Source organism: Canis lupus, chromosome 16, assembly GCF_003254725.2.
Source record: "Canis lupus dingo isolate Sandy chromosome 16, ASM325472v2, whole genome shotgun sequence".
Taxonomy (NCBI): Eukaryota; Metazoa; Chordata; class Mammalia; order Carnivora; family Canidae; genus Canis; species Canis lupus.
The window spans coordinates 4,650,968-4,769,255 of NC_064258.1; the positions used below are offsets into that span (position 1 = coordinate 4,650,968).

At 35.7% G+C, this 118,288-nt stretch overlaps 2 long non-coding RNA genes across 3 annotated transcripts; both read right to left on the reverse strand.

The window, feature by feature from the left end:
• Window positions 1-4,612: 4,612 nt before the first annotated feature.
• Window positions 4,613-61,045, reverse strand: LOC112651023 (uncharacterized). 2 transcript variants are annotated; one of them, XR_003130555.3, is made up of 6 exons: window positions 59,869-61,045; window positions 59,104-59,185; window positions 54,462-54,639; window positions 53,578-53,727; window positions 50,699-51,771; window positions 4,613-5,414 (listed from the first exon to the last, which is right to left on the reverse strand). It is a non-coding gene; the product is annotated as an uncharacterized LOC112651023 (long non-coding RNA). The 2 variants fall into 2 exon arrangements; XR_003130554.3 differs by lacking the exon at window positions 59,869-61,045 and having other exon boundaries at window positions 59,104-59,343.
• Window positions 61,046-69,012: 7,967 nt separating this feature from the next.
• Window positions 69,013-78,814, reverse strand: LOC112651025 (uncharacterized). Its single transcript, XR_003130556.3, has 5 exons — window positions 78,717-78,814; window positions 73,877-73,907; window positions 70,840-70,982; window positions 69,726-69,773; window positions 69,013-69,361 (listed from the first exon to the last, which is right to left on the reverse strand). It is a non-coding gene; the product is annotated as an uncharacterized LOC112651025 (long non-coding RNA).
• Window positions 78,815-118,288: the final 39,474 nt, after the last annotated feature.

Sequence of the window (118,288 nt, forward strand, 5' to 3'; positions counted from 1 at the left end):
TTCATAGTGTAATGGGACAACACTAATACTAAACTACACATTTTATATGTTTCTTGTATGCTCCTTTCTTCCTATTTCTCCTAAATATTTAAATCAATTGAAAAGCACATTTTCAAGTCTCACTTGTTCTAACAGAACTAATCTAAGAGATTTGTGTCTACCCTGAGTTCAGATTTTTTAAAAGAACGAGTAGGAACCTGGATACTAGTGTGATTAAGGGAACAGTAACTAGAGTGAAGAATCCCAAGGGGAGATGAAATGCAAGGTGGCAAAACAGAGATGATTCTGGGGCAAAACTTTTGTTTTTCTTTAAATCAGGAGCTAATCACATAAGTGGAAAAAATGGACTCTCCTCTATAAGTCTAGAATGATTTTTTTCCCTTTATTATTCCAAATAAGTCTTGTAATTATTCAAAATTTTAAATGCATGGTATCTAGGAAAGGATGAAATTTTTGCTCATTTGAAAAAGTCAAGAGACAATCAATTCATATCCTCAACTGAATGAACCAACTTTGATCTGTATTATTGCTTCATAAAAAAGTATATGTTAAAAGTAAATTCTTATTTAATAAATTTGATCGATTAAAAAAAATTTGATCGAGATCTGCTACAATATATAGTGCCTATGGTTAAAATATTATATTATACAGTTAAAAATTTTACTTATTTTTATTTTTTTACTTAAGATTTTTTTATTTATTAAAGAAAGAGAGAGAGGGGGTGGAAACATAGGCAGAGGGAGAGGCAGGCTCCCTATGGGGAGCCTGATGTGGGACTCTATCCCGGGTCCCCGGGATCACGACCTGAGCCAAAGGTAGACCTTCAACCACTGAGCCAACCATGTGCCCCTACAGTTAGACATTTTAAAGGTAAATTTCATATTAAGTATTCTCACAAAATTTTAAGAATGAATTTCAGCTGAATAAAACATGCAAAATGGCACTCGATGGTAAAGAAATTATTTTGATAGGAAGAGAATATTGTACAAATCATGAAATATAAAAATTGCATGTAATATTGGCTTTTGATGTATGCCTAAAATAGAGTAAGCTGCAGTTCACATTTCTTTTTTTTTTAATTTATTGAAGTATAATTGACAAACATTGTACATATTTATGGTATAAACTTGATGTTTCATATATGTAGAAACGGAAATGATCACCATAATCAAGTTAATAAACGTATCTGTTATATCACATAGTTACTAATATTTTTGTGTGTGATGAGGACAGTCAAGTACGACCTACTTTGCAAATTTTAAGTATATGCTACAACATGGTCAGCTGTAGTGACCATGCTATATATAAGGTCTTCAGAACTTATTTCTCCCACATAATTTCTCATTTCCCTCAACCCAACCCTGTTAACTACCATTCCAGTCTCTTCTACAATTTAGACTATTTCAGATTCCTCACATAAATGAGATCATGCAACATTTGTTTTTCTATTTGCCTTTTTTTGCTTAGCATAGTGTCTTCCAGATTCATCCAAATTATTACAAGTGGCAGGATCCCCAACTTTTTTAAGGCTGAATAATATTCACACACACACACACACACACACACACACACATATACATGCATATGCACACACATGTATATATATGAAACATTTTCTTTATTCATCCAGCAATAGATATTTAGGTTGTTTTACTATCGGGTTATTGTGAGTGATACTACAATGAACATTGGATGCATGTATCTCTCCAAGGTATATACCCAGAAGTGTGATTGCTGGATCATATAACAACTCTATTTTTAGTTCTTTGGAGCACCTCCATACTGTTTTCCAAAATGGCTGCACCAATTTACATTCCCACCAATAGTGCACAAATGTTCCAATTTCTCCACATCCTAATCAACCTTATCTCATCTGTTTTTTTTCTCCTGTTCTTTCTTTCCAAATATATTATTTTTATAGGAAATTATATTCCTGAATGCTAAATATTTTTAATGGAAACATAATACAGATACTATGCTGATTCTTAAAGACATATGAGACTACCTGACATAGTGTTTTGTTAATCAATTTTGTTAAGGCTTTGGGGACATAATTACAGACTTCCTGGCAGATGTTTAGGTAAATAGGATTTTTTTACTAAAAATGGGTTTCTTTGAGGAGATGTCCAACACTAACAAAATCAAGGTAAACATTTATTCTGTTTTATGAACACAAGTGAATACCTCTTCAAATTAAAAACAAAAGTCAGTTACTATGGGCTGAGTCAGTTTACTAAGACAAAAAAGAAAAGTGAATGACGTGATATTCCTCCACTGCTCATTTCAATATATACACAGAAACCAGATTTCACATTGTTCATCTCTGAAAGGTAGTTATTGCCAAAGAATTGGTGACATTTTCCCTAGTATTTAATTTCTATAGCATTACTAATCCTTGATAATGTATTCATCCTCAAGGAGAAACAAAAAGGCAATATCTTGGCTTTCTGACAGTCTAGATTATTCTTTGTCCTGTGTTCCTTGTACGTATCTGATTGTTTTTCTAAACTTCCATTTGTCTTGTTCTATTTTTTCTTCTTATAAATAATGGCTATCTTAAAGTGCTTCTAAATATTTTTATAGAATTTAAAGCTACTCAAGGGAAATGAAGATAGCCAAAATATCTTGTAAGAGCATGTAAGCTGTAACACTTTGGCTGCCAAGCTAAAGTATTTTTAATAGAAATGTGTGAACATGTTAATCCTATTCAGGATGATTGAATGTGGTCAATATGGAATGCAAGAATATGTAATGTGATGACAGCGCTTTTATGTGTACTCTCATAAAAATAAGTTATATCTTTCTAGGTCATCATTAATATCCCTCTTCTTTAAGTGTAGCCATGGTGCTGCAGCCCTAGTTTATACAGTAAGAAGATAGTCTCTTGATGTTTTTGGAGGGAAAGATATTGAAATCAGATATACATGCTTGTGTGCCTGTATGTGTGTTTGTATTTATGTCCTTCAGAGACAAAATCAGCAATTTCATTTTTAATGAGGTCCTGTCTACATTAAGGCAGACATATCTTTAAACATAAAGATATGATACTGCCATGTTTATGCTTTGTCCCAGAGGATATATTTTTAATGAGCTTTTCATGTATGAAGCAGCATTTAATGTCAGTTAAGCAGATAGAATGAAAATTGATGATATTCTAAAATCATTGAGACTTAGATATAAGGGGGACTTCAGAGAACCTGAGTCATCATCAACAGTTCAGCCTTTGCTACAAGATGGCTGTGAAAACCCTTCCACAAACATTTAATTAAGATAAATTTCATTATACATTCTTTTCTATTTTTTGTACCCTCAACAGTAGAAATAGAGTTTCTTGCAGATGCATCCACTGCACAATTTTCTTATCAGAATATTAATACACCAAATTATCCTCACTCTATTTGACACCTTATATAAAAATACCAAATACTTACTTAAACTTTGCCTCTCTTACCATTCTTCACCTTCTTGTTTTATATACAAAAAATATGTCTCCAATGAACATGCTTTTGTTTGTCAATATGCCTGGATACACCCCCCACCACCACCACCAAAAAAGTAAAGAAAAACTTTAAGATAAGTGCTTCTTTTCCCTTCTTTTGACTGTCAGATTTCTAATGTTTTCCTTCCACACCTCACAAGTGCCTAGCTCACTGTACGGGTGACCCGTACATTAAAACCCCAAATAACTCATGTAAATATTTACCTTCCAACAGCAGAGTTTAATCCCTTGCCCGCCCTTCCTTTTCTGTGTGAGTTAGACTCACTGACTCACTTCTCAAAAACAGAGTAGGGAAAGAGAAAAATGGTTATTTTATGTTGAAGAAGCTTGACTGAAGTTGCCTTGCTCAAGCGATGAAAATAATCACTAATAATGGCATATGGATATTTTGTACTCTCTGGTATGATGTGAAGAGAACAATTCAGTTCTGTGATAGATCTCTAAAACCCTATAATCCCAACCTAATTCTGATAGAAGTCAGACAAAATCCAGATTAGGAGACATTCAACAGGATACCTGGCCAATACTTCTCAAGATCATCAAAATTATAAAAAAAAATAATAATAATCTTAAAATTTCCACAACCAAAGGACACTGGAGAAACATGGAAACTAAATGCAATGTAGTATTCAGAATTGGATCCTGAACCAGAATGAGGACAGTAATAGATCAAATCCAAAAAAAGTTTGAAGTTTTTGTTAATAGTAACATATAGAGTCAATTTCCTAATTTTGACAAATGCACCTGGGTGATATGATATTAACAATGGGAGAAATCAAGCGAGTGTTATACTGAAACTCTCCATATTATCTTTGCAAACCTCTGTGAATCAAAAATTATTCCAAAGTAAAACATTCATTTTTTAAAAAATGCAAAAATTAACTTTATTCTACACTAAATATCAAATGTCTATGAATCAAATATATAAATAACTGAACACAATACAAGAGAGGTAAAGATATTTGCCAACTTTATTACAGATGAAGAATGAATAACTGTAATTTGAAAGAGAGAAGGAAATAACTAAAAATACCTACAAACTTAAGGAAACAAGACACAGACTGGGAGAAAATATTCACAACTCATTTAACAGATAAAGGACTAATATTCATGTTTTCAGAGAAATAAAATTTATTAAAAATAGGTAATGGGAAAAGTTAATAAACAGAAGTAACTTGAAAATCCAATAAAAATATAATGAGGCTATTTTAAATAATAGTCCAGATGTACCAGTTATTAATTTATTGCTTTTCAGCTGCAGACTGAACTTCTTTGCCTTTGCATAAAGATACTGAAACATGAACCTGCAGACTGCATTTCTCCTTTGGAAGATGGCTCAATGTTTGGCTCTACCAGTAGCAGCTACTGGGGGGACTTCATGAAGATAGAAGAGGAAGGAGTCTTTTTTCTTGTGTCTCGTTTTTATATTTTGCAGCAATCCTACTGAGAGGTGTGATATTTGGGGTGCCTATGGCTTGATTGGAAGAGCATGAAGATCTTCATCTCAGGGTCATGAGTTCAAGCCCCATGTTGGGTGTAGAGATTATGTAAACAAAGAAAACTTAAAAAAAAAAAAAGGAGGTGCAATACTGGCACCACTTGTTGCAGTTGAGTCACTGGCATCCCTCTAGCCAGTGTCTTCAGCTCTCATGGCTTAGAAGTCATGAAGTCAAATTCTTCATCACTCCAACAGTAAATGCGTTCATGATTTTCTTCTCAGAGATGTGAATGTCAACATGGAGACACCCCTTCCTCCAATTTTCTAAATTCTTGGTTCTGCAAGATATACTGGTGGCATTTGAAAGTAGACAGTTCAGGCATTACTTCACTCAACTGGTTGCCCAGAAGGCCTAAACTGAAGGAGAATCCTCTCAGTAGGCAGAACTTGAAATGGTGTACCTTATAATCACTTTTCCTAGAATAATGATGGCCAAAAATATAAATTTTAATTTATTCATGTATGGTGGCTATTTTTTTTTTTGGTGGATGGTAATGGATTGGAAGGATCAGGATAGAAAATTGGTAACAAGGAAATTTAGGGAAAAAAAAATCTGTGGATGACCTGCTGAGAATAAGTAGCTAGTGAACTTATTCATACCCTATTTTATGATGAAAAAAGATTTTATTTATTTGACACAGAGAGAGAACACAAGCAGAGGGAGCAGGAGGCAGCAGAGAGGGGAAGGGAAAAGTAGGCTTCCTGCTGAGCAGGAAACCCAATCCAGGGCTTGATCCCAGGACTCCTGGGATCATGACCTGAGCCAAAGGCAGATGCTTAACTGACTGAGCCACCCAGGTGCCCCCATATCCTATTTTAATAGTTACCTAGAACATCTCCTGCAGTGGACAACATGAAATGCTTTTTGCATGACAATCAGCCTCTTACGTTGTACCAGTGCTTTCCAGAAACTGTTTAATGAGTTCATGAGAAAAGTGGTCATAGTGGCAGTTAATTACATGGTCATTGACATCAATGATAACATGATAGCATGTAAAACACGCCATAAGTCCATGGATGGTGGTATTGACAGGACACTACAGATGGAAAGGGTAAATTCATATTCCAGAATATATCTAGTGATGATACCACAGTATTGACACCATTTATTCTGATAAGGGAAATCATTTCAGTTCCAAGAAAGTATAGCTATGGGCCCTTTTCTATGTAATTAAATGGCCCTACCACATAATCTATCACATAGAAAACCGCAGTCCTAATTGGAAGATTAAATGACTTAATAAAGATAGACTCGTGATACCAGTTAAAGTACCTATAAAAATGGGATAAGACCGATATCCTCTAAGATCAACTATATGCTTCCTATCAGAAACAATGTTAAGGTGTTATCTTCCCTCTAGTGAAAATACAAGAGTTCAAGAATCAAGAGATGGAACTGGAAGGGATTTTTCACTATTTTACTTAATAATTCATTCATAGACTTTTACTTCCAGTCCTAGCAACTTTAAACTCTGCTGGGTTAGAGATCTTACAATTACCAAGGGGAGAATGCTTTCACCAAAGAACACAAGGGTAGTTCCATTCAACACTACTGCTTGGATATCCTGGGCTCCTTTTCCCAGTGAACCAACTGAAAAATAAAAGACATTGGGTTACTACTAACACTGAGGACACTAACACTGGAATCCAGAGGAACTTCTGGGTAGCTCTTAGAAATTCCTTCCAATAAGTAAATTATCACAGAAAACTATAGCAGTCAGAACAGGCAGGACCACTGAGGGTTTTGACTCTTCAGGAATTATGTTTGGGTTACCCATCAAGTAGAGAACCCTGATCAGTTGAGTTTTCATTTTATGGCAAAGGACACATTTATTATTTTACACAAGTTTGTTATTGCTAATTTGACAATTTAGTCTTCAGGTAAGAAATATTTGATGAGTCTGTAACTAAATTTGAGGCAGCCATGAACAAAAATTTTGAAACTGTGTGTCTCCTCATTTTGGGGAAAGGCTGGGATCATTACTTCTATAACAAAAGAGATGTACCTTGTAAGGTGAAATAAGCTGTTTTGCTGTTGTAGAAAAGTCCATATTCTTATATGATGGAATGTGGTGATGCTGAGTAGTCAAAAGGGTGCATTGTGCCAGTTATGATTCATTTCCTTTCAGCTTTAAACCCACCCATGTGTGTCGTGCTTTGTGATGCTGTAACTGGGCTATGGACTACATTACCCTTTTTCCAGCTGGATCAATATTGTCTCTACAAATAGAGAACTCTAAGAAGGACACTGCCAAACTAGAAGATAGAGAGCAGACTTTTTTTTTTAAGTATTCCATTTTTCCATGTGACTTTGAGTGGATAGGTATGCCAAGGTCCCAGCAGGGTTACCATAGTGGCAGGCTGATTTTTGCAATTTAGTGTGAAAGTCCACTCAATTAGTTTCTCTGTTATCCACTGACAGATACTCCTGGCTCTCACAGCTCAACAGCTGAAAATCTGCCAGTGGTTTTATCCTCATAACATTTGCAGCATCTCTTGCTCTTGTGGCATAGCAGTAGTGAGTTTTGTTGTCACCAGAGCCCTGGGAAGTCTGTTCCTGTGGCAACCATATCTTCCTCTCTGTGGTCTGAATCTTCTTTTGCTGTTCTCTCTCCCTTAAGTTTCCTAGTTCCTTTCTTAACTTCCCCACAACCCAAAGGTCAAAAGCCACTTTGCAAACCCCTTTCTACCTTCTTATTGTTAACCACATTTTACCTTGATAAAAGGTAAAAAAAAAAAAAACCCTACTCAAATTACTGGGCCCTGGTTAATAACCAGAAAAGTTCTTGAAGAGTACAATTTAAAGACCAATGATATATTGTTTCATAACTGATTCTTAAAATGTTTAAACTGAAAATAGAGTTCTTGGCAAAATATGAAGAAAATGGCAACTGTAAATAGGCATGGAAATTGTAACAACATATTTGGGACACAAATCATTAATGTCTAGGAAATTTGCACACGTTCATATCCTGGTTCAGTCATTCCTTTCCATTCCTAGTCCTATTTTCTAAAGAAATTCCTATTCATATGCACAAGAAAACGTGCAGAGAAGCATTGTTTTAAAAGAATAAAAATAGAAACTGTAAAATTTCATTGATACTAGAATAAATTATAGTATATTCATTTAATGGTATAGTCTATAGCGCTAAAAGAAAATAGAGAAATACATTTATGAAGATCAATAGATCTCATGAATCCTGAAAGGAAATCAGAAATATAGATGGATGTATGATTTTAAAATGTGCAAAACAGTGTTTTAAAAAATATGCAAACATTTTATATATTCTATGTACATGTACACAGTAAATATGAATACACATAAAAACAGACACAGGAATAGAAATATCTGGAGAGGGTAAGAAGAGAATTACATTGGAGAAGGGAAAAACAGGATTTTTTTTTTACATCTATTAATTTAAAATAAAATCTAAACCATCCTAAAATTGTGTCACTTATGTATCTCTTGCCTAAAACCTAATGAGTCATATTTAAGTAGATGATATTACAAGAATGTGTTATACCTCCATGTTTTCATACAGAAAACATTTCCTTTTAAAGAGTTCGTTTCCTCTCTTTATTTCTTTAAACATAGTTCAGATACTACTTCCTCCCAGAAGCCTTTCATGACTGCTTTAACTGATTTTTCTTCATCAGTACCTTTGCTTTAACACTTAATATTTGAATCCATTTGTCCCCTCAATTATCTACATATCTATATACATTTACCCTATTTTTAGTTACAATACATTATGTGGCATAAAGAAATCACTAAGAGGGATAAATGCAAGATTATTTTGAAGAATCTGAAACTTACAAACTAGCACCAAGATCTGAGCATCATAAATCTCTTCTGTAAAAACAGGCCTCAAAATAAACAGCAAAATAAATTATCTACATTGATTATAAGCATCTCAGCCTTTAAAATCACAGAATAGAAACTTCTAATTACAGAATTCTCAGTTTCTATTTGTCAGAATTAAAGAGAAAGTAAGAGTTTCACTTATTCATTCAACAAATCTAAAAATATATATCTTAAAAATTATATTTAATGCCAACTGTATGCCTGCTATTATACTAAGAACTATAGATTGAAGGATGAGAAGGATGGATATGGTCTCTTTCCTCAAGAAGTTTATTTTCTAGTGAGAAAAAGAGCCCAATAACCCACCTACACACAAATATATAAAATAATTGTCATACAAAATTATCATATTATGATCACTGAAGGGAAGAAAGATACAGTCTGGTTTCTGGTGTCTTTGTTAAATCACACAATTATTTAACTCTAAAATAATCTAGCACCTGAATTATTGCTATGTTAAATATCTGTTTATATTCAGTAGCACTTTTTTTTATTTACACTTCTGCTACTTCCCACATACACACAAAAGCCTGAATTGATAGCCTTTATATGCTTTCATGACTACAATTAAGTAATGGAAGAGTCCTGATCAATACCAGGTGAATATCCTGAGACAGTTCAGCTGTTGCTAATTTCCAATGAGTAATAAGAGAAAGATAGTAGCTATAAATGGAGGCACAAAACTTTATCTATAGTTTGCTTTCAACTCTTAAATATATTCTTATTAACTCAAAAGAAGAATCATCAATCCTATTTACTCAGTGTGGTAAGCAGACTCTTAGCCTTCATAATCGTGGCTCTCTGGTTACTCCTATGTTTATGTTATATTACATGGAAAAGGGACTTTTCAGATGTGATTAAGGTTAGTGATAAATTCTTAAAAAGATTATCCAGGTGAGCCCAGTGTAATTATTTGGGTCTTGAGAAACAGAAGTGTTTCTCTGAATGAGAAGGCAGAGAGAATTAGAGCACAAAAGACCTCAACATGCTGTTGACTTGGAGATGTAGGAGTCCACATGAAAAGCACAAGAAGAAATGAGTTCTGTCAATAACCACTGATCTTGGAGAAGAAGAACCTAACTCCAGATTAGAGCCACAAGAGGTGACAGCTTGAACACAGCCCGGTGAGACTCTGAACAGAGAATCAAGCCAGTTGTCCCAGACTTCTGACCTATAGAAACTGAAATAATGAATTGGGTTTAAAGCCACAAAGTTTGTCACAATTTGATTATAGCAGAAATAGAAAGTAACATACCTAGCAACCTACAATTTGAATTGCTTCTTTATTTTGATATTTAAAGTTTTTATGGATATCATTTCTCTTTGGCTGAAAGCTGTAAAATATGGGGAAATCTCCCCACTCTCTCTTGGCTTTTGGAAACTGCTTTTCTTAAGCCAGATCTAGATGGTTTCTCCTGGAATTCTTTCTATCTTGCCAATGTAACTTCCTGATTTTGGGTGGGCTTGAATCCAGTGCAGGATATACTGAAGGAAAAGCATTGCTAAACTCACAGCCAGTCTGGTGGTACTGCATCTTCAAATGGCTATTCCTTGCATTATGTCAAGGCTCTATACTACATTCAGTGGGAGAGACAGGGTGCAGTGTGCTAAATCCATTTTATCTGGGAATGGAACTCCTGTGCCCATAACCTTAAAACTTAAAAAAATTTAATTTATGGTTTTCCAAAATTCCCTAGAAAATATATATTTAATAAGAGTGCTTTCTTTGTGATTTATTGCACTGTCTTGAAGGTAGAAGGAGTCATCAAGAACAGGCTGGTAGGATTCAGTTCACAGTAAATGTAGCATGATAAATGACATGGAGTCTGATACTGAGTGAAAGTGAATAAAAAGAAAAACATCTTAAGAGGAGAAGACAAAATGGAAAAGAATCCAAAATATCTTAATATTCAGCTTAACATCGATATTTTTGCAAAAGTATTTACGATCCCAAGTGAACATGTAATACTATTAGAAATATTCAAAAGGAACTCCTCATTGCAAAGAGAAATAACTTCTTAAAAATGGGTATAAAAGAGAACCAATCAATTCTCTTTAAAGCATGTTTATTGACTACATCTTCAGAAATATTTTGGTTCTTTATTCTAACCTAGGAGGAGCACATCTTTTCAAATCCAACATACATAGATTACACACATGTCAATACTCCAAAAGTAAAACAGTATATTTAGGTTGAATCACTAATAGTGGATTTGAGACAGAGTGGAGGCTCTATCCTTCACCCACAATTACTACATAGTGGCTCTTACTCTTCAAATTCCTTTGTGATACATTTTCCTCTCCCAGTCTTTCCTCTCTGTTCTGCTAAATATCTCAATTTATTCTTCTCTTTGCTCTGTGGAACAGCACCACTGTTTTAGGGAGAGGATTTCCATGTAACCTAAACAAATTTTCCTTTTATTCCTTTTTTTCTTTTTAAATCAAAGAAACTTAAAGATATTTTAACTTCTCTCTGAATGACCTATTCTGTGGAAAATTTCAACATCAACATCTGACCCCCACACCAGAAGAAGATAATTCTCAAATAATATTTGCTGCTCAGTATATATTTCAAACATGACAAACACTTGATCCACATTTTTTTCCATTTGCTATTAATTGGAGATATTTTCAGGATCCTTGTTATCAGTGTATTTCATAGTTCTGCTTTATAATCCCTTAACTTCCACAACACTATAGTCTTTATCTTCATTGTCAAGAAAACATTCACCAGCCTGGCATATAAGGACCACATAGCACATTACTTTCCAGAATTTGTGTACATTGTCTTAAATTATAACTGCTCCCCAGATTTTAAAGACCTTTTTTTTTTTTCTTGTGGAGGGTATCATTCAACCTCTGTTACCCTAGATATCAGATATCTTGACTTCTTAATTATAATCAAGACTAAGAGAAAGTTTTCATCTGAAATTTCTTTCATTCAATTCTAGTTCCTATTTTTTTAGCCACTGCTGTCTACAAATTATAGAGCACCTTATTCTTCAAAGACATTCCGCACAGTACTTATAAGGAAATGACAGACCCAATTGTCAACCTAGACTTCTGAAAATATCCCCAAGATAAAGAAGATATTTGGGGTTTAGGTGTGGGGCAGTATATAAAAGCATGTTTTTAATATTTGCAGCAATATCTAGACCAATAATGAGATAGACACACTTTTCCCTGGTTCTGCTAAATTCAGCTAAAAACCTTAGACAATATACATAAAACAAACATACAGTGGCTCTAAAAAGTAGTAAGAAAAAGGCAGACTGGCTAGGTATGTGAGCCTGAAGAACAATGCTTTGGTGAGGGTACTGAGTTTTCTTTTTGCTTCATTATAACCCAGACTGGTACTATAGAAGTCAGAAATGCAGAACCACCAGTGGTGCAGAAAGAGGCCAAGAAAGCCTTCTGTTTCTAGAAAAAGTACAGGGACAGAAGGACAACATGGTAAGGCAGGCAGAACTAAACACAAAAAAACTTTAACAATAAGAATTCTAGCCCAGCAACCATGGAAAAAGCTAGAGTCCCACCACCAACCCTGTCATCAAAGGCCAAGAAGGAAGACTAGGTATATAGCCATACCTGGCTTTAATGAGGTGCCCTACCCCCACTCCCTCAACTGCAGTGATGTGATATCCAAGAACACTATGTGAAGAGCTGGAGTTTCAACCTTGCTCAGTGGTAATAACCCGCCACCACCATAGTGTCAGTGAGGGCCATGCAGGGATCCTGGACTTCCATCCCATTCTGCAGTAATAAGGCATATGTATTGCTCTTAGCTAGCATCGGAGGATTCAAATGCAAAGCTTGAAATCCCACCACCATCCAATGGTCTCTAACCATACTCTGTCACCATGTTGTCAATAGAGACTACAAGAAGAATGAGATTTCAGTCCTCCTACCAACCAGGTGAAGTAGGCTGTGGATGAGTGGGAAGTCTGAAATGCTATCTCTGCTCAGCAGAAATAAGGTATCCACCGACCACCAGGATGTCAAAGGAGACTGAATGGAAAAACAATCTCATAGGGCAATGCCATTAATCCATTCTGGTTAAATGCCACTCAATGGTAAAATTTCTTTCTTTTCTACCCTTATAGAGAGGTTTTCTGAATTGAGAAGAGATTTTGCTTTAAATCATATTTCCTTAACAGGCTATGTACAAATATGCTTTCTCATGTTTCTGCTTCCAACTGGTTTGACTGGAGAAGGAATGAAAAGAGAGAGATAAATCCCCTGTGCTTCAAATATCAACATTTCTGTATAAACCAGCCCTGTAAGAAATGTTTTTTTTAATATTTATTTATTATTTATGATAGACATAGAGAGAGAGAGAGGCAGAGACACAGGAGGAGAGAGAAGCAGGCTCCATGCCAGGAGCCTGACTTGGGACTCGATCCCAGGACTCCAGGATCGCGCCCTGGGCCAAAGGCAGGTGCCAAACCACTGAGCAACCCAGGGATCCCCCAGCCCTGTAAGAAATGTTAAAGGGGACTCAATGGAAAAGAACGATAATAAGTGAGAATATAAAAAAGTTGGAAGCACAAGAGCAGGGAATATATCTGTAAAAATCAGTCAAGGGATCCAAAAAATAAAAGGATGTAAATCATGACACCATATACATAAAATGTGGGCAGGAGAGGAGTAAACAATGGGTTCAAACTTAAGCAACCATCATTTAATATAGACTGCTATATGCAGAAGATGTTATATACAAACCTAATAAACCTAATAGTAATCTCAAATCAAAAGCCAGTAATATATATGCAAAGAATAAAGAAAAACAAATCTGAGTATATCAACTTAAAAAAGCCAAACCATGTAAGAAAGCAAAAGAAAGGATCAGAGAAAAACTAACAAAACAAGTAACAAGTAACAAAATGGCAATAAATATGTCTAGCAATAATTACTTTGTATTAATACTTTGTAGAAATGGATTAAATGCTCCAATCAAAAGACATTAAGTGTCGGAGTATATATATATTAAAAAAAAACAAGACCCATATATATGCTGCCTTCAAGAGACTCATTTCAGACCTAAAGATTGAAAGTGACTGCATGAAGAAACATCTATCAAGCAAATGGGTCAGAAGAAAGTTGGCGTAGCAACACTTATATTGGGCAAAACAGACTTTAAAACAAAGATTGTAACAAAAGGCAAAGAAGGACACCACAAAATAAAAAGGGGACAATCTAAAAAGAAGATATAACAATTGAAATATTTAGGCACCCAACACGGGAGTATCCAAATATATAAAAGTTAATAACAAACATAAAAAAGTAATCAATAATAATACAATAATTATACAGGACTTTTACATCCCACTTACATCAATGGATAGATCATCTAAACAGATAATCAACAAGGAGCCAATGATTGAATGACACACTGGATCAAATGGACTTAAACATATGCAGAACATTCCTTCCTAAAACAGAAAAATACACATTCTTTTCAAGTCACATGGAAACATTCTCTAGAACAGACCACATACTAGGCCACAAAACAAGTCTCAACAAGTAAAAATATCAGCCATACCATGCCTCATCTCTGACCACAACACTATGAAAATAGAAGTCAGCCACAAGAAAAAATATGGAATGAAAACAAATACATGGAGATTAAATGACAGGTTACTAAACAATGAATGAGTCAACCAAGAAATCAAAATAAATCAAAGTTACATAGAAAAAAAAAATGAAAGCACAACCATCCAAAATCTTTGAAATGCAGCAGGTCTATGGGGGAAATTTATAGCAATAAAGGCTTACCTGAGGAAACAAGAAAAATCTCAACAACCTAACTTTATACCTAAAGGGGCTAGTAAAGGACCAAAACAAAACAAAACAAAAAAACAAACCCTAAAATCAGCAGAAGGAAGGGAATAATAAAGATTAGAGCATAAATAAATCATATAGAAACTAAAAAGCAATAGAACAAATCCATGAAACTGGGAGTTGGCTCTTTGAAAAGATCAACAAAATTGATAAACCTCTAGCCAGACTCATAAAAAGAGAGAGAAATAATTGTAAAAAAAAAAACAGTATGAAAAATTATATGCCAACAAATTGGACAAGCTAGAAGACATGGATAAATTCCTAGAAACATGTAATTTTCCAAATTGAAGCAGGAAGAAATAGTAACTTGAACAGACCAATTACTAGCAATGAAATTGAATCAGTAATCAAAAAACTCCCAACAAACAAAAACCCAGGACCAGATGGCTTTACAGATAAATTATACCAAGCATTTGAAGAATAATTAATAATTAATTTCTCAAACTATTCTAAAATTTAGAAGAGGAAGAAGAACTTCCAAATTCATTCTATGAGGCCAGCATTACCCTGATACCAAAGCCAGAAAACGACACTACAAAAAAAAAAAAAAAAAGAAAGAAAGAAAAGAAAAAGAAAGAAAAGAAACTATTGACCAATATCTCTGATAAACATAGATGGAAAAATCTTCCACAAAATATTAGCAAAATGAATCCAACAATACATTTTTAAAAGTCATTGGCCATAATCAAGTGGGATTTATTCCCAGGATACAAAGGTGGTTCGATTCACAAATCAATATGACACATCACATCAAGAAGTATAAGAAGTGGGATCCCTGGGTGGCGCAGCGGTTTGGCGCCTGCCTTTGGCCCAGGGCGTGATCCTGGAGACCCGGGATCGAATCCCACGTCGGGCTCCCGGTGCATGGAGCCTGCTTCTCCCTCTGCCTGTGTCTCTGCCTCTCTCTCTCTCTGTGTGACTATCATAAATAAATAAAGATTTAAAAAAAAAAAAAAAAAAAAGAAGTATAAGAAGTATGTGATCACTTTGGTAGATGCTGAAAAAGCATTTGAAAAATACAGCATTCATTCATGATAAAAGCTTTCAATAACGTAGGTTTATAGGGAAATATCTCCATATGCTAAAGGCCATATGCAAAAAACCCACAACTAAAATATTCAGTGGTGAAAAACTGAGAGCTTTCCCCCTAAGGTCAGGAATAAAATAAGGATGTCCACTCTCATCACTCATATTCAACCCAGTACTAGGTAACCCATCCACAACAAGTAGACAAGAAATAAAATCCATCTGAACTGGTAAGGAAGAAGTAAAACTTTCACTATTTGCAGATGACACAATGTTTTATATAGAAAATCCTAAAAACTTAACCAAAAAATGACTAGAACTAATCATTGAATTCAGTAAATTTGCAGGATATAAAAATTATTGTACAGAAATTGGTTGCATTTCTATATACTAATAAGGAAGCAGCAGAAAGAAATTAAGAAAACAATCCTATTTACAATTGTGCCAAAAGAATAAAATACCTAGGAATAAATTTAACAAAGAGGTGAAAGACCCGTACTCTGAAAACTATAAAACACTGATGAAAGAAATTGAAGATAAGACAAACAATGGAAAGATACTCCATGCTCATCGACTGGAAGAACAAATATTGGTAAAATATCCGTGGGACTCAAACTAATGTACAGATGTAATGCAATCCCTGTCAAAATATCAACAATATTTCTCACAGAACTAGAATAAACAATCCTACAATTTGTATGGAACCACAAAAGACCTCAAGAAACCAAAGCAATCTTGAAAATATCATAATTCCAGGCTTCAAGTTATATTACAAAGCTGTAGCAATTAAATCAGTATTGTACTGTCACAAGAACAGATATGTAGATCAACAGAACAGAGCCAAAAACCCAAAAATAAATCTGCAGTTATATGATCCATTAATCTTCAACAAAGGAGGCAAGATATCCAATGGGCAAAAAACCGGAGGTTTAAGCAGCTGAGTGGAGACAGCCCACCATTCGGACCCCAAAACCTGAGTCCACTCTGACCACAAAGCACGGAGCTCAGAGTCTTCTTGGAGAAATGCTTGAAGAGAAAACAATCATCTAACACACTGATTGAGTCCCTATGCTGTACAGACTTGTCTCCAGTCCTCAAGAGCTTCTGTTCTAGCCGGGAAGCCCCCTTCCTAAGTAAACCCATGAATAGATATGAATTTTAGATCATGAGGGAAATACAGTAATTGCTTCTGGCAAAAAAAAAAAAAAAATACATACATACATACCCTGAGGCAAGGAAAAAAAAAGCAAAAATAAACTTTTGGGACTACATCAAAATAAAAAGCTGCTGCACAGCAAAGGAAACTATCAACAATGAGATATCACCTTACAGCTGTCAGAATGGCTAAAATTAAAAAAAAAAAAAAAAAAAAAAAAACAAGAAACACGTGTTGGTAAGGATGTGGAGAAAAAAGAGCCCTTGTACACTATTGGTGGGAATGCAAACTACTATGGAAAACAGTATGGAAGTTCCCCAAAAAGTTAAAAATAGTACTCCCTATGATCGAGGAATTGCACTAGTGGTTATGCAACACCAAAATACAAAACATTAATTTAAAGAAACACATGCACCTCAATATTTATTGCAGCATTATATACAATAGCCAAATTATGGAAGCAGCCCAAGTGTCCATTGATAGATGAATGGATAATAAATAAGAGGAATATATACAATGGAGTATTACTCAGCTATAAAAAGGAAGAAATCTTGCCAATGCTACAACACGGATAGATCTAGAGAATACAATGTTAAGTGACATAATTCAATCAGAGAAACACAAATATCATATGATTTCACTCATATGTAGAACTCAAGAAACAACCCAAAAAACGGGGAAAAAAGAGAAACACACACACACACACACACACACACACACCAAGAAAAAGACTCTTAACTACAGAGAGGATGGTTACCAGAGGGAAGTAGGAGGATGGGTGAAATAGGTGAAGGGGATTATGAGTACACTTGATGAGAAATGTAAAGAATTGTTGAATTGCTATATTGCACTTCTGAAACTAATTTAACACTGTATGTTAACTATACTGGAATCAAAATAAAAAATGATAATAATAAAATAATGCTTGTAGCAGATAAGAATTAATCTGGCCTTTATTAACCTAGATTTCATACTTAGAATCTTGGAGAACTGAGATAATAATCAGCATTTTCCTTGTTTTTCTCAATTAAGTAAGCATCAAGATATAGACTCAATTTAGAGAAAATTTACTTCATGGAAGAAATTGTTCCTTAATTGTTTAAAGTAGTCATAGTTTGAAATGACTTTGGGTTTTTATAACCACTGATACAAATACAAATATCTTTTGAAAATAAAATGAAACAAAAAAGATTAAAAGAAATCCAAATGGCTTATTTCAAAAATAAACACCACATTCCATTCAGAAATAAGAGCTTTCAAAAAAAAATGTACTTCAAGGTTCCAGTTGTAGACTTATTATGAGAATGAATTTATCTCCAAAGAAAATCTAGTTTTAAATATAACAGAAATAGAGAATCTAGTCTCAAGAAGACCACATAGAAGAAAACTGTCATTTGCTGAAGTTATGATAAGATTGATGCATCCTTTTCCACGGTTCTAACTTTACAATGTAGGGTTTTTAAGTTTTAGTGTCAGTAAAAAATACCATTTTGAAAGCCTTGAAAATTGGATTCCTTTTTCACAAGAGAAGAATATTTGGAGTTTTCACACTTTTCTAAGTAGCTTATCTGATCTACATTTCCAATGACTCAGTGTTTTTGTCTAAACTTAAAACAACAATATTCTTTATGAAACAGTGACAAAACTTGTTGTCACAAAAACATGGTACTTATAAGTAGTCTAAACTACTAAAAAAATTCTCTGAATCTTTACAGAGTAAAAGCATGAAAAATCTAAATTTTATTTGTAAATAATATTTTTATTTTATTTTGAAATGTTATAATAAAATCAGCTTATTTTAAAACTATTTTATTTTTACTATACATATTGGGTAACTACAAAGTAGGTTTTTTTTCAGAAAACTTTAATACTATTTTTATTAATATTATTAATTTTTCTTCCAGGTTATCACACATAATTTGTCTTCTACCAATGTAAAACAAAACAAAACAAAACAAAAAAAAACAAAAACAAAAAACAAAAACAAAAAAAGTGTTAAATGTGTAGTAATATACATCAGAATAATTATTAGTAATTTATTAATGTTTCTTGGGGAAAATACTTTTTTTAAGATTTTATTTATTTATTTTATTTTTTAAAAAGATTTTATTTATTCATATGGGGAAAATACTTTTTTTAAAGATTTTATTTATTTATTTATTTATTTATTTATTTATTTATTTATTCAGAGAGAGTGAGAGGGGCAGAGTCACAGGCAGAGGGAGAAGCAGGCTCCATGCAGGAGCCCAACTTGGGACTTGATCCCAGGTCTCCAGGATCACATCCCCGGCTACAGGCAGCGCTAGACCACTGCGCCACCTGGGCTGCCCTATTTATTTATTTTAAAGAGAGAGCACAAGAGTGGGTAATGGGGCAGAGGGAGAGGAAAAGGGCAAGAATTCCAAGCAGACTCTAAACTGAGCACAGAGCCTGATGGTATGGCAGGAGCCATGACCTGAGCTGAAACCAAGAGTCAGACACTTACCTGACTGAGCCACCCAGGTGCCCCAAGGGAAAAAATACTTTTGAGATGCCTACAACAAACTCACAATAAAAGAGGAAACTTATTAAAGCAGTTGGCATGGCTGGTATAATTTGAAGTATATTTCCAACTTAATTCAAAATTAAATTAAATATAACTATGGAACCTTGTAAACATTTTAGATTTTTCAAATTCAGTCAGGTAACAGCGAGAAAAGACAAGTATATCCTACTTCTTATTTTGCATATCATGCATATTTTGTCATTCTCTTTATAACCATGACTGGCATAAATACAGTTATCTTGTTAAATGGTATGCCAAGAGGGATTTAGATAGCCACCACCATCAATATCATATATGATCAAAAAAACAATACATTTTTCTAAGGATTATTTATATCATGCTATTGTGGGGGCCTGAATAAATTTCTTCAAAGAGGGCATCATAATCCCCAGAACTGTGTAGTACCTTAAGTTTAAAATAACTCTTCAGATGTGATTATCTTGAGATAAGGGATTATTTTAGATTATCCAAAATGACCCAATTGATATTATAAGTGTCCTTATAAAAGGGAGGCAGAAGGCCAGAAAAGGTAGAAGATGATATGTTGCTGGCTTTGAAGAGGAAAGAAAGGGTCAGAAGCTGAAGAATAGCATGGCCTCCAGAAGCTAAAAAAAAAAAAAAAAAAAAAAAAAAAAAAAAACAAGAAAATTAATATTTTCATGAACCCTCCAGAAGAAATAAAGCCCTGCCAGCACCTTGATTTTAAGATTTGACTCCCAAAACTACACAATAGTGTGTTTTAAGTTTATGATAATTTGCCACAGTAGGGAAACTATCAGTTAATTTAATACCTTGTTATTTGATTACTTTTAAAATTTGTTTCTATAATTTATGAATAGGAAACTATTTTGGAATGCATATCTTTTACAAAATGTATGATTTTAGAAGATGAAATATTAAAAAATCTACTTGGGCCAATTTGAACAAAGAATTGGGTCTTTGTTTATTCACTAGTAAACTAAGGATTGAAATGTTTAATATTTTTACTTTTTCTTCTAATTCAGAATTTACTTTAGAAATTATTTGTAAATGCTATGAAATCCTAGTGTGATGCTCACAGACAAAAGTCTGTGCTCTGGAGTAGACTGGCTCAGATTTGAACTCAGCCTTCACCTGCATACCTGGGCAATAACACCTCTTAGTATCTACATTCATTTGTGAAATAAGAATAACCCTCCCTAGGGTGCTTTAAGCATTAAATTAAATAATAAGGTATTTAAAAGTGCTGGCCATATATTAAGCTCAGTAAATTATGAGGATGACAGTGCTGCTGATAAAGACTTTAAAAACATGACAACAGACCCTAAATGGAGCTGCATATTTTAAGGCCTATGTCACCAAACTGAGATTTAATTGAATTACAGTTTCAGCTCTCCCAGGAAATGGAACCTTAAACCAGACTATCAGGATTGATCAGCATTATTAGGTCATCTGCCTGATAGACTCCTGCCACTCAGGACAAGAAGAGTAACCTTGAAATAACCAAACTACTTTTTAGCCTAGTACAACTTCCTTGGTCCTGCTCCCTTCTGCCTAGAACTACTCTTGTGTTGTCTAGTTCTTGGAAACTCCTTCCTAATCTGCTAGAATGGAGGCTGTCCAGTTTGTGAATCCTTGAATAAAGCTAGTAAGATCCTTACTCAGTTGGGGTTGTTTTTTATTTTGTTTTTTTTAACAAAGATATGATGATAAATATATGATGATTTTCTGCTGTCAATACTGACTGGAATCCTAACCCTGAAGTCCTTGCAGAGGCCCCACTTTAAGATTTGGGGGATCTAATATGTAGACACAACTTTTAAAAAATATCAGCTATGTCAGTACAAAAAAGACAGAAGTCAACCCAACTTTCCAAGAATGGCCTCACTGGTGTTAGCAGTGACAGTTGTGAAGGAGGAATTGGAGAGGTAGGGGAGAGGCCAGAAGCAGAAGCAAAGAAAGGTTAAGTGGTTTGACAAGTTTATTGGGAACCAGCATGGAACACAGATCTATAAAACTAGACTCAATGAGATTAAAGAGCTAATTTCTACTGAAGGAAAAATAAAATGATTAAATGGGCGGTGGGGGGCAGGTGGGAGGAGATTTTGGGTCACAAAGCCAGAATTCTTTTTAGATGATTTTTGAATACTAAAGAACCCTTTAAAACTTTCATTTCATCCTCTTTTTATTGAAAAATGCTATTTTAGTCATTTTATACAAAACAATCCTCAACGAAGATAAGCTATTGAAATTCCAAATTTTGTTATTTAAACCAATATTCCCAATGAGTACTTCCTGCTGTACCAGCTCTTCACAATGTGATAACAGAAAATTAGCCATATATTTGGAGAGTTTCCTCTTCCCATTGCTTTCTGTTCCTCCCCCTACACACAATCACAAAACCTATGGATATGCACTTAAGCTTAGGTCATTAAAGCTTCCAATAAATAATTTTTATTACAATATATTCTGAAGTGTTGGGTAAAAAATTTAGCTGGTCCTAAAGTGTTTTTCTATAGCAAACTCTAAAGATTCTATTTTAGCTCTAGTCACTGATCTCTCAAAACACTTAAAGCTCAAATTCCGTTAAGCATCTATGCCTGACATTTTCTTCCAAAAGGAAATTAGGAGTAATCAATCATGATGGCCTGAGGGAGTTTCCAGTGAAAAGAGCTATTTGAATATCTGACTTGTAGGCTTCACTTCCTAATTTGTTATGAATATGCATTTCTCTCTTTATAAAATGACTACTTAAAAATAAATAAATAAATAAAAAACACTGTGGGCATAAACCTCTAATACAAACTACTTTTAAAAGACCCATGCTCTATTTTGACCTCATGTTTAGGAAAGCAGTAAGCAAGATGCGTATTGGTTACTTTCCACAACTAATTATTTTTCCCACTTTTAAATTTTAATTGTTTTATTTGGTTTGTGTTAGTACTACTTTAAGTTCAAAAAATTACAGTAGTAGTTGAGATTTAAGTAGGGTCTGGATAGCTCTTTAAAAAAAAGACAAGTATTCAACAGCTATTAATGCACAATATTACATATGTGGAATTTGTAGCTTTCGTAGAGATTTAGAAGTATACATATAGTCATTTTGGTAATACAGTTTTGGCAGAACAGTGAGAAGCCCTTAATATTATGTTATTTATAAGGCTTTATGTTTTGCATTATTACAATAAGCAAATCATATTTATCACTTTTCATAAAGAGATTTCTACAGGAAAAAAGCAGTTAAATACTCATCTGATTTTTCCTAGTTTCTTTTTTATACCAGTTCCCAATCTTCAAATAGTTCACTAGTTTTCTGTGAATCTTTTGAATCACATCATAAGATAAAAACAAATACAGCCTCTGATTTAAAATTGATTTGGCAATATTGGCTTGCTGCAATTTTCACTTCCCAATAAAATAAAATAAGGGAAAAGAAAAGATGAAAACCTGAACACCACTGCAAATGTAGTCATTATGTTTCAAATATGGGAGGTTTCCTCTGAAATATGGACTATTGTAACAAAATTAAGAATTGTAACTGCTGATAAACATATGCTGTAGTCACGTGATACTATAAAGAAATATACTTTATCCCTCCTGCCTGCTATTTATCTGAGTCTACAAACTGGGTTTTTTCCCCTCCCTCAGAAAATTGAGTAATTACCATCTACTATATTGGTGCTGTTGTTTAAGGCAGCCTAAATATTATTTCCAAAACTTCAATCTCTGAAAATGGTATTTATTTGTCAACATCCAGAAAAAGACTACAAACACCATCTCCGTATATGTGTGTGCGCGCCCCAAAATTTGCTCAAAGTCAGGAGGCACCTATATGTTGTTACACGCTTGCAAGTTTAATCCCCACAAATATACCACAAAGTGTCAAGAGAAGAAAGACCCCCAGTGGCAATGCACCAGAGACAAGTTTTAATGTTGTTCATGTTTTTGGAGTATCAAAAATCTAGGGAGTAGTGGGAAGAAAAGATTCAATTTACTAGAACCCCAGTAAATTAAACTCCGCCATTCTCTGGCAATAGGAGTAATTGGTATGCACATTTACCCAGTATGTAGCTAAAAATCTTTATAGTGAAGAAATAGCAAGTCAAGGGACTATGTATGTTTGGCTTATTGACATATACTTTCCAGACAGATCTATCTTCCTCAGTAGATGCATAGTTTAATCATGATTACCTAACTGGCTTATTAAACAAAATTGTAAAACAAAAAATAGTATCTCTTAAATCGAAAGAGAATATATTTAAGTTCTATTTATCAAGTTATATAATTTTACATGAAATATATATTTTATGTACAAAATATACATATTTACTACAAAGTCCAAATTAATATTTTAGAAAATTATCACTCATTCTCAATAGAATTTAAGAGGAGAAAAATACAGAACCTTTATTTAACAAGAGGAAAAAAAATGGTAACATCAACTTGACTAAAATTGAGATAGAGGTGATAAGAAAAATACAGAGACAAAATTAATTAGAATTTAAAGCAAGATTAGGGATAATCAGTTTCTAAGTTTATACTCAAATAATTTTTTAAAAGTGTGGAAAAGAAAGTTTAAAAGTCATCATTGAATGAATAGGAAAAAGAATTAAAATTTTACACTACTTTTAAAGCTGATAAATAGGGTATAGAAACAACATAGGTCCAAGTCATAATTTATTGACACATTTGGGGGGGAAAAATAAAACTAGTAATATAGAATTTAAGCATTGAAGTGCTCATTGGAATCCAGTAAATATGTCTGAATTATAAAAGTAAAGGCAGGTTACACAGATCTCTTAAAAGGAAGAAAGTTATAACTAGCCTTATCTCTTAGCAAAACTAAATTCCACATGACAATATAACAAATGCCTATAGATTTTTAGGGACAATTTGGTGACCCAGTAATTTTAGACTCAATTTGTTCTGTTGTCCACTAGTGACCATGTAAAAGCAGCAACAATATCTTTATATCTGGAAGATCCCAAAAATATGTCTCCTATTCCCTCTTAGAGAAAAACTTTTGAAGACGGGTATATAAGACATCTGAAATCAAGTCAAAATTAGCAAAGTCATAATTTTAAAACAATTAAATACTTGTTTTAGGGGCATCTGAGTGGCTCAGTCAGTTAAGTGTTTGCCTTTGGCTCAGGTCATGATCCCAGGGTCCTGGGATCAAACCCCCAATTGGTCTCCCAGCTCAGCAAAGAGCCTGCTTCTCCCTTTCCTGCTGCCTGCCACTGCTTCCCCTAATTGTGTTCTAATAAATAAAGTCTTTAAAAATAATAATAAATAAATAAATACTTGTTTCAGGGGGCTTGGTTGGCTTAGTCCGTTAAGCACCCGACCCTTGATTTCAGCTCAGGTCATTATCCTGGGTCCTGAGATCAGGCCCTGCCTTAGGCTTTGTGCTGGGCATGGAGCCTGCTTAGGATTGTCTCTGTCCCTCTCCTTTTACCCCTCCTCCACTGCACAATCAATCAATAAAATCAATAAAATACTTGTTTCATATCCTATAGAATCACCAGAAATCCTGAATTCAATGGGGTGCTGTCAAACCTCATTCATTCACAGCCTCAAAAAGTGCAGTTTCTCATTGCCTGCACCATGCAGGTATTGGCTGCATTCTCAATGGGATGGATATAGAGAAGACATGAAAAGTAAGCGGTAGATATCCCCCAAAAAAGTAGATTATGTAATATATTAGGGAATAATGGGTGTTATGAAAACAAAAAAAAGCACAATTGGAGGGAATATGTCAGGAAATGGGAGGGTGAGTAAATTGCAATATAAATAGCAACAAGTCACAACTATTTGAACACACAGGGATATGCAGGTAAAGAAAGGGAAGTAATGGAGGAGACAAACCATGAGAGACCCTTAATGCTAAGAAACAAACGGGTTGCCAGAGGGGAGGGGAGGGATGGGGTAGGGTAACTGGGTGATGGGCATGAAGGAAGGCATGTGATGTCATGAGCACTGGCTGTTATAAGCAACTGATGAATTACTGAATTCTACTTCTGAAACTGATGATGTACTATATGTTGGCTAATTACATTTAGATTAAAAAATTTTAAAAAAGACTTTAAACTCATATTATTAGTCATTATTGCTAGTATTGCTACTACATACTTCTGCTACCATTAGTATTACTACCATCATTATTACTGCTGTTCCCGCTGCTGCTGACACTGTTCCTAATGATATAATTACCATTTATGAAGTATTCCCTATGTTCTCATACATCGTAATGTGTGCTTTGCACAGTTAATGCTCATAATCTCATAAACCTGTTACTATTATTTCCATTTTCTAGGTATCTAAGCCAGATTTTTAGCAAGTTACCCACTACCTTGTAAGTCTTTCACATTGACTGAAGATTAAAATCAACACATTCTCATGTGATTTTTAAAACTTCATTCAATTACCTTGTAATTAGACTCAAGAAATACCTGTGGAAAGCCTTTCCTTCAGGCGGCATTGGCAAACAGATTCATAATTCTCTTTAAATATAATTATCCTGATTTAAGTTAAAACACTGAGACCTTCAGAAAGTAAATACACCCCAAATGCTAACTTACATCTTCAGACTAAAATGACTTTTATTAACCTAAAGTTTACTTAGTGTTATGTTAATTTTCAGGGTTATGTGTCTCAGTGTGAGAAACAAAGTCAGGTAAAGGAAAAACACTGAAGATAGCCCACAGATCTAAGAAACCCCATGAAGTATTTATGACTGGTCCATAAAACATCTTTAAAAATGCTTCCTTTAGCACTTGGCCAGTTCTTCTTTGTGGTGCGGAGAAGCAATAATGAATTTTAACTTCAGTCTGCGGAGAAAAAATGTATTTCATTCCATAATCAGATTAATATTGGGACCAATTTTTGACATCTTCTACTGGTGGTTAAGGACAAGCTTTGGCCGTCATGGTGATTCCAACATGTTCACAAAGGTACTAGGATTCTCTTAGCGGTAACTGACAGTAAAGGATACTCATAGATAAGTGTGCCTATTTGGGGGGATACTCTCGGCCCCAAATCACCTTGGATCCCTTTACTATTTTGGTGTACCTCTTCCTAGGTTTAGCATACCTTTGCCTCTAAAGCCCTGCAGGTGCCAGGCTTCTTGGGAAGAATTCCCTTGGGCTGGGATCCCTGGGTGGCTCAGCGGTTTAGCGCCTGCCTTTGGCCCAGGGCGCGATCCTGGAGACCCGGGATCGAATCCCACGTCGGGCTCCCGGTGCATGGAGCCTGCTTCTCCCTCTGCCTGTGTCTCTGCCTCTCTCTCTCTCTCTCTCTGTGTGTGTGACTATCATAAATAAATAAAAATTAAAAAAAAAAAAAAGAATTCCCTTGGGCTATGGAGCTGCTCTGCCTCTGGACTAGGACCTTGCATCTGTGCCCCTGCTTCGGAGGCCCTCAGCCTGGAGTGGACTGGAGTAGAAGTTAGGAGATGCTGGCCCCTTGGCTTTCTGACCATGTGTATATATGTGCTAGAGTTGATGCTATGTGTTTTGGGGGGCTTCTCCACTTAGACTAACTCAGCTGATTTCCTTCATAGCTCTTACCATATCTGTACATTTTTCTTGCTTCTTTTTTGCTTACCTATGTCTTATCAACTAGGACTATAAGGTGCACAGTATTTACTCCTAACTTTATTCATCCATTAGTTCATTTGGGCAATCATTCACTCAGCTGGTATGTACTAAGTGCTTACCAGGTGCCAGCATGAGTTTCCCCATCAGTCTAGACAGCAGGAAAGCTCATTAAGCTTAGAAACATTGTCAGATTTTATCCGCAGTGCTCCAGCCTCTCATCTTTGCCCGAGTAGAGAGGATCACAGCCATTAATTTACTGATAAGGCAATTCGTAAGTAAACTCCCTCCATCTATAAATTTAGATTTCTCAGATTCTGAGGACTATCTCTGGTATGTTTTATTTCTTAAGGTGCATGAAATATTAGATACAGCACATGCATTTGTTGCATAAAAAAATGTACATAGGTTCTTACCATCATGTTAAGAGAGTAAACTGAGTTTACAGTGGAAAAACCATTACAGTAATGCCAATGCCTTTATTTGACAGATGGGGAAGACTAAGTCCCAGGCATAGGACCTTACTCCCTGAATGCAGGTCTTTGTCACAGAAAGAACATTCACACTAAAATGGTTATCTCATTGTCTCTGGATTCTAATACCTTATTCTATTATTTTTCTGCTATATTTCTGATTTTTCTCTGTCCAAATATTCTAAAATCAAAACTAATAAAGTAAAAAGCCAGGAGATAGGGAATAGGAAAAGTTTTAAAGGGTTAATATTCTTTTTTTTTTTTTTTATGTCGGTGCCTGCCCAAATTTTGCAACCCCTGATGAAACTTTTCAGTCTGAACCCTAAACTGTAGTCTTCTCCTGGACTTGTTTGAATTGGTAGTTTTTCTTAATGACTTGAGGCCCCAGAATAACTTTTTGTGGGCCTGCCTGTTCTCGGCCCATTTACTTCTTATACCTAATCACAGAACACAGCTCATGTTCCTGCCAATGACAAGAAGGCGGGGCAGTCTCACTCCCAGAAAGAACCTCCTGCCATCTCCTGCCTTTTCCCCTCATATTGCCATGTGCAAAAGTGTTCCCTATCTTACACGAAAAGGAATCAAATATAAATTAAAATTATATTGTCAAAGTATAATTTTCAAATTTTCAAAACATGATTCTGATGTAAATGAGCAGTGAAGATGCAAAAAAACTTTTCTTTAACACATTACTGAGAGCACAGCAGGGAAACAAATCCAGTCCAAAAGGAAATTCCAAAAAGCTGAATTTTATATTCAGTGGGAAAAATGTGCTTATATAAGATAGTTATGTTAGACAAAACTGGTAAATGTCCTACAGGGAGTGGGGAGCAGTCACAATTTTCAGGGTTATTTTTTCTACTAGGCAAAAAAGAAAATAAATTTACCTCTAACTTTACAGAGTTACAAAGTATAATATGCATTTCTAAGAACATAAGAAAATACATATAATCAACAGTAAATAGCAAATCAAATAAATTTATGCATCTCTAGGCTCACATGACCTATACGTGGATCACCCAGTAGTTGGATTTGTCAGGCAATGCTTGGGATTAAATTTAAAAGTTATCCATTTTCCCCCCATTTCCAAATGTTGGATAAATATCTTTAACTCAAACTCATTCTGTCCTTTTTTTTTTTACTTTCTATTGTCTCTAGGAAATTTTATCAGATCTCTTCCATTTGTTTTGTCATGACTTGCTCACTTTTTATGATCTTGTATTAGATCAACTTTCTCTAACACCAAAAACCCCAAACCAGGGTACTAGCAATGATCTAATAGATTCCAAATACAAACATTTTTTTTTTCTAGAAAGGCTCTCCTTATTAATGTTTAGCAATTTGGTAGTACTCTTCATTTCCTAAAAATCTTTTTTTTCTTCATTTTTTCATGGCATTGCACAAATCATCCTTCTTTCTTGGAGCACTCTTTTTCTCATCCCTTTTTTGTATCTAGTTACCCCCATAGATTTAGCATTTTTGAAAAAATATTTTCTTTATTTATTTATGAAAGACACACAGAGAGAGGAAGAGACATAAGTAGAGGAAGAAGCAGGGCCCTGGCAGGGAGCCCAATGTGGGACTCAATCCCGGGACCCCAGGAGCACTCCCCAAGCCAAAGGCAAACACTCAACCACTGAGCCACCCTGGCATACTAAATTTAACATTTTTGAATGCTAAAAAATGTGAAGACCTGAGCTAAGCTACCAGGGCAGAGAGTGCCAGGGTATTGGAGGATAGTGGTGGATGAACAAACATTTAGTGTATTAAGGAGAGAACAATCATGTCAGAAATATAGGTCAGGGTCAAATCATAAATGGCCTTAAAATCAAGGAGATTGAATTTTATCATCTCAAAAATTTTATCACCTAAAACTAGGGCCTCATAATTCAAATCTTTGTTTTCTAAATAAGTATTCTACTAAAGAATTCATTTGTTCTCAATATTTTAAGATTCTATTTATTTGAGAGAGAGAAAGAGAGAGAGAATACAAGGAGGGGGGGAGAGGGAGAAGCAGGCTCTCTGCTGATAAGGGAGCCCCATGTGGGGCTCGATCCCAGGACTCTGAGATCATGACCTGAGCCAAAGGCAGACACTTACCCAATAATTATTTTTATAAGAAATCTGGGGCCAATTTATTCTAACTCAGGGGCCATGATTTTACTAGCAACTGCCAACTAGATGTTCTTATTTGTTATCATTACCCACGTTTAAAGCATGTAAAATTAGAAGTCATCTTAGAGGCCCACTGCCCACACAGTTCCTATCTTTTGTTAATTAGAGGGCTGTTTTCCCAAGTTGGGTGTCTAAAATTTTACTGTAAGTGTTACCTCTTTCCTTTATTTGCTACATCCAGTGGTTAGAACCCTATTAGTTAAACACTCGGTTGTGAGTTTGTGATTCCTTTTGCATCATTCTTATTCGCTCGACCAATACACAGATTAGAATCTTTCTACTTCCTATGACCTAGCTTGCTGGCTCATTTTGCTGAAGGCAAACTTATTCTCACTCATAGAGCCAAATTGAAGAGCTTAAAGTATGATTTTCATATTCCCTCTGTTAAAAACTTTTCCTAAAGCCTTTTGAGATGATAAAATTCAATTCACTGATTTTAAGGGTATCCATGATTTGACCTGACCTACATTTCTGACATGAATGTCCTCTCCTCAATACACTAAATGTTTGTCCATCCACTATCCTCCAATACCCTAGCACTCTCAGACCTGGTAACTCAGCTCAGGTCTTCTCCATGCCCCTTCTTAGAATGATTGTTTCCTCCTCAGCACTTGTCCAACATTTAGAAGGAGGCACACTCGTATCAAGGGAAATGCAATCAAATTCCTGTCTACTTTGGCACCAATATCCATGGGTCACGTACTGCACCATGTGGTTGACGGCTATAACTCTTATTAAATCACGCACATTTTCCCTCAACAGAAATATTTAAGGCCTACTTTGTGTATTGAAATAGAGTAGTGTGTGAAAGAGACTAGGTCCTACTCTCATGGAACTTGTATTAACAATAATTGGAGCCAGAGAGTATTAACAAAGCTTGGCATATTAAAAACAACAACAACAGGTGGACACGTAGGGGAAGGTGGGTCGTATAAGTTGAAATCTAAGACCAGGAGGCATCAGGCTGTGCAGATGACCAGCCAAGAACAGACGAAGACCTTGACTAACAGCACCACTGAAGGGGGAAATCAATACCAGGGTTTCCAATAGGATTTGAAGATAGAATTGTAATTGTCTAAAGGAGTGGATTAAAGTAGGGGGTGAAGAAATGTTTCAAGACTGTTTTAAGGTTTTTACTTGCGAAACTAGTAGAATAAAGACCCAGTTAAAAGGGGAGTAGGGAAGACAAAGTCTACGTCATCTGTGGGAAAATGGCAACTTGTTTTGAAAATGTTTACTTGGATATTCCTATTCTCCATCTAAGTAGGAGCGAAGATTAGTCAGTTTGCTGGACATGTGGAACTGAAGGCAGAGGTCTCTGCTGGAGATAATTCGGGAAATGTCGACAAGAGGAGAGAGTAGGTAGCGGGCAAAGAACACATGATCCTGGACTGATCCTTGGAGTGTTCCAGTAGTTAGAGGAAGGGAAGCTAGTGAAGTAAAGAAGGATGAAGAGAGCTGTGTTGGAAGCCCACTGAAAGTTTTTCGGAAGGAGAAGTGCAGAGTAGTTTCCAACAAGATCATGACTAATTTAATATTGATGGCTCCAGTTTCCTTGAATAGTTTTCTGACCCCTTGCCACCCCCTCCTCAGTACCTTTCAGAGTAGGCATTCAATCAACAGTCATTAGCCATCTCTTTTTGTCACTGCTGCATCATGTTGTCACATCAAGATTTATAGTGACAAGTTTCAAAGTATAAGTATAGTACTGGCTTATCTCAGGAGTAAATTGGAGGCACTACATCCAATACATGCTCTTAAAGTTCTTCTATTAGTATAAATCCTTCAGGTACGATGCCCATTTCCAAGACCAAAGTGACTGTGGCTAAGTGACTATAGATATTCATTTCAGTCTATCTTTTATTCATGTTAGCTATAGTCACATTTACAGTTTGAAGAGTCTATTACTTCCAAATGCCTCCCAAGAGGAGGGGGGAAAAGTTACTAAATAAATCAGTATATGTATTAAGTGCCAAAGAGTATCCCATGTGAACTTATTCTTTTCTTTAGGACTTCATGTCCAAAACCAATCTAGTATTTCTACAAAAAAACAAGAGGAAAAAAAATGAGCTTTTAAACATTCCCATCATTTCTACATGAAAATGCTCCATTATCTGACACTCACAATAACCCCAAGTATATAAAAGACTGTGGGTGGCCTAATAAAACCTATTTCCCTTAAAGACACAGACACATTCTGGCTCCAACCTCTTACTTTTCAACATATCAACAGTCACTATTTAAAATGAACTTGAAGAATGGACCAAACTTTTTCTCTGCCTGACTCCTAACAGGCCCAATGACCTTTATAAATGACAGCAAATCTCCGTTGAATGAAAGATGAAGGCAAAGAGGAAAACATTAAGATATTTTGTCCTACTTTTTTGTGACTTGTTGAAAATAATCATGGGGCATATTTGTCACACTGGAGCTTTGTCTCTTCCCCCCCTAACATCTGACAGGCTCGATGAAAAAAGTGCAAGTAAAGATGAATTGGCAGCAGCATCATTTCTGCTCTGTCTCTTGGTCTTTCTAATTTCGCCTCAGATGAAATATATATACAATATCAAGTCTGTTAAGTGAAGAAACATCTATAGGGAGAAGGAGAGTAACCAAGCCCTTTTTCTAGTATAGAAACAGCTATTAAACAATATCTGTCTCCTTCACTTTCATAGTCCAGTTATACCCCCAAATCTTTATATCCACAAAATGAAAATGTGTTTTCCTTTAGAAAAGACAAATGACAGATGGTCCTGGGAGGCAGAGGATTGAGAGGAAATGAAAGGGAGGAACAGAGAACTCAGGTTAAATAAATACTAACCACCATAAACTGAGTTAAGGGAAAAGGTTATATTCTACAAGACATTGTCAGGATGAAATGTTTTGAGGTAAATAGAACAATTCACTCAAGAAATAATATGGCCCAGAAAATGACTTACAATGATGACATAGGACTGCACTGCATAATTTAGAGCTAACAGAAAAGTTTGCGGTTCACTGAGTCATCTGGTGTAAGGATTCTTTCTGCAGTCTCCTTGACAGTCACCGAGTCCCTCTCGGAGCAAACTGGAGCAGAGCATTTCTTTTCCAAGATGCCGAGTCCTTTGGTCGGACACCTTTTATTTTGGACTAAGGTAACGTCCATTCCTCAGTCCTAACCAATCTTACATGTTTGTTCCCTATTTTTGGTGAGAAATGTCTTCCAAGTTTGGCTTTCTCTCTCGGTTAAATAATCTTACGTCTTTTGTTCTGCTTTTGGTTTTAATTTAATGCTGTTTCTATGTGACATTGTTGCTAGACCCTATTGTATTTCTCAAGTTTCAGTTGTATATTGTTTATAAATATTATGCCAATATTCATAATCTGTATTTGTATAGCAGCTAATTGCCCTATTACTTTTAAGTAGGCATTGCTGATTCATACTGAATATGTTTAAATAACTCACAAAGCTTTTGTCTTTCTTTGCTCTTCCATGAATCACTGCTCAACAACTAAAGCAGTTGTGTTACTAAATTAAGTATGGGAGCTGGACTTCTTGAAATCGGACATGGCCAAGTATCTGACTCCAGCCAGTAAAAATGAGAAGTGACATTTTTTATTTCTGAACAAAACAGTGTAAGACCCAAGATGTAATCTTCTTTCCCTCTTACACTCCCTAGCTATTATAACGTCATCTTATGGCACTGCAATAAATTCAGGTAGCTTTAACTGAAGAGTCCCGACCTGTAGGATACCTGCCCTACAGCATCCATAGGGAGAGAAAAACTGGCTCTCTTTTCTTGCTGCATAGCCCATCTTACCCCAGCTGATCTCATCAGTAAATTAGAATCAGTACAAAAATTCCCTATTTGGGATAATCCATATATGAGTCGGCCCAATCCAGACCATCACTAAGCAGAACAATGGTTTTTGTGACACCATGTTCAGCTAGTACATAAATATTTCATAGGCCTATCCATTCCCAGTTCATGCCAGGGCCATTCACAGGAAGATATTAGTTTGGTGGACAAAGAATTAAGAATTTCTCAAATTCTCAAAGGTATTCATGAACCAAAAAAGATTAAGATGATCTAGAAGAAACTATGTCAGATGAAGTAAGATTTGAAACCTGGACCAGGATTTGAAAAGCACACAGCCCATCAAACCGTTAGATCATCCTGCCTGAGCAATAGAGACAAATAGAGATGTAGGTAAAATACAAGGGCTTCTCTTCTATCAGAAGGACCAGACATAAAAATAACTCCTCATATGCCTATTATGTTCATTAAATAAAAACTACAGGTAGCAAAGGACAGTAAATGGAAAATACTGGATTTAATTCTTAAATTATGATGCATGCAATTATTTTGCATTCTATTTACTTATTTGCTGTAGTTAAGAACAAAAAGGAAGCATATTATTGTTTATGTTTTCCATGGGTTCCCCAATCTTACTATTTTCCACATGATCTCAAGTTGCTGAATTACAAATAATTTTAACCTGAGGAAGGTCATCATTAACAAATTCAAAAGGGAAAACATGGTATTATTCTTCCTTTGTGGTTGATTCTAAGAATCAAAGTACCAATCAATAAGAAGATATTTAATAGTATATTTCTAATATTTAAAAAGCAATTCAAATTCCAACAAATAGAATTTTGAGAACCATATGCTGTCACTTAACTGTTAAACATCTTGAGCATCATGATGGTGTGAGTTGTTCCCTTTGTCCCTTCCCTTCTGCTTATAACTGGTAGAACATCCATAACCCAACAAAGGTACTCAGGACAGCATATCAGGACATCAGAGATATACCTGCATGGGTACAGCTAAAGCTAACCTGGGGAGGAAATGGGGCTACCAATAAGGAGTAAGGTGGTCACAGAGGCTCCTGCCATCCCTTCCAGTAACTCCAACAGCTGGCACTCCTCTGGCAGAGAGGTGGAGGGCAGAAAGTGGTGAGAGAAAGTCTATGCTACTCTTCCAGCAGCAGCTAGAGGGTCCTGTTGCACTTCAGCAGGGCCTGGTCCTATGAGGAGACACATCCTCACTGCAGGGATGGCAGAGGGGTGGGGATGAAATGAAAGGGAAGGAGACAGGGAGAAACACAGTACGTGCTGCCTGTCCCTGGAATTCTGAAAGAGGACCATCTAGGACTTCCTCACTGAAGGAGTCCCCTACCAGGTAGTGGGAACACCTAAAGCCCTAAGGGCCAAGTACACATCTCCCCTACTCTGTTGCTACCCCCTCCTTTTTTTCTTCTGTGCAAGCTCCCAAACATAGCCAAGAAGCATCGCAGTTAGGAGTAGCCAAAAACTTGTAGTATAGAGCCACCTGCTGTAAAACAAAAGAACAGCGTCTAATTGCCAACCTGTTGGACTGTTACAATCAAAGTCAACAAAACTGCACCTAAATAAGAAAGGTGTGTTTGCTACTCTAATGTGCCAGTAGAGGCACATCTCAAACACCATGAAAAATTGTGGTAATATGGTAGCACACACACACACACACACACACACACACACACAGCGACAAAAGAATCCTCCAGAAATGGAACTCAAACTCATGGAAGATTGTGATCTGACAAAAAAATTCAGAGTAACTGTCATAAAAAAAATCCAATGAGCTATAAGAAAACTCAGAAAGGCAATTCAATGAGATCACAAAACTACTGAAGGAATACTTTACCAATGAGATTGAAATTCTAAAAACAAACAAACAAACATATTCTAGGACTAAAGAACTCAATAATGAGATGAAGAATGCATTAGAAAGCAATAGTAATAGAGCAGACTAGATTGAAGAGAGAATAAGAAATTTAGAAGTTAAAAATCTAGAAATGATTCAGGTAGAAGAGAGAAAACCAAGATTCAAGAAAGGTAAAAAAAAGTCAAGAAATCCTACAAGAGCTATAAGACTCTATTATAAAAGCTAACATAATCATGGGTACAGGAAAAGACAAAGAGAGGGGCACAGAACACTTAAATAAATGAGAATTTGAGAATTTCCCAAACCTGAGGAAAGAACTGGACATGGAATTCCACACAACTCCTAGATCACCACCTTACTATCTCAATGCAAAAAGACCTTCTTCAAGACACATTATAATGAAGCTGTCAAAAATCAGTGAAAAAAAATATTAAGGGGAGCCAGAAAGGAAAAGTAAGTAACCTAAAAAGAAACCCCCATTAGTCTATCATCAGATCTCTCAGCAGAAACTCCACAGGTCAGGAGAGATTAGAATGACATATTCAAAGTATTCAAACAACAACAAAATCCACAAACATTTCTAGCTAAGAATACACTATCCAGCAAAGTTAGCCTTCAGGTATGAAGGAGAAATAAAGGCTTTCACAGCAAACAAAAGCTGAGGGAGCTCCCCAGCACTAGACCTGCTCTATAAGAAATGTTGAAAGGGGATCTTCTACCTAAAATGAAAAGACAAAAGTACACAAAACTCTGAGTAAGGTGATAAATAGAATGAAAAAAGCATAACTATTTTAGAAAAGATTGTAAAATTCTTATAGCACAAAGGTTAAAGGAAAAAACATTAAACATTAAACTATAGCTACTACAATGAACTCACAGCATAAAAATGGATAATTTGTGATGGCAAAAATATAAAAGAGGAAAGAAATAATGGAACCCATACAGGCAAATGAGGATCAGTTGCTATCAGCAGAAAAAATATTCTTTTATCTATAAAACATCTCATGCAAACCTCACAGTTATTGCAAAACAAAAATTCAAAGCAGAGATGTGAAACTGAGCAAATCATCACGGAAAACAGCTAACGTTAAAAAGGAGACAAATACCGGGGTACCTGAGTGGCTCAGTTGGTTAAGTGTCTCCCTTTGGATCAGGTCAAGATCCCAGGGTCCTGGGATTGAGCCCTGCTTTGGGATCCCTGCTCAGCAGGGAGTCTGCTTCTTCTTTACCTGTTCCCCTTGCTTGTGTGTGTGCGCACGCGGGCAGTCACACTCTCTCGGTCAAATAAATAAATAAATAAATAAATAAATAAATAAATAAAATCTTTTAAAAAATTAGATAAGCAGAAGGAAAAACAATAGAGATGCAAACCAACCAGAAAACAAAAGATAAAGTAGTAAGTCCTCACATATCAAGAAATATAAATAAATAAATAAATATAATCTTTTAAAAAATTAGATAAGCAGATGGAAAAACAATAGAGATGCAAAACAACCATAAAACAAAAGATAAAGTAGTAAGTCCTCACATATCAAGAAATATAAATGTAAATGGACTGCACTCACTGAAAAGCAGAGTGGCTGGCTGGATTAAAAAACGAGACCCAACTCCGTGTTGCCTTCAGAAGACTAATTTCAGCCTTAAGACACACATAGGCTCAAAGTGAAGGGGTAGAAAATGATACTCCAAGCAAATGAAAGTGTATGTAGCCATACTTTTATCAGACAAAATAGCTGTCAAGCCAAAAATGGTAACAAAAAACAAAAAAAGCATCATATAATGATAAAAAGATCAATACATCAAAAAGATATCAGTATATATACTCCAAAACCTGATCCCTGAAATATATTAAGTAAATACTAACAGATATTAATGGAGAAATAGACACCAATACAATAATAGCAAGGGAATTCAATAACCCATTATCAGCAATGAATAGATCACCCAAGACAGAAAATCAGCATGCAAATGTTGGAATTCAACCACACTTTAGAACAAGTGGACTTGACATATATAGAGCATTTCATCCAACAGCAGCGGAATACGTATTCTCAAGTGCACATGGGACATTCTTCATGATAGATCACACGATAGGCCACAAAATATGTATTAGCAAGTTTAAGCAAATTGAAATTATACCAACTGTCTTCTCTGACCACCGTGCTATGAAATTAGAAATCAACATCAAGAAAAAAAGTTGATGTGGGTAGATCCACAAATATGTGAAAACCAAACAACACACTCCTAAACTATCAACCAATCCAAGAATAAAAAGAAAAATAAAAAAAAATTAACTTGAAACAAATGAAAATGAGAATAAAACATATCAAATGTTGTGGGATACAGCATAAGCAGTTTGAAAGCAAAGTTTATGGAAATAAATGCATGTGTTAACGAGTTAGATCTCAAACAACCTAACTTTATACTTTTTAACTTAACACCTCAAGGAATTAGGAAGAAAAACCAATTAAACCCAAAGTTAGGAGGAGAAAGGAAATAATAATAACCAGAACAAAAATGAGACCAACAATTATAAAAAAAAATCAATGAAATTAAAGGCTGTTTCTTTAAAAAAAACATATGGTAAACATTATGGAGGTTCCTCAAAAACTAAAAATAGAGCTACCATACAATCTTCAGTTTCACTTCTAGGAATGTCAAATTCCTATTCTTCTATCCTTTGGGTATAAGGTACACATACACCTGGGTTTATTACAGTACTATTCACAGTAGCCAAAATAAGGAAATAACCCAAACGCTCATCAATAAATGTTGAAAAAAGATGTGGTACATATACACAATGAATTGTAAGTTAGCCATAAGAAAGGAAGATATCCTATTTGTGACAATATGGATGGAACTTAACATTATGCTAAACAAAAACAGCCAAAGACAAGTACTGCATGATATTGCTCATATGTAGAATAAAAACTAAATAAACATGAGAAAAAAAGATAAAGAATAAAATGGTAGTTACCAGAAGATGAAGGTGGGGAGATAAAATTGATAGTGTTTAAAGGTACAGAGGTGTAACAAGTATTAAAATAGTTATAAAAATTTAATGTCTATTTATTGAACATAGACACTAATATTGTACTATTTTGTACTATGTTGTAATAAGTACGTAATATGATAAATATCACTACAACAGCAACCATATTACAATATATAAATGTATCAAAGTAGTGCAATATACACCTTGAATTTATAAATGTTATATGCCAAGTTTATCCAATAAACATTTCTTTTGTTACTGCTGACGTAACATGCGTGCCCATTCAAATGCATATTTTTCTGATATTTCTTGCATAATTATACATGAAGTTATTTTTTTGCTGTTTTTATTTACTATTTGTAGCATTTTATATATTTAGTAAATGTTTTATAGAAGGTGCAATAGGAAAGGACATGAAATTTAGAGTCAGATGAGTCAAAGTTTGGTTCTTCCTTGTTTCAGTTTTTAGCTGTGCAATGCTAGGAAAACATGGATATAGCAAAGTATATATATGAATACGTATTTGTAGAAAGATTTATTTACTTAATGGCAGGCATATTTGAGGGCTGATAAAGAATCACAGCCATGACCCTGTGAATACCTCCATACTCCCAACCCCTCTAGCATCTCTTTCTGGAAGAGTTTCCAAGAAACAGTTTCTCATTTTCAGATTTCCAGAGTCAACTGCAAGGAATTCAACAGCAGAAAGATCAGATTCCTCATGGAGAAACAAAGGCCTCTGAAGTGCATTCACTCAAGGGCCGTTAACCAAGCCTCAGATGGACATCCTAATAAGACAAGCTATTGAAGCTGATGGTCCCATGGAGCCAGGCCATCCCATCAAATCCCTTGCTTATATGAAACACACGAGATGGGAGACCCCTTGGTTATAAACGTTCTACACTTATAAAATAGTACACCGAAACCAACATCATGAAAGTACCAAATATCAAATAAGATGGTTTTGAGGTTACTGGAATAGAGTAGGTAATACATGATACCTATTGTTTTATAATTTATTTTTGATATATTTTTTATAAAAATTTTTCATGATAATGTTCACTGTTTAACTTGATTAATTTTGAAACAAATCTTTTGCTTCCATGTTTGTTTTGGAGCTTTCATGGTTACATATTTTTTCCCTCTTTCAGAGTTTGAATCAACATTAAATGCCTTTTTATTGAAAGTAATTTAATTTTTACCTGTAGCTGTTCACTAATTATGGAATTTATTAAGATGTATAATATAAATTTTTTTCTAAATTGCTAATTAATATTCCAGAATAATTTCTTGAGTATTGGTATGGAGGGATAATAAAACCATAATCAAAATGATTATCTACACTAAATGGAGAAATTAGGTGGGAAGAACAGGAAAAAAAATTTATGGAAACATACCTATTATTCATTTTGACATTTAAACTAGGTAAATATTTTATGTACTTTAAAAACCATACCATAAAACAATCCCTAAATACTGGGCTTGAGGGTAAGGAGACTGAAATAAATAACATCGAACATTATAGCAGAGGCTGCAAATCACAGAGAGAACGTTATTTTAGTTTTGAGAAAGTAGTTAAAATATATTGAATTATTGTTTCAAAACCATTACTAGTATGCTGTAGATAAAAGCAAATGGTTATGTTAATATTGTTAAGAACAAACATTTTCATCAAAAGAGAAAAATATTTAAGTATAAAGTCGAAGAAGTAAAATATGAAATATCCAATTTGAATTTGAAATAACAGAATAAATACATGCACACTGTTTCTCTTCAACATATTAATAGTCTGATCTATCAAATGAAAAGACCTGGAAGCAAAAAGATCAAATTGGTTCTTTGGCTGTGTAGAATGCAAGAGAGCAATAAAAATCCAATGACATTATGACAAAAGGACAAAGAATTTCAGAGTCTATACTGGACAATTTAAACAGTGTAAAAAAATAATAATGACTATGATGCGTTAGAGTATATCAAGTATACTAAAATTCCTAAGGTTATACTAAAAAAAAAAAAATAGTATCATTGGACACCACGGAAGTTCCTAGGGTACCAACTCACTGCTTTCTACCTTTCCCTTACATTTAGATGCAGAGTAGCAAGAGGTTGATGTGATAAATTTCCTTTCATAGAATTCCAGTAAATAAGGACAGCAGGAAGATAATATTAGAACATTTACACTTGAAAATCTTAACAGAGTGCTAAAACCTTTCATCATTATCTCAATGATGCTATGCTAAAAGAGGACATAGTCATCAATTAAGAATTATTGCCTAAAGATTAAGTATATAGATCTATCAATTTACAGGAAGTACTGGAAGAAGCAAAATAAACAACTCCATGAGGCAACAATCAGCAAGTTAAAAAGCATCTCTGATACAATCTGGGGGATTCAGTATGAGCTAGGTATTAGAGGCTATTAAGGAACTACTATTAATTCTCAAGGATCCGTAATGACATAGTGGTTACGTCAAGAAGAAAGTTCTGATTCATACATAACTGGGGTTAGCTGTTTTAAAAGAACAATTCATGAAACTACACACATGCTTGAAATGGGAAGAAGTCTTGGCAAAGACTTCAAGAAGGCAATTACAAACAGTAGTTTGTCATATAATTTGCTTTATGTACATTTGAAAATGTCCTTAATAAAAAAATCAAATAAAATGAAGAGTCACAGAAAGTCAAAATCTTGTGAAAGCTGAACCTGGAAAGAGAAATCAGATGTAGGAGGTTGGTAAGTAGAGAAAGCAGGATTAGACAGAGAAATGGGGAAATTGTCTCTAAAGATGTCTAGTTCTAGTCTTGGTAAAAATCCCAGGGAATTCTTTTTTTTTTTTTAAATAAGTTAATGATTTTTCAATTCAACAAGCCTGACTACTATTTTAAAAGGACAAAAATAGGTCCTGGTGAACAGTGACTCAAAAGTGCTTCAAACTGATATCACTAATTAAGATGAAAATGAGCTTTTATTTACTGAGTATTGTGAAACACTAAAAACCAGTACTGGATTTCCATGTATATATTATCCCTTTAAATTAAAAGTTGTTTTGTGTCACTCTGGTGAGGAGAGATACAAATCCTTTGTCTTTTTGATGGCCTCAGAGAAAATCCCTCCTTCGGTAACCTAGCAAAGGAATACTCAGTTAAACTAACTCTACAGAGGGGCTTTGAGGTCTAACTATAACTCCAATACCAACCAATGAAACAAATCAATCTCCAAAACCTCTTTGAAAAATAAGGTCTTTCCCTGAACCCAGACAACACAAACTACAGCTACAAATCCACACAGTGCAGATTGCTTCTGGTTCAACTCTGAGTTCTGAGTTCCCAGGCTCCAGTTGGAGGTGTTTCTGTTAGTTCTAACTGGGATGGCCCCTTGTCTTGGTTCACGCATCACACACTGGATAAAGCTATTGATTCAAAGGTTAGTGTTTTAAATAAAATAGCAGGTTTGTTTTTTTTTTTGCATTCTGCTTACCTCTCTGCATTCCTGTTTTATTTTTGTCTCAAATTTTATCTGGGTATGGTTTATAATCTTGTCAGGACTTTGATCCTTTAAGCAAGATGGTTTTTATTTTTTCTTTAGCATCTATAATGGTTTTCAGCAGGATGGTTTGTCTCAATTACCTACTCCACTGTTATCAGAAACTAGGATTCTCAATATTCAAGTGTTTAGCAAATAGATATATATTAAACCATAGGTCTAAATGAAGCAACTATATAAACAGAGAGATTAAAGGCTAGAGGACAAATCTTTGAAAATGTCCAAAAGTTGGGCAGACAAGTCCATGGAAGATAAAGCAGGAAATAATTTGGAATAAAACAAGAAAACATTATCAGAGGAAATCAGCAGAAAGCTGGGTATGTGAATGAAAGAATATCCAATGCCAAATGTAACAGAAACAATGAATAATGTAAAGCCAGAAAAATAATCAGTGGATTTACCCATGTGCAAGCATTAGCGACTTTAGCGATAGCTCTTTCAAAGGAGTGAAAGAGACGGGAGCCAAATTAACACTGCCGTGAATGGTGAGTGGAGGGTATAGTGTGAGACCTGATTATGCTTTCAAGAAGCTTTAATGAACAGAGGAAGGAAAGAGAGGGCCAAGAAGTCTAAAGTGGGCTTTTGATGGCTTATTGTAAAGTGACAGGTACTCAAAAGTAAGCATATGCTTTGGAAATGAACCACTAGAAAAATATGGGTAAAGACACATGAAGGAGAGATTTATTGCCAGAATTTGTTGAATTTGATTCACTGAAATCCACCTAAAAATGACTTTATCAACAAATAAATGGTACTGCTCTCTAAGGGCTCAAATGCAACCATCAGATGGCATCCTAGCGCCCTCAGTGAGGTTATCTCTCCATATGATGAGAAAGGAAGCCAGTGGCAACACACACACCTACCAACCTTATACCTTCGGGTGCATGAACATCTCAGTACCTCTACCAGAGGAGTCTCAGGGAAGACAATAGTATCAGAAACCAAGTAGGTTATGTACCATCCTAAATTACTTTTATGCTGGTAAGGGAGGTGAAATAGATTAATTGATAATGCTTAGATTATATGTAACATTGAGGCCTGACCCAATCCTAATAGGAAAGAATGAAGCAAATTGCTGCTCTGGCAAAAACAAATGTTGTATTGAGTGGAAAATACCTGGCATAAGGTATTCCAGGAAGCAGGTAGAAACAGATTTCAAAGGAAAGATTTAAAGGTGGCTCAGTGAGTTAAGTGTTTCCCTTTGACTCAGGTCATGATCTCAGGGTCCTGGAGTTGAGCCCCTCATTGGGCTCCCTGCTCAGTCAGGAGTCTGCTTCTCCCTCTCCACCCCACCCCCACCGATTGTGTTTTTCTGTCTCAAATAAATAAATTCTTAAAAAAAAACAAAAACAAAAGAAAGATTTGAGAATTCACTCTCTGATTAAAAAAAAAAGATTTTATTTATTTATTCATGAGAGACACAGAGAGAGAGAGAGAGAGAGAGAGAGAGAGGCAGAGGCTCCCTGGGGAGAGTCTGATACAGGACTTGATCCCAGGACCCCAGGATCACACCCTGAGCTGATGGTAGACGCTCATCCACTGAGCCACCCAGGCATGGCTTTAGTAGGGTTCAAATGTGCTTACCAGATACGGCACAGAGACTTGTCAATAAGTAACCAATGCTCTGTATTTAAAGAGACTTAAAAAAATATTTTGGAAATCAAAAAGTAAACATTCTAAAAACTCCAATATACAGGGAAAATTACCATTAGATTTTACAATATGAAAAATTTCCCAAAGCAGCATGTGAAACTAAATGGCCTATGAAAATAAAGAGGTAGAAATCCCCACAGACTGTACCAGTGTAAGGTAGTTTCATAGAAAGGAAATAAAAAGCAGGTGAAGGACATCCCATGAATAGGTTCCACGTGTAAGAATTTGGGAGATGCCACTCTGTCCTAACAACAGCTAAAAAAGCTGAACAGAGAAATCAACAATGCTTCTTGGATCCATAAAAGAAGGAGGACACAGAGCCAACCCTTTGCCCTCAAGATTGAGGATTGACAAATGTAGGGACTCCAGACTTACTGAAGAAGACTCACAAGCCAAAACCACTGCAGCAACTGCGTGAACAAGGAAATCAGCTGGAACTGCCAAATTGCTGGAGGCTCAATGCAGACAACTCTGAGAGCTAGAAGCACTGGGGGATCCAATCATGGTTGGGTGGTGTCTTATAATATTGTGAGATTTACCTCCAGGTGATTAGCCATACTCTCATAGTAAATATCAGGCAAACATTCTGTAAGGCTCCAGCAGAGAGAGGGGAAAAGGAGCCATTTTGAAAAACTCTACAGGCTTCTGTTCTCAACGAGGCCTGCCCTCAGTGGAAACTATGTAACTAGAACCTCACTTGCTAAGTATTATTGGAGCCTAATTGACCTGGGGATGGAAAACCAATTCCAGCCAGCTCTACCATTCTGTCCCACCTGAGGGGAGAGGAAGAAAATGAGAATCAGTAAAGCAGACAGGCAATGTAAGTAGAGAGATATAACTCTAAGAAACAATCATCAGAAATGCTAAAAATAATAACACATTGTAAGAGAAAGAAAGAATATATTTTATGCGCTTATTGTAGACTGGACAGGGCTGAGGAAAGACTCTCTGAGCTGGTAGAGATAGAAATCCCTGCAGACTGGACCAGTGTATGGTAGTTTCATAGAAAAAGAATAAAAAGCAGGTGAAGGACATCCCATTAATAGGTTCCACATGCAAGAAGCTTGGGAGATTCCACTCTGTCCTAACAACAGCTATCCTCTGAGCTGGAGGATATAGACAGAATCCTCAAAAACTGAAAAGCAGAGAGAACAGAGACTGAAAAATAGGAGCACAATAAGAACCCTGGGACCACAAAACATATTGGGAATGCCAGAGGAGAAGAAATGGGGAAAGGGACAGAAGAAATATTGACAACAATGACGATTGAGAATTTCCCTAAGCAGAGACTGGAGAAGCAATTCGGATTTTTTGCTTTTATATTTTGTTTTTATATCCAACAAGTGAGATAGTGTTATTTGAAAGCAGATTTGGATTGGTTATAAATGTATATGATAAACCCTAGGACAACCACAAAATGTTTCAAAAAGAAGTATAACTGACGTGATAAGAAGGAAAAAAAATGAAATCATAGAAAATGCTCAATTAAAACCACAGAGACAGAAAAAGAGTGGAAGACCAAAGTAGGAACCTATAAGGAGAGCAGCAAATAGAAAACAGCAATGAAAATGGTAGATATTAATCCAACTGTTATCAATGACCACTGTGAATGTCAATGGCTTAAATGTATCAGACAAAAGACAGAGACTGTCAGAGTGAATCAAAAAACACTACTCAATTATGTGCTGTCTACAAGAAATCCACTTTAAATACAAAAACACAGAGATTAAAAGTGAAGGGATGGAGAAATGTTAACCATGCTAACACTAATCAAAAGAAAGCAGGAGTGGGAAATATCAGAAAGGGAGACGGAACATGAGAGACTCTTAACTTTGGGAAACGAACTAAGGGTGATGGAAGGGAGGTGGGCGGGGGGTAGGGGTGACTGGGTGATGGGCACTGAGGGGGGCACTTGATGGGATGAGCACTGGGTGTTATTCTATATGTTGGCAATTTGAACACCAATAAAAAAATAAATTTATAAAAAAAAAGAAAGCAGGAGTATTTATTTCAGACAGAGCAGATTTCTAAGTAAGAAAAGTTATCAGTGATAAAGAAAGGGATTACCATAATGATAAAGGGGTCAATTCTCCAAGAACACATACCAATGTTTAATGTGTATGTGCCTAGCAACAAAGCATCAAAGGATGTGAGGCAAAAAGATAAAACAGCAAGGAGAGAGAGAAATGAATCATACTTGGAGATTTCAACACAGCTCTCTCAGAAAGGGATGGATTCAACAGGCAGAAAATCAGCCAGGACAGAGTTGAACTTGATTCCACTAACAATCAGTTGGATATAATTGGAATCTCTAGACTGCTTCATCCAACAGCAGCAGATGACACGTGCTTCTGTAGTTCACATGCAAGTTTCACCAAGATAGACCACATTCAGGGCCATAAAACATATCCCTAGCAAATTAAAAGAAGATAAATCATACAATGCCTGTTCTCAGACCAGTGGATATTACCTACAAATCAATGACAGAGAAGTGGAAAGTCCCAAAATATGGGAGATTTAAAGATACACTTCTAAATAACAGGTCAAAGAATACATCTCAAGAGAATTTTAAAATGTCCTGAACTACATGAAAATGAAAACACAACTTATCAAAATTGGTGAGATGTGGTGAAAGCAGGGCTTGGAGGGAAATCTATAGCATTGATTGCATACATTTAAAAAGATAAATATTTAAAAGCAATAATCTAAGCTTTCATCTTAGGAAACTAGAAAAATGAGCAAATTAAACCCAAAGCAAGCAGAGGAAGAGAAATAAGGAGAGTTCAAGAAGAAAACAAAGAAAGTAAAAATAGAAAATCATTTCCAATGAGCAAATTTTATTTATGAAAAGCTGAATTTCAAAGAGCAAAGTGAAAGAATTTAGAGGCATGCATCACCTCTCACCAAGACTCACCTAACATGGATAACCACCTTGAGAAAAGAAGGAGATCTGGATATCAATAAGTCAAAAACTTTTAAAATTCAAATTACCTTGCAATCCATCTCACTAACTACCAGTATGTATTTATTTATTCATTCAACAAATGTGTTTAGAAAACCTACTATATACTCGGTACTGTTCTAATATCCATGTATACCCTTTTTAGTAATAAAAATTTTAAAAGCTCCAAGTTAACTTAATTCAACTCTGCATTATGCAGCCTGAAGTACACTCAAAAAACAATTCAAATTCTTATCTCTTAACTATTTCAGCTCCAAAAATCTCTGATGCCTCTTTTCCTTCTGCTTCTTTTGCGATTGTTTCAATAATCAGCTATCTGTAGACCAAAATGTATAATTAACCTCCACAAACAAATCCCACATATAATAATCAAGGAAAGGAGAAATGAGAAAAGGGTAAATGAGCAAAATTTTGAAATCCTTTGTTGTGTGAGCCTTCTTCCTACATGTTTGACTTCGTAATTGGTCTCCTACACATACTGGAATTGGATTCTAATTATAGGTCTGGAGATAATGAAGAGCGATGGGGAAGGAACATGAGAAAATTAACTTCCTCTTGAAAGGTAAACTCCTCTGACAAGGCACTAACAGTGTCTTTCTTCAAAGGAGGAAAGAATTATCAAATGAGGGAAGAAGAGGCTGTGACGCCTGACGTGGAAGTTTTAGCAGGAGGCCATTCAGGTTATTCCAAAAACAGTTCTATATTGCCACACAAAAGCCCCAAGGGTTCAAACCTATCCCATATCTGATTCTTCCCCATCTATCTCTCCCCAAAATTAGAAAAAATAAGAAATTCAAATGTCTGCTACACCTCCTGACATTCCTCAACCTCGTTTGTTGTGTCTCCTGTCAGGCCAAGTATATTTTTGTTCCAGTGCCCACAGATGTAGGAGTCCTCCCTTTTTTTTTTTTGTTTTTGCAGGAGAGATATATAGCTCTAAAACTGTTCTCATTTAGGGGGAAAGGTCAGAGAGCTCAATTATGGCCTCAGGTTCAAGCTGCATTTTGCAATTTGAACTTATTCTTAATAAAGGTGATTAAGAATAATTAAATCTCCTCTCTGCAATCATAGGGATTAAGAACGTGTTAAAGGAGAACTATAATAAATTGTCACATCAAAGCATCTGCTATCTATGTAGAACAGGAAAACTATTAAAATGTATTCAATAAAATGGCAAGGTAACATGGAAAAGTGAATAAAATTTCAGCACCCAACCAATCTACCAAATCCCAAAAAGGAACCAAAAAATCTATTGCATAGCACAACTGTAAGATTTCCATGAATAAATACAAGGTCTTTGAGGTTTCATAGGAGAAAAAAAAATGCATTACTAAAACCTACAGAGGAATGTTTAATAAATGGAAATATCCAGATATTCATTACTCTATTCCTTGAAATCATTACCAATGGCAGTTTTGAAACATGATAGGCTGATTCAAAGATGCCTACAGAAAAATACGTGTACAGAAATACCTAAGGAAATTATGAATAAGAGGAACAAAGACCAATGGTTTGACCTACTAAATAATAAAAATACTAGAAAATAGTCATATTTAAAACAGTATATCACTGATATAGAGACAAATTGATTACAAAAATTGAAGAGTGAGTACACAAAGTAACCCATGCACATATGTAAATATGTATTGTTTCATAGAGGTGCAAAAGCTAAACTACTCAATAAATGCAAAAGAGAATATTGTTCACTCTAACCATACCAAAAAGCAAGATCCATTAAATAAAGATATAAAGTCTTAATGCTAAAAAATGAAATGTGAAAGCTTCTATTAAAAATATATGGCTAAAATATAAGATCCTAAGTACAGTTAAGAGACATACAATTGACTGAAAGAAAATGTTTGTAATATTTATAACAATTTTAATACCTACAATACAGTATATAATGAATCTCAACTAAAAGTATGAAAAATGTTTAATTAAAAATATACTCCTGGCACAGGGGGAAAATATATGGCCACTTAATATATGAATATTAATAAATAAAATGAAATTAAACCTTGTTGATAAAGAAACATTAACAAGAAATAATGATAAATTATTCATCACTCATTATAATGGCAAAAGTTAAAAGCTTTTAATAATGCCCCATGTTTGGTTGTGAGGAAATAAGAATTGTTGCATATTGTTGGTCAATCTGCAAGTTGGAGGACACTCAGAGAACATTTTATCACCATCCATCAGAATTTTGAGTCTCCTAAATCTCACTTTATAACCCCACTTAAAGACTATAGCGAACACATATTCTGAGCATTTGTGTACAAAGATATTCATGCAAGGGTATTCAATGCAGTGTAGTTTATGTTTTTTGTAGAATTGTGTATAATACTGTAGAGTTTTAAACAACCTAAATGTATCTTTAAATATATCAAGCTGCATTTCTATTCAGAATACCAGGCAGCAGTTACAAAAGATCAGGCTGGAATTATTAATGATTTCGTGAACAATTGTGGGGGAAGAGAATGTAATTGAGAAAGATAAAAATTCACTTGTGAAAGAAAAAAGTATTCCATAATTTTGTGAATGGCTTCAAATTTTTACAATCACAAGAACATAAGTATTTCTTTTCTAAGGTTTAACCAATTTAAAAAACATAGAGTCAGAGGGTTGCTGGATGCTGAGATTGACCTGGGTCACACAGCAGGATGAATTTTGCACCTGCCACCAACATTTACTGAAGAGACTGAATTCCACACAATTTCAAATTATGTTGAACATCTTTTGGCCTCAAAGATCTTTTCATCTAGTCTAAGATCCAGAAGATTGTAATATTAAAACATGAGAAAAGTCACTTATCAACCATCCCTCCCAGGAGACCAGAAACATCATGTAATTTCTTCATAATTGTTTCTTTAGCACCAACAGAAGGCCCTAGTATATGGTAGGCAGCCAATATTTCATCACGTAAGCATAGAGTGAATATCAATCTTTTCATAAAATCGAAAGCAATTATTTTATTTCTTTTGCTCCGCCTGTTTCTCTTGAGATTTGCAATTTCTATTACTGTCCTACATTAAATTATTATATTGTTAAGAAGCCCTCAAAAATAGCTGTGCTTTGTTTCAGTTAACGTTTCAGTTCAAAACAAAATACTTATAATGCCTAATATTTGAAATATTTCCCTAGATTTTAAAATACAAGTTCTTTAAACTTTAAAATAAAATATGGGTGCCTAGGTGGCTCAGTCAGTGAAGCATCTGCCTTCAGCTCAGGTCATGATCCTGGGGTCCTGGGATCCAGCCTCCTGTCCTGTCAGGCTCCCGGCTCAGCAGGGAGTCTGCTTCTCCCTCTGCCCCTCCCACTGCTCATGCTCTCTCTCTCTCTCTAATAAATAAATAAAAATCTTTAAAAAAAAATAGAATACAAGTTGTTTTTAATGTGCTTTTCTTCCTCTGAACAAAATCAGTGTTAATTTATTAGAAAATTCATTAAATTTTTTTCTCTAGGTATTATGAAAGAGCATTTATATGTTGCTACCAGATCTGAGCAGGCTTCATCGAAGCAGATGCAGCAAGAATTTTAATAGGATTCTATTTTATGTTGTGGCAAAGAATCAGTAGCTTGCCTCACTGCCCCAATCTTCTATCGGAGCTATTATGAAAAGGAAAAACAAATTAATCCAAGATAGTGTCATTCCCCCAGAAACAGAGAGGGCAGACATCAAAATCTGTGATAGTTAGTGTAATGTCACCAAACCTGCAAATGAGCTGGAGAAAAAAAAAAAAAAACGAAACAATTACTCTACAGTCTGTTCCAATGTTATATTACTAAGGGAAATATTTCTTCTCTATCAATTTAGTGTGTTGACTTTCAGACACAAATAATACTTATCTTTGAGATGTTCTTACTTAAAATATTACTTAGTAAAATGATTAGCAAGTCTGTCACTGTCTCTATTGAGAAAGTTGAACTGGAATGGAAGGACATTCATTCACCCTTTATAACGGGACAGGAGCCTAGGAAAGGGATGGTGAGGCAACTATTAATCAGTGCACACTTGAGTCTCAGGCACTCCTGGAAAGTAAAAGAGTCTAGAAATAACTAATGAAGTAAGAGCTTCTCCTATGAAAGAGAGCCAGTGTTCCTTAGGGTATAATAAAAAACTGGTCCCTCTTCCTCGTGGGAGAGCATGAGGTTGTAGCACAGAGAGATTTAAGAAGGGATATATTTGAAGCAAAATCCTGCACCTGAAGGCAGGATTGGCAGGGAAAGATGGAAGGAACATCCATGAGTCGCTCTTTTCTGAAGACTTCAAAACACCAGGTGCTTTCTTTGAGCACTTATAAGAAAAGTCCAAGTTGGCAGGTTCAGACATGTTAAGTTTCCATTAACGATGCTGTATTAGTTTCCCATGGCTACTGTAACAACCTACTTCAGGCCGGGCGGCTTAAAACAATAGAAATTTCTTCTCTCACTCCAAATCTGAAATCAAGGTGCCAACAAAATTGGTTTCCCCTGAAGGCTCTGAGGGAAAATAGGTCCCATGACTCTCTTAGCTTGTGCCATTGCTGGCAACTCGTGGTGTTCCTTGGTTACAGCTGTATCCTTCCAATCTCTGCTTCCATGGCCATCTTCTCTGTGTGCCAAATTTCCTTCTTCTTATAGGACACCAGTCATATTGGATTTAGGACCCACTCCAATATGACATCGTCTTACCTTCATTACATCTGCAGAGAATTTATTTCCAAATAAGGTCACATTTACAGGTTCTGGGTAGACATGAGTTTCGAGGAAATGCTATTCAATCCAGCACAAACCCACAGTAAGAAATATATTTTGTAGGTATGTGAAAAAAAAAAAAATCAAAAGCCTCCAAGGACAATACTTAGCCTTGCTCTGTACAATGAACTCTGTTATTTTCTATTCTCTTATTTTTAATTTTTAAAAAACTGGCTACCATACACAAAATAGAGTCCATGGTTCATTAACATGTGACCATGTTGGCCTGGAAACCCTAAGACTAATACCTTGTCTCTTTAACATTTTAAGTCACTTGTGACGTTGCACTAAATCTTCAACAAAAAGGTTGGCACAGCAAGGAAAGGAGCAGCAGGATATTTGTCCCATCAGATATCTTCTTTTTTGCAAACCTACAGAAGAGAAGGGGCATGGGTTCTATGGGTGGTCTAAAACACAGAGTTACCAGTGTTACTGCCATCAACAAAGAGTCCCACAGTCCTGTAGGCAAGATTCTACACGAACAGACACAATATGTATAAACTAGATCATAATCCATCCCAGGGGTTAGCAAAGGTGAGACCTTGAAAGAAAAAAAAAAGAAAGAAAGAAGGGTTAGAAGGAGCAATACATATATAGGCTGCATTTATATTAAATTGAAATCTATATTATTTTTCATTAAAAATAGCTATGATCAATAAACTTTAGAAAGTACCTAGCTGTTTTCATGTTTTCTTCATCTGCAAAAAAAGTTCTAATTAAAACAAAGATAACATCCCTGAAAGGTAACCCAATACTCTTTTTACAATTCCTTTGGCATATGTGTTATTCAAGAAATCTGCAAGTACCAAATTGAATAAATCTGAGCTAAAGTCCTTGCTAGAAAATAAAGAACAGAGGTGTCCTTTCCAAGTCACTTTTATGACTAGCCCCAAACCTTAACTACAAGCTAAGAGATCATACCAATGATTAACCCGGGAACAAAACTCTTCTACAATATTAATTGATCTAATAAAATATTCTTCCTCAGGCTACTTTTCACGTATTCATTTTAGTATCAAGGAGGCAACCAGTCATAGGAGTTATAATTCTTTTTTTTTTTTTTTTGGTACTCATATTCTGGGATGAAGTAATAGTGTGATGAGCTAGCCCTTTATAACATTGCTCCAGAGAAACTAGAAAAAAATAAAGTTGTAACTTAAATCACTGAAGGTATCAAGGTGAGATTCTAATTCATGGTGTTATGCTTATGAATTTCAGATGGCTGTAGTCTGTCTGTCCATCCTCACCCTCTGAATTTGGTTTCTCACAGGCTCTCCTAACCTTAATCATATCCTTCTTATTTAAGGACACCTTTATAACTTGTTCAAATATAAAAGCTGTCATTCTAAACCCAAAACACTGGCCAAATCTAGTCTTGAATATAATATTATGTAAATAAGTACCCTGGAAAATTTTTATATATTTATGTAATTATCATGTTTCTTATAATGTGTTAAAGTTAGTTTGTCACTTTCTTTGCTGTAAGGCACTTTCATTGCCGTATCAGACATCTAAAGTGGTGGTATCTTTAACATATGCTAGGCAAGAAAATCTCTCTAAGGTTTAGAGATCTAGGTTGCCATCTGGAGAAAATAGAGTGATTTTGTTTTCTTTCTCATTGCACAGAGTCCATAGTATCCTGAGGCAAAGCTCAGAGTTTAATACTCTCCAGTTCTAACACATTGGATTTGGTTTCTACCCTCCTATGAATGGAAAGGATTTACAATTCATTATCTTTTGGCCAATCCATGGCAATATTATTTTTATTTTTTTTAAAGATTTTATTTATTCATTCATGAGAGACACAGAGAAAAAGAGAGGCAGAGACACAGGCAGAGGGAGAAGCAGGCTCCATGCTGGGAGACTGACATGGGACTCGATCCTGGGACCCCAGGATCATACCGTAGGCTGATGGCGGCACTAAACCGCTGAGCCACCTGGGCTGCCCTTTTTTTTTTTTTTTTTAAGATTTTATTTATTTATTCATGAGAGACGCAGAGAGAAAGAGAGGCAGAGACACAGGCAGAGGGAGAAGCTGGCTCCATGCTGGGAGCCTGATGCTGTGGCAATATTATTTTTAAATAACATTTTTAATAAACTCCTAGACTGAAGAATGGTTTGCTAAGCTATGTCAAGTGAAGACCTGGATATTGCTTCTAAAATAAAGAGGTATTCCCACCATCTATCTTCAGTATCTTCATAACAGATCTCCCTATGGTAATAACTCAACTTTAATTCTTTATTTACTGATTAGTATGGACCACAAGACCAGTTGAAATAATACAATTTTTTAATTTGGGGAGACCTTCTCCGAAAACTCAGGTTGGTTCTAAAATATGTCACATACCTGAATGACAGTGAACAGTGCTCAGTCCTCTGCTCTGTGATTTTGTACATCAAGGAGACCAGTGATTAAGTTCCACTAACCATCTGGATCTTCTTTGTCATAGATCAGCATTGTTTCTCTTTTTTTTTTTTTCAAGATATTTTATTTTGACTACAGGAGAAATAGTCAAATTTATTTTGACTGAAGGTAATTTTTTGAATGGGAAGAAAGTAAACTCTCACATATCCACCACAAACACTTTTAAAATTCCCTTTATATCTCTGTTATTTTCTACATTGATTTTTGAAATCACTCACAAAATCTCCAAAGCTTACTCCATCCTCAAAAGCACACAACTCTTATCTTCCTCCACTGTCATTATCTATGTATTTGTATTTTCTTTTCATTCAGTTTTTTAAATACTCATCTTGCTCTCTATAAATTGCTTTATCCATTTATTATACAATTTAAGAAGACCCTACTATTCCATCCTGAAACTCAAAACAGATGAAGTTTGAAGTGCAGAGCATCACCTGTTAAAAAAAGACATTATCACAGTATTGTTCCTCTGCGCATCATCACCTCTATTACAGCACTCAAAATGATGTTTCCAATGCAAGGATCAATTGTCAGTTCAGAAAAACATAGGCAGGATAGGAAACTGAGTTTCACCAGTGCAATTTTAAACTGTGGGGTCAGACGGAATGTCATCTGAAAACGTCCTCTCTATTTTCCAAAAGGAGATGCTGCCTGGAGGTATCGACAGAGCAAACATGTCCCCTAAATGCTTGGAGCAGCTACCCAATGAACTAAAACAGAATGGATTTGTCTTTCCTGGCCACAAAAACCCTAGAGAGCTTTTCCTTAAAACCTAAAGGAGAGCATCAAATGTTTACAATGTTTACCTCTCCAATCCAACTTGTTCTCAACTTCTTTGTGTATCACTTGTGCTTGTTTCCCGTCAATAATCGGAAAGTGGATATTCACTGAGCCCACAATAGATGCTATCTCTCGTCTTATCACACATATCACTACATTTCTGGGGCAGACAGAAATTTTGCTTGTAGATGCTCCTTGTAGGTACTTGGTAAAGAAAGAAAAGACACTGTAAAGCTGCAAGAAGGTTCACTGCAATTGGTGTTTAATTTCTAGACCCTTTTATAAGTTGCTTCTTATCTCCTTCCTTTGGGGAAAAATGTATGTGATGACTAGAAAGGCATCTTTCTTACAGGCAGAAAGGTAAGGAGCAAAAGAACACGATTTTAAACTGTCCACCTTGACCTTTTGCCTCTAAGTGATTCTATTCTCTTGAATCAGAAAAGAACAAACTAATTTTACCAAGGATACGATACTCAGAGTCCAATGTTGGCCATTAGACCGTTGTGACTTTAGTTATTTTAAAACTCTTTGAATAGGATGGTAAGAGACAACTAAGGGGTCAGTTGCATTCTTTCATGCTCCCTCGAAAAGCCTGCCCCCTTCACACCCTCCCCCAATACATTCACTGTGAAGGAGGCTGTTCCATGACAAGAGAGATGGGTTAATAATGCTGTTAATAACAGATCATCTGTAACTCTATCACCATTGTATGAGCTACCTCAACTACTTATTACCCTGTATTAAGGATAAATTTTTTAACTTTGGTCACTACTTTCTAGAGCCTGGGTGACTCCCAGAAAATGACTTCAGAACCTTGGGTGGAAGTCTAACATATTTACTATTATAATAAAAATAGCTACCATTTATTAAGCACTTAAACATTCTATTCATTGTGTTAAGTATTTTATGTTATTCCATTTAATAGTCAAAATAGTTGTTAGGTTAATATGTTGTGAGGTTAACATGATTATCGTCATTTTGCAGCTGAAGAATCTGAGGCGTACAGAGGTTAACCATCTTCCTCAAAGTCTTGAGGTGGAGCAAGGATTTTAATGCAAAACTGACTAATCCCAAATCCTATCTTGTTAAACTTTAAGCTTTACTCCTTTTTCTCTGCTTTGGTTTCGTGATGACTGATTCAGATTGCCAAAACTATATGTTATATGAGCCATTATAACTTCAACAAGTTTTTGATAATAAACAGCCAGTATTTTGGTCCAGATAAAATAAACGGAAATGAGGGGCCTATATCTAAGAAAATTGAGGGGGGGGAGGAGTGTGCCTTTGCAGGAGCAGAATTGGACCTTGCTAAATATAAAAAACTTAATTTACAAAAGAAAGGCAGTTTTATGTAGCAAATCTGTGTACTCTTTCAAATTCCTTTTTATTTAGTCAAATTTCCTAACAAATTTATAAAGCTAATTAAATTTCAACACTAGACACAGTTCAAAAATACCTGGCATGAGTGTGGCTTCCATGAATAACTTTTTTTTAAACTGAAATAAAAAGGTGGAACCTATTTTCTTGAAACATCCTTCTACATTTGATAACATGTGAATTAACTAACTATTTTTTTAAGTTTTTTTTTTTTTTTTTTATTCATGAGAGACACAGAGAGAGAGAGGAAGAGACACAAGCAGAGGGAGAAGCAGGCTCCATGCAGGGAGCCTGATGCTGGACTCGATCCCGGGTAATATTAATTTACTTAGACTAAGAGCATCATATTACTGGTTAGCTCACCCTAATCCCAACCAAGGGATCCCAATCAAGCTATTTAAGCATCTGCTATCTTTCTCCTGGTATTAACTAAAAATGAAATCATACCTAATCATATACTCTATCAATTTGGTTTCCATTTTTTATCACTCCTTCTTAGGCTTTTCATGTGTGCTTAATCAATGCTTAATTAACAGATGCACACTTTTGCATAATCATTTTATCAGTATTAATATATATGGTCATGATAGAAACCTTTATATGAATTAGTTTCAAATACCTATTTCCATAAATAAACATATTTCATATCAACAGTATTCTTCATTGTCAAGTGTGGTTCCTGAACAACACCTCCTCGATAGTTACTCTCTCCTAAACCAGTGACCAGGAATATTCAATGTGATCTCCAGTTCAATGGAGCAAAATGGAAACTATTTTTTGCAAAATGGAAAATAACTCGTCTTAAACATTATGGTCCCAAGTGTAGTCACTATCATTACCATCCCTTGTAAGGCCTCACAGCCTAATTACATATTCCTCTCAAGCAGAAATAGAGATCTTCAATAAACAATTATTCATTTCTCTCTTAAATATATCGTTTGACCATTGACATGATCTCATTTGAGCTTCACACCATGTTGTGAAGTAGGGTGGGCTGTTATGACTCCAGATAGTTCCAAATAAAGTATTTGCAAATATTTGGCTTTGCCCAGCTTTAAAAATGCTTCCAGATGCCTAGTGTCAGGCCATCCACTACTCACTCCTTAGAGAGGATCTCAGACTGAGGAGCAGATAATTGTAACTGAGTAAGCAGGTTCCCTGGCTGAGCATCAGGGATGGAACACTGACGTCAGAGACAATCTATCAAGATCCTGGACAGGGGAAACACAGCACCTGACTCAGGCCTTTCAGACATGGGTGCACTCCCAGCGAAACCACTTAAAATTCTAGTATGATTGTAGCATGTTTTCACATCATCATCCTCTCCAAGAACAACTTATCCTTGGCCTCTGTGTGTTCGCCATCCCTTGTGCCTCTTCTACCTCTTTGCTTAGGTCGTGAGCGCATTACCCCTATTCCTCACTCTTCTACATTTTTGATCACTTTACTCTCTTTTTTTCAAGTCAGCTCCAGCCTGCTGCCTTTGGTGAAGAATCTCTGTCTCCCATCAAGTTTTGACCTGCCAGTCATGATTGCCAGCTGCTTATCATTCTCTAATTAAACCTATATTCAGCAATGCTAGCACATTCTGTCTTGCATGCTAAGCCAAACCAGATCACCAGACCGTATCTGCACTCTGCAATTTCTGTTGTAGATATTTTACCTACCTGAAAATGCTTTTACTCAGGACCTCAGCCACATGTGCCTGACCCCAGACCCCAGCTTCTTTCCACCATGCCACAGAACAGGAGACATGCCAGAGATGGACCAAATGTAAACACGGATTATAACTCGCCTGAAAAAGCATATTCCTAAAACACACTGTATTTCTACAAATTTCTTAGACTGTATAGAAAGTAGGTGATTTAAAAATTTCTATTGGGGGATCCCTGGGTGGCTCAGCGGTTTAGCACCGCCTTCAACCCAGGGTGTGATCCTGGAGACCCAGGATCGAGTCCCACGTCGGGCTCCCTGCCTGGAGCCTGCTTCTCCCTCTGCCTGTGTCTCTGCCTCTCTCTCTCCCTCTGTCTCTCTCATGAATAAATAAATAAAATCTTTAAAAAATAAATAAATAAAATTTTCTATTGAATTAGCTTTACTGTTAGTGTCAGTTAACATACTGTGCATTATTGACATCACGTACATATGCATGGCACAACATTATTTTCAAAGCACTGTTATATGACACATGCAAAGAAAGCACTGTGCAAACCATAAAAAATACTGGATTGTTCCCATTTAGAAGCTGAGAATTCTGAGTCTTAAAGATATTATGTGAATTTATTAAAAATCACAAGCTAGGAAGCGCCTGGACCAGGGACTAAAATCAAATAATTTTAATTTCTGATGCAGAACTCTTTCCTCCACATATTATGGATTCCCTGGAAGGCTGTTGAGATTGGTAGCTCATTAGCCCCTACTCAAAATGGCCTCACTAAGCTGTGATTTTGGAGGACTTGCACATTTTCCCATAATATTCCTGTTCCTCCCAGGGGGAGGAAGTTGTCAGTTACTTTTCTCTTTTTGTCACTGTGGCTTTTTATAGTAGTTCCCCATTATCCTTCCTTTTAAATTCCTGCTACCAATTTGCTGTTGGCTTGAAATCCAATCATTAAATGTTTAAAATAAAAAATCTGCTGGCTATGAGAGACCATCTAAAAGTAAATCATGTGAGCTTGCATTTTATAGGAGACTTTTGGTTGCTCTTTATAATTTTTTTTCTGACTGTGAAATTAACCCACGCTCATTATTTAAAAAATAACACAATGTAGGAAGTTTTAACCACGAAGACTGAATACATCATCATTAATCTCAGCAGGTAGATAACAGCTCAATATTTTAGAGCATTTTCTACTGTATATGCCTTAATATTATTACTATTAGTGTGATTATCATTAATGTTATTACTTTTAGAAAATGGAACAGCTTGTATCTTGCTTTTTTCACTTAGCATTTAAATTGGAATATTTTCCTATGTAAATAAATAATTTTCAAACACATGAATTTTGATTTCCATATAAGCATTGTGATGTGAATATGCCATGGTTTATTTCGCTATTCTCCTTTGTTCTGCATATTGTTGCTATTGCTTTCATTTGGGGCTATAATTCTATGAAAATCACTTTTGCCTAATCAAAACTCTAACTTGGATTTCTGGTTATGAGTTCAAGGTCTAAGTTTATGAAAAATACAGGCAATAGTTAAATAACAGCCAAATTCTTTTTTCAGCCGTTATATAAATTTATACTCCCACCAAAAGTAAATGAACTTTAATTATTTTTAATTACTTACTCTAGCTCTGATAATGCTTTTTCTTGCTCATTCCAGGTTGGCTGGTTGTGTTCCAAACATTTGAGGTTGAAATCAGAGGTCACTAAAAATGTGAGGTGTTGCTATAATCAGAATACAAGGTTTTCATCCCACAGTTAGAAGTTTTTATTACCCTTAAAATTCAATTTTATTTTTAATAATTAGAAATGATATTACTGAATCTCACAAATCCACAAAAGGCCTTGTGCTCTGAGCTGCCTTTACAGCATTTGGGGACTGGCACACAGAGCTATCTGTATTCTTTCTTACTCCCCTCTTCAGATTTGTACATAATTCCTAAACAGCTGTGTGATATTAAATGACAATCTGTAACTCTGCTGTAGTGTAAAGTTAATTTGTCCATACTGTTAGTAAATCTGTTGGAAGAAAACAAGAAGACTATCGTAAAGCATAACCATTTTCAGGATATAAAAAGGGAAAAAAACCTTTTAAAAAGTTAAGAAACAGGACGCCTGCGTAGCTCAGTGGTTGAGTGTCTGCCTTTAGCCCAGGGCATGGCCCCAGGGTCCTGAGATGGAGTCCCACATTGGGCTCCCTGCAGAGTCTGCTTCTCCCTCTGCCTATCTGTCTGCCTCTTTCTCTGTGTCTCTCATGAATAAATAAATAAAATCTTTTTAAAAATTTTTAAAAACATGCAAAATATATATTAAAATCCATCTTAGTCTATTTGGGCTGCTACAACAAAATACCAAAGACTGGGCGGCCTATAAAATAGCCAAAATTTACCTCTCACAATTCTGGAGCCTGGGAAGTCCAAGATCACAGTGTCAGCAGGCAGCATCCTGATGAAGGATCTCTTCATCGTTGTACACAGTCGACTTCTTGCTGTGGCTTCCTGTGATGAAAGGAGCTAGGGAACTCTCCCAGGCTTCTTTTGTAAGGGTCTTAGTCTCATTCATGAAGGCCCTGCCCTCCTGACCTAATCACTTCGAGAGGCCCCATCTACTAAAACTGTCACCTTGGGAGTGGGCTTTCCAGTACGAATTTTGGAGCAATGCAAACATTCAGAACACAGCAGAATCTAATTTTATGTAACAATAGCACATAGTAACCATGGAGTTAGGGAGACCCCAAAATTCTTATTTATTAGATGGTATTAATAAGGTAGGATCCCTTTACAGTTCAGGCTCTAGAAAGAGGTCACAAACCTCAAGACCATTCACTTAAAGTAAGTGTGTTTCCACAGTGGGTATGTGACACCCCACTGGCTTTCATGATGATCCCCTCTCTATGGACTCATACTATCATCTCTACTATTTAAGCTTCTGGCCCACTTATATCAAATGAACATAATGGACCCTAAAATTGAGAAGACCAGTGTTCATGGACTATGACCAGTGGTTTTAATGGATGATCAGGAACTTAGAAGGAATAGGAATGGGAAATTGGTGACAAATTTGGGGAAGATGTATCTTATCAGACCTGCCTAATTGGGCAAATACATGAAGATATCCTATAGATACAAGTCAGCCTCTTTCTCCAAAGAACCTTCCACTGTCCAGATAATGAATTGTCCTATCCACTTAATTATTAAAACCATCCTCTGCTGAAGGATGCCTTTGATGAGCACTTATAATGGGACACAGACATGGAGATTATGCATAATGGAGTTGGACTCACCAAGGTTGATCCAACTACACCTGCTTTGGGAGTGCCCAATCTGCCAGCAGCAAAGCCCCTGAGACTAACACTGAGACCCAGAATAACACCCTTCTCCAGGATGATCAGCCAGCCTTTTTGTGGCAAGTTGATTATATTGGACTGTTTCCATCATGGAAGGAACAGCATTTTGTCCTTATTGGAGCAAACTCCCTGGATACAGACTTGCCTTCCCACACACAATTCTTCTGCCGAAACTACCACCCATGAACTTACAGAGTGCCTTATCCACCATCATAGTATTCCACACAGCATTGCACGGACCAAAGAAATGGGACAGCAAAAGAAATGGGACAGTGGGCCATGCTCATGCTCACTGACCTTATCATGTTCCTCACCATCCTAAAGCAGCCCAGCTTGATATGACAGTGGCATGGCTTTCTGAAGACCAGTCACAGAGCCAGCTAGGTGGCAATACCTGGTAGAGCTGGGGCAAGGTTGTCCAGGAGGCTATATATGCTCTGAATCAGCATCTGATATACAGTGCTATTTCTTGGATAGCCAGGATTCAGGAATCCAGGAATCAAGGCGTGAAAATGAGAGTGACACCATTTACAGGTACCCCTAGAAACCCACTAGCAAAATTTTTGTTCCCTGTTCTCATACATTTTATAATCTGTTGGCCTAGAGATTCTAACTCCACTGGGAGGAATGTTTTCAGTAGAAAACACAACGATGAGCCCATTGAACTGGTAGTTAGCACAGCCACATGGCCACCTTAGGCCTCTTGTGCCTCTGAATCAACAAGTTAAAAAGGAATTACGGTGTCGGCTAGGGTGATTGATCCTGACTACCAAGGAAAACTGGACTACTCTTCTATAATAGAGGTATAGAAGACTACGTCTGGAATACAGGAGATCCTGTTGGGCATTGCTTAGTATGAGCATGCCTTGTAATTGAAGTCAAAGGAAAACTACAACAACTCAATCCACGTAGGACTTCTAATGGCCCAGACTCTTCAAGAATGAAGGTTTGAGCCAAACCATCAAGTAAAAAGTCAAGATCAACTGAAGTTCTTGCTTAAGGTGAAGGGACTATGGAATGGGTAGTAGAAGGCTGTAATTATAAATACCAGTAGAACCATGTTAGCAATTACAGAAATAATGATGAATAATTAAATACTTCCCCTTATTTTGTAATTATTATGTGTATATATATATGAGAGAGAGAGAGCATGCAACTGTAACATACATTAAACGAATACTCTCTTTTCTTCCCTCTCTTATTCCTTTATTATGTAACATAAAATGTATTGACTTTATGTATTTAAGTGTTGTTAATTTAACATTATAGTATGTGAGTTATGAGGTTATCAGGAGAAGAATACATATCCCTCAAGGACTTTATCTCCTCTTCTGAGAAAGAGATTAGGCATTTTTGGTTGTAAGCAGGATAGTCTATCATGTTAGGTAGAAGTATGACTTGCTACTGTCTTTATTTGGAGATTAAGTGTGGTTTAAGGAGATGGGTGCCAAGGTGACGAGGGGTAGACCTATGATGACTAATTTTATGTGTCAAACTGACTGAGCTAAGGGATGACCAGACAGCCAGTAAAACATTATTTCTAGGTGTGTCTGTGAGGGTGTCTCTAGAAGAGATTATCATTTGAGCCAGGAGCCTGAGGAAAGAAGATTGCTCTCACCAGTGCTAGTGTACCCCAACAATCCTTTCAGAGCCTGAATAGAGCAAAAAGGTAGAGGTAGGTCGAATCCATTCTTCCTGCTAGAGCTGATACACCCAGCTTCTCCTGCCATCAGACTTCTGTGTTCTTTGTTCTCTGGCTTTTGGATTCAGACTGAGAATTATACCACCAGCCCCCCAATTCTTAGGCTTTCAGACTCAGACTGAATTGCACCACCGGTTTTCCTTGTTTTCCAGCTTGCAGACAGCAGAACTGTGGGACTTCTTGGCCTCTGTAACCTTGTGAGCCAGTTCCTATAATAAATGTCCTGTACATCTATATCTATCTATATCAATATTGATCTATCTTCAATTGGTTCCATTTCCCCAGAGAGTTCCTTAATCCTGATTAAATGGGTAGAAAGGCCATTTACACAGTATTAATCCCTTTCTTTATACCATACCCAATAACCGGTTATTGTACTTGTGTATATTAAAGCCTAGCTTTACATTCAAATTACTGCTATGGCAAACATAAGTAATTAGGGAAAGTGCCACCTCAAACTGGAGATATTTATTTCCTCTTAGAGGATCCTTTTCCCTAGGATGAGACAAATCTGGCTCCATGTGTAACGAGGCCTTTCCTCTTATGGTCTAGTCTAGACTCATCATTTGTTTTATTGGAACTACATTGCCAAGTGAAACCAGGAAGAAATAGTAAGAAACTATCAAAACAAAACAACTTCTCATTCTTAAGATCTATAAATTATAAGTCATATATTGTTAAGCACATTTCTATTTTACACTTTCGCATATATACTTTTCTTTCTCTATGAAGGGATTATTTTCCCTTATCTTTCTCTTCTTTCTGATCTTGTATGCATTTTCTTGCACCTCATAAAAGCATATTCAATTCCTAGCCCTGTAACATCCCTATGGTTAAAGTGGAGAACCTTAGAATTTCTCACTTATTTTTGCTGACTTACAAATAAATATAGCACTTTTCTATGGAACATTATGAAGTGAAGAAATCTTAAACTAATGTCTTTTTCTTTTTTTAATTTTAATTTAAATTCAATTTGTTTAACATATAGTGTCCTATTTGTTTAAGAGGTAGAGTTTAGTGATTTATCAGTTGCTTGTAACGCCCAGCACTTATTACATCACGTGCCCTCCTTAATGCCCATGTCCCAGTTACCCCATCCCCTCACCCCATCTCCCCTCCAGCAACCCTCAGTTTCTTCCCTACAGTTAGGTGTCTCCTATGGTTTGCTTCTCTCTCCGTTTTTATCTTATTTTATTTTTTTCCCTCCCTTCCCCTATGTTCAACCATTTTATTTCTTAAATTCCACATAAGAGTGAAATCATATGGCATTGTCTTTCTCAGATCGACTTACTTTGCTTAGCATAATACCTTCTAGTTCCTTAATGTCTTTTTCATACTTGCCTTAAGTGAGACCAGGCTGTGCGTGTGTGTGTGTGTGTGTGTGTGTGTGTGTGTCACATGCACATACTTTGCCAGAGGTCAGAACCTCTGCACTGAAGCCTCAGATCTCTTGAAGGCTCCTCTTGGGTCCCCAGTTAAGTACACCAAGTACCCCCTTATAACAAGACTCTAGTATTCCAAGACAGCCTGCAATCATTATAACAATGTTATAAATGGAATTGTTAATGAGTGAATGCTACTCCTAGCTTTACCTGGCTCAAATTATAAAGATTGACTAGTTGGGGAATTTTTGTTTATTTAAGCTAAAAAAAAAAAAAAAAAAAAAAGGAAGAACAAAAGGCTATGATATTTTGACAGCCTTTGCTATTTTTCCCTTGACAAATGTGTGGCAGCTTTCAATCTGATCCAAGTACTTTTGTTTTTATTCTCAACCTCATCTCTAAAAATGATTACTGTATTTTGCTATTGGTCTTACTCTGACTAATTTTTATACAGCATATTGATTTCTAATTTTGTTGCTGGCAGTTCATCATTCACTTGTAAGACACATCATTCTTTCTGTGAATTGAAGTTTCATATGATCCATCTTGATCCTTTATTCTAAGCAATGTTATCTCCTTTCTTTATACCTCAGGCCTTTTTCCCTCCCTAAAGAGTTATCTTGTTTAAAAATGCATGTTCCTTCATGGGTTTTTTTGTTAATGAGGTATTAAACTTTATTACCACGCACACAAGGGGATTGAATTTGAAGCTTTATTTTTGAGAAAGTAGGAACAAGTTATCACCTAACTTTAATGATGCGCTAGTAATATAAGGTGTGTACTCAGAAGCCCCGAAGCCATGAGGAAGCCAAAATCAGAGCCCTTTGTTCCTCTTTCGTGCAATTTTCTTTCCTAGAACCACTTATGGATTGATATGAGCACCCTGACATCTGTCTCTCTTGAATGAGAAGCACAGGAAGATGAGAAATATATTGAACCAAATCCAGAAGAAGCAGAAGCAGAATCACAGAACCATCTACACACTCCACCAGCATTTGTACCAGGGAAGCATCCTTTACAGTTCTTTTTTAGTTTATCTTTAGGCGAAAGAAGCTCTGATTGTCAGCTGGCTCTTCTGGGCCACAAGAAGGCCTCCCTCTGGGCATGGTGGGGAGGGAGAGGAGAGAACCAAGAACTTCCACTTCTTAAGGAATACTTCTAAACTCCTGGTGGAGCTGGCTCAGCAGTATCTGCAGACCTCCTTACCCACACTCCCCCTGCCTTTACAGCCATTCTGCACATCACTCCCACACTAATCTTCTAAAGTAGAGCTTTTATCATGTCACTCCCCTGCTCAGGCTGGAGTGGATGAGAATAATAGTATTAATGCCTCACATTAGCATAGAGTCTTTCCATTTACCAAGTGCTCTCACATATGTTATTTCATTTCCTCCTAACAGCAATCTCTGAGTACTTATTAGATCAAATCCAAACTCCTTATCCATAGCACGGTCTTGACTAGTTAGCTGTCTTCCTCTGACTTTTCCCGAAAAAAGTCTTCAGCCTCTCATTCTCTCTTGCACAGCATTTATTTTCACCTTCAAGAGCTGCCATTCATATATCCCTCTTCCCTCTGCCTGAAAATGCTCCAGCCTCCTTTTGCTTCCCTATGAAAGCCAGGAGGAAATGCCACCAGCCCCGGGAAATCCTGGTGTCTGAAGACAGTCTGAGGACAATCCCACCCTTGCTGGCCTCACTTTATCCAGTTTGTACATGGACATATTATGCAATTCCTTCCAGGTCCCGAGGAATGACTCATTGTTAGTGAACCTGTGTTTGGCATATCAGGCTTCTGACCCTCATCTACATGTCATGCTATTTTTTTTTGGGGGGGGGGGCTCAGTTTGCTTGCAGATGCAAATTAGGCAATGATTATACCCACCTACTCTACCCTCAACCACCTTATATGGCTCTGAAATGTTCCTATCAGAATCCCATCATTAGAAAAACTATGGCATATCCATTAACAGAAAATTCTGTAGAGGTTTTTTTTTTTTTTTTTCAGTTTACTTTGTATTAACTTCACTTTCTTTTTGGGAAGACTTTAAAATTATCTACATGACATAATCTATTCTCTTAAACCTGAAAGACTAATGTGGGTAGGAGTAAGTAATGCAGACTTTCTTAACCTCTGTAGCCTTCAAAGTCCTCATAAAGGTGCTCCGTTTCTTAGTCTCTCTGACAGCTGGATGGTAGGTCAGGTGCAAACCAAAGCCAAGACTTTTTTTTCTCTATAAAATTTTAGCCACAATATTAACTCCTGAGACCTTTATGAAATGATCTGTAATAGGATTGTACTTTTCTCTGATTTTTTAAATCAAGTATTAAAACTTCATGAAAATAGATGTCTAAGGGCCCAAAGTTAAAAAGTACTCTTCATCTTAGCCTTTCTGTATGGAAAAGGCTTTTCCTTTTTTTCCTTTTTTTTTTCTTTTTTGTCATTCTCTTTACCACTCAATTTATCCCTCTTTTTTTCTCTCCCCTTTGCTCTCCTTCTTTCTTCCTTTCTCCCTGTTCTCTCTTGCTTTTCCCCCTTCCCTCCTTCCTTCTCTTTCTTTCCTCACTCTTCCTTTTCTTCTTCATTCTAATTTATTAATTTCAGTAATTATCAATTGGCCATAATTTAAACAAATATCAAGTCTGAACAGAAAAGTTCCCAAGAATAAAGTATAAGGTCTATTTTTTCTTTTTCTTTTAAAGAAACTTATCTATCATCTATCTATCAATGTATTATCTATCCATTGATCTATCTCTATACCCAACATGGGGCTCTAACTCATGACCCTGAGATCAAGAATTGAATGCTCTACTGACTGAGCCAGCTAGGTACCCTGAAAGTCTATTTTTTCACCCAGATTCCCCTATTTATCAACAAACCCAAGCAGAAAGGCCATTATTGGCAAATGGCCACAAATGGCAATCACCTGGCAAGGAAGAAGACTACTTGTCGATGTGTCTATTTCCTCGACCACTGTGGCCTCCTGTTTACTTCCAGTCACTGCGCTTATGTTATCATCTCTGATCATCATCCTGATTTGTTCCCTTCAACTTTACTAGCAGAACTATTTCATTGACCATCATTCAGCATAGGATCTTTTCTTTCAGCACCTACCATCCTAACATAGCAGAGGACAAACAGCAAACAATTATCATTACACAAACAAAAATCTAGCCTAGCCTTAAGCCATGGAAACTGATAACTCCACTCCTCCATTTCTTTTCTTCATCCTAATTTCTATGGTTCCCTTTACACTCAAACAATAAGAATATCCACATTTGTTCTAACCCATTTCATTAGATATAAGCCGCTCACTTTCAGCTATGCCTCTACTGGGTCTTACCTTCTGTTCAAACTTTAGTGTGACCTAAACCTGAACCCCAGAGGCTATTGAACCCCCTCATCACCAAGCCCTTCCCAGACTGAGGATACTGACTTACGCATTTACCATAAAAATTTAGCATTAGAAAGTCAAGATGCACCCAACGGGATTGCTTGAGCACTGAGCCCCACTATATAACCATAGCCCAATTGCCTCTTCATAATCAGGGTCCAACTTGTGACTCTTTCCTTGTCTTATATTCCCTTGACACTCTGAATGGCACAAGTGGAGTTGAAGGAAATGTGGTGCCACTTCCTTCTGGCTTTTCTGGTTTATGGTGAAAAATCATCAGTGATTCTAATTATTTTTCTCTTGCAGCTTTCAATAGTTTGGTCAAATGTCTTTTCATATTTTTGTCCATTTTCTAATTGGATTTTTTTGTTTACTGTTAAGTTTTGAGAGGTCTTTATTCTAAATTTTTTTCTTTGTTTCTAGTTTTCAGAAGTTTGACTATGATGTGTATTGGTGTGGATTACTTTGAGTTTATTCTATTGGGATTTACTCAGCTCTTGAATCATTACATTCATGTCTTTTGATAAATTTGAGATATTTTTCAGCCATTATTTTGAGTATTTTTCAACTCTTCTTCTAGATGCTGATGACATAAATGTGAGAATTTTTCTTTTTATATTCCCACAGGTTCCAAAGGATCTGTTCTTTTCTCTTTTAAAATCTATTTTCTCAGCCGTTCAGATTGCATAATTTCTATTACAGTATGTTTTTCTTCTGTCCCTTCCATTCTGCTTCTGAGCCATCCACTGAGTTTTTATACCAGTTATTTTATTTTTCAGTTATAAAATTTTCATTTGTTTATTTTTGTATCTTCTACTTTTTTTTTTTTTTACCGTTTTCTGTCTCTTTGGCAACACTTTATTTTCATTTGTTTAAGGCATGTTTCTAATTGCTTGCTGAAGCATCTTGTAATGACTACTTTAAATTCTTTCTCAGATAAATTTAATATCCCTGTCACCTCAGTGTTGATGTCTCTTGTCTATCTTTTTTCCACTCAAGCTGAGATGTTCCTGGTTCTTGGTATGCTGAGTAATTTTAAACAGCTATCTGAATATCTTGTGTGTTACATTATGAGACCCCAGTACTTACTTAAACCTTCTGTTTTTACCTGGCTTCTTCTGACCCTGCTCCTGTAGGAGGGGTCATGCCATCTCCTTACTGCCAGATGGGGGTAGAAGTTCAGGTTTCCCCCCTGGCCTCCACTGACATTACAGGAGCATGAATATGGTGGGAGGAGGGCCTTAACATTAGGCTGGGGTAATAGTGAAAGTCTGGACTCCCCTACTAAACTTTCCTTCTCTGTCACTAACCTAGAGGGTAAGAGAAGGGGTGCCTCATTCTGCTGGATTAAGTGTGTGGCAGCCTCAGAAAGGTTTCTGACCATGGATGAGGCAATTCCCTGACTCTTAATAGTGGAACACAGATTTCTAAATATTTATAAATTTAACACAATCCATTTCTTTCTGAAGATTATTAACTTCTACAAATTTATACTCCTCAGCCAATTTTTAACTATCTCCATCTTCTAAATAAGCTGTGTGATTTCTTTCAATAAGTCCATGTAGATGAAAAAAATGACCAGAAAATTTAAAAATATATATATGTTATGAAGATGATGACTCTTCCCTGGCATAAATGTCAGTATCTAGAAATAGCCTTAATGAGTCAGCATTTTTTCTCAGGAAAGACAACAATGGAGGCATGAGTGGATAAATAACTATGATGATAGTATTTATGCAGTTGCTTACTAATCATTAAATTATCTATTTTTATTTAAAATTACCCTTGTTTATCATTTGAGATAAAAATAATACCCCCATGATAAGGCCACAAATTTAAAGGTATGAAAATATTCTTTATCCCATTTGCTAAAATATTAAGAGCATGTATCCCACATACGACAGACTCAAACTGCCACATCAAGTCATTGAAAAAATAATCTAAGCACTATAATGTATGCTGGAAAGTGTGAACTTACTAAATACCAATAAGAGGATCTGAATTCCAGTCTCCATTTTCCTGTAAGAAGTGTAATGACTTTGCTAAAACTGTTTCTTGATCTGCAAAAAGAAGAGCAAGAGCTTGGATTAAGGGAGTCAATGCCTGATACAACTCTAATATTTCATACATTAGAGTAAGGATAAAATGATTACATTTAAATATGTCAGTGGAGCTTCGTTGCAACTATGTAACCGAGGTATGTAGAATTAGACATTGTTTTAGAATAATGAAATGTTTTATATTATAGGAGTGAGGAGTCATTTGCTTCACTCTTTTATCAGTTTCTCTAGTTAATATATCAGGGCTCTCTAGAGAAACAACAATAGGTGATAGATAGATAATAGATAGATATAGATAGATGATAGATAGATAGATAGATAGATAGATAGATAGATAGATAGATGATAGATAGAATTGGCTTACATGATTGTGGAGACTGGCAAGTCCAAAATCCATACGGCAGGCAGGTGGCTGTTGGAATAAAAGTTCAGATAGGGTTTCCATGTTACAGTATCGAGGCAGAAATGCTTCTTCTCTCAGAAATTTCAGTAGCTGCTCTTAAAGCTTTCAGCTGATTAGATAAGGCTCACCTGCATTACCCAGGGTAATCTTTTCATTTTAAGTCAAGTGATTGTAAATGTTAATCTCTTCTACCTTCACAGCAATATCTGTGCTAGTGTTTGACCAAAGAACTGGCCCCATAGTCTAGCCAAGTTGACACATCAAATTAACCATCACAGTGATGATATGTACTAACGATAGTACCTGTTATGTAGTACCTAAAATGCCTCAAATTATTCTTGGTGCTTTGAATGAGTAGTCTTATGTAATTCTCAATGTAATCTCATGAACTACCTTGTTATTTTCACTTGAGACATGAGGAAACTGACTCTCAAAATAATTTTGCCCAATGTCATAAAGCCAATATAAATGATACAGTCAGGATTGAAATTTAGGCTTACTTGACTTAAAAAATGTGACAAAGTGAACACTGGAAAGAGAAGTCAGAAAGTTCAGATTTGGATAATTTCTTTCCCAGTAGCTCACTTTTGAACTTGAGGCATGTAATGGCATTCTTTTCTGCTTATCTATAATGAAGAGATAGAATTGGGCATTCTCTAAAAATATTCTGTGATTCTTTTTTGATACTGTACACATTTTACCTGCTTTTCTTTTCAAATACATTATTATCCTTTAAAGGGTCGACATTTCATTGGAGTTTGGGTCGGGTCATTCTTGAGCTGCATAATGAACATCTTGTGCTAGTTGATTATTCAATTACAACAGAGAAGAGACAAACCATTATAAGAAATTATGAATCTACACATCAGAAGGAAATCCTGTGATTTTGTTTTGCCCATCAGCCTTTCCATCTGTACTTCTGTTATAATGAAACAAAATATAATTTAATGAATAGGGAGCCACGTGAACCGAAGAAAACAGTAAGGATGGCTGATGCCAGATGGTGAATTTTGCAGAGTTTCACTCAACACTTTTTTTTTTTCTCCCTAGGTGTCTTGGCCCAGTATCTACTTACCTCAGTAACAGAAAACAAGTTTTTCACACCATTACGTCCTGCTGAGCCAATGCAGTTATGAAAGAGCAGGCTGGATTCTTTTTGTCCCATACATCAACTACAACACCATCGGCTAAGTTCCATCTGCAGAATCTTTATTACTGCTGATGATGTCAGAGGAAAGGAACATAGCTTGATTAATAGATTGCAGGTGGAATTTACAACACTGGCAGGTGAAAATGATCTTTTGATTTATAAACTCAGAACATTCAATTTAAAAGTCACTGAGAGTGAATAAATATGTTCAAAACCCACCAGATCACTTTAGAAATCAATTCTCTATTTATAATTACAATTTAAATGCCATTAAAAAGCTCCTTTCGTTGCTGTTTTGTATTTTTTTTTAATCTGTTAGAATCATCTGCTTTTCTGGGTGGAATCATTACAGAGAATCCTACCACAAGGACCTACTCTTTGTAGGTTCTTTGTGAGTAACTTATTTCAAGACAATGTAGTGTTGTGTATGTGTACTCTGTAGATCCACAGACTCATAACAGCACACGCATAAAATGTGAAAATCTGAAAGTTAACTACTATCACCGAAAATATGATCAATGACAGGAACATATAATTATTGTTACAATACTCACTTCTTCAGAACTTTTTTTTTTTTTGAGGTTAAACAAAACAGCTTCTGACTTTACCATACTCCTCTAAAGTTTCTTTAATCAGGTAGAGTTGAAATTTTTTTATTGTCTAATGTCAAGATTTATTTCAGGACATCTGAATAAAGCTCATATTTTTTTTTCTTGTGTACAGTAGAGACAGCTAGGGTTAGGCGGTGCACACTTGCTTGGAGTGGAGGTCAGTTGTTTGCACATCTTATTATACCACTACCTTCTAAATAGGCATCCAAATGGAAAGGCACTTGATATGCTTTTTTTGTAAACAGGAAATTGCACAAAGAATAAAAGTGATATTTTTTAAAGAAGAATTCCTGAGTATTGCAATATTAACATGTTATTAAAAGTATGAGAAACACATTGAAAGATATTGGTACGGACTACATTCTTGCCTCATGCTAGCCTAACTTGATTTTCTTTGTTGAGTCTGCAACAACCCTCCCCATCGTTTGAAGTTGGTGGAGATGATTTTTCGTTCATCCTCATTCTTTTGTTCAACTGACATTTTAATATTAATATTTAGGTGCTCAACTTTACCCATAATGGAATGTACATCTGTGTAGTGTCAGAAATACACAATATATATCATAGAGGATCAACTATCAGAAGATATTGAGAAAGCTCAATAGTGGGCAGCCCAGGTGGCTCAGCAGTTTAGCACCGCCTTCAGCCCAGGTCGTGATCCTGGAGTCCCAGAATCGAGTCCCATGTCGGGCTCCCTGCATGGAGCCTGCTTCTCCCTCTGCCTGTGTCTCTGCCTCTGTGTGTGTGTGTGTGTGTGTGTGTGTGTGTGTCTCATGAATAAATAAATAAAATTTAAAAAAAGAGCTCAGTAGTAATACCAGCTTCTTTATATTAGGGATAACCTAACCTTCAGGATTCTCTGTATTATTATGTGACATTAATATGTTAATGTCCACATTAATTTTTTTAATGTAGCTCTTGTTTGTGTCCTTGGACTTACTTTAAACAAGCTTTTAACAGCCTAAATCTATAGATACAATCACTGATATCATCTGTCAGAGCTTTAATTATTTTTTCACTATGATTCTCCATGGTTACTCTACACTTAACATATGATGTTTTTTAAGAAAATCCATCCAAAAATATCTAAAATTTGTCTAAGTTACTCTGGTCAATTTATACATCAAAAGTCAATTGGCAATATGCAAATGTGTCTCTCAGTCAACAGACCTAGGTATGAAGGAAATTTAAGTTTATGTTCTCTTTTTTCAATTTAATAACTCAATCCCTTTGAGTTATTAATGACATTATCTTAGTCTTTGGGATGAAGGGTCGGAGGTTTTCCCTGATTTCTGATATCTCAGGTTTTGCCAAGGTTTAGAATGGCTTACATATTGTCAAGGATTTAAGGGACAAGAGGCTAGCTGACCTTTGAGTTATCAATTTGCAAGTCATAAACCATCACCTAAGATGCATGCAGTCTTTGGTGTTATGGCTTAAGTGTCATCACATCCCCAAGTTTATCTGTATTGTCCTCCCACCTTATCTTCTGGAGTTTAATAGTTTTACGTTTTATATTTAGATCCATTATCTATTTTGAGTTGATTTTTATACGTTTATATTTAGGTCTATTATCTGTTTGCAGTACATTTTGTTCATTTTGTGAGGTTTGTGTCTAGTTGTTCCAGGACCAGTTAAAAGACTGCCTTTTCTTCATTACATTATCATTGTCCTTTGCCGAAGATCAGTTGGCTATGTTAAAGATAGGATAAAAGGGATTTCTGCATTGGCTGGAAGGAAGAACTCTGTCCTTAAAGAAAGAGATTTCTTTCAATGTTAAGATTTGACAATTTAATTGACTAATAAGATTGATATTAGTAAGCATTTCTTTAAATTTCATTTGTTTTCAAATATATTATTAAAAGTGGCCAATCCAGTGAAACTAAGCAAGTTTCTGCTTTCTCCAGGGAATATTAACCCAAGGAAACTTGGATTGCAAGTTTTCCTATTTCTCGCTCTTATACACAGCTTCTCAAGGTCTTCTAGTAAAATTCACTTGAGGAGACTAATGGCTATATATTTTCAAGACATCTATAGTGCAGAATTAGCTTCTATAATGCACTATGTACCTTGCTTATAAAATTCAACACTCCAAACTCTACTTCAGATCCTTTGGTGGCCTCTATATTGTCCACTAAAATTATTTCCTAATGGATAAATTCTTTTTTGCCACTAAACTTGTCGAGAGTTAAAAATCTCCTTCAGAGTAAAGAAGAGCTCCAAGAAAGGTATTTCCTAGGTTTTAAATCATTTTGCAAGTTTTACAGTAAAAAAGTAAACATATGAAACAGATAATTATCAAAACAAAACAGTCTAAAAACATTAAGAGTATAGACATCTTGAAAACTCACCTTAACCATAGTCCAGTTGTACAAAGTAGATCTGAAAATAGGAAAAAAAGGGGAAAATGCATGTGTCTCTTCAGCATTTTATATGATTTAATAATACAAAGTGATTCTTATGATTTTTGTAACACCTCATTTTATAAGTGGATGTTTCATCTTAAAACATGGAATCATTTTCCAAGTAAACATGAATACATAGTAAATTCTTTGAGGTACTAAGCATCTTGGAAGTGTACTTGTCTTTTTTTATTCACTCAAAAAATATCCATTGAAGGTCCAATAGTGTTACTTAGGACATGGGGGGAGGTAGGTTATAGATAACTGTTGATTGAACTGAGTTTACTTCTTCGGGCATTTTTTTCCAATATTTGCTCAACTTAATATACTATTCCATCTATCACTGCTGGCTCGATCCTGAAAGGGTAGCATTTTGGCATTGGCAGCCATGCAATGCTAGATTGGCTACCGTCTGCTCTAGGTTCTTTTTTCTCTTCTAAAGTTTACCAGCATTCAGATAAAGTTATCAGCTTCTGCTTAAACTCTTGTTTGTTCACATTTCAATCATTCCTGATTTGTGTTGAGTCCAGCTTTCTTTTCTGATTGCACATCCACATTTTTTCCACAGGAGAAAAATTACCTTGGAAATTGTTCTGGGTGAATTTTTCAAAAAATATATTAATATTTTGCATTTATAATACTCTATTTTAGAAACCTAAACTTTGTCATTGGGTCATTAGGCACTCCCTTCCCACTGGTCAATATGCCTTTGGCCCATTAAGCTTCAGTTGGATAAGCCAGTGATAACAGTTGAAACTAAACACAACAGTAACTTCCCTGATCATCAATATTTCAGTACAAGGGAAAAAAAGAGCTGTTGCTGCAGTATTCAGCACGGCACTCACTCTGCTAGGCCTGAGATAAGACTTAGCACAATGTCATAAGTAAGTAATGATCAAAGAAAGTCCACACTGCAAGATCCAGTTTGATACACATGAAAGCAAGTGTTGAATACAATGGAAACAGTCAATCACAAAACACAATCCAGAACATCCTGAACTCCTTCAGAATTGTTGAACAAGTTCTAATTTCACAAAACACCCAACGAGATCATCAATATTCAGAATTTAAATATTTCCGATGTAACACACAATATTTAGCACAGAGAATCGATTAACTTCTCATTCAACATATAAATTTATTTTTTTTAATTACAAGGAAAGCCATATCACTAAGAATTTCATTTTAAGTTTAAACATATATTGCAAGAATCACAAATTATGGCAACTCACTTAACAAAAATAAAAAATATTGATTGTTTCATAGACAGCAAACTCTACTTGAATCTATTTGGTGATACTCAAAAAAGAGGAAATCGTCTCTGCTTTCAAAGAATTTATAATCTAGTGCAGGGAAAAAAAAATAACCAGAGCTTAAAATGCAACTAGAAAACATTTATAAAGCATTAAGCCACAGCTAATATAATTAAGCCACAGTTAATATAATATAGCCACAGTTAATATAATTCAGTAATATGAAGCAAGAAAGGAGCAAAAAAGTGGTCAGAGTGGGTAGTGGAACATATAGTTATGGGTTGCAAAGCATTTTGAGATGAAAGATTGTAGCAGTTCCTCTTTATTCATGCAGAACTAGCTGAGTGCAGAAATCAAACTTTTTACCAGCAGGTCACAACACATGCGAGTCAGTTTAGTGGAACTACTAGGCGCTTTCAACGAAAACTCAAGAGCACGGTTTAGCATAGTTCTTGCTCTGAAGAAGCAAAGTTGAGCACTTTGCAAACCAAATAAAAGAATGCTATGGGAGACACATTGTCTCTTGGTGACCTTGATCTTTTTGCTGTCCCTTTCATGACCTGCCTTGCTATATGTCTCCTTTGCCATTTCAGTTGACTATCCAGCTTAGAGTAATATACCCCTTTCTAATTTCTGCTTTGCAGTTCCTGCTTTGAAACATTGAACCACTAACAGACGTCCTTTAGCGTGGCTTCAGGGCATGGAAACTCTTGGGAGAGACTTTTTATTTATTTTTTAAAAATATTTTATTTATTTATTCACGAGAGACACAAAGAGAGAGGCAGAAACATGGGCAGAGAGAGACTCCCTGAGGGGACCCCAATGCAGGACTCAATCCTAGGACCCTGGGACCACACCCTGAGCCAAAGGCAGATGCTCGACCACTGAGCCACTCAGGTGTCCCCAGAGAGTCTTTTCATAACTACAGTCCTGTCAAAGGTTTTGAACTATAACTTGACTAAAGTTTCCTGTAGTACTGATGTAGGCTTCAGAAAGACTCAACAAAGAAGTCTGTGTGTGTGTGTGTGTGTGTGTGTGTGTGTGTGTGTGTGTGTGTGTTTTCTGGGCTGTAAGTGGATATAGTATATGTATGAAATGTCTATGAAGAAGTTTCTGGAAGTTATATACAAATGTTAACCTCAGTTGAATGATATCAGAAAGCTTTGAGCTTCTTAGCAAAAATTTACAAATTTTCAAATTTCAAATTTACAAATGAATTTAAATTTGTTCTGTATTTCCTAGCCAAAAATAATAATATAATAATAATAATAATAATAATAACAAAAAGGTAAATCAACACTAGAATCTATACTTCCTTACTGTATGGTTATTATTACTATTATTTTCTTACAAAATAAACAGTTAATCTATTCTCATCAGGTTATATATCAATATTCTCACAAGGTTAACAAGTAAAATTGCCCTCAAATTTGGGATATGAACAAATTCAGGTTCTGATAGGTAGCCTTATCCGTGTTCCACACATTTTTTTTTTAGATAAAAGCTATTGATCATACTTGATGATTGCTCCTAACCCTGGAATCAAAAAGTCTGAAAAGTAATATTAGAGAGACACCTGGGTGGCTCAGTGGTTGAACATTTGCCTTCGGTTCAGGTCGTGATCCTGGGATCCAAGAGTCCTAGGATCAAGTCCTGCATCGGGTTCCCCATAGGGATCCTGCTTCTCCCTCCCCCTATGTCTCTGCCTCTCTCTCTGTCTCATGAACAAATAAAAAAAATATTTTTTTAAAGAGCAATATTAGAGAAAAAAAAACAGTTACCTTTCAACAAAACATTGCTAGTAATTTTCTTGTTAGGACTTCTTATATTTTTGGTCTTAGTATTACCTTTTTATACATTAACAGTCATGTCCTTATTTGATATATAGAACTATAAAAGTGAGGGCAATGGAGGGAAAGGACATGTGAGAGATGAGGGGGATCGTCTATTTTATGTACCACACTCTTCAGACATTTACTTATGACTACTGGATCTGTATTTCATACTGAACTTTCTTCTTTTAGCAGGAGACTTAAGATTTTCGCATTGGAATATTCACTCACCCTCTTCTTAAAATTCTGTATTCAGAATTGTTTTGTCTAAGTTTACCAACTGAAATATATTCTCATTCTATATTCATCATATAAAGAAAATTGTCTTCACGTTTTAGGATTGTTGAATCATGTTTAGTTATCCTGAATCCTTTTTTAAAAATAGTAGCTTTATTACTTCATTTTTCAAACATTCTTACGATTACATATCGTATATTATCTGAGAAAATAAAACAGTGCAAACAGTACCATGTTCTTTATTTAAAGTGGAAATGAAATTTTCTCCATATAAATCTTATGTAATTCTCATGGTATATCCTATTTCCTTTTTTTGGAATAAAGTTATAAACTACAACATCTTCATTGACAAACTACCTTATCTACAAAAAATAGATTTCACCTTATAATATTTATATGAGAATGAAGTGATGTCACGTATGTCTTGAATAATTTGAAATATGTTAAGCAGTTTTTATAGACTTTCTAGTAATTTTAAATGAATTAAAGGTGCAAATGGATTGTTTTAAGATAACATACAGAAAACTTGGTTAGTAAAAGAAATTGCTGAATATCACAGAGGAGTCAACCCCAAACATAGATATATTATATTATAATAGACATAACCGAGCATTAAAATATTTAGAAGTGTTACTTCTTTTGTCCATTTACAGCAACACTACATTAATCTAGAGTAGGGAAAATCTCACTTAAAAATATTAAACTTTTAACAATACTTACAGGGATAAAATTCTAAAACTCTAGCTACTTGAAATTAGACATTCAAATTAGACAAATTTCACTTAATATCAAAACAATGTTTCATATCACTGAGATTCATTATTGACACCAGAGTATTGTAACATATTTCCAGCTATCTGATCCCAAAAACTCAGTGATGTAAGCAGGGCACACAGATTATAATCTTTCTTTACCTCACCAAAGGGGCTCAGAGTTAATGACTGCATTGCTTTCACAGGACTAGCAGAGGGAAAGGTTGGGAAGGGAACAAAGCTATCAGTAGTCATAGGATTTCCTCAATTTTTGCCTTGGAAGTTTCATTCAATGACACTTATTAATCCTTTAAAAAATAACTCTTCATACAAAAGGAAAATAATTATGAATACAATATTCCCCTCCACATCTACATGATCTATATTTTCAGAACAAAGAAAATACACGTGGTTTTAAGGTATGCAGCTAGAAGTTCTTGTTTGTTAGTAGGCAGGTCTGCTTATTATCAAATATTCCCAGTTCCAAAATTAGTATTCATGTTTTTATTTCTCTTTGCATTAATCTGAATACTCAGCAAGATTTAATAGTTACTTTCAGCATTCAGTATGGGTTTTTTTCTCTGTGTGTGCTATATTTCTTAAGACACATAATCAGATGAAAGGCTTTGAGATAAAACACAAAAAAAAAGTTGAAGTATTTGCTGCGGTTCTGCTATTGTTGCATTTTAATTCCTATCAAAATCAATTACATTACCGAGCCCCTGGATAGAGAAGTCTGTATCTGCTGATGATTGAAAGGACAGTACACTTATTACATTGATATGGATAAGTCTTCCTTCCTCTCTCTCCAACCCTCACAGCAATCATTAACAATGAAGCCTTCATCACAATGGGCTGTCAGTGCTTTCCCCTCTATTAGAAGAAAAATATACCACCCATCTCCATGGAGAATAGGTAATGTAAGCTGAAAAATGTGGCGACGTGAAGCAAGGCATCACTTCAAGTTATTTTACCTAATTCCATTTGACATCTGGAAGAAAGTAATATTCATTTTATCTTACTATTGTAGATACTGGATGGGAACAATCAAGGCAATATATTCTGGACTTAAGAGGTAATACCGGCAAGGCCATCAAAAGTTTTCTGTTGTGACTGTGATTCAGTTTGACAGGTTTTATTGGTGCTGGTGGTGATCTTGGTGATGCTGGTATTGACTTGAGAATTTCCCAAGTTTTGTAGGATTTTGCAGATTAGAACCCATAATGCAACTGTAGAATCCTATTCTCAAGTTCAGATGTTAAAATGTTTAAAATGTTTAAATGTTTAATGCTAGAGAATACGAAATTAACATTTAAGTTATGTGTACTTTTGTTCTGTCTCCTTATTATTACCATCAAGAAAATGTTTTTTAAAAAATTTATTTGGGGGCACCTGGATGGTTCAGTGGTTGAGCAGCTGGTTTTTGCTCAGGTCTTGATCCTGGGGTCCTGGGATTGAGTCCCTCATCAAGCTCATCAAGCTCCCCTCAGGGAGCCTGCTTCTCCCTCTGCCTATGTCTCTGCTTTTCTCTGTGCTTCTCATGAATAAATAAAATCATAAAAAAATTCATATTTCAGATGTCAGTTGGGGATACTCATAAACAAATCAGATTAAATATAATGTGGCTAACTGCTATTCCCTGGAAATTACACTATAACTTACATTAGAGACATAACATTACTTCCTCTTAGTTGAAGGAAATGTGCCTAATAGCAAAACAAGCAGCCATAAAAGGTAGTGCATTCACTGTCATAAGAAATATTCAAAGACCAGATGACTACTCATCAAAAATGTCCTAATAAAAAAATGGAAATTTTTTGAGCAAAATCTTAGATGAATGAATTTACTCTGAAGTCCCTCCCTACCTTGTCATTCTATGCTTCTGTGAAAAAAAATAACATGATGTAAAAGATTAAAACTGGTCAAAATTACTCTAAGGCACTAAGAATTACCAGGAAGATATGTTTAAGATACAGAAGCAACAGAGTGCCTGAGTGGCTCAGTCAGTTGAGTGTTTGACTCTTGGTTTTGGCTCAGGTCATAATCTCAGGGTCATGAGATCGAGCCCCAGGTAGGGCTCTGCACTCAGAGTGGAGTCTTCTTGAAATTCTCTCTCTCCATCTCCTTCTTCCCCTCCCTTCCAACTCACTCATTCACTGACTCTCTCTCTCTCTCTCTCTCAAAATAAATAAATAAATAAAATCTTTTTAAAAATATAAAGAAGCAATTCATATCAAGCACTTGTATATGCCATAGCTTGTGACACTACTTAAAACAAAGAAAGAGAAACACACAAGTTTAAATCAGGAGAAATGTTTCTCTATTCTATTGCTAAAGCAATTTTCATACAGATTTCTAAGTGAAATTTGAGCAACATAAACATATAACCATAATGTACCATTTTCTTGCTGTCTTGATTAGAATTTAATACAGTGGCCTATATTCTATATTTAATTAATCACCAGAATTTACAAAACAGTCTTTCCAATTTGAGTGAGAAGGTATAAAACTCCATTTTATTCCTCTATATAGGTAGCCACTTTTACTTTGAAACAAACAAAAAAATGCCACTGCCAGAAAATTTACTTTACTGGTACTTTAAGGTCAACAATTTAATTTTATGTAAGCACTTTCCTTTCTCTTATTTCCATATCTTCATTATAGCTCACTTTCACATAAAGCTAAATGTACTCTTTCATCACCAAGGCAGTAAAAAGGTTAATTTAAAGCAAGAGAAAGAAAGAAAAAAATAAGTCAGCACTTTACCATGGCCCAATCTTGAGTTCTCTTCAACTGCTTTATTTGTCTCACCATTTTCATTCTGAAATATTCCAAACACCCCAAAATAGACTAATAAAGTGAAGACCGGAGTACCAATCATTCTGCTCTGCTTAATCCTGACATCTGGCAAACCTGCTTCATATTTTTAAAATCAATAAAACATTATTTAGGGAGCCGGCCCCTCCCTCTGTCATGAGGAATCTGATTTTCAATCTCAGACACAGGTTTGTGCTGTTGCTACTGAGTATTTATATGCAACTCAGAAGAAGGCCTACACAAAGACGTCCACACGCATCGCCTTATTTAATCTTTAGAAAAATCTTCTGCATTATAGTTATTATTATTCTTATTTTTCAGATAAGGCCAAAACTAAGGCTGCCAGAGTTTAAGGAATTCCCATGAACCCATAGTGGCAAAAATAGAATCAAACAGAGGTCTTTTGCAGATTTCATTACCGTGTCCTACTTATTGCCTGTTTTTATGTAACTATAAGGAAGCTTTAGGACTTTTCAGGTGTTTCCTGGAAAGTAGAACTCCTTTTAAAATGTAGATAATATTATAAAACAGGCTTATACTTATTGTGCAGAGTCACTTTCTGTTTTAAAAATCATTTCTACAGGGCGAATTCGGAATTCCCAACTGCTTTCTACAAAACCATTTGCAAAATAGGGGATTGAGAGAGAAAGGTGCGGGGTGGGGGTGAGGGGGCAGTGGGGAGGGAAGGAGAGAGAAAGAGAAGAAGGAGGAGGAGGGAGAGAGAGAAGGAGGGAGGGAGGGAAATAGAACTGTTTTGTTACTAACAGCAGAATGAGAACATCAGTCAATTTCCTTCAGTGTAGAGAGAGCTGTATAATAAATTCAAGTGTCCCATATTAGAGATGGGCTATTTTATACTCTGCCCATTTTGCCTAAGAGTGCGGAGTCTCAAATGCACAACATGAACAGTCACAGCTGTTATTTCCACTATTTCAGAAACTCCAACCCTAAAATAAATCCCACGCTTAATTAGCAATTCAAATACTGCATAAAATATTTCTATGCTCCAATTTTTTCAGCTGATAAAAATTCAGGTTTTTTAATAAAAAGGAAGACAACTAAAATATTATAAGTCCAAGGAGAATGCAGGAATAAAATTGATTTTAATTGTAATTTTTCCCCTAAAGGAAAAACATTTTCCTCATGTAAAGTATGTTTAGGGATCACTAAAATTTTTGCAATTGCTTAACAGCTGCCTGGCAGCTTCACAAAAGAAAAAAAAATAATAAAGTGGGTATTTGGGGGGAAAAGTTTTGAAAACTGTCAAAAGTATATGCTGTAAACTATTAAAACATGAAACTGCCTGCTGCTTTTAATTCCATACATGAGAGATTATTCTCCAACACAGAGATGAAGCACCTGTACGTGTATATATTGAATTTCTCCCATTAGTATTGGCTAAGAAGTCATCCAAGATGTCTTCAAGACATTTCTTTTCCTTGGTTCTATTCACATTATGCTCTAAACCCAGAAGAAGACGAAGTTCCATGTAGGTTTTTTGGTCAGGAAATTTTAGAAAAATCACTCCGAAGCTTTTCTCATTTTGCTAAGCCTACAAATACATGTGTTTGGGGAGACATTTGCTACACTGTCAATTAGTACTCATAGTAGCCATGTGTGACTCAAGTCTAATGGCCATTAAACACTAAAATAGTAAGGAGGTCGTTGAAACTCTCAGTTGACTAAATTATCTTCCCTGGGGCAGTCTTTTCTTTAGTGCTTGCATTAGTTTCTCGTCATCATTCACAGTGAAATTCAGGTGACAACCCCTGGTGCTTCTTAAACCTTTTCTAATTATACTGCTCCAGGTGTTCTGGTGGACTTGGGTTCTGTTCAAATATATCTTGAATGTTAGGAACGGAACGGTTCTAGTGGTGTGAATTGAGTGAAACTGTGTCTTCACTTCCTCGAGTTTTCCACTTTGTCATTATTCTGTTTATTTTTGAGGTAAAGATGGAACACTTCAGAAGCGATGGTTCTTTCCCCTCCGAGAGCACTGCAGAGTCCTTACTAACTAACTGGCTGGAGAAGACTGTTCCCTGTTTCTTGAGAATTATGCATGGTGACAATTTGTCACAAAACAACTGTGAACTTCCAGAATCTCTAGAAATCACTATTTGGTATTGTCATGTAGCCATCTAGGCAGTCATCTATGCAGCTTTAGCTATTATGCCAGGTGTTTTACTCCTTGGTGTTTCACCAGCTGTCCTCTGGGGTATCCAAAGTTAGTGACTCTATCTTTTGAAAATAACTTGGCCAGGCTCATGCCATTATACTTTCTGTCTACTACCTACCCAGTGGACAATTATGGCTTTTACATGGGCAAAGAAAAACAAATAAAGGCAGAAAGCAGAGCCAAATTAAAATTAGTGGTAGCTTCCCAGTATGGAATTCTACATTAGTGAAATATATTGGAAAGAGTGTCAGCTAACTATCTTACACGACAGGAACAGTGTAAACTGATTAAGTCATGGAGGGGGAATGAACAAGATGCACCAGCCAGACGGCTACCACTTAAAGTTGTCATTCATAAGCAGCTGATATTCTGAGAGAAAAACATGGTGTAGTGCAGTTTTACTGGGGACAAATGGAGTGAATTGTATGTATGCAGTTTAAATCCCTCTCAAGGAATTTTTCAGAAAATGTATAGTAATAAATTCCATATTTGAACAAGCCTAAATCTTTACTAATAAAAAATATATCTGTCCATGCATCCAACTAAATAAATGTTAAACAGATATTTAAGGGCTATAAGATTTTGGAGGAAGCCAAAAAAATTAATGTAACATATCTCATTACCAGTTCAGTCTTGATCCTGTCAGAATTAGACATAGAATTCCCACTTAAAAAGAAAAAAAGAGTTATCTATTTATTTTAGAGAGAGATAGAGTGTGCAAGCCAAGAGTTGAGGGAGGAGCAGAGAGAGAGAATTTTCAAGCAGACTCTGCACTGAGTGCTGAGCTCAACATGGGGCTTGACCTCATGACCCTGAGATCATGACCTGAACCCAAACCAAGAGTCAGACTCTTAACAGACTGAGCCACTCACATGACCCAAATTCTCATATTTTGGTCCTCAAAAGGAGACCATAGCTTTACCATTTTTTATATTCTGAATGACACAGAGATGTCCTATCTGTCCTATCCTAATAGGACGACCCTAATTCCCACTATCTGAAAGCTACAGCAATGAGATGCCATTTGTAATTTTTTTATAATCTGAGGGAAAATTATACCATCATATGTAAAATACACTTATCTTTGTTATAACTATACAAAGAGTTATAAGTGCCCTTATTTTTGTAAATGTATTCTGTTGTATTTTGAGAACTTTTATATTGGATGTAATTCTTTTTTTTAAGATTTTATTTATTATTTATTCATGATAGACACAGAGAAAGAGAGAGAAAGACAGAGACACAGGCAGAGGGAGAAGCAGGCTCCATGCTGGGAGCCCCAAGCGGGACTCCATCCCAGGACTCCAGGATCACGCCCTGGGCCAAAGGCAGGCACCGAACCGCTGAGCCACCCAGGGATCCCTACTGGATGTAATTCTAACATCACTAACACTGCTTTCTAAAAATTCATATTGAAGACAATGCAGCTTTGCCCAAAGATGTGTTTTTTGCAATTGTAAAGTATGAACTAAATTATGAATAACTATAGCCCAGTGAATGAAAGCAGCTTTAATATGTTACTAAAGCCTAAGAGGAAAAGCATCCCTGTCACGTTTATAATATTAACAAAGAAGCTAAAATGTGTAAAATCTGCCTCACATTTTTTGATATGTCCTAATGATGCCAATTCTCAGTTTATAAGACAAACATCTCCATCATTCTGCAAATAATTTAGTAGTTTTTCATTTAAGTGGTCATATTTGTTCCTTTGGATCTCAGAGGGCCTCTTTCCTTATCCCATTTGGTGACTCAATCACCACCATCCATCGTCTCTAACTGTTCAGCCTCCCCTGGGCCTGTGACCCAGAGCCCCTTCCAAGGAGGCAACAGACTGGGGCACGCTGTGAACAGTTTTTCTGTGAACCCAAATCTTATTAATTTAGCACATTCATCCAGATGTAGAACACTTTCCTGCAACTCTGAAAAGGTGCAGCACTGTAAAAAAAAAAAAAATAGGCAAATTGTCCAAAGGAATACAGAGCATGTTTATGAAGTGAAATCGCTCTTCTGGAAGTGTATTAAATAGGATCCTGGTGAGGCAGCACTATATTGGGGGTATATGTTTGTTTCAACATTTGTATCATACTAATTGAGATACTTTAATTAATATTAATAAATTAAATTAATCATTAATTATTAATAAATTAATTAATAGTTTTAATTGAGAAACTACCTTTCTCTTCATTATTTAAAAGTTTTTATTTTGAAGTAATTCTAGACTTGCAGGAAGCTGCAACAAAAATAATACAGAATCCTGTGAATCTTCATCAGGTCGCCCAATGTTAACAAGTCACACAACCTTAGTATAATAATTACTTGAAACCAGGAAGTTGATGCTGGTTCAATATTGTTAACTAGACTACAAATCTTACTCAGATTTCACCAGTTAACACATGCAACTTTTAGCATGTGTGTAGAATGTTACACAATTTTATCACATGTATATGCTCATGTAACCACAACCAAAATAAAGATGCAGAACTGTTCCATTACACAAAGTAGCTCCCCTCCCCTTGTCCCTACTAACCACTACACTGCTCTTCATCTCTATCCTTTTGTTACTGCAAGAATGTTATATAAATGGATTCATGTGCATATGACTTTTTGAGGGCAACTTATTGCCTTCATTTTGTCTCAATGGTTTTGTTTTCAAGTGTGCTCATGTCCTGAAATATCAAAAGTGAAGACGCTTTAGAAAGGGGTAAATTCCTATGTATTTCTGCTAATGCTCTAAAACCAGATGGGAGGCCAACATGCTAATATCATTTACATAGGATTTATATCTTTTGGCAAATACATGGGAAGTTAAAAACATGGCACCTTCTTCAGTCCTGAACTTCCTCAATTTCTGATGTAAACTTGAGAATTCACCGTTGAGTAGTTGACCTGTATATAACTTTTGTGACTGACTGTTTTTACTCAAGTGTATTGGCCTTGAAATCCTTCCAAGTTGTACTGGGCATCTGTAGTTTGTTTCCTGTTATTGCTGAGTAGTGTTCCATTGTATGGATGTACCATAATATGCCTAGCCATTCACCCTTTGGAGGACTTTTGAGTTGTTTCCAGTTTGAGGCTATCTGGGTGCTATGAACATTCACATGCAGATTTTTTGTGAATGTATGTGTTCATATTTCTAGGATAAATGCCTACAAGTGCAATGGTGGAAATAATTGTTTATGAGGGGGATAATAAGCCTAAATTAACTTTAGCTGTATACATAGCGTTAAGAACAAAAATCATAATAAAAGTAAAAGGAGTTAATAATGAGATTGAACTTAATGCTAAACAAAAATAACATGGAAAGGGATGGGACTTTGTCTATAGATGAGTGAAGAGGTTGGCAAATCTTCTCCCACAAAACAGGTATAAAACTACACACACAAAAAAACAAACAAACAAACAAACAAACAACAACAACAAAAAAAAAAGAAAAAACTACACAAAAATTTCCCAAAACAACCATATCAGAGATCTGGATATCAACAAAAAGCAAACATCAAATTGAGAAGCCATGATTCACACAGCACTGCTGAACTTCAGGTAAGAGCTGTGGGTGTCTACTTCATTTATGCCTGGGGCTCCCGCTACCTCCCACATCACCTGGAACAGCATGGTTATCCTACTGAGCCATGGCTGGTTATGCCCACCAGAGGCAAATTGGCCAGAGGAGATGAACACCCTTCCACTCCAGGATGCACTCAGATGCACTGTCAGTGCGAGTAGCAAATCCAGGAGAAAATTATGGGCACAACCTTCGGCAACCTTAGCCTGAGAATGTAGTCCCAGTTAAGTCACAGAGTAGACTAGAGGAAGAGCCAGAAATTTAACAAGGTGATCTTGAAACTGATGGACCCATAGAGGCTTCATAATCTCTCCATTCATCTCAGGCACTTATCTCAGGTGTGTGTAGGGAAGATGTGAGAGGATGCAGCGAAACTATAAAACAGAGGCAATTTAAAAAATCACCTGAATTTTGGACACATTTTCAAACCCACACACTGATCTATCATCAGACGATGGAATCTTATCCCTCAGAGCATTTCAGCACAACAGCACAGCCTACAGTGAATCACTGGCTGGTCACAAAGACATCCCGGAAATTCGCCTAAATTTAAGCAATCATCATCACCATCATCTAAGGAGAGACATCAGTGATTGTACAGCACAGAGGAGAAAGAATCCACAGGCTAAGTCCACTCAAGTTACTTTTAAAATAAATAAGCAAACAACAAAGCAAAAGCAACAATCCTCAAGGGGAAAAAAATCAGAATATGGAGTTACTAAATGACCTAAAATGTCCAGTTTTCAACAAAATAAGATGAAAAGGCAAAGAAGTAGTAATCTGACCTATTTCTCAGTAAAAAAAGTAATCAGTAGAAATTGTCATTGAGTGGAACAAGATATTTGATTTGGCAGACAAAGATTTCAAAGCAGATACAACAAAAATATTTAAGCAATTAAAGGTAACCAAGTTTAAAATAATAAAGAAATATATGATTATAATAACACAATAAAGAATATCAATAAAGCAAAAGAAACAAATGCAAATTCTAGATGTGAAATGTACAATAATTTTAATGAAAAATTCACTAGATGGGCTCAAGAGTAGACTTGAAATGACATGACAAATAATCAAGTGAACTTGAACATGGATGCATAGAAACCATCCAATCTACAGAACAACAGCAACAACAAATTGGAAAGGGAATGCAGGACCTGTGGGATAACAGCAAATGTACCAACATATATGTAATGGGAGTCCCAGAGATGAGAAGAGAGAGAGAAAAGAGCCAAAAAGACAAAAAAGAAACAAAAAAGAAAAAGAAAAGAAAAAAAAAAGAGGAGAAAAAAAAAAAAAACTAATAGAAAACTTCTCAATCTCGATGAATATTTCCAAAGTTCCATTCTTCCAGTCTCTGATTTTGTTAGGTATTTCAGTCCTTTTGCTTTTAATGTAATTATCTATGTGTTTGGATTTAGATCTACCACTTAATTATTTTTTTCCTTTGTATTACATGCTATCTTATTCCTTTGGGTTATTTGGAAATCTTTAGCATTCCATTTTAATTAATTAAGTTTGATTTTGACTATACATCTTTTATATTTTTAATGGCTTCTCTAGGGATTATGAAATGCATATGTAATTTTACAATCTATTTAGAATCAGAATTTTGCCACTTTAATTATAGTGTGGAAATACTATCACTTTCTAGGTCCTTTTATACTCTAATTGTCATATAAATTACATATACATACACTGGAACCATTAAACTCATATTAAAGAACTGAAGAGAAGAATACCTATTCTGTGTACCCAGTATTTACCTTTTCTGTTGTGTATCCTTCCTTAGTGATATTCCAAGCTTCCTTCCAGTTATCATTTCCTTTTATCTTAAAAGCTCTCTTTGGTAGTTATTGTAAGTCAGTTTGGCTGGCTACATATTCTCTTAGTTTTCCTTCAACTGAGAATGTTTTATTTTATCTTCATAGCTGAAGGATATTTTCACTGGACATGGCATTCTGGGTTAACAGGGTTTTTAGCACTAGAAATTTAGTGCCACTCTGTTCTGGACCATTCACTCATTAGAATCTTGGTTCCCTTAAAAATGAAGGTGTCATTTTCCAGGGGTTGCTTTCAAGGTTTATTTGTCTTTAGTTTTCTGTGGTTTGATTATGTAGAAGCATAGATTATTTGGATTTCCTACTGATGGTTCGCCTTCTGTAGGCTGTGGTTTCAACGAGTTCAATTTTTAAAGCTTTTTTATATGTTTACTACCCAGGTGTTTACCAGCTATTGGTGAGTCTGTGCCATAGATTACAACTGCATAACATGCTAAAGACTACAAATATGTCACATTAAGTTATCAGGATCAATAAACCTAGGTCTGCCCTCAAGAACATCTTAGCCTAATAACAAAATCAAGCATGGAAATAACACCAACATATAGTTTGTAGATATGTACAAAGTTAACACAGAAAACAGAGGAACTAAAAGAAGAAATCTATGGGTCAATGTCAGTAGAATTCATTTTCCTTAAATGCAGTATAAATTTTTAAAATTTTATATTAAAATGTACATTTCCATCTATTGAAATGGTTTCCATACTGTTATTTGACCTGTACAGAAATAATTTCAAAAGCTTTGACTTAGATCATCATAGCATAATCATCCTTACCTTAGCTAACAAACATGACAGGGAACACTGAAAATGCCATGGACAAGAAATATTTCTAACAGTAATTTGATTAGCAGGTGCTCAATATTCACTAAAAGAATATTTCCAGGAAAATCCTAAATTACTGAAATATTTCTGACTGCATTTGCCCTACACATCTTGTAAGCTTTATCAATCACCTCATATATAACCCCAAAAATACTGCCTAGCATAAACAGCTATAATTTTCTGTCACTGTCATGAATGTGTTTTGTTTTGTCTTGCTATATGCATAACATTTTTAAAGTACTTATTATTGCTAAGACTCAAACTTGGACCATCTTCTAGAAGTATTTTGCCTTCCCTCTACTACGTACTTCTCTTCTACTATGTCCCTTTGAGTATGTAATTGTGTTGGATATATATATATTATATTATATTATATTATATTATATTATATTATATTATATTATAATTATTATAATAATATATTATATTAATATATATTATTATTAAGAATATATATATTCATGCTTTACTTAACTCTGGATTTTCTTCAATACTCACCCACATAGTGTCCCTAAGAGCAAGACTAATTCTAAAAAAAAAAGGAGGGGTGGAAAGGAAAATCATAGCTGCCAAAGTATAAATTATACATAGGGTATTGGATACATTTGTTCATGTTGGTGAATTTGGGATTCATAACATAAACTAAAGAAAAATCCATCATAGCAAGGAATGGTAAAGCATAGAAATTTACTCCTTATTTATAATAACAAAACACAATTTCATGTCTGAGGAGGGAATTCAGTTGTCTCTATTTAATGTTATTTGTTTAGTAAGCTTTTAAATAATACGCAGTTTCTTTAACACATAACTCCAAATGCATATAGGGATTGCTCTCCCACTCAAATGGTACTGCTAAGTTAAACTATTGATCTGTAGTGTTTTAATAACAGCGTTTGAGTTTACCAATAAATTACAATATAGGTGTTTAGGTTTAAAGCCTACATCGTGAGGTGAATGTGCGAATAATGCATGAGGATATCTGCAAAATTCTATTTATAAATGTCTTTCTCTTAACAAGGCTAGATAGAGATAACATTTTTATATGGTTTCTAAGTGCTTAACCAGTTACATCCCTGAAGTCTATTCTTAGGAATTTAATGTGTATTAGAACAACTTGCCTTTTTATTCCAGTATTTATCTGAATACACTAATTCCTATTTTTGTACCACAGGAGTTGAATTTAACAATTCAGCTAATTTTCATATGGCATTATTTTGTGCTAGCAAGATTCTTTCTTCTTCTTCACTGTCATCACAGTTTTGATCCATGGCCAGAATAAATATATTGATTGATCTGACATTAGTAGATTTGGCTTCTCCTTACGTAAAATATTTAAGAATTTAGTTGGAAAAGTGCTCTGTCATCCAAAAGAAAAACTATACTAAAAACAAAAATTAACGCAAGTGACTAAAAGTCATTAACAAAAAAATAAATTATGAAAGTCATAGCTCAAAAGTAAATACCTAGTACAGAAGATACTGTCATTTCTAGACGTAAGAGAATATTGTTCTAGCACACAAGGATATGTGAAAAAAACTCTTCAAAAACAAGTGTATTGGCTCACATTTCTACCAACAGAGGACAAGAATAAGGTAAAAGATAAGATGTGAAAGCATTTCAATAAAATTCAAAAGCCCTTTCTTTCACTCGGGCATGAGATCCTATTCCCTCTCAACAACTCTAATATTTGCCATAATAATTCTCTCTCCTACAGAATCAGTTTCTTCCTCCTTTATGACTATTCTAATTAGCACAGAAATATGCTGTGCTTTTCCCTCATTAAAAAAAAAAAAAAGAAAAATCTCCTCTGGCCCCACCTTCTCATCAGCTGCAATTCCCTGTTGTTGCTCATCAAAGAGCTGTCCAAACTCAATTTATCCTGCTCCTCTCTTTCTACTCTCTTTTAAAACCACTCCATGTAAGCAAACATCTCATACCTGAACAAAACTAATTTTGTTGAAGTCACCAACCTTCAGTCTCTTAAATCCAATAGTCAATTCTTATTCTGCATCTCACCTGACCCACTAGCAATACTTGACACCCATCACCCCTTCCTTGATTCCTTCCTTCTCCTTGATATACTCTCTTTGATTTTCAGAACACTACAGCCTCTTAATATCCTCTTATCATGCTGTTCTCTTCTTATCAAGTCTCCTGTTCTTATTCCTCCTTTCTGCCTGACCTCTTAAAATTATAGTGCTCCAAGACTCAGCCTTTGATTCTCTAGTCCATCTATACTCACTACACTGGTATTTCTATACAGTCCCTTGGATCTGTCCTCATGCCAACAAATTCCAAATTCATATCTGTAGCCCATACCTCTCTTTTAACTCCAAACTCATATTTCAAATCTTGACTCGTTTCCACTTGGGTATCCAGTAAATATCTGTAAGTGAATATCTAAAAAAAATTATACTTGAATATTTAATAAACTTTTCCATTTGGATAGCTCATATTTCAAATTTAACATAATCCTAACTGAAACTCTGATATTTCCTAAAACTGTTTTTACCTGCATTCTTCATCTTAGTTGACAGCTCCATCTTTCTAATTGCTCAAGCCAAAAAATTTAGATTCATCCTTGAGTTTTTTCCCTTGCAACTATAACCAATCCTTCAAAAACTTCTCTTGGCTATATCTTCAAAATACATCAACAATTTGCCCACTACTCACATTTTGTCTTTAACACTTTAGTACAATCCGCTTTTGGTTTTTTGTTGTTTGGGGGGGGGGGGGGGATTGTTTGTTTGGTTTGGTTTGGTTTGGTTTGGTTTGGATCATTGCAGTAGCCTCCTAACCAGGTCCTAGCTTCCTTCCTTGCCGCATTCAAGTATTCTCAATAAAGCATTTAAAGTGATTTTTTTTAAGAATGCGAGCCATAGGGATCCCTGGGTGGCGCAGTGGTTTGGTGCCTGCCTTTGGCCCAGGGCGCGATCCTGGAGACCCGGGATCGAATCCCACGTCGGGCTCCCAGTGTATGGAGCCTGCTTCTCCCTCTGCCTATGTCTCTGCCTCTCTCTCTCTCTCTCTCTCTCTCTGTGACTATCATAAATAAATAAAGAATTAAAAAAAAAAGAATGCGAGCCATATTCTTATGTCAAGCCTAGCACAAAGTTATCAAATGTTTCTCCCTTCCTTTCAGAGGAAAATCTGAAATATTTACAATAATTGTGTGTCCCTACCTAACTTCTCTCCTACTCTGCCTAGCCCTCTTACCTCCTTTCCTCTCACTCTCCCCCTTGCTTCGTCCATCCTAGCTCCACTGCTCCTTTGCTGTTCCTAGACTATTCCAATTATTGCCTTTGCCCTATTCTTTACCTACAATCTTCTTTTCCTAGACAGCTGCATAGCAACCTCTTGGCTCAAACAGTACATTCTTAGTGAGATCTTCCATAAACTTATTTAAAATTGAATTTCTACATTCCATAATCAACATTTCTGATCTCTTTTATCTTGCTCTATCTGTGTAAGAAGTACTTGTTTTCTAAGATTCTATATAACTTACTTATATAGTTAAGTACAGGGCTTTTGTATCTGCTTTGTTTACTCATGCATCTCATTCACTAGAACAGTTAACAAAGAGTGTTAACATATAGTAAGTACTCAATAAATATTTGTTAAATTAATGACATGTGAACAGTTTTAATCTGTGTGTTCAGTAGGATATTTCTCAGATTCTACTGGGCACCAGACCTAGGGAGCACTTACCACATGTCTACAATAATAATGTAAAAATTTAAAGGGGTATCTGTTCACTAGAGAATCAATGATCCAAATTTGAATTTAACTCTATATGCATTTCCTCTTCAATTTTCAATATTTATTCAAACTCATTAATCTCCATTTATTTCTTTTGTACCTTCTGTGCATTTTATATAGGGAAGAATTAGAATCCCTCTCCAAAATTAGAAATGAGTGAGTGTATACTTATATTTGAACTCTAATTCTAAGATTTGAATTGTCCTATGACAACCATAATAAGAACCAAATATGGCAAACATAACTTGCAAGGTTTTACATTAAAGAAAGCCATAATAAAATAGAACAAGTGTAAAGCTTGCTTTGCCAGACTGAGTGGACTGTAAGAAGACAAAGGTAGTATAAATAAATCAGATACCAGGTCCTTGCTCTACCTGTCTTTCAGGGCCAGTAGAAATGTATGGGAAAACCGAAGAATATACAGATCTAAGACTTAATTAGTCAGGAGTAGCAGAGAAAGAAAAGTAGGAAAGGTTCCAGAAGGCCCATAAGAGCATCCTATCCATGTTTGGTACAATTCTTAAATGACTGCCAAAGTTACCCTACTCTATTCTTTGAAAACTATGAATGTGATACAACAGCATGCCCCTGAATATGTTATGTTATTTGGCAAAAAAAAAAAATCTCTTTGTAGATGCTATATAGCTTCCCTCTAGGGGAAGAGCACAATTCCTGGCTAACAACCCAGCAAGGAAAAGGGACCTCAGTCCTACAACCACAAAGAACTAAATTCTGCCAACACTGTGAATGACCTTGGAAGCAGTCTCTTCCTAAGTCTCTGGAAGAAAGATAGCCTCGTGTATATCAAATTTAGATGGTTTAGATGATGAGAACTTAGAATTTTGAGTTGATAAGATTTAGATGAGATTTTAGACTTGAAAATGATGCTGTAATAAAATGAAACGTTTCATGAAACGTACCATGAAATGGGGTAGATACATTTTGTTTTGGGAGGGACATGATTATATGGGGACCAGAAGGCAAACTGTGGTCCTCCCGAGATTCCACTCCCTTGGCTTTTTTTTTTTTTTAAGATTTTATTTATTTATTCATGAGACAGAGAGAGAGAGAGAGAGAGAGGCAGAGACATAAGCAGGCTCCATGCAGGGAGCCCCCTGTGGGAATCAATCCTGGGTCTCTAGGATCACACCCTGGACTGAAGGTGGCGCTAAACCACTGAGCCATCTGGGCTGCCCTCCCTTGGCTTTTCAAACACTAATCTAGGTACTGCTTTGAAGGAATTTTACAAATTAAAGTTCCAAGTCAATTGGTTTAAGATGGAAATTATTCAGGCAAGCCTGACCTAATCAGATAAAAGTATACAAAAGCTGACTATTCTGTTTTTGGTGGAACAGAAGAAATCATCAGAAAGATTTGAAGTATGGAAGGAACTTGGCATTCTGTGGCTGGTTTGAAGATGGAGAGAGTCACACAACAAGGAATGTAGGCAGCCTTACAGTTGGCCTTGGCCAACAGCCAGGAAGAAAGGGATCTCATCTTACAGCTGTAAGGAACTTAAGTCTATCATCAACCAGAATCCAGGGGCCAATTCACCAACTAAGGCCCCCTTCTCTCCATCCAGACATGGGTACACTAATTCACTCAGACATGGTCCTGAGGTATAGCAGGGAAAGGAATGAAAGAGAATGATTAATACAAAGGCTCTTGCATCCTACCAATCCTGGGAGTTAGATTTTAAGTTAAAATTCAAGTAGACAAATCACTTACAGTACAAAGAAACTCATTGACTCAGGAAATAAGGAGATGTGAGTCTTGACAGGATGAGCACTGGGTGTTATGCTATATGTTGGCAAATCGAACTCCAATAAAAAAAATATACAAAAACAAAAAACAAAACAAAACAAACAAACAAAAAAAAACAGAGATGTGCATAAGTAAAAGTTTGTCATCCAATAGACAGAAGTTTCAATTATTGGAAAAAAACACTTAATCTTTTTTGCATGAGTAGAGTGATTCAGTTCTTTACCTTGTTCCATTAGCATAGTAAATACCAATTCATGTGTGTCATTTATAGAAATGGAAACAAAATTAAGAGGACTGTGAAGATAGTTCATTTACCCAAAATAATTCTTAATTACAAGAGATATATAGACACCAGTAAATAAAAACGTTTCAAATATTTTATTATGCTTATTGTGACTAGGAGCGAAACCCAATAGAGTGCACTTTAATGAAAAGTTCAAAACCTTGAAAACAGTTCTTGCCTTTATCTCCCCACCTCTAATATTGAGCAAAATATTATGTGCCTATGGAGGTATGTAATGTGATAATGGGACAGGTTGTGTTTTATGAAGAGATTGTAAAACCTGCGAAAAGTTGCCCACAGCCAAAAGGAAATTAGGCTTAAAAAGCATATAGCTAGTTGAAAATAAGAATTTTAATAAAAATGAAAATACAGCCTATCTCCCTCTTTTATACTTCTTCTGGCTACCAGTGTTCTCACCCAGCCATGTTTCATTGTTACAACACTGATAAGCATGAAGAAAGTAGGTAAAAGTTTCTAGAGCTGGCAATTTTTTTTTTTAATTAAGCTACCTGAAACCTAGTATGACAGAAATAGTTCACTGATAGTATTAATTTGGCTGTCATATTAATGACATAATGACATAACTAAAAGTGGGTAATATTTTACATGTATTAGGATGAAATAATAATTAGTTTTCAGGTAGAGAAAATAACTGAGAATCTATCTCTCAATTCACAGCCATGAACACAGAGGATTAGAAAGAGTAATAGTTAATAGATATATTTCAACCAAGTGGAAAATCTGAAATTTAGGCCTATCCCTTTGATCCCATCTTTGTATACTTCACTCTACCAGATAGAAATGATTTATGAGAGAGTTTAAATGTTCTAAAGGGAAAAAATTAATTAAATGGTAACATTTACTTCCTTAAAGCGTTGATATTACCAATATTACTATTAAAATCAGGTAGCCAGCACTTCCAAGAGGGCTTCCTTTGTTCCTATCTTTAATAAAACAGGATGGAAAGGAACTTAATTAGTCAAGGGAAACTCCAGCTGTATCTGAATCTATCCAAATTGATTAAACAGGTTAGCCTTTCTCTAGTCTTGATGCATAATGAAATTCCTTTCTGCGGTGTGTAGTTCTCTTTGGTGATTTCATGTTCTTATAGTAGTACTGACAGCTGGGACCTTTCAAGATATGCTCACAATTGTGGAGAGGTCCTCAAAGCCAGTTATTCTCCTAGAACAAAAGCTCCATTTTCATTACACCTACACACACACTTACGTACTCAAATACTGACACACTCCTCATGAGGAAAAACATTCTTTTTTTTGTTTTAAAGGAAGTAAAAAAAAAAAAAAAAAAAAAAAAAGGAAGTCAAATTTAGCTGGCTTTACAACCAAAGGAGTCCTAACTCATGGGTTAGTTTCTGTGCCTGCAATTGCTAACTTCTTTCTAATATTTCCCTATAGGGTAGAGGACGAGAATGAGGTCAAAACAGATAGTACCCCATAAGCTGACTTCATTCAATGGCCCCTAAGAATTGTGCTTTACCCACACCCAGGAATGCTGAATCCTAGGATAGGTTGGATGGTCGGAAACATGAATTGAATGCATACATGGTTTCGTCTTTCATCTACATGGTAATCTGCACAGACACAAGGGACAGAGCTGATGGAAGCATGTTTCATTGTGTTCAGCACAAAGTTAAATTTTAAAGACTGTAAAACAAAAGGAAGAATACACTCTATGGCAAAATCACAGAAGGAAGGCTAGTTCCGAGGCCTTCCATGTGGAATAAAGGGGAAATTAAAACATGTAAGAAAGACTCATCCTTTCTCATGAACATTTGTGCCTTATGTTATGGGGTAATTACAGGCAAGGACTCACGTAGGGCCATAAATCCACAGAAGCGTCATATGACTAGGAGATAATACAAAGCATTGGTTCCAAATAACACAGTAATGTGGTTTGCTCTGTCTGCAATCTTTAAATCTACTCCATTACAAGTAAGGATTTAGAGGTCTCTATAGGACACAGCCTCTATGCCTATACTGACAAGCGAGCTTTGAAATTATTAAGGCAGGCTTCCATGGGTGGTGGCATTGTGAGTGCATACTTAAAATTTTCACCTCCCAAGAAATGGTATCAGAGATCCAAGCTGAAAATGAAACTTTCTTCGAAGTGGCTGAAGCTTTAAAATCTACCTATCTAATATTCTCTCATGTAAATTTAGAGTCTGGTGATGGAGATTTAAATCCAAAAGGATGGCATTTGGGAAGGGAAGATGTGTCTGAATACATGACAGTAAGGACACCCCAAACCACAGCATGAGCTAGAGTCCATGAGGATGGATTGAAATATGTGTCAGTTCTTGTTGCCTATAATATTGAAGGTAAGGAAATCCTGCAGGGGAAGCTGGTGCCCTCCATTATGGAAGTGAACATACTTTTCTGGACCAGAAGAAGAAAAAGTTGAAAAGATCCAGAGGAAGGATGAGCACTTGCAGGATGAGAAGCTGTCCCATACCAATGACCTGAGCGAGCAGATGAGCTACAATACGGATGAGTTATAAAGTGGCTGCTGCCTTAATTCTGTCCTCCAAATCTCACTCACGAATCTCTCTTGTTGACTCTCTAGTTGGAAACATATACTGAATCTTTGAATATGGTATTTTTAGCTCAAACTGCTTTCCAATGAAAGAATGTAGTCTACGAGGTCCCAATAGAAAAGCTACACGATTATTGGAGTGGAATCTTAGTCACATATGGGAGAGGAAATAGGACATAGTTTCAACAACAGCCACAGAATATTTGTGTCTATTCTGATCATGGACATGGCAAGAATAATTTTTCCTAATTCTATGGAAATATCACTACCAAAATTAACTGTATATATATACATATACATATATACACATATATACATATATATGTAAACATATACATATGTATGTATATAGTATTGTTTGTGCATTGTGTTGTCAGATTTCATACACACACACACACACACACACACACTGTGAAACCATTACAACAATCAAGATAATAAAAATATCCATCATCCCCAAAGTTTACATGTGACTTTGCAGCCTCCCTTCATGCCTCTCTGTACTCCTGATTCCCAATTCTAGGCAACCTCAAATCTGCTTTCTGTCTCTACAGATCAATTTAAATTTTCTAGAATTTTATGTAAATGGAGTCATAGAGTATGTGCTCTTTCTTTGTCTGGCTTCTTCCCAGCGTAATTATGCTGAGATTCATCCATGTTGTTGGATATCACCAAAGTGCATTCAGTTTTTAATGGGACAGTAATATACTATTATATGAATGTATTACAATTTATTTAATTATTCAATTATTGATGGACATTTGGGTCATTCTTAGTTTTAGTACAAAGAAATTTTCTATGAACATTTGTATATGTGTCTTTGTGTGGAAACATGCTTCAGATAAATACCTAGGAGTGAATAGCCAAGTCACGCCATAGGTGTGTATATAAATGTTTTCTAAGATGCTTGTGCTTTTTCACATTCCCACTAACAAGATATAAGAGATGAGGTAGTTCCACACCTTTGCCATAATCGTTTTGATCAAGCTTCTTATTTCTATATTACACGTTCTACTGTGCAATGAGATCTCATTGTTGTTTTAAATTTGCATTTTCTTAATGACTAAAGAATGATGTTGAGCATCTTCTCAAGGGCTAAGCTTTAATGTATGTATCTTTTTGTTGAAATGTCTGTTCACATTTTTTCCTTATGTTCTATTTATGTTGTTTGCTAACCATAGGTCGTATTTCATCTTCACATGGTGAATAGAGGTCACCACCTGGGCCTAGAATTTTCTTTGTTTAGTAAAATTCAAATTGTTTAGTAGAAAAAGCACAATTCAAAAAAAAAAAAAAAAAGAAAAAGCACAATTCAGTTATCTATTTCTTTTTGAAGGAACTTTGGCACTTTGTGTCTTTCAAGGAATTTTTGTACTTCATCTCAGTTGTCATATATTAACATAAAGTTGTCCATGATATTCCCTTATCCTTAAACTCTGTAGTCTCTGTACTATTATTGTCTCCTCTCTCATTTCTGATATTGGTAAATTGTCTCACCTCTTCCCTTCAGGTTGGCTAGGGATTTATAAATTATATTAATTTTTTTTCAAAGAATCAGATTTTAGTCTCTTTAATTTTCTTTTTCTGATTTCTTATTTCTGTTCTTGCTTTTCTCCTGCCTTTAAATTGGTTTTATTTGGTTTAATTTGCTCTTCTTTTTAGAGTTTGGTTTTAGGTTGTTTTTTGTTTTGTTTTGTTTTTGCTTTTCTTTAAAAAAAAGATTAAATCAGTGACCTTAGAAACATGTCCTTCTTTTCTAAGATATATATATCCAGAATATTCCCTTATTATCTATACACATGCATACATGCATACACATATGCTATAAATTCTACTCCGAGCACTGCGTTACCTGCATTAAATAATTTTAATAGGCTTTGCTTTCATTCTTATTAGGTTTTAAGTGTATTTCAATCTCCCTTTTGAAGGGCTCCTGGGTGGCTCAGTCTGGTAAGTGTCTGCCTTCAGCTCTGCTCAGGTCATGATCCCAGAGTCCTGGGTTTTAGTCCCTCATGGGGCTCTCTGCTTTTCCCTCTACCCCTCCCCCTCTCATGCTTGGCATCTCTCAAATAAATAAATAAATAAATAAATAAATAAATAAATAAAATCTTTTTAAAAAATTTCCTTTTCAATTCCTTTTTTCTCCCCCATGAGTTAGTTAGAAATGTACTACTTCATTTCCAAATACTTGCAAATTTTCTAGCTGTCTTTCTATTATTGATTTCTAATTCCATTCCATTTGGTCATAAAATATATTTTATATGTTGAGACCTTTTAAAATTTATTGTGGGTTATTTTCTGGCCCAGAATATGTCTAAGTTGATAAATATTCCAAAAGTACTTGAAAAGAATATGTGATCTGTCCCTGGGGGTGAAATATTCTGTAAATATATCAGTTAGGTAAAGTTGATTACTAATGTTTCTAATGAGAAGTGTTACAGTATCTCACTGTAATTATGACTGTATCTATTTCTTTTTTAAAAAAGATTTTATTTACTTATTCATGAGAAACACGGAGAGAAGCAGAGAAAAGGCAGAGGGAGAAGCAGGCTCCCTGCAAGGGGCCCGGTGAGGGACTCAATTCTAGGACCCCAGGATCACACTCTGAGCTGAAGGCAGATGCTCAACCACTGAGCCACCCAGGTGTCCCATGACTGTATCTATTTCTTCTTGTTCTTCTATAAGTTCTTGCTTCCTGCACTTTGAAACTGCTGTTAGTTAAAAAATATTCAAAGTGCTCGTGCTCCTTTGATAAATTGACTCCTTTACCATTAGGAAGTGACTCTTTACTCCTGATTTTATTCTTTGATCTGAAATCCACTTTGATCATCACATTTTGCTCATGCTCACATTTTGCTCAGTGTTAGTGTGGTATATTCTCTTCCATCCTTGAATAGTTAACCTATTTGTGTTTTTCCATTTAAATTGGGTTTCTTACAGTCAACAAAACTAAAAGACAACCTACAGAATGGGAGAAGATATTTGCAAATGACCTATCAGATAAAGGGCTAGTATCCAAGATCTATAAAGACTTTATTCAACTCATCAGCAAAGAAACAATCCAATCATCAAATGGGCAAAAGACATGAACAGAAATCTCATAGAGGAAGACATAGACATGGCCAACATGCACATGAGAAAATGCTCTGCATCACTTGCCATCAGGGAAATACAAATCAAAACCACAATGAGATACCACCTCACACCAGTGAGAATGGGGAACATTAACAAGGCAGGAAACAAATGTTGGAGAGGATGCGGAGAAAAGGGAACCCTCCTGCACTGTTGGTGGGAATGTGAACTGGTGCAGCCACTCTGGAAAACTGTGTGGAGGTTCCTCAAAGAGTTAACAATGGATCCGCTCTATGACCCAGCAATTGCACTGGTGGAGATATACCCCAAAGATACAGATGCAGTGAAACGCTGGGACACCTGCACCCTGATGTTTATAGCAGCAATGTCCACAATAGCCAAACTGTGGAAGGAGCCTCGGTGTCCATCGAAAGATGAGTGGATAAAGAAGATGTGGTCTCTGTATACAATGGAATATTCCTCAGCCATTAGAAACGACAAATACCCACCATTTGCTTCAACGTGGATGGAACTGGAGGGTATTATGCTGAGTGAAATGAGTCAATCGGAGAAGGACAAACAGTGTATGTTCTCATTCATTTGGGGAATATAAATAATAGTGAAAGGGAATAAAGGGAAAAGGGTAGAAAATGAGTGGGAAATATCAGAGAGGGTGACAAAACATGAGAGACTCCTAACTGTGGGAAACGAACAAGGGGTAATGGAAGGGGTGGTGGGCGGGGAATTGGGGTGACTGGGTGACAGGCACTGAGTGGGGCACTTGATGGGATGAGCACTGGGTGTTATGCTATATGTTGGCATATCGAACTCCAATAAAAAATTTAAAAAAAAATAAATAAATTGGCTTTCTTTTAAGCAGTATATTCTTGAATCTTGCTTTTTAGCCAATCTGTACTTTTTAAAATCCAATCTTTATTGAGTATAATTCCTGAGTTCATTTAATGTCAACTGGTTTATTGGTCAAATTATTGTATTTTTAGCAGTTGCTTTAGCATTTATATTTTTTAGTGTATCTAGTGCTATATTCAAGTAATACTGCAGCGCTCACCATGGAAAAAACCCTTCACTCTGCCTTTTTGTTCTTATTGTCAGATATTTTTACATGTGTTATAAACCCAACAATCCATTATTATTATTTTTATTTGAAACAGTGATTATTTTTAGATATTATACATTTTAAATGACTTTTTATTTATCTACGTATTTACCATTTCTAGAACTTTTCTTTTTTAAAAAAATTTTAAAGCATTTATTTATTTATTCATGAGAGACACAGAAAGAGAGGCAGAGACACAAGCAGAGGGAGAAGCAGGCTCCATGCAGGGAGCCTGATGTGGAACTGGATCCCAGGTCTCCAGGATCACGCCCTGGGCTGAAGGCGGCGCTAAACCGCTGAGCCACCCGGGCTGCCTGAACTACTACTACTTCTTCTTTCTCCTCCTCCTCCTCCTCCTCCTCCTCCTCCTCCTCCTCCTCCTCCTCCTCTTTCTTCTTCTTCTTCTTCTTCTTCTTCTTCTTCTTCTTTCTTCTTTCTTCTTCCTTTCTTCCCATTTCTATATGTAGATCTCCATTGTCATCTCGTGTCACTTTCCTTCTGCCTGAAGAATCTCTTTTAATAGTTCCTTTGGTATAGATTTAATGGTGATGAGTTCCTTCAGTTTTTGTAGGAGTGAAAAAAAACCATTCCTGTTTTATTTTTGAAAAATATTCCTACTAGGGCACCTGAGTGGCTCAGTTGGTCAAATGTCTGTCCCTGGGTCCAGGAATCCAGCCCTGCATCATCAGATCAGGCTCCCTCCTCAGCAGAGAGCCTGCTTCTTTCTCTGCCTCTGCCCTTCCCCCCCAGCTTATGCACTCTGTCACCCTCTCTCCCCCACTAAATAAAATAAGATAAAATAAAATAAAATCTTAACAAAAACAAAACAATATATCCTAGGCCCAGCATCCATAAAGTTCCCCACAGCAAAACTAAGGCAGAGTCTAACTTAAAAATATACATGTTAAAGTTCCTAACATGACAAGAAAACAAGATCTTATCTTAAAAAAAAGAATCCATTTTTATTGGATAAAGAATGCAAGATGCAAAGATTTTCTTTCTGCTTTTCAGCAACTCTAAAGATATTACTCCTGTCATTATCTTTATTCTTCCTTACATATTATATTCTTCTGACTTTTTTTTCCAACTGCTTTTAATTTTTTTCCCTAATGGCTAATTTTAAGCAATTTGACTTTGATGTGCCTTAGTGTGCTTTACTTCATATTTCTTGTGCTTATGATGTGTTGAATTTATTAGGAAGTTTTCAGCTTTCATCAAATTTGGAGAATTAAAGCATTTGGTCATTATATCTTTTCTCTCTCTTTCCTCTCTTAGATGGACTGCAATTACATGTACATAAACCTCTCCGAAACTCTCCTCTAGTTGTTGCTGGGTTCATTTTCTTAGTTTCTTTTCTGTGTTTCAATGTAGATAGTTGCTAGTCCTGATATCAACTTCCCTGCTCTATGTGTCTGACCTGTTGTTATACCCATCAGAGTATTTGTCATCTCTGACATTGTAGTTTTCATCTCTAGAAGCTTAACTTGGGCTTTATCATATCCTTTATATCTCTACTTAACATGCATAATCTTTCTTCTTTCTTACATATACACCATATGAGTATAATAGCTGCTCTAATATTCTTGTCCTAATTCTATCATCTGTACCTTTCACAGGTTTGTTTCTACTGATTGATTTTTTCCCATCCTATTACGCATCATATTTTTCTGCTTCTTTGCATGCCTAGTAACTTTGGATCAGAAGTCAAACACTGTGAATTCTACCTTTTTTTGGACCCTGCATATTTTTATATTCCTGTAAATATTCTTCATCTTTATTCAGGAGTGTGGTAGACTTACTTGGAAACAGTTTGATCCTTTCAAAGCTTGCTCTTATACTCCTTTTGGTTGGACCAGACATGATCTTAGTCCAGAGCTAGTTTTGCTGCATTACGGAGGCAATTTACTTCTGTGTACTTTAACCCAAGTCCTTTAATTACAAAAATCGCAACCCCTCTGAATGATGCAAACAAGAACTATTGCCACTCTTGGTGACTTCTGTAAATTGTTTCCTCTAGTCCTTTTGCATATTCTTCTCCAGCCTTGGATAGTTGTCTCACGTGCAATCGATCAGTACTCAGCTAAAGACAAAAGGGAAACTTTGTAGATGCTCAGATCCTCACCCTCATACTTCTCTCTCTCTCTCTTTCTCTTTCTCTCTGTCACTTGGTACTCTGCTGGGCAAATTTAAATCACTTAGTCCCTCCTCCTTTCCTCAACTCAGTGAGTCCATGAAGCGGCAGTAACCTGAGCCAATCAGAGACTCACCTCTTTGTCTCCTCTCCCTCAGGGATCACCCTTCTGATGTCTAATGTCTAACAATCATAGTTATGTATACTCTTTCTATTTTTTATTGTTTCAAATGGAAGATAAGTCTGGTCTCTGTTACTTTATCTTCCAAAGAATATATTAAGACCTTCATTTCCATATAGTGCAAAGATCATCAGATTTAGAATCAGAATATCTAAATTCAAAATCTAATTGGCTTCTGACCAGCAGTGGCTTACTTTTTTACCAACTATAGCAACTTTGACAGATAATTTAATACATCACTCTAAAATGCCTTTCCCCTTTTACAAAATAAGGATAGTTATACATGTTATGAGGTATTTTGTGAAGGAAAATGAGCACTAAATTACATGAAGTTGTTGCTACTTTCACAGCTGAATTCTCTTTTCCAAAACCAGTCTTGTCTCCACAATTGTTTGCTTTTTTAAATATACACTTTAGGAATTGATTCTTGTTAATAAAGCACTCTAGAGGCTAGCATGACTTTCCTTACATCTTGTGGTTTTCCCCTTCCACATTTTCTTTTTTTTATATGAATTTATTTTTTATTGGTGTTTAAATTGCCAACTTATAGAATAACACCCAGTGCTCATCCCGTCAAGTGCCCACCTCAGTGCCCATCACCCAGTCACCCCCACTCCCCCGCCCACCTCCCCTTCCACCACCCCTAGTTCGTTTCCCAGAGTTAGGAGTCTTTCATGTTCTGTCTTCCTTTCTGATATTTCCCACTCATTTTTTCTCCTTTCCCCTTTATTCCCTTTCACTACCCTTTTCATATTTTCTGGCTGGATATCAGAACTCCATATTAGTCTTGAAGTATTTATACAACTTTCATCTAAAAATTGAGATAGTCTCCAGTTGCATTTAGAATCCGGCTATAAATAGCTCGGTAGAATGAATGCTTATAGCCATAGGCAGTTATATATTATTATTACTACCTGCATAAGGCAATTCTTAATTCTCCTTACACAAAGAAGTCCTTGCCACCTCAAAAGCAGTGTAAAATATTCAACAAATGTTATAGAATGAGAGCCAACTTTAGTCAATGTGCAGATAAGGAAACTTGGTTAGAACAAAACAAAACAGATCCTAGGTCGGAGATTTAAGTTTAGAAACGATTTTGCAAAAAAAAAAAATATAGTGGAAATACATGTTGATGACATTTACTTTCAATACTCTCTATGCCTTCTTACCTCCAGTGATTATCTTCCCTGGTATGTCTTTCCTGGTACTTTCATATTCCTCCCTCTCTCCCTTTGAAAATAGCTCTTGAAAAAAGGTTATGAAAAACTCCTACTATGGAAATGTCTGCTACAGAGAAGCCATTCCAAGAGATAATGTAGCATTTTTCTTTTTGGTTTCTTTTTTTTGTATGGGGTTAAAAAAGTAACACAGCCTTATTATTTTTTTCAGCTTAGTTCAGAAGAGGCATGCTTGGAACAAATGATCTGCAACATCATTTCTAATCTTGATTCTTCTATAACTCTCTGAATGAAGATTTGATGATAGAAATTCAACAGTTAGTTATCAAGGGATTCTGGTATAGAAATGATGAGAAAATTCACTGAAATATAATTTTCAGAGGTGTGCAAAATATAGGACCGAGAGTCAGGAAACAATTTTGAGACTGATTCTCGCTCAGAGTCCCAAAGCTCTCCTTGTAGACTTGGATAAAAATTTCTCAGAATGCAGTTTTCTCATTTGAAAAAACGTAAACAGTTAAAAAGCCAGGGATTATCTACAGCATTTAGCACAGAGAGTCCACATTGAAAATGTTCAATCTGTCTTTGTGAATTGAAATATCTTATTCAGTGTCTTGCAAAACTCTCCAGAGGAAGAAGCAACTTTCTTCTACTTATAAACTTTCACTAATTTTCAGACAAGAAAAATCAAGCCCCTTGAATAAAATGAATGTGAATAATTTTTATTTGTTTCTCTTCAATTTGAGATCCTAGAAAGATGGACTCAGGAAGACATCATAACAAAGAAAAAGAATTTATGTATTTTTTTATTTTTAAAAGATTTTATTTATTTATTTATTTATTTATTTATTTATTTATTTATGAAAGAGACAGAGAGAGCATTGAGAGAAAGGGCTGGGGAGTGGGGGCAGAAGGAGCAGGAGAAGCAGACTCCCCGCTCAGGGAGCCCTATGTTGGGCTTGATCCTAGGACCCTGAGATCATGACCTGAGCTGAAGGCAGATGCTTAACCAACTGAGTCACCAAGAACCCAAGAAAAAGTATTTATTAAAGTTGGTTAATTACAATCTAGATCAAAGTAAGTAATTTGGAAATATTATGTCATGTCTACTTCCACCAAAGTTAGGACAAAAGCTTTAGCTATTAAGACTTTAGGGAGCTTGCAATATTCTTTTCTCTTTTTTCTAGTAAGGGAAAGTTTATAGGTAGAACAATCTTAGGTCTTGCATGAAGCCTCCTTAAACCAGTTTTCAAAATTTCCAAAGAAATTTTTTTGGAAAGTAAATTTTCAAATGAAGTGAATATCTTAGGTTCAAACTACACTATATTATCCTGCCCTTAAACTAGGTGACAACCTAAAAAGTGATTTCTTTCTGCGGACATTATGATTTACTTCTTAATTGGCTGAGAAAATTCTCCTATATTTCTTCAAAAGAAAGCATGATATATTAGAGAAATTTTAAATATTTTAATATATTTAATTCCTTCCATGCTCACACTTAAAACAATGGTTATTGATAAACTATTAATTGGTTATTAAAGACAAATGTTATTAACTGCAAAAAGGCATCAACAATATTCTAGAGTTTGTGTATAAACCCGCTATTTCTGTGGATGTTTTGTTTTACTTCTACCTAAAAAAATTCTCTGCCAAACTCTCAATCCCATGTAAAATTTGAATTTTTATAAGTGTGGAACCTCAGAAACTAGAGGATAATCATTTCACTGCAAGTGTTCTATAAACAATAGGAGAGATATTTTATTGCTCCTTTCATTCAAGTTAAATATATTCAAAGCTTTGTTGACATTTGAGAAACTCCAGAACTTATTAGGGGAAAATACATTCTTTGGGATTTACATCAGCCATTGGGACACTTTTCTCACCCTAGTCCCTTAGATTGTGATCACTAATCTTTGATATGCGTAAGGATCCCCCAGGCATCTTTGGAAAGATATTTATGGTCCCCACATATGTGACATGTCTGCCTCAATCACCCTACGTGGAAAACTTCTGATTGATAATTTTATCAAATGAGGATCCAAACAATATGGAGTGCTAGAACATAGTTGTCAACATTAGAGTTTTGTCGGTAGGCCTTCCTGTCTGGTTCTGGGTGTGGGATTTGAGGACAAAGGGTTTTCTCAGAGCCCTCCAAGTCATCTGTCTTTAAGTATTTCCATATTATGTCATGCTCAAAATACATGCTCATTTAGTAATCCATTTGCTCAAAAATATTTACTGTGCATATACAATGTGATAAGAACTATGCTGAATACAATGGATGCAACACTGGCCAATACTTATTTAACTCACTTCATACACCTTAATATTCAGCCCCATTCTTTTAAATGTGAAAGCCAACAATGATTATTTTACATCAATATATTTTTTAATTCATCTGATTCTCTAGACATGATACAAGGCTCTTGGCATGGTGATGACTAAAATATTATTCTTTCCCCCTAAACAGTACAGAACTAAATGCAAATGAAGCCTAAAGGAGGGAAGGATTAATCCTCCTTTAGAGGACCTAAAGGTCTATTGAACAAGGTAAAGTTTATCAGGGAAGGAAGGAGAAAAACATATTTCTTAGAAGAATGAACAAGACATGGGGTGGTGACAGTGTGTTTGGACGATGAGAAAATATTTGATACAGGAAAGATACGTGGTGTCCTTCAGAAAACTGGTAATTAAAACCAGAAAGGTAAATTAGGAAACTACTTTGAAAGATTTAGTTGACTCAACAGAGTTTGGATATTAATTCTTACTGATTTGTCAGCATAAAATTTAGGCATATGAGTGATGTGATCATACCCTATCTTCAGAAAAAATGACAGCTTAGAAATGCACCTGAGGAGGAGTAAGTGGGAGTTTTAGAAACAATCTGGAAGTTGCCACCACATGGGGCAGAAAAATGTTCAGGGGGAAGGTGAAGGCAGTGCCAGTGAGGAGGCATGAGGGATATATTTTATTTCAAATGAAGGGGATTTTATGACTGGTTGAAGTTTTCAACGGATGGTAAAAGAAAGGAAAAGCCAAAGACCTGAACATTTCAACCTGGAGAAGTAAAATGGCAGTATTATTAATTAAATACAGACACAGGAGGAGGAACTACTTCATAGGTGAAGAAATCGAATTTAGTTTGGGGCAGATCATGTGTTAGGAACCTGTAGAACTCTGAGTCGTGAATGTTGGATAGGTTGCTAAATGGATGAATACAGATGAATAGAAGGCAGAAGTGGAGATACAGGGGCACCTGGGGGGTTCAGTTGGTTAAGCATCTGCCTTCAGCTCACGTCTGGATGTTGGGGGGTAGGGTCCCTGCTCAGTGGAGAGCCTGCTTCACTTCCTCTCCCCCTGCTCCCCACTCCCATCCTCACCCTCGTGTGTGTGCACTCTCTCTCTTTCTCTCTCTCCCTCTCTCAAATAAATAGATTTTTTTTTTTTTTTTTTTTAGGTGGAGTTACAGGTTTGAATCCTGGTGGAGGGCATATTTTTTGGAAAAAAAATATTTTCAGTTGGCAAAATTTTATAAACTGCCAATACTATTCTAGTCTATACATTTTAGTGATCTTAACTGTTTTTTAAAACCTAACATCTGGAAACTACCATGGAATAGACTTTTTAGAACAACCAGTTTATAAGAAGAATTAGGAAACAGGTCCAAAATAAGAAACTGCTTTGCGCAAATTCTCACAGTAAATTATTGGCATATTCAGAATTACAACCTAGGTCTTTGATTCTCAGGTAAAAATTCTTTCCATCGTATCACCCACACTATCCAGGAGCCAAATCCCTATGTTTGACTAGAAAATCATCACCTAGGAAGATCACAGGTCAGGGTGTGCAAGATATAAGAAACAGGAGAGAAAGAAGGAAAATATTAGGGAACTTTGCAGTGGCAAAAGTACATGGATATACAGATCCTCACTCACATATAATGCTAGAAATTATTTTCCTTATCATAAAATCTCCTGCTAGAAAACATTGTGAATAATAAAATTAATAATAAGGTATCATTCTTTGGATCCAAAATAATAAATAAATAACAGGATAGCAATCAAATTGAGGGCTGAAGGTAAATGGTAATACATCAAATTAAATTAAATTACATAAAGCAAAATAAGCCAGGGTGCTTCCACAGACCAACGATATTACTGCGCTAATAGTGAAGAGTGAGATCAACTTAATTCTTTAATACCTAAATGTAAATACCTAAGTTTCAAGTATATTACATCTACATACTTTTTACTCTTCTTTTTACTCTTCAGATATATTAAAATAAAAATCAGTGCTATTTTAAAAGATATTGATTTCATTTTGACTATTTCTTAATATTATACACTCTCCTAAGACTCTACTTATTTTTAAGAAGAAACAGAAGTCCCTACTATAGAGAAGAAAGGCTAAATGATGCAATAAAAGATCATTATCATAAAGACAGATTGCATTTGTCTTAAACAGAATCATCTTGATAAAATGCACATTTCTATACAAATTTGGTTACCATTGTCTATTGTCTAATTCATTCATCTTCAGAGCAAGTTGTCATAATTCAGGAAGCACATGAGATGATCCCCTGGGATGTGAGAAGACTATATTGAAATTTATTTTTATATTTTTATTTCAAAATATAATGGAGCTATTAAAAAAACAGTGATTTAATTCCAAATATTATAGACAAGTTATCATCATCTAAATAAAAAAAAAAAAACAGAACATTCATTTGTCACCATCCTCATTGCTTTTCACAAATTACTAACTATTCATAGGCCCCATAGAATTACTCACCATCCTCACTTGCATGGTATTTATTTTCTTAATTTGTTTACAGTCTATGAGCTAAATGTGCACCCTTAAAAAGTGTTTTTATTTTAGCTTTGTCTGATTTTTTGAACAATATATATAAATAAAAGGAATCATACATCCTAAACCTGTTTGTTCCTATATTTGATTACTCAACCTTTTATTTCTCAGGTGGATTCATACTCTGGATAACTACATTTCATTCACTTTCGGTGCTGTATAATAGTTTCAGATGAATGTCACAATTTAATATCTATTCTGTTGTTCTTAGATATTTGGATGGTTTGTATTTAAAAGGTATTGTGGGCAGCCCCATGGCTCAGCGATTTAGCACCTGCCTTCCGCCCAAGACGTGATCCTGGAGACCCAGGATCGAGTCCCACGTCGGGCTCCCTCTGCCTGTGTCTCTGCCTCTCTCTCTCTCTCTCTGTCTCTCACAAATAAATAAATAAAACCAAAAAAATAAAAATAAAAGGCATTGCAAATAATGCTGCTGTGAACATTATTTTCAAAGTATACCTGTTAGCTGTAAACCTATGAGTGAATTTGTCAATTCATTTAATTTCAGAACCACTTTGTATCATTTACTAGTGTTTTTAAGGTTTTAGATTTTGTTTTTATTATTTTGTTTACCCTGATTTTATTTTATGTAGGTTTTGTGTGTTTCTTACTAAATATACTCAAAGTAAACATACTATTTTTACTTTTTGTGGTTATTATAAATAGGGTGATATCTTCCATCATAGCTTCTGACTCTTAACGATGAATACAAAAATATTTGATTTGTGGTAATTTTATATCTTGTTATCTTACTGATTTTTTCTTGTTGTATAAGTTCAAATTCTCCAACTTTATTATTTGTTTCAAATTTGATTTGACTATTCTAGGTCTTTGGCATTTCCATATGAGTTTTAGAATCAGTTCACCATTTCTATAAAAGAACATGCTGGGATTTGAGTTGTGATTTCTTTAAAACTGGAATTGTATTACGTTTGTACATCAATTTGGGAAAAAGTGACATTTTAGCAACATTAAGTCATCTACTCTATGGATATGGGATATCTATGTGCTTAGATATTATTTAACTTCTCTCATCAATGTATTGTTCCTCAGTTTACTGGTCTTCCATCTGTTATGCCAGATGTATCCTTAATTAGTGAATTTCTTTGAAGCTTGTGACTTCAAATTATAACATCCCCCAACAAAAAAGCATGTTCTAATAATTATATTATGGATTGAATTAGGCCCTCCCAAAATTTGTATGTGGTATGTACTAACCCCAATACCTCGGAATGTGCCTTATTTATAGATAGGTCTGTACAAAGGTCATCAAGTTAAAATGAAATAATTAGGGAAGGCTCTAATATTATGCCTGCATCATAAAAAATAGGAAATGTGGAGATAGATAGGCACTGAAAGAATACCACGCAACCATGAAGGCAAGAGTAAAGGTGATGCTTTCCTACGCCATGGGAACACCAGATTGTCAGCAAAAGGGTGGAAGTGAGGAGAGAGGCATGGGATAGATTTTCCTCACATCTCTCAGAAGGAATTAACCCTGCTGACATCTTGATCTCAAAGAGCAGGCCTCTGGAATTGTGAGACAATAAATATCTGTTATTTAAGCCACTCAGCTTGTAGTACTTTGTTATGGCAGCCCTAGCAAGTTAATACAAATGCTATGCATTAAGATTCAGGATACACTGGATTTTGTTTCAAGACTGGAAATAACTAATCTCTTTTTTGAGATCACAGATACAGACTATGCCAGTGTCTCATCTATTTCTAAGCAAATGGAGACACCATTAATCCCCTCAGACTCTGGGATTATCATTCACTACAATTAACCTCCGTGGTGCAAAGGAAGGAGTAGCCTGGAAATGAAGCCTGCCCCAAACACTCAGGGCTTAAAAAGAGCTACCCAACGCTGTCCCACCCTGGATCCTATCACCTGCATGCACTGTGCCCGGATCTTCCTAGGCGTGAGCTGCTTGCTCATTGAGGTCACATGTTTGGAAGTTATGTTAACTCATGCAAGGCTCCAGTGTATCATTTAGAGTAATTCACCAGTTTGGAACTGGCCAAGACTGGCCCTACATTATACTAAGTACTACCCTAAAGGCCTGAAGGAGTTAATGTAGCTTCCAAAGTGGCCTCCTCTAAATATACAATCTGCCAATTCCAGACAACTACAGCCTGCTCACACAGCATCTTCTGGGAAATATCAGAGAATTGCACTCTCAGGAAAATAATGGACATTTTACTATCCTAGGTTCTAACCAACAGAAAAACTCCAAAATTATTTATGTGGCCACCACTGGGAATAATAAGCATAAGTACGCTCTATTTATGTCTTAATTATTATTATTACACAGTAAGAGAAAAGAGGGTTACACAGATGAGCAAATGAAAAATAGCATTAACTTCAGAAAAGCTAAAAAGCCTATATACTGATTTCAACCTTTGTCCACCTTAAACCCATGCTTCTGTTCTAGATGCTTCATATCCTCATACCCCTGCTTTCATTTTTTAAAATGTTTTCAAAAATTACTCACATTTATAGTAGGGAATACAGAGTTAATAATGACTCCGATTTACTCTCAAAAGAAATTGATAAGCGAATGAGAAAAACAGGATAGCCGGGGGAAGAAGCTAGGAAAAGGATGTGGGTTTAGGAGAAATGAAGATCAGTGTGGTCCCACAGGAAGCTCTGGAGCATGGCTTGCACCACTGTTGTACTGCCTGACACAGGGAGGGTAAACTAGTACATCCCCAGGGTGTGATGCTTGACCTCTCAGGGATCATCAGGCAAGGCATCTCCCAATGCCCAAGACCACCCTCCAGAGATGGGTACAGCAGAGTGCCCTCAGCAGCAGACACCTCAGCAGCTGAGAGTGGGTGCCTCCTCGCACTCAACAGGACCTGGGAAGGGCATCAGCAGCTTCTAACACAACCATTAACCTCTGCTACTTGGTCCCTAACTGACTTACCGCAGATGCATTAAGGTAAGTCATAGGCCCCATTCTCCTGAAGTTTAACCTTATTGAGAAGATAAGACATATACATATGTAAACGTTAAGCAATGAAAATAGGTTTCTATTTTAGTGTAACCTATTATGCTGAATCAGACAACCTTTAAGAGATTACAGCAAAATCTTTTATCTTTGAATTTATCTCAAAGAAATGGAAATTTTTAACACTAGTTTTCCTCACAATAAAATGAAAAATATTCATGTTGAAGCTACAGAAAGAAAAAGACTTAAATGAGTTTGATAATTTTTGAAGTTTGGAAAGTATTTTATAAAACCTCATACGTGAATTTTAGATTTAATAAGAAATATCTTGGTCATATAAGCCAAAGACCTAATGGTGTTGAAGAATGTTTTACCAGAACTACTATTTTCATGTGTTTCCCAGTATTTATTTTCCTTACTTTTCAAAAACAAAATCTTAATATCTCAAGTCCTATTGATTAAATTTTCCTATACAAGGGTGAATATGAAAACAGTCCTCTGTTCTACACCGTACATATAGATATACACCAGACATATGTAGAAAGTTCTCTCACAAGAAGGTATTTTGTGGGAATAATTAACTATTAAGGTCAATCAAACATCACCTGTTATCTAAGTACATTTGAGTGGCTTGGCCTATGTCTTAATTACAAAATTCATAATTTTTGAAGAAAAACAAAAAAAATCATGGTTTTATGGATAGAAAGATATATCTTAATGTTTATCGTTGTCCTAATATTTTCATGAAGAATGATCCTCATGGTTATTGAAATTTGTAGTTTCACAAATAATATTAATAACAAAGCTCTTCTGCCATGAGTTCTCCTGCCCAAAAGAATTGGCAGTTATTTGTACTATGGGAGATTGGTGACAGGAAGCCTGCTTGATGAGTAGTTGCAAATATCTTATATTCAGGTACTTGATAGTTGAAGTAAAACAACAGTAGTGATAAAGATTCTGATCTATGCAATATGCTGTCAAGTATATGCATTGAAACTTAGTAGTTTCAAAAAAAGAGTATTTTTTTCTTCCTTGGGATACCAGCATTGATTTCTGTATATTCTGACAATTGACCTGGAGCTGTGTTTCCAGCATGCCTCACTTCTGATAAGGAGGTGACTGCCACACCAGTGATGCTTACAGGCCACAGTCAACTCTCCTGGACTGCTGGATGCGGAGTCAGACTTACAGTCCAAAATATGATCGTTTAAAATAAATTTAAGGATTTTACAGTTTATACTTATGGTCACATAGGTCATTTTTTCTTGACACTCATAATTTCAAATGTCAAAAAAAAAAATCCTGGAATACCAGATTAAAAATTCAAGAATACAAAGTTCAGTCATGAAGAGAACAAGCAATTACCAGCATTAGGAGTGTGTGCTTCCGAATTCTCCATTTGTTATTACCAAAGCAAATGTCCATGGAATTAAAGTAACGTTTTAAAGAAAAGCTAATAACCTTACTTACTCAGAATGAATCAAGCTAAGACATGTAATTATAAGGTAACATGGTTAAATTCTTTACAAGACTTTATAAATTGTATATGTAAATTATTTAGTCCCTTAAAGTAGCTTCATTATCAATCTATACATCCATTCCAGTAACACCAGCATTTCTTACTTTAAAAAGGGGTGAGACAGTGACAGCTTCCTTAGGACTTTCAGTATCTTCTTTTTTTTTTTTTTTAAGATCTATTTATTTATTTGAGAGAGAGAGTATGTGTGTGCATGTGCAAGGGCAGGGGAGGGGCAGAGGGAGAATCCCAAGCAAACTTAAGCTGAACAAGGAGTGGTAGTGGTGGAGGCGGGTGAAGTGGGGTTTTAACCCCGAGATAATGACCTGAGCCAAAATCAAAAGTCAGTCACTCAACTGACTGAGCCACCCCTGGAAATTTTAGCATCTTTTCCTAATGTTGGTAAATCCTTACCTATAAAGGTGGCCTTCATTTTCAGAAATAGCAAAAAAGACAGGGAGATGCAAATGAATAATACAAAAATCACACAATCAGTAAATGCATAGAGAGGCTTTGAAATGATATAAGGACTGTCTTCCAGGCATATATGGTATATTAAATGCTCATAGTTATTATAATAATGTATATGACTTGATATGTTTTAGAGTTTATCAACTCTCTAAGGATTCTTTTTTTTTTTTTTTTTTAAGATTTTATTTATTTATTCATGATAGTCACAGAGAGAGAGAGAGAGAGGCAGAGACACAAGCAGAGGGAGAAGCAGGCTCCATGCACCAGGAGCCCGATGTGGGATTCGATCCCGGGTCTCCAGGATCGTGCCCTGGGCCAAAGGCAGGCGCCAAACCGCTGCGCCACCCAGGGATCCCCCTCTAAGGATTCTGAAAAGTTATTTCTAAGACTACTTCTTACAGCTTGAGAATCCATCTAACAATTCTATCAGCTCCTGTGAAATAAGGAGGTCAGGAAAATATTTCCTCCCGTAATAACATCATCAGTATTAAAATTACCTTACTACCTCCAAAAGCGAGCTGTGAACTGTGGGCTTGATGGTAAGTTGTGTCTTATTACAGTTGGTCACTGGCCAGCCTCTCTCAATCTCTCTCCTTAACAAATATGAATCATGAGTTCATAGGTTGCATTAACTCTATTCTAAGAAAAACAAGTTAACCTTTGTGGTCAGGGGTGGCCTTGCTCAGTTAGTGGAGGGTATATTTCTAAATAATGAAGATAAAATGGCAAGATATCAATAGACTTTGTAACTATTATGGATGGGTAACTCTCTTATTAGACACGGCTGGAAATGATTTGTCTTCAGTAATATAGAAGAATTATAGTGTACCAGTAAATGATGTTGTTGGGAATTACTTAAATAGTTATTTCCCTTGGAAGTTCAATGCATGATGTTGGAGGAAAGTTTGTGATCTGCCCAAATGTTAACCCTATTTTAAAAGTAACCCTTGTAGAGTTAGAACATTCTTAAATTTCATCGTTGACATAAAGCCGTATGTCCCAAAGGTAAACCTCTAAAACTCAAGAGTTTATGCCTTTGGTGTATATGTTAGTGGCTTATACAATAGCAAGGCATTATTTATTTGCATGTCTCTTATGTGTTTTTGTGTGCATCTGTATGTGTGTAAGAGAGAGAATACTCCCATATTTCACTATTACTAGGCTTTCAGAAATTAGTGAGGTGAAAATATGCATCATTATAAATAATTAACTATTTCTTCTTCTTTATTTCCTTCTGAGCTTACTCCACTTTATTTAGTGATGGGTACTGAAAGGTTGAATCCCAGTAGAAGTTTCCTTTATGGGTTTATTTTTTTATGGCTAAGGAAAGACAAAAGAAATGCTTGTCACCATCTAATTTGCTGAGCATACACTAGCTATAAATGAAAGGTAACTTTTTGACAGCCTCTAAATTATTTTATTTCTTTTTGATTGTCACACTATCTGACTTATTAAGAAAACTCATGCATTCTTTCAGTCATCCAAATTCAGATTACTATAAAGAGCCCTTGCAAAATATGGAAGTAAAACATGATTCCTGGTATATAAAAATAGCTTAGAATAAAATGCCCTACACTTACCAATACCACCTATAGGATTTAAGCTGGTCACTGAACAGTAGTTCTTTTTTTTTAATAAATTTATTTTTTATTGGTGTTCAATTTACCAACATACAGAATAACACCCAGTGCTCATCCCGTCAAGTGTCCCCCTCAGTGCCCGTCACCCATTCACCCCCACCCCCCGCCCTCCTCCCCTTCTACCACCCCTAGTTCATTTCCCAGAGTTAGGAGTCTTTATGTTCTATCTCCCTTTCTGATATTTCCCACACATACCTCATTTTGAATGTATACCAATGAGGGTTTCAGAATCTAGGCAGAGAATATAGATGGAAGGGATAATGTATAAGAAAAGATTGTCTTTTGGGGCACCTGGGTGGCTAGTCCATTAACCTTCTGACTTTGGCTCGGGTCTCCATTTCAAGGACCACGGATCTAGCCCTGTGTCTGGCTCCCTGCTCAGCCAAGAATTTGCCAGTCCCTCTCCCTCTGCTCCTCCCCTGCTTGTGCTCTCCCTCTGTCAAATAAATAAATAAATAAATAAATAAATAAATAAATAAATAAAGTCTTCATTCTGTGACCTCAAACGAGGAAGATTACCATTAAAAAAAAAAAAAAAAAAAAGAAAGATCAGGATTTGTAGTTATAAGTTTGGGTACTAACTCTTCCAACTTTTAGCAGCGTTGCCTCTGGCAAATTAGATAATCTTCCTGAGTTTCAGTTCTTCAGCTTTTAAAATAAGGATGATAATGTAAATGTAATATTCTAATAATATATAAAATAATATAAATAAATTATAAGATATTACAAATTTCTATTGAAAGCATCCTAGATTATTCACCTTAATCTGTGCATATTCCATTAATATCTATGTAAAGTTGCACTCTACACATAGTAATAATGACTGCTGTCAGTTCTAATTCTTAACATTATTTATTGTTTATCCAAGGGCTGTCATTATATTCAGCCTTGGGGGTAAGTATTTCTCTTCATTAACCCCAGGATCTCCACACCCCTTCCTATCTCAAACAAATAAGCTTACATATTTTTGTGGAAAATGGACCAAAAAAGAAAAACCATCTTAGAAAATAAGGGGAAGAAATATTAACATATAACATTAGGGCCATGTGTGAAACAGAAAAAGAAAAAAGGTATTTGCCACAAATAGCCCTGGTTTTGAAAAGTAGGTAGGTATTTAAATAGGTAATTAGGATTAATAAATCTGGAGGTGCTAGGAAGAAAGAGAAAGATAAAATGGCTTAACACTGCACATGTAGCATACCCAAAATTACATTAATTCTGAGCTTTTAGCCCCATTGGAAACCATATAATTGAGTTGTTTGATTTTATTTTACTTTAAAATTATTCTTATGGATATCAAAGTTTTCAGGGCTTACAGGCTTTATCTCTTGTTTACTATGATATCTGTAAGATGTAGGATAGTGCCTAGTAAAAGCAGAAATTACTAAACACGTGTTGACTGCATGCATGGTTAGATGGCTAGCCAACTGGATGGATACATACACTGTAGGTCATATTTTGGACATATTTGTGGTGCCAACTTTATCATGGTTTACATCTAATTTTTGTTATATATGACAAAAACAATAAATATTAGTATTATCATAAATCAATACCACCATAAATACAAGTTGGGAGTCTTAGA